Raw genomic sequence first — 121896 nt, forward strand, 5'->3', positions numbered from 1 at the left:
CTCTTGTTTTTCCCCCCACTACCACCCCGGTAGCACATGCCAGTCACCCAGCACTCTCTGTATTTAAAAAAATTTGCACATCTCCTTTGAACTTAACCCCTCTGACCTTGTATGCATGCCGTCTGGTATTAGGCATTTTAACCTTGAGGAAAAATATACCACCTATTTATTCTCTTTGCTTCTCGTATTATGAACCTCTTATCAAATTTCCAGACAGCTTCCGCCACACCAGCGAAAACAGCTTCAGTCTGTCCAATTTTCCTTATAGCAGATATTCTCTAATCCAGGCAGCATTCTGATTTAACTCTTTTGCATTCTCTCCAAAGCCTCTATAAGCCCTCCTATAATGGGGTGACCAGAATTGAATGCAGTACTCCAGGTGCAACCTAACTAAAGTTTTATAAAGCTGCAACATAACTTTCTGACTCTTGAACTCATTTCCTTGACTAATAAAGTCGAGCATGGCAAATACCCTCTTTACCACCCTATTGACCTGGGCAACCATTTTCAGGGAGCCATGGACTTGGACACTATTCAACACTGTTCAGGGTCTTGCTGTTAACAGTACACCGTTCCTTTACATTTGATCTCCCAAAGTGCAACACCTTGTATTTGCTGGGTTAGTCACCATCTACCATTTCTGTATGCCACTGTATCCTTTGCCGGTCTTCTATACAATCCACAACACCAAATTGTCATATTCTCTGCAAATTTACTAACCCACCCATCTATGTTTTCAACCAGATAATTATCTATTTTATATATTATTATTTTGACAAACAGCAGAGGTCCCAGTACGTGAGAGGGAAAATGGATCAGCTGGGATGAAATGGCAGAGCAGACTCGATGGGCTGAATGGCCTAAATATACTCCTATCTTTTGTGGATTTATGGATCGCTGTGGAACGCCACCATTGCCCTCCTCCGACAGTTTTCATCAATAGCAAAAATGTTCCCTTTGCTTTTGTTACCTAGCTCCACTTAGATTGAGGCAGAAGCTATGCATTCTATTTGTTGTTATTTCATATGGCAGGTGTTCTCTTTACATTTCTAATTGGTTTTTGTCAAATGATGAAGTGATGCCCAGGAAGGGCAGGCACGAGTGTGTCCGTTCAGGAGCTGGGTTGGATCAATCTTCGACTGGCATCTTGTTTACAGTCATTCCAACATGAGTAGGCATCACCTGATGGAGTCCTTGAAGCACGCAAGCCTCCACACGCGTCAACATCGTGCATTTTATAAAGGCTTTGGAACATGGATAAATTGATTGTTTTTGCGTGTACTTGCTACATAACACAGCATTCACTTTAATCTGCTCTATATATCAATCTTGACTTGATGGGCATAAATCTGTGTGAATGAATGTGGGTTGAAAATTCTATAAAAGATCATGTTACATTATTCCTCTCAGCACCTTGCGGCGCATCGTGCGGCAACTTGTCATTCCTTTAGCATTTTGTCTTGTTTTTTGCGAGGCCAAGTTGCTAGCTGGACATATAAAAGATCATAGCTATTGGGAATTACAGTCTTCATTTGATGCATTTGTGAGTACAATTTATAGTCATTCAATCAAGAAGAAAACACATAATACGTCAGTAATAATCTTTTGTTCTTTTCTAGTTGCTGGACATATCAGAGCTTGATATGGTAGGTGCTGGTCGGGAAGCTAAAAGGAGAAGGAAGACACTAGGTTAGTGAGATCCAGTCTTCACTGCAAAATCATTTGTGTCAGGTGACCTTTGAGGGGGTCTGGAATCGAGGTTGATCCATTTCTCAGTGCCATAGAGACAGTTATTAGGAGTAGGAGGGAGTTCATTTAGAGTACACAGAACACTACAGGACAGCAACAGGTTCAGCCCATCTGGTATATGCCGAACCATTAATTAATGTGCAGTACAGAATAGGCTCTTCGAGTCACGCCACCCAGCAACCCCTGATTTAACCCTAGCCTAATCATGAGACAATTTACAATGACCAATTAATCCACCAACCATTACGTCTTTGGACTGGGGGATGAAACTGGAGCATCTGTAGGAAACCTACATGGTCATGGGGAGAACATACAAACTCCTTACAAACAGTGGCCTAGTTTCATCAATCTGCCCCTGGACAATGGCCCTTCGTACCCTTCCCATCCTTGTAGCTATCCAAGTTTCTCTTAAGTGTCGAAATAGAACCTGCATCCACCACTTGCACTGGCAGTTTGTTCCACACCCTGAGGGTGAAGTAGTCCCTCTTCATGTTCCCCTTAAACATTTCACCTTTCACCCTTAACCCATGACCTCTAGTTGTAAACCTACCCAACCTCGGAGGAAAAAAACCTGTTTGCATTTTACCCTATCTATACCCCTCAAATTCTTGTTTACCTCTATCAAGTCTCCCCTCAATATTCTACATTCTAGGGAATGAAGTTCAAACCTATTTAAGCTTTTCCTATAACTCAGGTCAAGTCCTAGCTACATCCTCGTAAATTTTCTCTGCACTCTTTCAATATTATTTACATCTTTCCTGTTGGTTGGTGACCAAAACAAAACTGCGCACAGTACTCCAAATTAGGCCTCACCAAAGTCTTATACAATTTCAACATAACATCCCAAATCCTGTACTCAATAACTGATTTATGAAAGCCAATGTGCCAAAAGCTTTCTTTACGACCCTGTCTACCTGTGATGCCACTTTCAAGGAATTATGGATCTATATTCCCAGATCTGTCTGTTCTACCACAATCCTCAGTGCAATTACGCTCACTGAGTAAAACCTACCCTAGTTGGTCCTCCCATAGTGCAACACTTCACACTTCTCTGCATTAAATTCCATCTGACATTTATCAGCCCAATTTTCCATCTGGTCCAGAACTCGCTGCAAGCTTTGATAGTCTTCCTCACTGTCCACTGCACTCCCAATTTTGGTGTCATCCGCAAATGTGTTGATCTGGTTTACCACATAAGCATCCAGACCCAATCCAATGTCTCCTTAGGAACTGTGACACACATAATGTACCAACTTCCCCCGCTCACTTTTTTTAAACTCTCCCTCTTTAGAAAACAGTGTCTTCTTAGGAACTGGCATGTAAAATGTGATTTAGCCCTTTAGATTTGAATGCATTTAGCCCTGCAAGATTTTTAACTGTTCAATATAATCATACCTTATCATCCAAATGCAGTACCGAATTCCTGTTTTATCCCAGTATCTTATGATCTCTTTAGCTATTAGCACTTAATATTTAACTCCTCTGGAATATAATGATTTGGTCTCAACTAACCGAAAGCCAAATCCTGAAGTTTAAAAAGCAATTAAAAAGTGTTTCTTTAATTTCAATCCTGTATTTCAACTCTCTTTAGCCTGCTCTGCAAATCTTTCTCAGCTTCTCTAATCTATCCCAGCCTCTCCATTGAATCCATGAGGCCAAACAATAGAACCAGTCTAGGAAATCTGTATGCTTTCTAAAACCTTTAAATCTTTAAAAAGAATTGGATAATACTGCAGCTCTGGTCTTAGACACATTGGATCATTTGCTTTGCCAGATTTAAAGAGATTATAGAAATGGAAATTATTGCAGTAAGGCTTGTCGTGGAGGCACTGTCAAGTAAAATTCAGTTGTATATTAGTGTAGATGATCAAAAGAGTAAATAAGGAAAGGTATAGATGTTTTAGGAGGGAGCTAGTGTGTTACCTTGGACTTCTCTGTTAGTTTATCATCATTCTACCAGGATAAATGGTCCTTCTGGCAATCTAGCATAATTTTTGTCATCAATAGGAGCATTGAAGTTTGGCATCATACGCAGATTTTGAAATTATGCCCAGACCGCAGTCCTTCATTGTGTACTAAAAATGGCAGTGATCACAGTACTGAGATTTTGGACTAGAGTTGTATTATCCTTCCAATTCTGAAGAACTGATGGTTATAATTTTTTCCTTTCTCATTCACCAGTTTTGTATCCAAGTTGCAAATGTCTGTTTATTGTATGGCTTTAATTTTATTTAGCCACATTTTTTTTTTAACTCTGTCCTGCAAATTAGCTGGGCCCTTGCTAGTGAAAGGTAAAAGGATTCCCTTTATTAACAATCAGGCTACTTAAGAATAATTTTTTTAAATCAGTATCTTGTACTTATATACAGCCTGATTGTTCCTTTTGGATTTTAAAGCTGATGCTTGTAATCCACTGCTTCACAAACATGCTGGGTAATGGACTTCCCCTCTCAGTACATACACTGTGATTTGCTTTGTAAATTAATGATAAATTGGCTTTAATCTTCAAAGACATGGTGAAAGTTTCTTTTTAAGTTTCATCTGATCCTTGAGTTTTTAGGGCGATTCAAGCTTTGTAATTGAAGCAAATTGAGATGTCCTTAGTGACATGATAAGGTCCTATTAACCACAAGTTATCATTGTAGGAGGTTTATACTTAAGTGTAGCAGTAGTAGTGTTGTAACAGTTTAGCAATCAAATCTTGCATTTAAAGTATGGCTTACAATGCAGTGCAACTACTTTCTGCTTTCTGAAATTAGCCTGAGCACTTCATTCACAGTCTTTATTGTTACAGTTTTATAGTTGTAACATAAGTTTATTATGAAATAATAAATCTTGGGCTGAGAAATTTCATCAGTGGAATTGAAACGTCCATGTGAGAAGTTAGTGCTCCATAAAACAGTAGTTATAATTGCTGTGATCTACGGGAGGTTTTACTCCACCTTCTGCTAGACCTGATGTAGACCAGGTTGATTATTCTCAATGGATGATAATCTTATTTATCAATGTAGATGGTCACATCAATAAGCTGAAATTTCACTTCCTGTTCCACCTAACCACTGCACATCTTTCACATGTTGAAACACAGTAGAAGAACCTGCCTCTGCTGAGCTGAAATGCATATATTAACAGGTATATGGAGGAATTTAAGGTGGGGGGGTTATATGGGAGGCAGGGTTTGAGGGTCGGCACAACATTGTGGGCCGAAGGGCCTGTACTGTGCTGTACTATTCTATGTTCTATGTTAACCTTCTTCAATGTCCTCTGACTGAAGATGATTTTTACACTTGTCTGATTCTAGAGAGCAAAATGTAAATAATTCCTGAAATTGTCATTTATTTTATCATGGTCTATTAACAGATAAATTAAAACACTTGGTGACATTTCTAAACTTTCTTCTTAAATTCAGATACAGAAGTTGCAGAAAAACCTGCCAAAGAAGAAATGGTTGTTGACAGCGTCACACCAGATTATGCTGTTGGTCTGGTCTCCACACAGGTAAATTGCAGATGAGGTATCAATGCAGGTGACACAAATTAACCTTGTGATTTAACAATTTATTACAATAAATTAAAAGGTTACTATTTGAAATTCTGATTTCTTTGCTCAGTGTTTAAGCAGACTCCTGCTGCAATCATGGATGTTATGACTATTTCCTCTAACGATCAAAACTCAATTTCTTATTTTATATTGAAGTGAATTACTTTAAAAACCCCTGTACAGGCCTAAGCACTTTTGTGAGAGATGATCCAGCTTGTTCTAAAAGTATATTTTCTGTCCTGTGGATAAATAGTTTTAGAAAAGTTTTAAAGTTATCATTGGTAATTTATCATCATTTTAAGCTTGACCCTGCAGTTGAAAAATACCTGTGTGCACATAATAAGTTTAATTTTATTCTGAAACATCTAATTGTCTTCATAAATGCTTCTTTTTTAAAGGTTAGTAATATTTTATTGATTCTTTGTGTATTTTTCCCAGAAACTTGGTGCTTTGAGTAACGATAATGCACTACCATCTACTAGTTACTTACCTGCTACACCGAGTATGGTGCCATCATCGTCATACATTTCCAGCTCTGAAACTCCACAAGGTGAATATCAGCAGACTAGAAGGAGGTGGTAATCATTAATCTCGTGTTTAATTAAAAGGATGGAACATAAACTTTAAAATTGTCTTGTTCTCCAATTAACAAATGTCACAGTGGGCTATGAGGCAGCAGTCTCTAAATCACTTGTTCTCTGGCAGACATTTAGTGGATGCCTAACTGATTGCAATGGAAATTGATATTAATGGTGGAATTTTCCTCTGAGCAATCATTTCTCCCGAGTGTTTTGCTGTACACATCTTGTGAATTACACAAAACACAGTCATACACCAAAACAAGCTATTGTGCTGAAATAAGAGGCGTGAGGGCAGATTTTCATTTGTAGTGGAATTCAAAGCTAATGATCAGAGACACCAGATTTACTGGTGTGGTAGAAATATCTGCCCCAGTAATGTGATGATTAAGAGCAATTTGTTATCATATCAATTTGAGATGCATTTTAAGGTTATAAGGAATAACATGATAGAATATGTTAATGTAAGGAGGTTAAAAATGGTGCTAAAATATTAAAAGAACCCATTTGAGCTGAATAGCATTTTTCTTTGTCGTGAGCGTCCAAGCCCAAGTGTGAGGCTTTGAGGGAAATAAAATGATAGATGGTTAGTGTATTTATGCTTTAACAATATCTATCTGCAGTTTGTGTGGGTACAACCAATGATTAGATCTGAAATTATTTAATAAAAAACAATATAAAAGAAGCAATTCTGTGGCACATAATTGAGATTGTTGGAAATGGTAGTCATGAGTTACAGGTTCTTTCTTCTTCCCTGAGCAGCTAACACAGTCGGATCAGTCCGGGAGGCTCTCCAGACAAATAGACTATCGGAAGAGTCCACAGCTCCTACCTCTAGTCTACCTGGCCAGTTTAAACAAAGAACCCCAATTTATAACAGCAGCTCAACAACATCTACCTCAGCTACCACTGCCCCAACTACCGTGCCTGTCACAGTGACAGCTCCAACAACACCTGTACAGCAGCAGACACAGCCTCAACAGCAGACACAACAGCAGCAGCAGGCACAGCAGCCGCAGCAGACACAACCGTTGCAGCCGCAGCAGCAGCCGCGCAAGAGTCTTTCACTCACAGTAAGTAGGAAATACAGGACCGGATCTTCGAAGGCAGTGAATTAAAAGTTTGCTCTCCACATGTTGCCTTTACCCCAGTGGGGAATAGTATCCATCTGAAAAAGACAAACTGAAACTTTTGCGTTGCTGTGACATTTAGTCTAGATTTGTAAGAGATTTGTGTGGGCCTTCACTTTGCACTGTATTGTGATTATATAGCAGGGGAAACTTATTTTGAGGAACAGTGGGATGCGTTGTTCATTTGGCAAATGGATTTCATTTTCCACCACTTTTGCAGGAGTGACTCCACCTTCACCTCAAATATGTACACCAACGTTAGATGGAACTTGTCTTTTTTTTTCCATGCTGCTTGAAGGAAGTTCTGCAGTTTTTTGCTTCATTAAGGATTTTAGACAGCGAATGAGAAGCAGTTTTCCTTGATTGAAGGTGAAGGACCAGAGGTTACAGAGTTAAGGTAATTAGGAAAACTTTAATAAAGTGTAGAAGGGAAAGCTTCCTAAATGCAGCAAATGCTGCCGACAGTACAATCCTACTGAAACTGAGAATGCATCTTATTTATTATGTATAACTAGTTACAGCATATCAAAAGCACTTGTATAGCAAGAGTACAGTTTGTAGTGCACAACTAGAGTAATTACAAAGCTTGATGAACTGCATCTCATTGTGCCCTACACAATAATCCCCTGTCTCTTGTCTAAGCGTATTGCAGTCCTAAGAAGATAACTTTAAATCTAAAAGATTTTGGATAACCTGTTGCCTCAAAGCCTCCACCCTGGTTTCATCTTCAAGGCTTTTCAATTTTTGCAGTTTTTAAAAAATATTTACCATAGCACTTTAATCTGCACCCTATCACAAGTATTCCCCATGTTCTCTGTAATATCAAACATGCTTAATCACTGTTTTTCCCATTTTAGTTAAGGGTCCTTAACAAAAGACATCCACTATTTCACTCCCCACGGATCTACATTCACTTACAACATTGCAGTTTTTTTTTGCTTCGTTGTGTGTTATGGAGAGATTTGATTATAATGAGCAGTTTATAAAATCAACATATTTGTGAAGGAAAGGAGACTGAGAAGTCAAACACAAACACGAGAAAATCTGCAGGTAGGCCTCAAACTCCGAAGCAACACACATAAAATACTGGAGTAACTCAGCAGGTCAAGCAGCATCTATGGAAAAGAACAAACAGTTGACCTTTTGGGCCAAGACCCTTCTTCAGGTTGAGAGGTGATGGAATTGTTGCTGTTGGGGTGCTATACAGATTAAATCGGAGGCTCTTAAACTCTAGTGTGTGTCCCCTGTGGGCACAAGTGTCTCTGGAGAGTTCATGAAGTAAGTTACTGTGGCAGATTTTTGAAGCCTGTGCGGTTGTGGCTGCACTCAGTTGACAATTTCCAAGCAGGTTATTTGTCACAGTAAAATTCCAATTGACCGGCATATTGATGTTAGGCTAGCTGATTTTATTAATGCCCCAACACACTTTTAATTGACCTTTTCCAGATGTTGCACAGTATTATAATCTCTTCTGTGAAGCAGGCAAGTGAAGACCGCAGGAACTGGGTCCCGGTGCATGAGAGACGAGAGCAGCAAACATTACCTGGTGATCTAAATGCCACATCTGCAGCTATTGGATTGTTGGAGTTATGCTATTGCGAAATAGATAGATGGTAACTTTAGAGAATCAATTGTCGCAAAAAAGAAGTTCCATGAAAAGCCCAGAGGTTAGAGTTTTCTTGGAAGATAGTTAAAATTAATATTAAGGCTTAAATTTTAAACATCTACTGCTAGGATACCCAAGCAGTTGGAGAATCCAATGAAGTGAACATATAAAAATGTTGCATTCTCCATGTCTAGGCAGAAAAAAAAACTAAAGATATAGCCTGCAGTGGAAAAGAAGTGTGGGTTAATTCAAAACTATCTCTAGAATTAAGGTTGATGCTCCCCAAAAGAAGAGAATGTTAAAAGAAATATCAGGGAAGGCAATTTCAACTTGCCATTCCTACACCTGCTGCCATAAAGACAGAAATTAGTTTTGTGTGCCCTGTATTAGAAGGACAGGTCACTTCAGTTATATATTTAAATCATGTTCCATTGGGACCCTGGTTTAAATTTAATAAACATGTTTATACAGGGAAATCTGAACTGAAATGGAGAGAATCCAGTTCCTAGAGATGAGTGTATTTTAGAAAACCTTTCGAAGTGCCCATAAATTCATACTCCTTTCTCTTTTGTATAATGGGACTTCCAGATTACCAGAGGATAAACATGGATCTTATTTCTTAAATTAGCATTTCTGTGTTCTTGACAATTAATTATCTTGTTTAATCAGGATTTTCATTGTTACATTTATTCTCACCCATGTTTCATTCATATCTTGCAGAGAGACCAAATGTATGCAGCCCAGGAAATGTTCAAGACTGCAAACAAAGTCACGCGCCCAGAAAAGGCTCTTATACTTGGGTTTATGGCAGGTTCAAGAGGTATGATGGAAAGCTTTTTTGTATCCTTACCTCCACTTGCATTGTCAGTGCTGAATCCACCTTACTTAAATTACTTTTTTTGTGTGGTAGGCCTGTTAATTACTGTAAATATGAACAATTGGATAACTTAAATATGAATAATTTCTACTGCTTGACAATTAAATGATTAAGCAGCTTGAAATGTGTATTTAAATCACTGAAGATTTCCCACCTTGAAATAAACTGTTCATAGCCAATCGGCCTTGTCTTCTTCAAGATCTAGACACTGTCCTTTCTCTTATGTTGAAATAAGCCACTGATCATTGGCAGTCTCCTCATCTAAGGTCAATGAGCTAAGTTAAACAATCATTCTTGGAAAAAAAAGTGACACTTTAAGATTCCCAGTGCAAGACTCAGACTGTATTCATTACAAGGCTGGCATAACTACAGATGATAGTCAGGAGGCTAGGTAAGAAAGAATTGTGATAGTTGCAACCCCCTTCCTGTGCTGTTGGTTACACAGTGTAACAGTCCTTGTTGGTTGTCTTGGTAAAGATGACTGGCACCTCATGGAAGTGTCAGCTTAGGATATATTACATTACAAGGAGCAGAACAGCAAAGTTCAATCTATGGTCACATCCAGTGGTGGCAAGAGTGGGAGTCCTGGCTGCTTTGTCATTGAGTATATAGCACATGCCAACTATCAAGTACTCATCAATACTAAACCAGCACTTGGTCCAAGGACTTTTATGCCCTAATGATTCAAGTGTTCTTCCTTGACTATCTCTGTATGATCCACTTAATGAGCGCCAGCTAGCATTTGCCCTCTAAATTATTTGCATTGTCCCACGTTTAATGGAGATTAATAGTCATAGAGAACTACATCACAGAAACTGGCCTTTTGGCCCATCTGGTCTGCGCCAAACTATTAATCTGTCTCATCCCATGGACTTGCGCGTGGACCGCAGCCCTCTATACTACTCTCATCCATGTATTTACCCAAACTTGAGTGTTGCAATCAAACCCGCATCTACCACTTCCGCTGGCAGCTTGTTCCACCCCTAAATGAAGATCCTCCTCATGTTCCTCTTCACCTTTCGCCTTTAGCCCATGACCTCTAGTCTTACTAACCTTAGTGGAAAATCGTAGTGAATCCTTATTATCAGGAGGCTAGATTGTGGAGTGGAAATGTGTAGGTTAAGGACCTTTACTCTGAGAACATTGAGTGCAAGGTATATGCTCTCACGTGTTAGTGAACAGGATGTTTTAGAGTTCAGCCTCTTGTGCAAGGGTTGCCTACATACTGAAACTCAGCCACTGAAGTTGGGGTGACTTTGGTCCTGGGTGGCACTTTAACAGTTTGCTGGTTTAAATTCACTCAGGAAGCTTGCTGGGGGAATTATTACTGTCAGAAAGATTGACAAGTATTATGGAATGTTATAGTCTTGAAGTATGTCTGTACTGCCGTTAGTACTGTTAAAAAACTCATTAGTTAGGATCACAGCTTCCCTGCCATGGTGTACTAAAAAATTGAAGTAAATTTCTGTTGCTAGGTAAACTTAAGGGTACTCCACAGTCCCTCCTGCCTGAGTGGAAAACTTTAGGGAGGTTGACAAAGGCTATGTATAGTAGCTCGTGCTGTTCCTTGTAAGACCATAGACAGGAACAGAATTAGGCCATTCAGCCCATCGAGTCTACTCCAGCATTCCATCATGGCCGATTCCAAATCCCGCTCAGCCCTATACACCTGCCTTCTTGCCATATCCTTTGATGCCCTGACCAATCAGGAAGCTATCAGCTTCCGTCTTAAATATATGCACAGACTTGGCCTCCACCGCAGTCTGTGGCAGAGCATTTCACAGATTCACTACTCTCTGGCCAAAGAAATTCCTCCTTACCTCTGTTCTAAAGGTTGCCCCCTCAATTTTGAGGCTGTGCCCTCTAGTTCTGGATACCCTCACCATAGGAAACATCCTCTTCACATCCACCCTATCTAGTCTTTTCAATGTTCAGTAGGTTTCAATGAGATCCCTCCTCATTCTTCTAAATTCCAGTGAGTACAGGCCAAAAGCTGCCAAATGCTTCTCGTATATTAACCCTTTCATTCCTGGATCATCCTCATGAACCTCCTCTGGACTCTCTCCAATGACAATACATCCTTTCTGAGATGTGGGGCCCTAAAACTGTTGACAAGACTCCAGGTGTGGCCTGACTTGTGTCTTATAAAGTCTCAGCATTATCTCCTTGCTTTTATATTCTATTCCCCTTAAAATAAACACAAACATTGCATTTGCTTTCTTTACCACAGACTCAATCTGTAACAACCTTCTGGGAGTCTTGTACAAGAACCCCTAAGTCCCTCTGCCCCTCTGATGTTTGAATTTTCTCCCATTTAGATAATAGTCTGCACAACTGTTCTTTTTACCAAAATGCATTATCATACATTTCCCGGCACTGTATTCCATCTACCACTTTTTTGCCCATTCTTCCAATTTGTTTAGGTACGGCTGCAATCACATTGCTTCCTCAGCACTACCTACCTCTCCACCTCTCTATGTATCATATAACCATATCACAATTACAGCACAGAAACAGGCCATCACGGCCCTTCTAGTCCGTGCCGTACTCTTACTCTCACCTAGTCCCACCGACCTGCACTCAGCCCATAACCCTCCATTCCTTTCCTGTCCATATATCTATCCAATTTAACTTTGAACGACAACATCGAACCTGCCTCAACCACTTCTGCTGGAAGCTCGTTCCACACAGCTACCGCTCTCTGAGTAAAGAAGTTCCCCCTCATGCAACCCCTAAACTTTTGTCCTTTAACTCTCAACTCATGTCCTGTTTGAATCTTCCCCACTCTCAATGGAAAAAGCCTATCCACGTCAACTCTGTCAATCCCCTTCATAATTTTAAACACCTCTATCAAGTCCCCCCTCAACCTTCTACGCTCCAAAGAATAAAGACCTAACTTGTTCAACCTTTCTCTGTAACTTAGGAGATGAAACGCAGGCAACATATATATGTATATTCCTTGTTGAGTATTTTGTTGGCAATCTCAATGCTAAAGTCAGTTATCAAAGATGTGATAACAGCACATTTGGAAAGCGGTGAAATCATCGGACAAAGTCAGCATGGATTTGTGAAAGGAAAATCATGTCTGACGAATCTCATGGAATTTTTTGAGGATGTAACAAGTAGAGTGGATAGGGGGAGAACCAGTGGATGTGGTATATTTGGATTTTCAAAAGGCTTTTGACAAGGTCCCACACAGGAGATTAGTGTGCAAACTTAAAGCACACGGTATTGGGGGTAAGGTATTGATGTGGATAGAGAATTGGTTGGCAGACAGGAAGCAAAGAGTGGGAATAAACGGGACCTTTTCAGAATGGCAGGCAGTGACTAGTGGGGTACCGCAAGGCTCAGTGCTGGGACCCCAGTTGTTTACAATATATATTAATGACTTGGATGAGGGAATTAAATGCAGCATCTCCAAGTTTGCGGATGACACGAAGCTGGGTGGCAGTGTTAGCTGTGAGGAGGATGCTAAGAGGATGCAGGGTGACTTGGATAGGTTGGGTGAGTGGGCAAAATCATGGCAGATGCAATTTAATGTGGATAAATGTGAAGTTATCCACTTTGGTAGCAAAAACAGGAAAACAGATTATCTGAATGGTGGCCGATTAGGAAAAGGGGAGGTGCAGCGAGACCTGGGTGTCATTATACACCAGTCATTGAAAGTGGGCATGGAGGTACAGCAGGCAGTGAAAAAGGCGAATGGTGTGCTGGCATTTATAGCAAGAGGATTCAAGCACAGGAGCAGGGAGGTACTACTGCAGTTGTACAAGGCCTTGGTGAGACCACACCTGGAGTATTGTGTGCAGTTTTGGTCCCCTAATCTGAGGAAAGACATCCTTGCCGTAGAGGGAGTACAAAGAAGATTCACCAGATTGATTCCTGGGATGGCAGGACTTTCATATGATGAAAGACTGGATGAACTAGGCTTATACTCATTGGAATTTAGAAGATTGAGGGGGGATCGGATTGAAACATATAAAATCCTAAAGGGATTGGACAGGCTAGATGCAGGAGGATTGTTCCCGATGTTGGGGAAGTCCAGAACGAGGGATCACAGTTTGAGGATAAAGGGGAAGCCTTTTAGGACCGAGATTAGGAAAAACTTCTTCACACAGAGAGTGGTGAATCTGTGGAATTCTCTGCCACAGGAAACAGTTGAGGCTGGTTCATTGGCTATATTTAAGAGGGAGTTAGATATGGCCCTTGTGGCTAAAGGGATCAGGGGGTATGGAGGGAAGGCTGGTACAGGGTTCTGAGTTGGATGATCAGCCATGATCATACTGAAAGGCGGTGCAGGCCCAAAGGGCCGAATGGCCTACTCCTGCACCTATTTTCTATGTTTCTAATGCAAATAGCTTTTCTATTTCTTTTGCAAACTTTCCTTGTACTGTGATGTGGCTCTGCTGAAAAGAACTGAAATACTTGAGCAGCCTTCCCTGCGATTAGCCTCCCTAATATGTTGTGGTCCTACCATCTGATAAATAGCATCTGTGAACTTTGTCACAAAGCCATCAATTCCATTATCCAAATCACTGACAAAAAATATGAAAAGTAGTGATCCCAATACAGACACCTGAGGAACACCACTAATCACTGGCAGCCAACCAGAAAAGGCCCCTTTATTCCCACTCACTGCCTCCTGCCTGTCAGCCATTCCTCTATCCATGCCAGTATCTTTCTTGTAATGCCATAGGATTTTATCTTGTTAAGCAGCCTCATGTGTGACACCTTATCAGATGCCTTCAGAAAATCCAAATAAATGACATCCACTGCCTCTCCTTTGTCCACTCTGCTTGTTACTTCCTCTAAGAACTTAACAGATTTGTTAGGCAAAATTGCCCTTTACAGAAACCATGCTGACTTTGACTTATTTTATCATTGGTTTCCAAGTAAACAGAAACCTCATCCTTAATAATAGACTCTAATACTTTCCCAACCACTGAGGTTAGGCTAACTGACTTAAATAACTAACTGACTTATAACTTTCTTTTGCCTTCCTCCCTCAAAGAGTGAAGTGACATTTGCAATCTTCCTTTCCTCCGGGACCATGCCAGAATCAGGTGATTCTTGAGAGATCATGACCATTGCATCCGTTATCTCTTAAGCAATCTCTGGGATGTAGTCCATCTGGTCCAGAAGACTTATCCACCGTAAGACCTTTGAGTTTGCCTAGCACTATTTCCTTTGTAATAGCAGTGACACTCTCTCTTGCTCCCTGACACTCATGGACCTCTGGCAGTGCTGGTGTCTTCTGCAGTGAAGACTGATGCAAAGTACCCATTAAGTTCATCTGCCACTTCTTTATCCCCCCCATTACTACCTCACCAGTATCATTTTCCTATAATCCACTATCACCTCTCACTGCCCTTTTATTCTTTGTATAACTGAAAAAAAATTAGTATCCTGCTTTATATTATTGGCTAGTTTGCCTTCATATTTCATCTTTTCCCTTCTTAAAGCTTTTTAGTTGCCTTTTGTTGATTTTAAAAGCTTCCCAATCATCCAACTTCCTACTCACTTTTGCTACCTTATATGCCCTTATATGGCTTTTATGCAGTCCTTAACTTCCCTTGTCGGCCATGGTTGCCTAGCCCTGCCATTTGAGAACAACTTCTTCAGTGGGACATGTCTAACCTGCGCCTTGTGAACTATTGCCAGAAACTTCAGCTATCTGTGCTCTGTCGTTATCACTGCCAGCAACCCCCCTCCAATCCACCTGGGCAAGCTCCTCTCTCGCGCCTGTAATTCCCTTTATTCCATTGTGATACTGATGCGTGTGACTTCTCTTTCCCCCTCTCAAATTGCAGTATGAATTCAATCATATTGTGATCACTGCCTCCTAAGGGTTCCTTTACATTAAGCTCCCAAATGAGATCTGGGTTATTACACAACACCCAATCTAAGAAAACTTTTCCCCGAGTAGGCTGAAGCATAAGCTGCTCTAAAAAGCCATCTCGTAGGCATTCAACAACATGCCTCTCTTGCGACCTGACACCAACCTGATCTTCCCAATCCCCTTACATATCGAAGCCCTCCATTACAATTATGTCATTATCCTTATTACATGCCTTTTCCATCTCCCTTTGCAGTCTTAATCCTACATCTTGGCTGCTATTTGGAGGCCTATACATGATTCCCATAATTTTTTTTACCCTTGCAGTTTCTTAACTCCACCCACAAAGATTCAACATTCTCTGACCCTATGTCACTTCTTTCTAAAGATGTAATTTCATCTCTTACCAACAGAGCCACACCACCATCTATTGCCTTCCTGCCTGTCCTTTCGATACAAAATATATCCTTTGATGTTAAGCTCCCAACTATGGCCTTCTTTCAGCCAAGACTCAGTGATGCACACAATGTCATACTGACCAATCTCTAATTGCGCCACAAGTTTGTCCACCTTATTATGAATGTTTTGCACATTTAAATACAGCCCCTTCTGTCCTGTATTTGTACCCAATCATTGGCCTGTCCTTCCTTACATTCATATTACACCCATCATCCACTTTTAAATCTGCTGGTTCCTATCCCCCTCCCATATTAGTTTAAACCACTCCCAACAGTTTTAGTAAACCTGCCTTCAAGAATATTGGACCCCTCGGATTCAAGTGCAAACCGTCCCTTTTGTCCAGGTCACACCTGCTCCAGAAGAGGTCCCAATTATCCAGAAATCTGAGTCCCAGCCCCCTGCTCCAATTCTTCAGCCATGCATTTATCTGCCACTTCATTCTATTCCTATCCTCACTGTCACGTGGCACAGGTAGTAATCCCAAGATGACTACCCTTGAGATCCTGCTTCTCCGCTTCCTTCCCAACTCCCTGTATTTTTTCAGAACCTCCTCCCTTGTTCTACGTATGTCGTTGTAATGCTGTTGTAGGAGTTGTGCATCAGAACTCTACCTGCACTGTATTCTGTGGTTGTGTTTATTATCGTAACTAGTCATGTGGGTGGAGACATGGTAAAAGCATAGCGTTTAGTTATGTATTTGTGCTTTGTCATCCGTTTCAATTAGTACTGGGGCTGGCAGCTGTCATATCTTTTGCTGACAGCTCAATAACACTCAATTATGCATAGCTTAAATTTCATCGCTTCAAGATTGTATGTTTGCTAATTGCTAATAAAGGACTGAAGACATATTAATCATTCTTGACTTTTGGAGCAATCATTACAGGAGTGAAGGCACATCACGCAAGTATAACGAATCTGTAGTGCCACTACAGCTGTTCAAGTTGTTGTTTGGTGAAGATCATACCCATTATATCAGAACAGCTCTTAGGCCACTGGTAGGAATCAGTTTAGAAGGCCCTGGTGTTGATTTTCTCCGTGGAAAATTGGAAAGGATCTCTGCATTCAGAAACAATGCGAGAATCTAGTATATCAGCTTTTTGACTGAAAAGTTCATAAATTACTAGAGTTTGGACATTAAGCTATGTGGTTGATTTTATCTACTAGCTTAACAAACGACCATTTCCTATCATCAATTAAAAATGTTATCTTTAGCTACAACTTGGATGTGCTGAATAACCACCACGAGGTCTGAATTTGTGTCCAGGATTTGTTTTGCACAATTTTTCCCTTGAAAGTAAACATACTGTAACTTAAATATGTCCAAAAGACAAGCTGGGTGAATTAACTACATTTGACCAAGTTACACAACACTTTCACTTTTGGTATGCTTTATAAATGATGGCAATGAACAGGCTTGGGCCATCTGATCAAAATAACGGAAGGAAGTTTTAAATTTTGGAAAATAAAGGCTTTCACATTATTACACATGGACATTTTCCTTACAGCATTTAAGCAAGGTGGATGAAACGTGGCTATAAAACAAAGTGAAAGTTGAATGGCCTTCCTGTTACTGGGGCTATTTTTGTTTAATCGCATTGTCTGCTTTTAATTTCCTGTGTGTTTAACTGACATTTTATTCTTACAGAAAACCCATGTCCAGAGCAGGGTGATATCATTCAGATCAAACTGAGTGAACATACAGAAGTTCTCCCGAAGGCAGATGGTACAGGCAGCACCACAATGTTGGTGGACACTGTCTTTGAAATGAACTATGCCACAGGGCAATGGACCAGACTGAAGAAGTACAAGCCTATCACAAATGTGTCCTGAGGATTCTACAGAACCAAGAACTTGTGGACCAAATCCAATGTTGTTACCCTGATTACCACTGACCTGAGCTTTGATGATTGTATTTTCAGAAGGTTCCAAAACACTTGCAGAAAACACTTACATTGTGATGCAGAATTCACAGCCACCTAAGAGCGATATGAGACAATAGAGAAGTGCTTTACTGCATTCAGTGTTTTATATCCTGTGGTATAAATGTCTTTTCTCAAAAAAAAAAGGTCCAAACTTTCAACAACAGCAGCAGCTCCAGCATGAAACTCCTTGCTTTATGAATAGCATGTGGAACCTTGTGTTACAGCTGAAAGGAGAACCATGTGGTCCCAACCTTGAGTTGTTTGTCTTGTCATTTTCGGAAATTCCATGGGACAATCATTTAGCAGCCTTGATTTGGTTCACTTTTAGCAGAGGGGTTTGAACTGGAGAGCATTGGAAAGCCAGGCTTCCTGGTATCTGGTGCCTTTGCGAACTCTCATCGTCAGTTTTGTAAATTATTTTGTTGTAAAAGCAGCATGATTTAACAATTTTCTATTTTTTGTACAGTTGTAAAGATTCTAGGTTTCTTGCTCATGTGCTGTCATACAGTGTAAGATGTAAAATAATTTTTTATGGAAACATAAGTGCAGTCGAAAAACTCCACAGCCATAATAGTTGGTTTTCCTGTGTTTAGGCAGCTGGTTGAACTGTCAGTGCTTAAGGAACGACTGTGCTTTTACTGAGCATACAGTAGTAAGCACAATAAAATTACATTGTAACTGGTGCCTGGATATCATTATTGGTTCTTCATATTTTGTAGCATTTGGTATTAAATTCAGAATTGCATAGCTAACTTGAAGAGTTAGAGTCATTAATTGGTATTACATATTGTCAGACAGCCAAAACAATGCAGTTACTGTCCAGGGTGGTGGGGTAGGAAAGTAGAAAGTGCAAGGTAGGTTCAACTGGCTATGCAATGGCAGTAAAGAAGGTCTTTTTAAAGCTGCCTCAAGTTGGTCACCTTTTGTATTTGAACCTTAATAGGCAAAAAAATTTGCAGTTCAATATTGTTAATTCTGTGGATTTCAGTTTTCCCCATTTTTGGCTGTTATTTAACTTAAAACTATCTGACTGTTTTTTTTCTGATCCTTTGGCAAATTGACATTTTCCACTATAGCAAGCATTACCTAATCAAATCTGTCTGCACAAATGTATGCACCTCAATGGTCATTAGTAGTGTGTAGCCAGCACAGTATTTCACATCTTTTACTTGCCTAGATCCACTGCCTCTCACTGTTTATGCTGAGATCCAAATGGATTTTTAGGATTCTATTATGACTTGTAATTCCACACAAATTTGATGCGGTTTGACAAGAGTTTCCTCAAATGTTTAGGGGAAAAAAGTATATAAAGGAGGGAGGATAGGAAAGCCATTTGTGACAAGTTGATGTCACTCTGGTTCTTAGAAAATGGCAAATCAATCTCCATAAGTATGTATGTGTCATTATGATCTAACTGTAAACATTTAAATAGCAGTTGAAATAAGTGTTAAATTCAGGATGTTTTATTTTTTAAAAATTCCCTGCTTGATTTCAAATAGATCAGAAGACTTTTGTATTCTATAAATCTAGGTGAGGAATATTTTTTAAGACTAGACCAGAGCATCTGCACGATAATTTGTCATAATTATGAGTATTTGTAACCATTGGCACTTCCTGGCCATTAGCCTATTGTGTTGTAGTTACTCATTTTAAATAGATTCAAAACTGATCATTAGTGGGTAGTTTAATGTTACATAGACCTTCTGCCAAACATCTTTTTTAAAAAAGACTGTAGAAAATTATGCGTTTTGCAATGGAGGTGGTCTAGAAATAATTTGGTTAAGCTTTTTAAATGTGGTTCATGAATGTGGTTTTATACGTACGGACAGTTCAAGTGGTAATTTTTTTTTAGATAAAATTTCAAATTCCTGACTTGTCTGAATTTGAAGTGAGATGTCCCTACTGGCCTAGGAATTGGAAATAAAATCGAGATTTATAATTGAAGGAAAATTGTTTAAGGATGCTGTCAAGTTCAATTTTGCAGGAATTTGAAATTGACATTTCAATATTCAGTTGCTTTTAATAGCTGTATTACCAAAAGGTCAAAGAGGCTGGCAAGTATAATACTAAAAGATTGTCAATGTTATCTAGCAGAATGTACTTAAGATAAAATTGGCTTTAATAAAGATTGTGAAGGTGGACTATAGTAAAAATTAGATTGTCTACTCCTTAGACTTGGGAGACCAAATATGGCATATGCCCAAGGAAACTGTAAACAGCAAGATATTAAAACCTTAAACTGAGGATGCTTTAAACCTGAAAACATTGTTAGAAATGCTTAGACCATGCACCTGTCAAGAGAAAGTTAACATTTTAGGTTGAAGTTTCCAGCTGGGGTTTTGTTTGAAATAACATACCCTCTTTCAAATCTTTTTAAAAACGCAAACAACAGAAATTCTGCAGATGCTGGAAATTCAAGCAACACACATCAAAGTTGCTGGTGAACGCAGCAGGCCAGGCAGCATCTCTAGGAAGAGGTACAGTCGACGTTTCAGGCCGAGACCCTTCGTCAGGACTAACTGAAGGAAGAGTTAGTAAGAGATTTGAAAGTTGGAGGGGGAGGGGGAGATCCAAAATGATAGGAGAAGACAGGAGGGGGAGGGATGGAGCCAAGAGCTGGACAGGTGATTGGCAAAGGGGACATGAGAGGATCATGGGACAGGAGGTCCAGGGAGAAAGACCGGGGGAGGGGGGAACCCAGAGGATGGGCAAGGGGTATATTCAGAGGGATAGAGGGAGAAAAAGGACATGTCTATCCACGGCCTCCTCTGCTATAAAGATGAAGCCACACTCAGGTTGGAGGAACAATACCTTATATTCCGTCTGGGTAGCCTCCAACCTGATCGCACGAACATCGACTTCTCTGGCTTCCACTAGTGCCCCACCTCCCCCTCGTACCCCATCCATTATTTATTTCTATACACATATTCTTTCTCTCACTCTCCTTTTTCTGCCTCTGTCCCTCTGACTATACCCCTTGCCCATCCTCTGGGTTCCCCCCCACCCTTGTCTTTCTCCCTGGGTCTCCTGTCCCATGATCCCCTCGTATCCCTTTTGCCAATCACCTGTCCAGCTCTTGGCTCCATCCCTCCCCCTCCCGTCTTCTCCTATCATTTTGGATCTCCCCCTCCCCCTCCCCCTCCCACTTTCAAATCTCTTACTCACTCTTCCTTCAGTTAGTCCTGACGAAGGGTCTCGGCCTGAAACGTCGACTGTACCTCTTCCTAGAGATGCTGCCTGGCCTGCTGCGTTCACCAGCAACTTTGATGTGTGTTGCTCCTCTTTCAAATCTGTTAACTTAGTGGTAATACCAGGATGATGTATGGGGCACAATTCCACATTGAGGACAAGTACTTTTTCTTAGCATCCCTGGTTCAATATCATCTCTGGAGTTTGCAAATTGTGATTGTGCATTTGTCCAGGTTCCCTTTTATGGGTTAAAAGACCCTTTTATTGGTAGTTTAATTGGCCAATAAATCACCCTAGTTAGGAGAATCAGGTGAAGTTGATGGGTATTAGATGAATAGCAAAATGCTATTGCACAGACATGGACTTATTAGGCCAAATAGCTATTCATCATAAAAGGACATACCAGAACAGTAGGGTGTAACAGTCAGGATTAGTTTTGTCTACAAAAGCCACAACTTGATAAAGTTTATCAACAGGAATTCAATGCAAAGGCTTGTTATGGATATCTTTACAGGCAAGGGAAGTGAAGTTTAAAACAAGAGTACAGAAATTAGTAAGGAATTCAGAAATCATTTAATGTGCAAGTTGCTACAAGGGAGTTTGAGATTTGATTTGACAAGTGCTTTTGCTTAGCAAGTCTGGTCTGGAAAGTTAGATCATACATGATTGAGGATGAGCTAGCCAAATGTGTTTGTAGAAGGTAGCAGAGAGTTGTTTATCAGATTTGAGCCCTGGGGTGTATTGCCAGGATTGGTGCTGCATCCACCATCTTATATTAACAACTTGGAAGAAAAATGTGCTTGGCAAGATTGTGAATGACACCAGTATTAGTGGTTAGTAGACAGTACAGAAGGTTATCCAAGATTACAACAGGATCCAGATCAACTGAGGAAAAAAGAGCCAAGGAACAGCAGATAGAATTTAATTCTAACAAGCTCGATGTTGTATTTTGAAGAGTTAACTCGGCAGGATTTGCAAGTAAATGTTCTGTTGAGTGTTGTAGAAGAGACATGGGGATCCAAGTACCAAGTTTCCTTAAGTGGTGGCAGAGGTAGGCATTTAGTATGCTTGTCTTCATTAATCAGGGTATTGAGTACGGGAGTTGGAACATTCCAACTGTACAGTATGTTATTGATACCACTCCTAGAATACTGTGCAGTTTTCATAGCCATACTAAAGGAAGAATGTTTTAATCTATTAGGGTTACAAAAAATTCACAAGAATGACACTAGGACAAGAGGGCTTGAGTTATGAAGAGGTTGTATAGGCTGGGGCTTTCCCCCTACCCCCAGAAACACAGGAGGGGTGAATAGGAATAGGCAAGGAAGTCAAGACTAGAGAGCATAGATTTAAGGTCAAAGGGGAAACTTTCTAGAGGGTGGTGGGCATATGAAACAAGCTGCCAGCAGAAGTGGTAAAGGCAGGTACAATTTACATTTTAAAGATACTTGGATAAATCTAGCTCAGAAAAGTGCCAAATAGGACTTGCTCAGGTAGCCAACCTGGTTGGCATGGATGAGTTGTATTGAAGTGCACAGTGGAGTAGTTGGCTAGTAGACCAACTGGAAAGCTGATTTTAGCAAAAGCTGCATGTCCATAAGCCACAGGGTCTCAACATGAAGGGAACATCACTCATCCATGAAACTACAACTGAAATTAATGCTGAGTACCAATCTGTCCAGTTTGGTCAGCCTAAATCCACTGGTACAAGTGCTGCCCCTCAAGTTTAGATAACTATTTTAATTCAGAATATTCAGAAGAGAAACAAATGCTAGTAACAAATACAAAAAAAAATGGTTGAGGCAAGGGAAAAAGGACTGGATCTGACTATCATTTCAAGTCAGAATTCTTGCACAGGGACCCAACATGGTAAATATTTTTCCTAATCAATGTCACTCACTCAGTAACTAGCAGTCAAATGCCTTTGATGCATCAATCCCACCACTAAGGTGATAAACATCTTTTGACAAAAACCATATGATCCAAATTGTTATCACAAGAGGCATCAACCAGGGCACATCAGATCTTTTCACCACAGAACCACCTTTTAACTTTCTCCATTAGCATTCCACCCACTGCTAACTGGCATCATTCTTGGTTAAATCAACCAGTCCACAGGTAGCAGCTTTCTGGGGTATGTCCTCCAGTATTACTTTGGAACCAACTCTGGTAGCTCCACTCTCATCACGCCAAACCTTGAATCATCAAGTTCTTTTTGTAGCACTCAAGGCTACAGAGCGGTAATCCAGTTTTTGAACAACAGTATTTCTTGAAGTTTGAGCAACCCTGAACCCCACAGGTAATTGGCGTTGGTACAGGCATCGAGAGTGCTGGGAGTGGGGCAGGACATCCATGTGGAAAGGACACAGTAATCCCCATGGCACTACTGGAGTATCTAATCATTGGACAATGCATTCCCTTGGTCCTTCTGTCCCGTAATGTTTTCACTTTTGCCTTATTTGTTTTCGTTAGCCGCTCAATCGTTTGGTTTTTGCTGTCCTCCGCTTTCTTGGCAGCCTGCAGACGCCTCTTTCGAGCACGCTCGGCCCGTTTCACCATCATTTCCTCAGTCATCTCCTTCACCTTATAGCCCATGGGCAACTCCAGGAGCGGCTGGCTTTGCTGCTTGTGTAGCAAGGCACGCTGCATGAATAAAGAAGATTTATTATACAACTGGAGTTGTATCTTGTCATTGTTTCAGATTATGCCCTCTCAAATTCTTCAAAAACAAGACATAAAACTATACAATTGCAGAAGTACTTTACTTTCAATATCCCATACAGATGTAGCAAGGCTTCAGTTATTTTTGAAATATTTAAAATTACTTAATTCTATTTGCTTCCAAATTATTAACTATACATAAATCTGAGCTGCTATGCATGAGAACACCCAGATCCCTCTGTACAGTTGATCCTGTGGTCTCTCCCTCCCACCTACCAAACTGGATAACCTCACACCTCCACATTTAACTTAACTGGAGAAGGTTAAGTGATTGGACAACATTTTGTAACTTGTATTCTCGTTATAACTTTATTTTCCACTTAACTTGGAACCTACCTCTGATGTCCCCTGTACCAGCGGTTCCTGACCTTTTTTTAAAAAATGCCATGGACCGATAGCATTAAGCAAGGAGTTCAGATTGGGAACTCCTGCTCTATACTTTCCTCCAAGCATCTTAAAATCATGCCCTCTCCTTTCAGCCATATAATACTTTTAAAAAGCACTTAACATACTCTTCTCTGAACCACAAAGATCTTGGCATGCTCCAAATGCAAGCAGGTCAGCACATGACAATGTCCACCTTGGGCCAAATTGATTTACAAGTAGTTTTGTATTTCTTCTTGGTTTGTTTTACTTTTGATCATTTATTTTTTAAAAAAAGATTGTATTTACTTCTACAGCCTCTTCAATTTGCAAAGATTTGTGCATCCAAACTCCAGGCGTCTGTTCCTGCACCTAGATTCAAATTTTCCTTTCTCCTCACTCAAACTTTCAGATCACATTTTACACTTCATAGCATTATATTTACCCTGCCATGTACCTGAATCCTTCTTACTATTATCTTGAGTATTTGCTATATTTCTAAGTTCATGCCATCTTCAGATTTGTAGTAGGACAACACACAGGCATGATTTCCAACTCTGGAATATCCACTTGGCACCGTGCTGAAAAATGTCCAGCTGTTACTCTGCCATTCATCAATTTTGCATCCAAGCCCTCAACACCCCTTTAAGTGAATGGACTTAAATTATTCTCTCATTATGTATTAGCCGTCCGGTGGTGTAGTGGCATCTGCACCGGACCTCAGGGTGAATTGTCCTGGGTTTTGAAGCAGGCTGGCTCCTTGCACATTTTCCATCTGTGCTGGGTTGAGCGTCAAGCGAGCAACTCAGTCTGTAACACAGACAAACACTAAAGGACCAGCAGGTTGCTGCTCAATATGCCAGTGAGGCACAAAAGGATGTTATTATATCATTGTGTATTACTCGAAAGTGTACAATCATATTACTTCCAGGCATAATTTGTCTTTATGAAATCCATATTGTCATCTATTAGGCCACATTGAAGGTCTTTGATTGCTTCCAAACAACAATAAAAAAACAATTATGGTTTTAATCAATTTTTAAAATTTTAATTTATTGTCACCAAACAATTGATACTAGAGTGTACAATCACAGCGATATTTGATTCTGCACAAATGTAACTTGTCGAGCATTCAATATGTAATTAATGCAGAAATCTCAAACTTTTCCAATATACAGCTGAAGTCAGAAATTTACATACACTTAGGTTGAAGTCATTAAAACTCATTGTTTAACCAGTCCACAGGTTTCATATTAGCAAACTATAGTTTTGGCAAGATGTTGAGGACATCTACTTTGTGCATGACACAAGTAATTTTTCCAACAATTGTTTACAGACAGATTATTTCACTTTTAATTGACTATATCACAGTTCCAGTGGGTCAGAAGTTTACAAACAAAGTTAAAAGAAATCAGCCAAGACCTCAGAGAAACAAAAATTGTGGACCTCCACAAGTCTAGTTCATCCTTGAGAGCAATTTTCAAACGCCTGAAGGTACCACGTTCATCTGTACAAACAATAGTACGCAAGTATAAACACCATGGGACCACGCAGTCATCATACCGCTCAGGAAGGAGACGCATTCTGTCTCCTAGAGATGAACATACTTTGGCGCGAAAAGTGCAAATCAATCCCACAACAACAGCAAAGGATCTTGTGAAGATGCTGGAGGAAACAGGCAGACAAGTATCTATATCCACAGTAAAACGAGTCCTGTATCGACATAACCTGAAAGGCTGCTCAGCAAGGAAGAAGCCACTGCTCCAAAACCACCATAAAAAAGCCAGACTACAGTTTACAAGTGCACATGGGGACAAAGATCTTACTTTTTGGAGAAATGTCCTCTGGTCTGATGAAACAAAAATTGAACTGTTTGGCCATAATGACCATCGTTATGTTTGGAGGAAAAAGGGTGAGGCTTGCAAGCCGAAGAACTCCATCCCAACCGTGAAGCATGGGGGTGGCAGCATCATGTTGTGGGGTGCCTTGCTGCAGGAGGGACTGGTGCACTTCACAAAATAGATGGCATCATGAGGAAGGAAAATTATGTGGATACATTGAAGCAACATCTCAAGACATCAGCCAGGAAGTTAAAGCTTGGTCGCAAATGGGTCTTCCAAATGGACAATGACCCCAAGCGTACCTCCAAAGTTGTGGCAAAATTGCTTAAGGACGACAAAGTCAAGGTAGGTGGGAAGCCTTCAAAGGGGAAATTTTGAGAGTGCAGAGTTTGTATGTTCCTGTCAGGATTAAAGGCAAATTGAATAGGAATAAGGAACCTTGGTTCTCAAGGGATATTGCAACTCTGATAAAGAAGAAGAGGGAGTTGTATGAAATGTATAGGAAACAGGGGGTAAATCAGGTGCTTGAGGAGTAAAAGAAGTGCAAGAAAATACTTAAGAAAGAAATCAGGAGGGCAAAAAGAAGACATGAGGTTGCCTTGGCAGTCAAAGTGAAGGATAATCCAAAGAGCGTTTACAAGTATTTTAAGAGCAAAAGGATTGTAAGGGATAAAATTGGTCCTCTTGAAGATCAGAGTGGTCGGCTTTGTGCAGAACCAAAGGAAATGGGGGAGATCTTAAATAGGTTTTTTGCGTCTGTATTTACTAAGGAAGCTGGCATGAAATCTATGGAATTGAGGGAATCAAGTAGTGAGACCATGGAAACTGTACAGATTAAAAAGGAGGAGGTGCTTGCTGTCTTGAGGAAAATTAAAGTGGATAAATCCCCGGGACCTGACAGTGTGTTCCCTCGGACCTTGAAGGAGACTAATGTTGAAATTGCGGGGGCCCTGGCAGAAATATTTAAAATGTCGCTGTCTACGGGTGAAGTGCCGGAGGATTGGAGAGTGGCTCATGTTGTTCCGTTGTTTAAAAAAGGATCGAAAAGTAATCCGGGAAATTATAGGCCGGTGAGTTTAACGTCAGTAGTAGGTAAGTTATTGGAGGGAGTACTAAGAGACAGAATCTACAAGCATTTGGATAGACAGGGGCTTATTAGGGAGAGTCAACATGGCTTTGGGCGTGGTAGGTCATGTTTGACCAATCTGTTGGAGTTTTTCAAGGAGGTTACCAGGAAAGTGGATGAAGGGAAGGCAGTGGATATTGTCTACATGGACTTCAGTAAGGCCTTTGACAAGGTCCCGCATGGGAGTTTAGTTAGGAAAATTCAGTCGCTAGGTATACATGGAGAGGTGGTAAATTGGATTAGACATTGGCTCGATGGAAGAAGCCAGAGAGTGGTGGTAGAGAATTGCTTCTCTGAGTGGAGGCCTGTGACTAGTGGTGTGCCACAGGGATCAGTGCTGGGTCCATTGTTATTTGTCATCTATATCAATGATCTGGATGATAATGTGGTAAATTGGATCAGCAAGTTTGCTGATGATACAAAGATTGGAGGTGTAGTAGACAGTGAGGAAGGTTTTCAGAGCCTGCAGAGGGACTTGGACCAGCTGGAAAAATGGGCTGAAAAATGGCAGATGGAGTTTAATACTGACAAGTGTGAGGTATTGCACGTTGGAAGGACAAACCAACGTAGAACATACAGGGTTAATGGTAAGGCACTGAGGAGTGCAGTGGAACAGAGGGATCTGGGAATACAGATACAAAATTCCCTAAAAGTTTCGTCACAGGTAGATAGGGTCGTAAAGAGAGCTTTTGGTACATTGGCCTTTATTAATCGAAGTATTGAGTATAAGAGCTGGAATGTTATGATGAGGTTGTATAAGGCATTGGTGAGGCCAAATCTGGAGTATTGTGTTCAGTTTTGGTCACCAAATTACAGGAAGGATATAAATAAGGTTGAAAGAGTGCAGAGAAGGTTTACAAGGATGTTCCCGGGACTTGAGAAACTCAATTACAGAGAAAGGTTGAATAGGTTAGGACTTTATTCCCTGGAGCGTAGAAGAATGAGGGGAGATTTGATAGAGGTATATAAAATTATGATGGGTATAGATAGAGTGAATGCAAGCAGGCTTTTTCCACTGAGGCAAGGGGAGAAAAAAACCAGAGGACATTGGTTAAGGGTGAGGGGGGGAAAGTTTAAAGGGAACATTAGGGGGGGCTTCTTCACACAGAGAGTGGTGGGAGTATGGAATGAGCTGCCTGACGAGGTGGTAAATGCGGGTTCTTTTTTAACATTTAAGAATAAATTGGACAGATACATGGATGGGAGGTGTATGGAGGGATATGGTCCGTGTGCAGGTCAGTGGGACTAGGCAGAAAATGGTTCGACACAGCCAAGAAGGGCCAAAGGGCCTGTTTCTGTGCTGTAGTTTCTATGGTTCTATGGTATTGGAGTGGCCATCACAGAGCCCTGACCTCAATCCGAGAGAAAATTTGTGGGCAGAACTGAAAAAGCATGTGCGAGCAAGGAGGCCTACAAACTTGACTCAGTTACACCAGTTCTGTCTGGAGGAATGGAACAAAATTCCCAGCAACTTATTGTGAGAAGCTTGTGAAAGGCTACCCAAAACGTTTGACCCAAGTTAAACAACTTAAAGGCAATGCTACCAAATACTACCAAAGTGTATGTACACTTCTGACCCACTGGGAATGTGATGAAAATCAAAGCTGAAATAAATCATTCTCTCTACTATTATTCTGACGTTTCACATCCTTAAAATAAAGTAGTGATCCTAACTGACCTAAGCCAGGGAATGTTTTCTCGGATTAAATGTCAGGAATTGTGAAAAACTGAGTTTAAATGTATTTGGTTAAGGTGTATGTAAACTTCTGACTTCAACTGTAACAGGTTGAGAATGAAAAATTGACATGGTGTAAATCTACCAGCAAGTGTGGGAGACTGCAAGCTCACAGTGCATCCCTCAATTCACTGAATGTGCTGGCCACTCTGCACAATAATAGGATTTGTTATTAATTATTATTGCAGCCACACAGCCCACTCACCTGTCTAGCCGTCAGCAGGGATTCATCGATCTCCTTCTTTAGCTCCCCATTATCATCCAACTCCCCTTTTTCTAGTGCATCCAGCCATCGCTGCTCTTCATCCTGTTCCGGCTCCCGAAGACTTTCTGAATCCATATCTGGAAGAGGAGATGGATCCAAGTTGCTCTCCTCATCTGCAAAGATATTTACAGGGGTCACTTGGTCAACTTTGTCAGTGTAACATTTTGCATTTCCTGTCCATTTTATATTTACTGTAACAGCAAATTAAAGGCACACACATTGTTAGTTTAAAAGAGAGAGAGTCTGTGGCAAAGGCGAACCACTAATTGTGATTTATCATAAATTAATGGATATGGTCAGAATTGTACAGCAGAGAAATGGTTCCTTTAGCTCACCTTGTCCATGCTAACTGTTTTGCCCATCTACATGAAATTCTCCAAACATGGGCTCATATTGAGTTAACTATCACTGTGAATACAAGCCAACAGCAACAACTCTACAATGCATGGGGAATAACGATGAAAGGGTCATTTCCACTAAATGATCTCGAATTGAACAATATCAATTTAGATAGATGCTTTTAGACCACTGACAAAATCAGCACTTAAAGAGCAGAAAATACTATCGACAATTATACAAATCCATTAGCAACTCACCATACAAAGTGCCTCAGAAGCCTGGCAAAGACTGAAATTGGAGAAACAAAATGATTCTTGAGAGGTAATTAGGAGAAAGAACACTTACCCAGCCAGGCCCGATACTGGTCCAACGGCACCTCATCTGGTTCATCGTCAACCATCAGGGGAGATGGAGACTGCTTCAGCTCAGAGGCCAAGGAGAAGTGTGGCACACTAACACCAAATCACAACAAATAACAGACAGGGTTAATCATTTATCATTTAAACCAATAATCATCAACACAAAGAGAGAATGGAGGCAGATGGGGAAAGCTGTGGGAAGGATTGATGACGTTTGTTAGAGGGAGATGAGCATGAACACAAAAGGCTGCCAGTGCTGCAGTAGATGAGGGGAGAATGGGAACAATCGGGGAGGTGAATGGCAGTTTGGAGAGATGAGTAGACCAGGGAGGCAACGAATTAAATAGGTACTAAGACTTTTTTTGCTGCCATTTTCCTTTTCCCTTCCTTTAGATACAACATGTGACCAGTTTCCAGGCTGTTGCTTCAAGATATAAGGGCTAAGAGAGTTGTAAAAGAGCGCCTGAAGGCTTTGTGTGTCAATGCAAGGAGCATTCGTAATAAGGTGGATGAATTGAAAGTACAGATTGTTATTAATGATTATGATATAGTTGGGATCACAGAGACATGGCTCCAGGGTGACCAGGGATGGGAGCTCAACGATCAGGGATATTCAATATTCAGGAGGGATAGACATGAAGGAAGGGGAGGCGGGGTGGCGTTGCTGGTTAAAGAAGAGATTAACGCAATAGAAAGGAAGGACATAAGCCGGGAAGATGTGGAATCGATATGGGTAGAGCTGCGTAACACCAAGGGGCAGAAGACGCTGGTGGGAGTTGTGTACAGGCCACCTAACAGTAGTAGTGAGGTCGGAGATGGTATTAAACAGGAAATTAGAAATGTGTGCAATAAAGGAACAGCAGTTATAATGGGTGACTTCAATCTACATGTAGACTGGGTGAACCAAATTGGTAAAGGTGCTGAGGAAGAGGATTTCTTGGAATGTATGCGGGATGGTTTTTTGAACCAACATGTCGAGGAACCAACTAGAGAGCAGGCTATTCTGGACTGGGTTTTGAGCAATGAGGAAGGGTTAATTAGCGATCTTGTCGTGAGAGGCCCCTTGGGTAAGAGTGACCATAATATGGTGGAATTCTTCATTAAGACGGAGAGTGACATAGTTAATTCAGAAACAAAGGTTCTGAACTTAAAGAGGGGTAACTTTGAAGGTATGAGACGTGAATTAGCTAAGATAGACTGGCAAATGACACTTAAAGGATTGACGGTGGATATGCAATGGCAAGCATTTAAAGGTTGCATGGATGAACTACAACAATTGTTCATCCCAGCAAAGTTGTTCTTCCACGCGCCACCTCCAGCCCAAGCTGTCTGCTTCAAGTACACAAGAGCAGAAAGCTCTGCACATGCAGAAATCCATCACAGCTGTCTGACAAAGAGTCAGGTACGATCCCAGACCAATTGGGCTATCTTGCCACAGGGTGGTGTCTCCCCTCCCCAGTTTCCTCAGAATGAGCATTTACATTTATTAAAGGTGCTGAAGGAACTCAGCTGGACAGGCAGCATCAGTGGAAAGTCGACATTTCAGGACCGAGTCTTGATGAAGGGTCTCGGCCCAAATCTTCGACTGTTTACTCTGTTCCGTAAATGTTGCCTGGCCTGTTGAGTTCCTCCAGAATTGTGTGTGTGTTGCTTGGATTTCCGGCATCTGCAGATTTTTGCTTGTTTGATTTACATTTATTATCCATTCTGACTGTTTGAATTAGGCACTGCATTGCTGGATCTTCTGCCTTGAAGGTCACTTGAAAGTGCTTCACCACACAAAGCCGGATATTCAAAATCAACTGGAGCAATTACCTCACAGATGGGTATTAGTGAACCTCAATTTCACGGCTTATGTGGTGCTAGCACACAACCAGATTTAACTTCATAATTCACTTATCTTCACTCACCCCCTCACTGAACTGTTCCCACAACCTATGGACTCACTTTCAAGGACTCCTCATCCCATGCTCTCAATATCTATTGGTTTTTAATGTATTTATGTATTTGCATAGTTTGTCTTTTGCACATTTGTTGTTTGTTGGAGTGTGGTCATTCACTGATTCGACTGATTTCCTGTATTTACTGTGAATGCCTATAAGAAAATGAATCTCAGAGTTGTATATAGTGATGTATATGTACTTTGAAAATAAATCTAAATTTTGAATTAACAAAGAACAGTCCAGGTCCACAATGTTCTTCCAAGCTTTTAACCTACTCCACGATCAATGTACCCTTCTCTCCCACACAGCTCCATTTTCTGTCATCCATGTACCCACCCAAGTCTCTGAAATGTTCCTAATGTGTCAGCCTTTACGACCAACACCAGCAGTACGTTCCGGACACTTACTACTCTGTAAAAACCTAGCTCTACATCTCCTCCTAAACTTTCCTCCACTCATCTGAAAAGGATGTCCTCTGGTATTCGCCTTTTTTTCTGATTTACCTCAGGAAAAGGCATTGGCTGTCCATTCTATCTACACCTCTTACTGTCACATATAACTCTATCAAATCACCCCTCATCTCCAAAGAGAAAAGCCATAGTTCACTCACAGGACATGTATTAAGAGTTAACTGATTAGACCCCTTTCACTGCTTGACTGAAGTGTTTACTGGCAGGATTTTACATCAACACCCAGAAGCAGCAAAAATGCCATTATAGCAGATCCAAGCGATAAACTACACTTTGTAGTTAAGAATATAGTTTGAATAATGAAGGGCAAGTGTATTTTCCTCTCTTACAAGAGCAATATTCCATAACCAACATGAAAATTCAAGATTCAGATTTATCACATGCACATTGAAACACAAGTGAAATGTGTTGTTTGCGTTAATAGCCAAAAAACCCCCCAAGGATGTGCAATGAGCAGCCCACAAGTGTTGCCACACATTCCAGCACCCACACAGCATGCTCACCATGCTCGGCAGAACAACACAGAGCACAACAAAACAGAACACAAGAAGTGACAATATAACCACAGCAAAATAACTTGTCTCTCCTTCCTGCCCACCCACCCACATACATGGTCCCCTGACCCCAGGCCTCCAGAGCTGAAAGCTAATCTTTTCAAGACATGTCACTTAAGGCAGAAGCTACACTACCTCTTTGTGCCCATGGTCTGCCCACCAAGTTTTATTTTAAGCTTCAGCTGGGGTTTCCCGGTGCCAGAGTCAGATTCCAGAGTCTCAGAGGAGAAGCCCAGCCCCACGTCAGCCTGATGATGCTTCTTTTTGTGTTTCTTGTGCTTCTTGTGTTTTTTCTTGTGAGAACCGTGACCACCAGCTTCACCTTCTGTGAAATACCAAAGAAAACATGTTGTCAGGGCCACTGACCACAGAACCCTCGGCCAGAGGCAAGGTCACATCCAATAATGAAAAATATATACATAACAATTAAGCAGAGTTTACTTCAAAATGTTTAATTTTATGACTACGAACTATCTTTGAGTTTTTACAGTAAATTAATTGGTGGCTTGTTGCAACTTGAGACATATGCCAAATGCTCACAGATCCCATCTCCCTCTGTACAGGATATTGGAAAAATATATATATATACACACACACAAAAATCACTTGCCACTTTTAACAACTCTATCTGACATATGGCAAGTGTCCATCCTTCCACAATACTTGCTACAAAGTTTAAGGGTTTAAGGTCAAAGTGCAATTGTATATTGTTCAAAGCACTATATAAAATGCTTTTTTATTAGATTTTCTAAACTTTTGAAAAAAAGATGCTGACACTTTTTGGAAGTTTTTTTTTAAAGAATGAAGCACAAGGAGTTGAAATAATAATTAACTGTGATAGTGGAAAAGTGTGGAGAGGCTGAGTGGTCCAAAACGAAAGGCAGAAGAGATATAGTTTGATTTGGCATCATGTTTGGTACAGGCGTTGTGGACCAAAGGGCCTATTTCTGTGCTTTACTGCTCTATGTTGCTCCCAAGGCAAACAGTTTCAGTGCATCCAACACTACGAATACTGCATCGATTCCAGAGTGGGGCACTTTCCAAGAGGGATTCTCAGCGTCGGATTATCGGGGACTGAAGGCCTTAAACTGAGACGATGAGCAGGAACTGTCCCCACTCTCACTCTTGTACCCTTGCCCAACAACTGCGGCCCCAGGTTGGAAACGACAGCTTAGATTTACTGGCCCCAGATTTGCAGCCCCCGGCCTCGGGAGTGGGGGAAAGTGATCCCGCGCCTGAATTCCCGGAGAAGCAACAAACGGGTCCTGACCCAGAGCCGCAGGCTTCGTCCTCAACCAGAAGACAGGTAACCGGGGGGCCACGACCCACACTGCCCTCCCTGGAGAAGTAACCCAGGCCCTCCATCCGAGTCCCTCTCCCCGCTAACCCCTCTCCCTGACCTCTCTCCGCCATCACTTCTTTCTTCTTCCCCATCTTCACCAGTCGCTCAATTGCTGAAAACGTAAGAAAACCCACTAGGAGAAGAAGGTCCCTTCCGGAGTAACGGAAAACAACATCCGGCGTGCAGCCAGAGCTGTGACGAAGGTTCCTACTCTCCCTCCTCTCTGATACCCTGCAGTCCGCGGGATAGAGTTCTTCACGAAGGGCAGCCAGCATCAGGGGATAATTATAAAATACATAATAATTTACAAGATTGTTATACGAACAGAAACCAATAAGAATAAACGTGTGGAAAAACTGCAGATGTTGGAAACTTAAAACAGATAGAAAACGCTGGAAATATTCAGCAGGTCGGGCAGCATTTGTAAGAAAGTGAGAACCTTGTTCGGAATAAACAGACCCCTTCAGGCTGACAGACAGTAACTGGGGAGGAACTGCGGGGTCGGCGTTTGGGTCCAATGCTGGTCACAGAACTTTCACTTACCTGGCTGTCCGTGCTCTAGCTTTAAACTATAGAACTGGAGCTCTGATTCGTCGTCGTCGTGGCTACCCCTCGAGGTCGAGGATGATGGTCTTCGTCCTGATGATCTACTGATGGGCTCTCAAGTGGCTTATGAGTCCAATCTTGGCTTTGAAAGTTCTTCCGCATTCAGGACAGGTAGTTCCAGATGGCAGATCGGGCTTTGGTTAAAATCAGAGCGCTGATTAAAACCCATCTTATAATGTTTTTTCCCGTTATTGCAAGTAAAAGTATATCTTACCTCTGCACCAGAAGGCAACAAGTTAGTCCCGACTAACATTCAGTGTAGTACTAAAGATTCTCCCTCCTGGGGTGTAAAAAGCCATTGAAACAAGAGAACATTTAGGGATGATGTAAGAGAGTGGTGCTTGGTTGACTTTGAGCATCTGATTCCAATAACACTGTTGTTGGATCCTAGTTCCAATTGCCCAATACAAGCAATGCCTAACATGAACATTTTGCAGTGGCCTATTTTCACCAGGAGCTAAATTACAATATCCTAGCAGGTGCCACCATCTTTGATAATGTGTCATAGAAAATGACACTAGTTATTCCTTAGTTACCAATTGAAGAAATCCCCGCAGACTCATTACAGCAATTTGCTGATTTGAGTTTATGTCAAAGCTGGGCTTTGAAAGGGCTGCCTTGATATATTAAAAGCTACTTTGCAACAGTATTATCAGCAGCATTATTTCTCTTCGTACAACTTGCTGCTTGTGCACCTGACTTCTTTAAACAGCTCTTATTAAAACTTAAATGATTGCACACTACATAGTCAAAAATGGTTCTGTAAACAAATTCACTTCTATTTAAATTAGTCAAGTATTGGGAAGCCCGCCATCGTGTTTAACTTTAGCACTCACAAAATTTTGGAGGGAATCAGCAGGTCAGGCAGGAAAGTGAACAGTTGACGTTTCAAAGCAAGGCCCTCCATTGGGACTGGAGCAATAGAGAGCACAAGACAGAATAAAAGGGAGGCGAGGAGCTCGAGCTGGTGGGTGATAGGTGAATCCGGGTGAGAGGAGAAGGTGGAAGGAGGCAAAGGGCTGAATAATAATAATAAATACTTTATTGATCCCAAGTGGGAGATTCTTTTGTTACAGTGGACACATTTTAAAACATACTTAGCCGTGTGCAAACTTAACTAAAATAAAGTACAGATTAATAATATATGGGAAGAAGGAGTTCAATAGTAAAGGACACTAGACCATGGAATAAAGGGAAGGAGTTGGAGAACCAGGGGAATAAGAAGGTGAGAGCAGGTCTTGTGAGGATTGGGGAGGGAACAGAGCAGGGGTAAAAGGACAGAAAGAGATGGGGAAATGAAACAGAGGAGACTGCCTTCCAGAAATTAGATATATCAATGTTGATGCAATCAGCTTGGAGACCACCTAAGACAGAATATGAGCTGTTGCTCCTCCAGTTTTGCATCTGGCCTCAATGTGGCCGGCCTCCCATCTCCTTATCTTTTTTCTCATGGTTTACTGTCCTCTCCTGGCAGATTCTTTTTTCTTGAGCCCTTTGCCTCTTCCACCAATCACCTCACAGCTTCCTACAACCCCTCACCGGGATTCACCTATCAGTTTGTGTTTCTTTCCTCTCTTCCTCCCACACATTTCTTCTGGTTTCTGTCCTCTGTCTTTCCAGTCCCAATAAAGGCTTTTGTCCCAAAATGTCAAATGTTGGCTAAGCATGACCCCAGAAAAAGAATCTCAGGGTTGTACGTGGTGACATGTATGTACTCTGATAATAAACTTTACTTTGAACTTTGAACTTTTGAACTTTATTTATTTCCCTCCATTGGTACTACTCGTCCTGCTGAGTTACTCCAGCTTTTTGTGCGTGTCACTCCAGATTTACAGCATCTTCAGAATCTCTTGTGTCATCATGTTTAAAAGAAAACAGGTTACTGGGAAAAGATCTGTAGAAATGGATTATCTCCCTGTCCCCGGTGTGTCTTCCTGTAGAAATAATCATGATATTGCCAGAAAAAGACCATAGGCATCCGTTAGTCTGGTGAGACCAGGGATCTGCACCTTGGAAGGTTTCCAGGGCGCAGGCCTGGGCAAGGTTGTATGGAAGACCGGCAGTTGCCCATGCTGCAAATCTCCCCTCTCCACGCCACCGATGTTGTCCAAGGGAAGGGCACTAGGGCCGATACGGCTTGGCACCAGTGTCGTTGCAGAGCAATGTGTGCAGAAAAAGACCAACAATATCATGAAGGATCCCACCCACTCTGCTCATGGACTGTTTGTCCACTGCCATCAGGGAGAAGGCTATGTAGCATCCACGCCAGGAGCAGCAGACTCAAAAACAGAGAACTTCCCCAAGCTGTAAGACTGATCAACACCTCCACCCAATCACACGCCGGCACTTCTTTATCATTTCCTGTCAGTCACCCTACGTACAGACACTCCTGTGTCACTTAATGGACATACAATCAATCTATGTATATAAGCTATCTTATGTATTTATATTTGTTATTTTTTATTATATATTCTTTATCTTTGTTTTTTTTGTGCTGCATTGGATCCAGGAAAACAATTATTTCATTCTCCTTTGCACTTGGCATTAAACAAATTTGAATCTCGACTAACTTTCTGATTAAAATGTTGAACAATATTGAAATCAACAAAGACAAGAGTGGAAGACGAGCGTGTGCTCAGCACTGTCTACTTTGGTTTGACCATTCTCCTTCTCCCTCTCACTCTCAGCTGCCAGAGGAAGGTGTAGGAGTCTTGGGTATTGGAGAAAGTTTGTGGTTTGTGCATTGGACTCGTTTTTAGAGGACTCTGCAGTTCATGTTATATGTGCTTCTGGTTTCTATTTGCCCCTTTTTTATTGCTATTTTGCCAGGTTTTGATCGGGGTGCACAGGCTCTGCAGCCTGCAGTCAATAAACAACACAGTGCTAAACTGAACTGAACTGAACTAAACTGAGCATTCCTAGACTATTTCAAGCACCCTGTGGTTTGAGGTTTAGTACTCTGTGTGTGCTTGTTTTTTGCCATTTGCATGATTTGTTCTTTTTTTTGCGCGTCAGGTGTTTGATGTTTTCTCCAAATGGGTTCCATGGAGTTTCTTTGTTTCATGGCTGTCGGTGGGAAGATGAATCTCAGAGTTGTGTACATACTTTGATAATAAATGTACTTTGAATCTTTGAATGCTCTGTTCTATAAAAGAATAAACGAAAGTAACTAAATGTATTTAAAATTCATTGCTACCTCTTCAGGGGATTGTGCCAAGGAAGATACTAGTTTGGAGTAGAGGAATCCAAACCAAGAGGCCATAGGTTTAGGATGAGAGGGAAAAGACTTAAATGAGACTGGAAGGGCAACTTATTCACATCGGGTGGTGAGTATATGGAACAAACTGCCAGAGGAAATGGAGGCAGGTACAATAGTATCATTTAAGAAGCACTCGGACGGGTACACGGAGGGTGAGGCTTGGAGGGATGTGGGCCGAACACTGGAAATTGGGACCGGCTGGGAGGGCACCATGGTCAACGTGGAGTGCTTGGGCTGAACAGCCTGTAACTGCACTCTATTTCTCTATGTATCTATGACTCAGTCAAACTAATTCAAACACACCTTTCTGATTCTGAAACACTCAATCTATTTCAAATTTCAAAGTAAATGTATTATCAAAGTAGATATATGTCACCATACACAACCCTGAAATTCATTTTCTTGTGGGCGTGCACAGTAAATCCAAGAACAGCAATAGAATCAATGAGAGACTGCACCCAACAGGATGGGAAACAGCCACTGTGCAAAAGACAACAAAGTCTGCACATACAAAAGAAAAAAAAATGTAATAATAAATGAATAAGCAATAAATATCAAGAACATGAGAGGATGAATCGTTGAAAGTGAGTCAATAGGTTGTGGAAACAGTTCAGTGGCAGGGTGAGTGAAGTTGAATGAAGTTATTCACTCTGATTCAGGAGCCTGATGGTTGAGTGTAATAACTGTTCCTGAACTTCATGACATGGGCCCTGTATGTAGATGTGTTCAATGGTGGGGAGGGCTTTACCCATAGTCCTATCCACTACCTTTTGTTCAAGAGAAATGGTATTTCCAAGCCAGGCTGTGATGCAGCCAGTTAATATACTCTCTACCACACATCTATAGAAGTCTGTCAAAGTTTTAGATATCATGCCAAATCTTTGCAAACTGTTATTAACCTCTGTTGATCAGAAATCTGTTTAGCCCTGTTTACCACACCCAGCTATCGCGGACACCCTGTGCAATACAGTGCAATACTACCATCACTTCTTATCTGGATGGTGTGAATGTGCACCCATGACTGTATAATATTATGGTAATTCTTGCACTACCATCTTATTGGTGTGAACTTGGAAACCCTTAAATCTTGTAATCTTTGACTTGGAAATCTCGTACATCTTGTCTTTAAGGTACTTATTTTTTGTTCTTCTTACTTCTAATGTTTGTATATCTGTGTGCTCCTTTCTTTCTTTCTTTTTAAATCTTTTTATTGAGTAAGTATCCAAAAAAGGTAAGCCATATAAACATTAATACAATGTTAAAGTATAATAAAATTCCAAAAGATAACAATACCAAAAAGAAAATACTACAAACAATGTAATTTAAGCATAAGAAACCAAGATAACATAATAGTATACTAGATTTTATATATATCAATGGAAAAAAAAAGAAAAAAAAAACCCCAAAAAAAAAACCCACCGTGCAACTAACTAAAAGCAAAGCAAAGCAATGGGCTAACTTGAAACCAAACAGAGTTAAACTTAAAATCACGTCCTCAATCCCGACCTCCATTAAAACAGTGAAGAAAAAACAAGAAGGGTAAATATTACATTAAATGAAAATATCGAATAAAAGGTCCCCAAATCTGTTCAAATTTAAATGAAGAATCATAAAGGTTACTTCTAATTTTCTCCAGATTCAAACATAAAATCGTCTGAGAAAACCAAAAAAAGGTAGTTGGAGCATTAAGCTCTTTCCAATGTTGTAAAATACATCTTTTCGCCATTAAAGTAAGAAATGCAATCATTCTACGGGCTGAAGGGGAAAGATTACTAGAACTTTTAGGTAGTCCAAAGATAGCAGTAATATATCTGTGTGCTCCTAATGCTACTTTGACACTGTAATTTCCTTTGGGATGAATAAGATTTCTATCTATCGAGGGAACAGGTCCTCTGAAATGATAACACTGAGAAATATAAAGTTGCAGACCATCTCCACCTCTGATTCCCCGATGAGGATAGGCTCATGGACCTCTTGGTTTCCTCCTCCTGAAGTCAATAATCAGCTCCTTGGTCTTGCTGATATTGTTGGAGGGGTTGTTGTTGTGCTTCTCTCTCCACAGGTGCTGCCTGACCTGCTGAGCGTTCCCAGCATTTTCTGTTTTGATTTTAGATTTCTAGCATCCATTATTATCAAATCAATTTACTGTTTCAACTATCCAAGATACAAATATCCCCCAGACCCCAAGAAAAACATCAAGTACTTGGGCAAAGGCAGCAACTAGTTTATATTACAAAAGAGTGAGATCAGCAGGAAATTTCTGGAGGACAACTATAATTTTTTCCTATTTATTCCATTTTGCAAATGACCTACATTTATTGCTCAGCCCATTCCAGTTTTGGGAAAGTGTTGTTGAGCCATCTTGAAGTGCAGTAGTCCTCCTAGTGAGGGGCCTCCTACAGAGTTATTGGGGAGGGAATTCCAGCACTGAGATCTGGCACGAAGGATCAGCGATATTTGGCTTGGGCGGCTGGGAGCGTAACGGTTAGCTTAATGGTTTGCAACACAAGTCCTGATGAAGTATCACAGCCCAAATCATCAACAGTTTATTTCTCTCCATAGATGCAGCCTGGCCTGCTGACTTCCTCCAGCATTCTGTGTGCTATGGAAGATCTCTATACAGGGCAAAGCAGATTCAAAGGGATCTGCTCCTTCTCCTAATCTTTTTAATGAGACTATCTCAATGGCCATAAATCGCATGTCTGAAATCCATAAAATCTTCTTTTAAAATCACACTCAATGGCCACTTTATTAGCTACACTTGTACATCTTATGCAAATATCTAATTAGCCAATCATGTGGCAGCATCTCAATGCATAAAAGCATGCAGGCATGGTCAAGAGGTTCAGTTGTTGTTCAGGCTAAACAAGAAAATGGGGAAGAAGTGTGATCTAAGTGACTTTGACCGTGGAATGATTGTTGGTGGCAGACGGGATGGTTTGAGTATCTCAGGAATAGCTGAGACCCTTCAACGGGACCCTGGAAATAAACATGTCTGATATACCAAACTCTTGGTCCCAGATATCTGTGAAATCACATTTCCAACACAAGGGACTGCAGCTATTGAAACCTGATGAAGTTTCAGAACAATGGATGTAGTGTATATGGATTTCAGTAAGGCATTTGGTAAGGTTCCCCATGCAAGGCTCTTTCAGAAAGTAAGGAGGCATGGGATGCAAGGACACCTTGCTTTGTGGATCCAGAATTGGCTTGCCACAGAAGGCAAAGGGTGGTTGTAGATGGGTCATATTCTGCATGGAGGATAATGACCAGTGTTGTTCCACAGGGATCTGTTCTGGGACCCCACCTCTTTGTGATTTATATAAGTGATCTGGATGAAGAAGTAGAAGGTTGGGTTAGTAAGTTTGCTGATGACACAAAGGTTGGGGGTGCTGTGGATAGTCTGGAGGGTTGTCAGCGATTACAGTGGGATATGGATAGGATGCGGAACTGGGCTGAGAAGTGGCAGATAGAGTTCAACCCAGATAAGTGTGAAGTAGTTCATTTCGGGAGGTCAAATTTGAAGACAGAATATTCTATTAATGGTAAGACTGTAGGCAGTGTGGAGGATCTGAGAGATCTTGGGGTCCGTGTCCATAGGACACTCAAAGCTGTTGCGCAGATTGACAGTGATGTTAAGAAGGTGCACGGTGTGTCGGCATTCATCAACCATGGGATTGAGTTCAAGAGCTGTGAGGTAATGTTAGAGCTATATAGGACCCTGGTCAGACCCCACTTGGAGTACTGTGCTCAGTTCTGGTCACTTCACTACAGGAAGGATGTGCATACTGTAGAGAGAGTGCAGAGGAGATTTACAAGGATGTTGCCTGGATTGGAGGGCATACCTTATGAGAATAGGTTGAGTGAACTCGGCCTTTTCTCCTTGGAACGACAGAGGATGAGAGGTGACCTGATAGAGATCTATAAGATGACAAGGGATGTTGATAGTGTGAAAAGCCAGAGGCTTTTTCCCAGGGCTGAAATGACTAACACGAGGGGGCATAGTTTTAAGGTGCTTGCAAAAGGTACCGAGGGGATGTCAGGGGTAAGTTTTTCACAGAGGGAGTGGTGGGTGTGTGGAATGCACTGCCGATAGCAGTGATAGAAGTAGATTCAATAAGGTCTTTTAAGAGCCTTTTAGACAGGTACATGAAGTTTAGAAAAATAGAGGCCTATGCAATAGGGAAATTCTAGGCAGCCTCTAGAGCGGGTTACATGGTTGGCACAACATTGTGGCCGAAGGGCCTGTAATGTGCTGTAGATTCCTGTGATCTATGTTCAATTTTCTATGAAGGGTTTCGACCTGAAGCTTCAACTGTTTATATCTTTCCATAGACGCTCCCTGATTTACTGCCTCTCTCCAGCATGTTGCTGAAGGTGTTGGGACCTGGAGCAACAAAAAATCTGCTGGAGGAACCCAATGGGTCGAACAGCATCTGTTGGAAGAAATTGCCGACGGTCCAGGTTGAAATCCTGCAGGTGGGCCGGGAGTGAAGCAGTGAGGTCCCAGTATGAAGATCAGAGGGGGAATGGAGACACACAACTCTTGCACTCAGGATGACGGGCAGTTTTCACCGGGTAGGGGGGAGCAGCAGGGCTGGTGTTGGCAGGTGAATGATAGATGGAAGCAGACAAAGAGAGAGAAAGAACAGGCAGAGAAAGCAAAGAGAGACAGCTGCTGGAGGGAGGGAGATAAACTTGGCTACTGGTGCAAAACTCAGATAAGTAAATCAGCTGAGAATGGCAACCAGTAGGGGAGAGGTGTTGGCGCGTGGCCAAGTGGTTAAGGCGTCGGTCTAGTGATTTGAAGGTCGCTAGTTCGAGCCTTGGCTGAGGCAGCGTGTTGTGTCCTTGAGCAAGGCACTTAACCACACATTGCTCTGCGATGACACCAGTGCCAAGCTGTATTGGCCACAGTGCCCTTCCCTTGGACAACATTGGTGACGTGGAGAGGGGAGACTTGCAGCGTGGGCAACTGCCGGTCTTCCATACAACCTTGCCCAGGCCTGCAACCTGGAAACCTTCCAAGGTGCAAATCCATGGTCTCATGAGACTAACGGATGCCTATATAAAAGGGGAGAGGTGAATGGCTGATGGAACCAGAGGCAGAGAGAGGTGGGGGAGAGGAACTTGTGCATGCCTTCAACCAGATGGCATGAACATCAATTCCTCTAACTTCTGGTAATTTCTTCCCTCTTGCCCTTCTCTCTTTTTCCATCCACACTCTGGCTCCCCTCTTACCCCCTCTCTTCTCACCTTCTAATCATCTCCCTCCTTCCCCTTCTCTCACGGTCCACTCTCCTCTCCTATCAGATTCCTTCTTCTTCAGCCCTTTACTTTTTCCACCTATCACCTCCCAGCTTCTTACTTCATTCCTCCCCCGCCCCCCCACCTACTTTCACCCTCATCTGGCTTCAACCATCACCTTCTAGCTTGTGCTCATTCCCCTCCCCCCACCTTTTTATTCCACCTTCTTTCCGCTTCCTATCGAATACTGATGAAGGGTCTCGGCTCTAAACATCAACTCTTCATTCCTCTCCATAGATACTGTCTTACCTGCTGAGTTCCTCCAGCATTTTGCGTGTGTCACTCTGTATTTCCAGCATCTGCAGAATCTCTTGTGTTTATGGGTAAACTGCAGGTGTTTTAGAACCAGGTGGGGGGAAGGGGATGAAGATGGGAGGGGAGGGTAGAGGGAAAGGAGACAAAAAAGGGAGGACCAGATCAGAATTGAAGGGAGATAAGGTGATTGGAGTAGTTTTATTTGTCACATGTACATGGAAACATTGAAACCCACAGAGTAACGTGCTGTTTGTGTCAACAGCCAACATACTCTGAGATGTGCTGGGGGGCAGCCCACAAGGTTTGCCATGGTTCCAGCGCAACATAGCTCACCCACGGCTGACTAACCTTGGGAGTACCTTGATACTTTTATTTTAGTAGTTGCACTTCTTTTGATTTTCACCTGATAGCACTCCTTGCTAGCAGCAATGTTTCCTCACCCTTGAAACATTGTCATCGGATCTTTCACCCCTACCTGAGAGAGCAGACGTATCTTTGTTTGAACATCTTATTGAGAAGGTGGCACCTCTGACGTTGCAGAGCTCTCCGTATTTCCTGCCCTGGGAGAGCAGGAGCTGCCTTGATTTTTGTGTTCATGCTTCAGGGGTGGAGCTTCCACCCCAAAACTTCCAACAAAGCAGCTTGGCAACTTGACGATGAATTGTGAAAGGAGTCGTTCAGACTGAGTTCACCATCAAACAATTGTACCACCAGGCTTCTACATATGTACCATGGAGAGAATTCTGGCAGGCTGCTTCAATGTCTGGTACGAGAGGGGGACTATTGCATAGATTCGAAAGAAGCTACAGAAAGTTGTAACTTTAGTCAGCTCCATCATGGGTACTGGCCTCTGTAGTATCCAAGACATCTTCAAGGAGTGATGCCTTAGAAAGGCATCATTCATCGCAAAGGATCTCCAGCACCCAGGACATGCTCTCTTCTCACTGTTACCATCAGGTAGGAGGTACAGAAGCCTGAAGGCACACACTCAGCGATTCAGGAACAGCTTCTTCCTCTCTGCCATCTGATTCCTAAATGGACACTGAACCCATGAACACTACCTCACCACTTTTTAAAATTACTTCTATTTTGCACTATTTTCAAGGCTAAGGTAAGAGAACCCTAAGGGGAAAGTGATGATAATATGATCAAATTCATCCTGAAATTTGAGAAGGAGAAGTTAAAGTCAGATGTATCAGTATTATAGTGGAGTAAAGGGAATTACAGAAGCATGAGAGGAGTTGGCCAGAATTGATTGGAAAAGAACACTGGCAGGGATGATGGTAGAGCAGCAATGGCCAGAATTTCTAGAAGTAATTCAGAAGGCACAGAATATATACATCCCAATGATGAAGAAATATTCTAAAGAAAAGATGTCACAACAGTCCACAGCTGTTGACAAGAGAAGTCAAAGCCAACATAAAAGTCAAAAAGAGGGCATATAATAAAGCAAAAATTAGTGGGAAGTTAGAGGATTGGGAAGGCAACTAAAAAAGTAATTAAGAAGGTAAAGATGGAACACAAATGTAAGCTGGCCAATAATATTAAAAAAGACACCAAAAGTTTCTTCAGATGCATAAAATGTACAAGAGAGGTGAGAATGGATATTGGACTGCTGGGAAACGATGCTGGAGAGGTAGAAATGGGGGACAACGAAATAGAGGATGAACTGAATAAGTATAAGTCTTCACTATGAAGGACAGGAGCAGAATGGTGGAAGTTCCAGGTGTCAGGGAGCATGAAGTGTGTGAAGTTATCCTTACTAGGGAGAAGGATCTTGGGAAACTGAAAGGTCTGAAGGTAGCTAAGTCACCTGGACCAGATGGTGTACACCCCAGAGTTCTGAAAGAGGTGGCTGAAGAGATTGTGGAGGCATTAGTAATGATCTTTCAAGAATCAATAGATTCTGGAACACTGAAAAAATGCAAATGTCTCTCCACTCTTTAAGAATGGAGAGAAACAGAAGAAAGGAAACTATAGGCCAGTTAGTCTGACCTCAGTGGCTGGTGAGATGTTGGAGTCGATTATTAAGAATGAGGTCTCAGGGTACTTGGAGGCACATGATAAAACAGGTCATAGTCGGCATGGTTTCCTCAAGGGAAATTCTTGCCTGACAAAGCTGTTCGAATTCTTTGAAGAAATAACAAGCAGGATAGACAAAGGAGAATCAGTAGATGTGGTGTATTTGGATTTTCAGAAGGCCTTTGACAAGGTGCCTTACATGAGGCTGCTTAACAAGCTATGAGCCTGTGGTACTACAGGAACAATTCTAGCATGGATAAAGCAGTGGCTGATTGGCAGGAAGCAAAGAGTGGGAATAAAGGGAGCTTTTTCTGGTTGGCTGCTGGTGACTAGCGGTGTTCCACAAGGGTCTGTGTTGGGACTGACGATTCCTTTTACGTTATATGTCTGTGATTTGGATAATGGAATTGATGATTTTGTTGCAAAGTTCGCAGGCGATATGAAGATTGGTGGAGGGACAGGTAATTTTGAGGAAATAGAGAAGCTACAGAAGGACTTAGACAGTTTGGGAGAATGGGCAAAGAAATGGCAGATGGAATGCAATGTTGGAAGTGTGTGGTCATGCACTTTGGTAGAGGAAATTAAAGGGTTGATTATTTTCTAAATGGAGAGAAAATACAAAAAACTGAGATGCAACAGGGTCTAGTGAGTCCTTGTACAGGATTCCCTACAGGTTAATTTGCAGGTTGCGTCTGTGGTGAGGAAGGCAAATGTAATATTAGCATTCATTTCAAGAGGACTAGAATATAAAAGAAAGGATGTAATATTGAGGCTTTATAAAGCACTGGTGATGCCTCATTTGGAATATGGTGAGCAGTTTTGGGACCTTTATCTTAGAAAGGATGTACTGAAACTGGAGAGGGTTCAAAGGAGGTTCACGAAAATTATTCCAGGATTGAATGGCTTGTCATATGAAGAGAGTTTAATGGCTGTGAGCCTGTATTCACTAGAATTCAGAAGAATGTGGGGTGACTTCTTTGAAGACTTTTGAAAAGTGAAAGGCCTTGATAGAGTGGACGTGGAGAGTATGTTTCCTATGGTGGGAGAGTCTAAGACCAGAGGGCACATCCTCAGAATGGAGGGACATCCTTTTAGAACGGAGATGAGGAGGGATTTCTTTAGCCATAGGGTGGTGAATCTGTGGAATTATTTGCCAGAGGCAGCAGCGGAGGCCAAATCTTTATGTATATTTAAGGCAGAGGTTGATAGATTCTTGATTGGTCAGGGCATGAAGGGATATGGGGAGAAGGCAGAAGTTTGGGAATGAGAGGAAAGTTGGACCAGCCATGATGAGATAGTGGAGCAGACTCAATGAACTTTTGAGCTCAATCTACCACGTTATGATCTTGCACCTTATTGTTTACCTGCACTGCACTCCTCTGCAGTGGTTACATTTTATTCTGCATTCTCAGACATCCCACCCTGCAAAAACTTATTTCAGGGAGGTAGCAGCCCCGCCCCCCGCAACCCCATATCCCCCCCCCCCCGTCGACCTCCGAGGATGTATGTAATACTTTATTTAGTGATTTTGTCTGATCTGTAAACCAAGTTAGGTATATGCAGCAAATGTGACATTAAAATATGTACTTGTATTATATTATATTATCACGTTTTTTCTATTACAACTTTAAGCAAGTCTACAGGGAGTTTGGCCTCATCAAGTAGGACATCAATAGAGTAGCTCCTTAGCAGCCAGCCAGCTAGTTTAAATAACATTAGCTATGCTAGTGAACGAATGACACCTGTTAAACTCACCTCAACATGTCTTTTACATTTTAACCCACCATGGGCAATAGAAAAGTCACTGTTGCAAACGAGCAACACTGTCATTATTTTTGAGGTCGACTGTAAAACCCGCCCACAGAGAAAACTGATAGGTCTACTTAGCAGGGGTCCCCAACCTTCTTTGCACCGCGGACTGGTTTAACGTTGACAATATTCTTGCTGACCGGGGGGGGGGGGGGAGGTGTTAATCACAACCGGAATATAGGTGATAAGTCACTTATAAGTGGCTAATACACTCAATTTCGTTTCTAAAAGGGTTTATCTAACGAATTTGATATTAAACACACAGCGCATATTTTCCCCATATGAACATATAAAATGATTGCAACACACCAATATCGCTGAATCAGTGGGAGCCCTGGGCTTGTTTCCCTGCAACAAGATGGTCCCATCGAGGGGTGATGGGAGACAGCGATACTCTAAGGGGGTTCCTTATGTCCAGTCTATTCCACAATTTAGTTTTCGTTGCATTCATTGCAGAAAACCCCGTTTCGCAGCGATATGATGTCGGAAATGGAAACAACGTTTTCAGTGCTTTTGTGGCTATCTTAGGATATTCAGCCTTGACTTTGATCCAGAATGCTAGCAAAGATGTTATGTCAAACATACTTTTCAGCCCACCATCATTCACAAGCTCAAGGAGTTGATCTCCTTCCCGCGCTGACATGGATGATGCACGGGTAATGACCTCGCGTGCGTTCAAGTTCAACAGTGCATGACAGGGAATGAGGAAAGGTGCAAATGACTCATATCATTTCATATCGCCAAATCATATTGTTTCCTCACGGCCCAGTGGTTGGGGACCATTCTCAGCACGAAGAGAGACCAATCAGGATGCTCGCTCTCCCTCTCCCTCTCCCTCTCAAAAAACATCTATTTCCGGGATATTGTATATAATTTCCGGGCGTCAGGGAGCCGCTATCGATATGCGGGGGACTCCCGGAACTTCCGGCAGAGGTGTGATGTCTGCATTCTGTTTTTGATTCACCTTGTATGACTCAATGAACTGTGTAATGAATTGCTCTGTATGAACAGTGTGCAAAACAAGCTTTTCACTATACACAAGACAATAAAAACCAACTCCAGTACCATTGATCTGCCATTTTTAAACGTTTAAATTGAGGTCAGCTCACTTGTCTGCATGCCTCCCTTTAAAAGCAGCCTGGCTCTAGGCCTGTACTTGCTGGACTTCAGATGAATGGGGGTGGGAGTCCCCCCAGTGAACCCTGTCGAATACTGAAAGGCCTGGAAAGGGTGGACATGGAGAGGAGTTGCCCTGTTGTGGGGGGAGTCTAGGACGAGAGGGCACAGCTTCAGAATAGAAGGATGTACCTTTAGAACAGAGATGAGGAGGAATTTCTTTAGCCAGAGGGTGGTGAATCTGTGGAACTTATTGCCACGGGTGGCTGTGGAGGTCAAGTCATTGGGTATATTTAAAGTTGATACTTGATTAGTCAGGGTGTCAAAGGTTATGGGGAGAAGGTATGAGAATGGGTTGAGAGGGAAAATAAATCAGCCGTGATTGAATGACAGAGCAGAGTCGATGGGCCGAATGGATTTATTACGTTCTTATGGTTTTATGGTCAAACGAACCCATTCCACACACGCGTATGCAGGACAGGGGTTCCCAACCTTTTTTCATGGCATGGACCCTCATCATTAATCATGACCCCAGGCTGGGAACCCCTGATACAGGGGAATGTTCTGCCAACAGTTTTTCTGAGGGATATTAGGAATTAAAACTAAAATATTTCTTAAGGTTCATATCCAGATTCCTGTAAACAACATATGTTTTAAAGTAATACTGTTTGCACAGAAGATTTTTCTTGTTCGTGAAGTTCTGCCCTCATTACATCCGCAATAAGTAAACCCCGCCTCCGTTGAGCGAGAAGTGAAATCTGGTTGACATGCGGACTCATCACATGATAGGAATCATATGATATATTCTGTAGACCGACCGTCAGCGCAGTTACAGTGTAGGTGCCAACATAAAGAATTGTCCATAGTCTGACCCAGAGTGAAAAAGAGAGTTTAGTTCACGAGCATCAGCCAAGCGGGACACCAGCTTTTGAAAAATATGAAGCTCCCTGGACAAACACGTTGCTCGCTTCTTATCGTTTTCTCTTCAGTCGGTAAGCAGTTTGTAAAGTTGCAGTTTCTCGTCCCGATGAAAACCCGGACTGGGAATTTCTTTTAGTGTACTTTTTAAAATGTTGCAGCTTCTCCGGAAACAATGTTGAAATGTTTCATAAAACAATTACGTTATCATAAGCACAGAATGCGGAATCGGTTCTCTTTTATGAACAACAGGAAGTTTTTTTTAAAAAAAAGTGTGATTTTAGATTTTGAGCCTCCTTGCAGAGTGAACCGACCCTTTCGTTTCCTAACTTGCTGTTATTTGATGTTACCGACCTGGGAACATCTGCAGGTAAACTTGTACATTGGGAGTATTCAGTAAGTCAACGTTGTCTTGAAGAGTTCGACACACGTTTCCCGATTTATTGCTTAGGTTTTTTGTTGGTGTATGAGGAAAACCCCGTGTATCCTAGCGTGCTGAGGGGTGCTGATAAAGACAACTGGCTGAAATCGGGTCCCGTTGTTTAATATGCTTGCATTCTGGTTATATCAGTAGAGTGACAAAGGAGGAAGTTTATTTCAGACAGGACAGGTGAAAGAACATTCGAAGAGCGCATTCAATAACGATCATATTCCGGCTGGGTAGTTTCCAACCTGATGGCATGAACATCGATTTCTCCTTCCAGTTAAAAAATCCCTCCTCCTCCCCTCTTCTTCCATGCCCCCACCCTGACCTCTTACCTCTTCTCACCTGCTTATCACCTCCCCCTGGTGCCCACCCTTCCCTTCCCTATCAGATTCCTTCCCTCAGGCCTTTCCTGCCCACCTGGTTCACCTATCACCTTCCAGCTAGCCTCTTTCCCCTCCCCCCCTCAGCTTTTTATTCTGGCATCTCCCTCCCTTCCTTTCCAGTCCTGAAGAAGGGTGGTGGCCCGAAGTGTTGACTGTTTATTCATTTCCATCGACGCTCCCTGACCTCTTGAGTTAGTCCAGCATTCTGTGTGTGTGGCTCTGGATTTCCAGCATCTGCAGAATTACTTGCAGTTACTATCAAAAACTTCTTCATTCAGCTGGATTTCCCCAGAGCAGTGGGATTGGATGCTGGGGGGGGGGGGGTTTACATTTGCACCACTCTCCCATGTGATTTACTGCACTTCAGGCCAAAAGTAACTGGCAGGTTATGAATTCCTGCTGTAACCACATAGAGAAGATTTTTGCCAATTTTCTGTTCAACCCACTTCTCTATATGGAGTCATGATCTTTTAAAAAATCTTGTGGGTCAATTACATGACCTGACAGTGGACTTCCTAAATGCTGCTTTCAAACTTGGTTCTTGGTGCCGACAAGTTTAAATTTACTGAATAGAATCAGAATCAGGTTTAATATCACCAACATGCGTTGCAAAATTTGTTGTTTTGTGGCAGCAGTATATTGCAATATATAATAACAAAAAATAAATTACAATAGGAAATATACATTTAAAAATCAATTAAATAAGTAATGCAAAAAGACAAAAAAGGGATAAATAGTGAGGTAATGTTTATGGGTTCATTGTCCATTCAGAAATCTGATGCCGGAGGGGAAGAAGCTGTTCCTAAATTGTTGCGTGTGTGTCTTCAGGCTCCTTAATGGTACCAATGAGAAGAGGACGTGTCCTGGGTGACGGGGGTCCTTAATGATGAATGCTGCCTTTTTGAGGCATTGCCTTTTGAAGGTGTCCTCAATGCCGAGGAGGCGAGTGTTCATGATGGAACTGGCTGAGGTTGTAATTTCCTGATCCTGTGCAGTGGCCCCTCCGTACGGACGGTGATACAACCTGTTCGAATGTCCTCCACAGCACCCTCTTCTTGTGACCTTCTGTTGACTTTTCATTCAGTTTTCATTGTAACGGGTAAACTCATTAACACTTGGTTTTAAGATGGCACTGCTGAAGTTCAACGACGACTTGTTGGTTGCTAATGAAACAAAGAAAACAACTAAATACTTTGTCATTCTGATAAGCAATCACTGCAAAGTTGCCCGTGGCTCCCCACTTGGAGTCCAATTGAATTGCCTGACGGCCTGGCATTTTTGCAGTGTGGGCTGGGGTCTTGTGAGGACAGGATGGTTCTGGCAAGTCCAGACTGGAGTCATATTTCCTCTTTCCTTTTGTAAATTGGAGACATTTTAATGCAGCGGAGCTGAGGTGAGGCAAAGGTGGGGAATTTGACCCCCCCCCGCCCGCCCCAAACCCCAACCTGGTAGATGGCTTCTATTGCAGTAGCTATTTGGAGAAAGCTTGTGTACACAAACTTGTGACCTATACAATGCCTACATTTTATGAACAAAGTTGTGCTGAATTTTCGTTTATGCTGAAGTGGTCTCCTCATCAATAAAATGTGTACCTCAAGTTCAATTTTATTGTCAGCTGACTGTACAACCAAACGGAACAATGTTACTCCAGACCATGGTGCACGCACAAAACATATATCACAAATGGCACATAAAACAAAATATTGCCACACGTAAATTATTAAAATAGAATTCAAAGTGCATGTAGTGCCCAGCACAGGAAAACAGTAAACAGCTTGCTCTCCTAGTGATGTGACCTCAGTGGTGGCAGGGTACTCATTAGTCTCACAGCCTGAGGGAAGAAGATACAGGAAGAGCTTCTTCCCCTCTGCCATCCGATTTGTAAATGGACATTGTCTCCCATTTACAAAAGGAAAGAGGAAATATGACTCCAGCCCAGACTTGCTGCAACCATCTTGGCCCCTCCAAGACCCCAGCCCACACTGCAAAAATGCCAGGCCGTCAGGCAATCCAGTTCAACTCCAACAGGGGAGCCTTCAGTTGGGCATTTACAGGATTCCCTGTGAATGTGGAGCAGCGTATATTAGCCGGATTGTGGAAACCCACATCAAGGAGCATAGGAGGTGTATCCATTTGGGTTACTTGAAGAAATCGGAAGTAGCAGAACATTGCATTTGTAATGGCTGTAGGATTGAATTCAATGGCACAAACCACTGTGCTGTTGCCTATGGGTTTCGGGACCACGTGGTGAAGGAAGCCATTGAATTTAAACTAGAGGAAAAGAATTTTAACAAAGATGAAGGAATTCGATTGTAAACAAATTGGGAGAGCGGGAACCTTGTTGGATGAGGACTAACCAATCAGGAGGGATAGACAACAGGGGTATAAATACCACCGGACTAGACATGCCCAGGCATCATTACTAATGAAGATGGCAGAGTTTGTCATTGAAATGTCGGTTATAATCGATACCTGTACCTATTGGAAGCCCGAGAAGAGTTTCTTCATCATGTATGCCAGGACAGCACTAGATCCTTCCTCACTTTTTAAAATTATTTCTGTTTTTGCACTAATTTTAATTTAACTTCTATATTCTGTAAATGATTTGCTTATTTATATTTTCTATATTATCATGTATTTCATTGTACTGGTGCTGTTAAGTTAACAAATTTCACGACAAATGCTGGTGATATTAAACCTGATTCTGAAGAAGCTGTTGCCTAGTCTGGCAGTCCTGGTCTGTTCAAGACCTAAGGCTGACTGAGCAGCGATGGGTGGGCCGAAAGGCCTGTGCTATGCTGTAATGTGCTGTGTTCGATGCACTTGCACATTTATTGATTGGAATTCTCCGGCTTCTTTATTAGGAAGTCATTCGTAGTGTAAAATGGATGAAAATGGCTTGAACTGAAATGCTGCTGATATTACATTCAGGTTAAAATTGTTTCTGTGTAAAACCTAGTGGCTTGATTCACAAGCATTTTGAGTTGAACTCTTAAAGTCCTTTAACTATTGACCACTTCAGGCTGTTAACAGAGCTAGTGGAAGCCAGGAACCAGGAAAATATGCTGCCCCTGGAAGAATGTGGTACAGCCCTATACTGGGTCTCATACCGGTGCAGCTAATACAGCTGCTGTCTGGCAGTTCCAATGACTGGAGCTCGGTCTGAACCTGCGGTTCTGGTGACCCGGGCTCGGTCTGAACCTGCGATTCCGGTGACCCGGGCTCGGCCTGAGACGGTGACCCGGGCTCGGTCTGACCCTGCATTTCTCTGTGGAGTTTGCATATTCTCCCTGAGACCCTGGGTACATGTCTGTGAATTTCCTGGATGTAAATTGACACTGGTGAATGGGTGAGTTATAGAATCTGGGTGAGATACTGAGGGGATAGTGGAGACAATAAGGGGGAGGGGGTTAGTGCAAATGGATGCTTGATAACCTGTTCAAAGTAAATTTTATTACCTAAATTTTTACTGTATATGTTACCATATACTAACTTGAGATTCATTTCTTGCATCCATTTACAGATAAATAAAGAAATATAATTGAATTTATGGTGGGGGGAACCATACACATAACGAATGTATAAAAGAACACATTATGCAAATAAAAATTAATAGTGAGAACATGTGTTGTAAAGTGTCTTTGAAAGTGAGCCTGGAGGTGATGGAGTCAGCTCAGTGTTGTGTTGAGTGAAGTTATCCACACCAGCTCAGGAGCTCGATGTTTGTGAGGTAATAACTGTTCCTGAACCTGGAGGTGTGCGACCTAAGGCCAAATGCTCTGTTCCCATATGATTCTTTAGAAATTGCCGGAAATCTTCAGCAAGTTCGGTAATATTTATAGAGAATGAAATGGTTAACATTATTTTGGTGTTGATATCTCCTAACACCACCCCAACACGCTCGGAGAGCAGGTCTGTAGACGTGCGGAGGAGGGGGGGGGGAGGGGTGTCGAGCAAGGCAATTTCTGTGGTAGGGTGGTGGCTAAGGAAAGGTGTAATGCAGACTAGTGCTGATTAGAACAGGGTACTGAGGTTTGTTGATCTGTCTCAAAGAGAGAAGCTTCTGGGTTTGTGAGCTGTGGAACGTTACAGTTGATGAAATCTGATTAAGTGGAGAACTAACTCCCTTCATGGAGAATTAATTGACCCTTCTTGCTGAAGGGTCTCTGCCTGAAATGTCGACTGTACTGTTTTTCCATAGATGCTGCCTGGTCTGCTGAGTTCCTCCAGCATTTTTGTGCGTGTTGTTTTGGATTTCCAGCGTCTGCAGATTTTCTCCTGTTTGTTAACGCAGAACGCCGGGAAAGTTCCGTCAGGTCAGCTGGAATCTGCGGAGAGTGGGGGGTGGGGGGGATAAATGGGAGCTGTATCAGAATCAGCCACGAAGTGAGAGGCAAAAACTAACCGCAGAAGCTGGAAATCTGAAACAAAAGCACAAAATGTTACTGGAAACACTCAGCAGACCGGGGAAAAACCAACCGCCAACATGCCAAACTCACTCCTATCCACCCCGCCTCCTCAAGAATCCCAGCGTGATTCTGCCAACAACAGTGGTGTCATTGGCAAATTTGTAGATGGCATTTGAGCTGTGCTTAGCCAGGCAGTCCGGAGTCCCCAAACTTTTTCATGCCGTGGACCTCTACCATTAATCAAAGGGGTCTGAGACCTGAGGTTGGGAACCCCTGGTATAGAGAGTAGAATGTGCAGCAAGTAGACAGGCAATGGTTTGCATCACTAATCATGAGTTATATATTGAGCAACTTCTCGAATCTTGCCTGTAAAGAAAGAATGGTAGTGGTGGGGGTTGTGCGCTTTGCAGAGTGGCCTTTTTCCCTTATCCCTGTGGGTCCGGTGTATGTTGCCGGGTGCATCCCAGAGCACTTGCTGTTAGGCCTGGGAACATTCTGGTCAGGAACGCTCCGTCCTTCTAGAAGAGCATACATTTGAATAGAACAAATGGCCTCTGGTGTTTTGAACCTGCAGTATTCCAGCTGCAACTGATGTTTGTGTGTGATCCAGATCCCCCTGGTGACACACACACAGAATGTTGGAGGAACTCAGCATGTCAGGCAGCATCTATGGAGAGGTATATACAGTCGATGTTTCAGGCAGAGACACTTCATTAGGACTGGAAAGGAAGGGAGAATAAGAAAGTGGAGGGTGGGAGGAGGAGAGGAACAAGTTGGCCAGTGATCGGTTAAACTACGTGAAGGGAAGATGGGTGGGGGAGGAGGGATGGGGAATGGCTGGGAAGTTTAGGTGGAAAAGGTAAGGTGCTGAAGAAGGAATCTGATAGGAAAAGAGAGTAGATCATGGGAGAATGGGAGGGAAGCGGCAACAGAGAGAAGGTGAGGAGAAGAGAAGGGATAAGAGGGGAGCTGAAATGGAAAAAGAGAGGAGGAGGAGAAATTAAGAAATTACAGGAAGGTAGAGAAATTGAGATTCATGACTTTAGGTTGGAGGCGGCCTAGACGGAATATGAGATGTTGCTTCTCCAACCTGAGGGTGGCCTCATCGTGGTAGTAGAGGAGGTCGTAGGCTGATGTGTGAGAATGGGAAGTAGAATTAAAATGAGTGGGCACTGGGAAGTTCCATCTGTTGTGGTAAAACAGAGTCCTTTCATGTTGAATTGTTGGCGATGAACTAGTAGAAACCAGCACTGCTCTTCCCGTCCCGGGAAGGACTATTCCAACAGGTGAAGAACAACAACCTCGTCCTTGGCACAACCTTGAGCAGTTGGTAATGTCCTTGAGCTCCCAAATTTCCTGGAAGAGGGGAAAAGATGTACTGATCAGCAGGCAAATTGGTCATTGTAAGTTGTCCCATGATTAGACAGGATTAAATCGGAGATTACTGAGCAAGCAGCTCAAAGGGCTGGCAGTGTCTGTTCCACACCCTATCTCAATAAGTTAGCCTGTTGGTCATTCTTGACCTCTCCTGCTAAACCACTCTTGAAGCCTGTCACTTGCCAAGGTGGATAACATTACAACATAGCCTATCCCATCCCAGATGCTTTGTTTTGCAAAGATAAACTTAATTCATAATAAAAAATATTCACCAGAATAAACCATTCAATGCCTTTTCATTCTTGACGTCATAGCTGATGCTTTCCGTACTGCTCTGGTACGTATATGGACATCAATAACACGCTGTGTTTGGCAGACATACTTCATTTCAAACATGTCTGTAGAAATGTGTGTATGTATGGTTCATACAGTGCTTCTAGTTCAAGTAATACACCTTTAAATTGAACGATCCGTTTCTTATTTGGGAAAACACCTCTGAGGTCATGGCCCCTTGTATACTGTGAAAGAGGAGGAGCAGCCAAAGACCTTTTTGGGTTCCTACGTTGTTTTATCTGAAATAGCCACTCCTTACCCAGGCTGATGCACAATGCCTGTTAAAAGATTCTTGGGTAAGTATACGGATGTAAGAAAAGTGGATGGTTATGGGCTGTGTAGGGAGGAAGGGTTAGATTGATTGTGGAGTAGGTTTACCTAGGAAGACACCGCATCGTGGGCCAAAGGGCCTGTACTGGGCTTTACTTTATTTACCCCATGTTCTGTCTGTAAGGTGTTTGTACATTCTGCATGGGTCCCCTCCAGGTGCTCTGGTTTCCTCCCACGTTCCACAGAGATACAGGTTTGTATGTTAGTTGGTTACATGGGTGTAATAGGATGATGCGAGTCTGTTGGGCTGGGAGTAAACTAAGCAGTAACCGGGCATCAGTACCATAGAAGCTGAGGGCAAGTCCATCGTAGGCAAGGCTCTCCCACCACTGAGCACACCCACATGGAAAGCAGCATCCATCACCAGAGACCCCCACCACCCAGGCCATGCTCTCCCCTCGCTTCTGCCATCAGGAAGGAGGTTCAAGACCCACACTGCCAGGTTCATGAACAGTCATTACTCCTCAACCATCAGGCTCTTGAACCAAAGGGGATAACTTCACTCCCCCCAACACTCCTACAACCTAAGGACTCACTTTCAAGGAATCTTCAGCACATGTTCTCGATATTTATTGCTTATTATTATTTCATTTCCCCCCCCCCCACTTATATTTGCAGTTTGTTGCTTTTTTTGTGTATTGGTTGTTTGTCTGTCCTGTTGGGAGTAGGTTTCCATTGATTCTATTGTGTTTTTAGTATTTACTGTGAAAGCCTGCAAAAAAAATCTGCATGGTAGTTTACTTTGAACTCTGATTTGAACTTTGAAACATACAGTGAAATGCATAGGTTTTTTTGCTTCTTTGTACTTACTGAAAATGAATCTCAGGGTTGTAAATGGTGACTTTGATAATAAATTTACTTGGAAGTGATCATTCTCTTGACCTGCACCTTGTCAAAACTAGCTTCCTTAGCGATACAAACTTTGGGAGTTTAAATAATCCTATTTCGCATTGCTGCAAAAGATCAACAATAGAGTGAATAATTATCACATGTGGGGAGCTCCTGAATGTAATCTGTGATCAAATAGGCATGGGGTAAATTAAAACTGCTGTTACAAAATAGATAAATATTTATTCTGGAATTAGTTAAAGTTAAAAACGAAGAACAATGCTGGACCTTGTCCCCTGTAGTCAGGATCTGTTGTAATGTGACCTGGGGTACATAATGAGATGCAGATCTCACAAGTATTCTCTGTAAACTTGCTGCTATCTTTCACAAAATAATGCTGGAAAGAACAAAGAACAGATGTGTAGAAAGATCACAATGACTGGAGTAGTGGGACATTGTGTGAGCCATGATTGCCAAATGGTCTTCTGTTTATTTCAGAAACTTTACTCAATATGTATATAAGAAAAGGATGTAAACGTTTTACATTGTTAGTGTCATATGATCAGTGCATTCAGTAGTGTTAACACTTTTTAAACCATAGCACCATTGCCACTTGTGTGGTCCCCTGGGGGTGATGTACTGTTTCAATGTTTGAGGGGTTTTCCCACTGGAGTCAGTCCCCCCTTGTCCTGTAGTGAGGTGACCTTAGTGTGATGGATATTCACTTTCCAGGGCTTTCTAGCACAGCAGCGTGACCTTTCCAAAGGTCAGAGATGTTAGTGACAGTTAAACTTCTAACCGATATTCCTTCCTCAGTTTTTTATTGTGAACAGTGTAGCCTTGTAGGCCTGTGTTTAATCAGCAGAAGACAATGGCCTGTATCAAACCAGACGACAATGGCTAAGTTATTTTGCTCATGGAAGTTTGCAGAGCAGACTGATGTTGTCACATAGCACATCAAACAAGGTTCACAGTTGTAGCTCCGGTCAATAGTCGAGACGTTTGCGTACTCAGCGTCCACCCTCACGGCATTAATTTTGAGTGTCTGACAAAATATCACATGCAGGTAATGTACTGTTTTGCTACTAGTTGACAAATATTAGAAAGCTTTGGGGATTGTTAGGAATGACGGCCAGGGTGACAGAAAGAAGAACTAGAATTCATTTCTCAAACTTCAGTTTCTGTGATGGATGACTCAATCGTCTGTAACTCGTTGGTATGTTCTTCTAGTTTCTAAGAATTGTACCTGTGTTTGAAAATCTTTAGTGTTTGTCAATCTTTTGTAATAAAACTGCTGAACGGATACTGACTCGGATCTTGTCTGTATCCTCCAAATATCCGGACCTGCCTCTCGGTTGTTTTGCACTACCTTACTTCCCATTTTTCTATTTATGATTTATAATTAAAATTTTTAATATTTACTAATTTTAACTATTTTAAATATTTTTAATATTTAATATTTGTAATCCAGGGAGTATGAAGCGCAGAATCAAATATTGCTGTGATGATTGTATGTTCTACTACCAATTGTTTGGTGACAATAAAGTATAAAGTAAAGTAAAATAATTCAGAAATCTTATATAAATTAGAAATCTGTGAGTTTTAAATGTGTGTTAAGAACTATTTGTCTAAATTTAAACATGCGTCATGAATATTAAGTTCAGTGAAACCATCTCTCACTGCTCCCCATCTGTAATTTCTTCGGCTCTTCAACTTTTCGACCACACTTTGACTCAAACTCGCTATCACAGCCATGTATCCTTTCTTGGAACGTGCCTCCGTCGCCAACTTACTCCAGTTGGCTTTAGGATTCGTTTCCAAGCCTCTCAATTTGGACCTTCTGAGGATCCCAGGTACTCACATTTTATTGACTCTGCCTCTCGCCGCTTCTCCCGTCAAGCTCTGAAGGCGACGCTCTCCGCCATGAGGAGGTACTTGGTGTCCCTATCCCAGACCCTTCCACACCTTCCGGACACTTTCTTCGCCGTCTGTAATGGTCCTACCCGTTATTTCATCCTCCGTCGGATCCACGCCTGCAATCGCCGTTTTTTTGACTTTGTCATGTTAGGCAAAGATCGCAAGATCTTACATCTACGGACTCCAGAGCCTGCCGGCCCCGACGCTAGCAGGCATGAACTTTCAATTGCGGCCCCTGCCATTGATCTCGGCGGCTCCAATACCTCAGGACATATTCAAAACCCGGACTCCAGCAACGACCATGGACACATTCGAAGTGATTACGCAACCACCAACTGCGACTCCAGCCTTGACTCCAGGCCGGGTCTTTATGTGCTGCTGTTGTGACTCCCGTCTCCCCTTACCCCACCACCACTCCGCAGCCCCGTCTTCCTCAGATCCCACCGTCAACTCCTGGGCCCTCAGAGGCTCCATCTTCCTCTCACCCCAACCCTCCCCTCTCCACTGACACCACAAGCCTCCCCCCTCCCCCCTCTGATCCCAGCTCTCATCCGTGCCGGGTCTTTACCATCCCCTCCGACCTTCAACTGTCGGAGGCAGAATGCTGTGTCCTCAGTAAGGGCCTCACCTTTGTCCCCCTTCGCCCACACCTCAGCGAGTTCCGTGTTCGCCACGATGCGGAACTTTTCTTCCGCCGTCTCCGTCTCCGAGCCTACTTCTTCGGCAAGGACTCTTCCACCCCCACCGATGACCCCTTCTCCCGTCTTCAACCCTCCTCTTCTTCATGGACACCCCGCTCTGGTCTTCTGCCTGCTCTGGATCTCTTTATTGCTAACTGCCGACGGGACATCAACCGTCTCGACTTCACCGCACCTTGTCCCCATTCCAACCTCACTCCTTCGGAACGCTCTGCTCTCCACTCCCTCCGCACTAATCCTAACATTATTATTAAACCCGCCGATAAGGGGGGTGCTGTTGTAGTCTGGCGTACTGACCTCTACCTTGCCGAGGCACAGCGACAACTCGCGGATACCTCCTCTTATTTACCCCTCGATCGTGACCCCACTAAGGAGCACCAGCCCATTGTCTCCCACACTATCAACGACTTTATCCGCTCAGGGGATCTCCCATCCACTGCTACCAACCTTATAGTTCCCACACCCCGCACTTCCCATTTCTACCTCCTACCCAAGATCCACAAACCTGCCTGTCCTGGCCGACCTATTGTTTCAGCTTGCTCCTGCCCCACCGAACTCGTTTCTGCATACCTCGACACTGTTTTATCACCCCTTGTTCAATCCCTTCCGACCTATGTTCGTGACACTTCTCACGCTCTTAAACTTTTCGATGATTTTAAGTTCCCTGGCCCCCACCGCTTTATTTTCACCATGGATGTCCAGTCCTTATATACTTCCATCCCCCATCAGGAAGGTCTCAAAGCTCTACGCTTCTTTTTGGATTCCAGACCTAATCAGTTCCCCTCTACCACCACTCTGCTCCGTCTAGCGGAATTAGTCCTTACTCTTAATAATTTCTCCTTTTGCTCCTCCCATTTCCTCCAAACTAAAGGTGTAGCTATGGGCACCCGTATGGGTCCTAGCTATGCCTGCCTTTTTGTTGGGTTTGTGGAACAATCTATGTTCCGTGCCTATTCTGGTATCTGTCCCCCACTTTTCCTTCGCTACATCGACGACTGCATTGGCGCTGCTTCCTGCACGCATGCAGAACTCGTTGACTTTATTAACTTTGCCTCCAACTTTCACCCTGCCCTCAAGTTTACCTGGTCCATTTCCGACACCTCCCTCCCCTTTCTAGATCTTTCTGTCTCTGTCTCTGGAGACAGCTTATCCACTGATGTCTACTATAAGCCTACTGACTCTCACAGCTATCTGGACTATTCCTCTTCTCACCCTGTCTCTTGCAAAAATGCCATCCCCTTCTCGCAATTCCTCCGTCTCCGCCGCATTTGCTCTCAGGATGAGGCTTTTCATTCTAGGACGAGGGAGATGTCTTCATTTTTTAAAGAAAGGGGCTTCCCTTCCTCCACTATCAACTCTGCTCTTAAACGCATCTCCCCCATTTCACGTACATCTGCTCTCACTCCATCCTCCCACCACCCCATTAGGAATAGGGTTCCCCTGGTCCTCACCTACCACCCCACCAGCCTCCGGGTCCAACATATTATTCTCCGTAACTTCCGCCACCTCCAACGGGATCCCACCACTAAGCACATCTTTCCCTCCCCGCCTCTCTCTGCATTCCGCAGGGATCGCTCCCTACACAACTCCCTTGTCCATTCGTCCCCCCCATCCCTCCCCACTGATCTCCCTCCTGGCACTTATCCGTGTAAGCGGAACAAGTGCTACACATGCCCTTACACTTCCTCCCTTACCACCATTCAGGGCCCCAAACAGTCCTTCCAGGTGAGGCATCACTTCACCTGTGAGTCGACTGGGGTGATATACTGCGTCCGGTGCTCCCGATGTGGCCTTTTATGTATTGGTGAGACCTGACACAGACAGGGAGACCGCTTTGCTGAACATCTACGCTCTGTCCGCCAGAGAAAGCAGGATCTCCCAGTGGCCAAACATTTTAATTCCACATCCCATTCCCATTCTGACATGTCTATCCACGGCCTCCTCTACTGTAAAGATGAAGCCACACTCAGGTTGGAGGAACAACACCTTATATTCCGTCTGGGTAGCCTCCAACCTGATGGCATGAACATTGACTTCTCTAACTTCCGCTAGGCCCCACCTCCCCCTCGTACCCCAGCTGTTACTCATTTTTATGCACACATTCTTTCTCTCACTCTCCTTTTTCTCCCTCTGTCCCTCTGAATATACCTCTTGCCCATCCTCTGGGTCACCCCCCCCCCCGTCTTTCTTCCTGGACCTCCTGTCCCATGATCCTCTCGTATCCCCTTTTGCCTATCACCTGTCCAGCTCTCGGCTCTATCCCTCCCCCTCCTGTCTTCTCCTATCATTTTGGATCTCCCCCTCCCCCTCCAGCTTTCAAATCCCTTACTCACTCTTCCTTCAGTTAGTCCTGACGAAGGGTCTCGGCCTGAAACGTCGACTGCGCCTCTTCCTATAGATGCTGCCTGGCCTGCTGCGTTCACCAGCAACTTTGATGTGTGTTGTTTCATGAATATTAAGGTCAGTTTAAACTACTTGGTTAGCTGGAAGTATCCCATCCTTGGTGGCGGGGGTGGGGGTGGAATAAGTGAATGTAAAACAATTGTTTCATTTTGGGAATACTGGGAAGAATGTATTTTCTGGTCTTTGCCTCTGCTGGACATTGAAGTCCTGTACTGACATCAGCTCAGAACGGTGCAGAGATGCACACACTGCAGGTCATGTTGCCGCTGACCCTTGTATCAATTATTGCTGCACAGTGGAACGCAGACTGACATCAGCCCAGGAAGGTCAATGACTCTGCTGACAGAAGCACCTTTCATCTGCACTCCCCTTTATTCTGCCACAAACAACTGCTTGTTACTGCGTTTGCATTGGTCATCTTCCTTCTGGTGTTTTTTTTTAAAGTTTCTTTTTGAGGTTTTTTGTCACAGAAGCACCGTCTCACCATCCTGCCCACAGCTGAACCATATTCCCATCACTCTATTGCCAGTGTTAAATAACCTTGTAACGTCATTTCCCCTGTGCAGGTCTGTTTTATTGGAGAGAAATTGAACACATTTCAATGTTCATAGACTGAGAGAAAACTGGTGTTGAATTTCCATCTTTTATTGCGAGCTTAACTACATAGAATGTAAAATGGAACTGGCCCTTTGGCCCATGACTATGTGCTAGCCCTTTAACCTACTCTAAGATCAATTTAGCATTTCCTGCCTACATAGCTCTTCACTTTTCTTCCATCCATGTGCTTATGAAAGAGTCTCTTAAATGTCATAGCCATAGGGTCTTGGCACAGAAACACTTCAGCCATCTAGTCCATGGTGAACCATTAAGCTGCCTAGTCCTATTGACCTGCACCTGGACCATACCCCTCTCATTCATAACCTATCCAAATTTCTCTTAGCTGTTCAAATTGAACCCACATCCACCTCCTGCGCTGGCAGCTCATTCCACACTCTCACCACCCTCTGAGTCAAGAAGTTCTCTCTCATGTTCCCCTTAAAAGTTTCACCTTTCACCCTTAACCCATGACCTCTAGTTCTAGTCTCCCCCAGCCACAGGGGAAAAGCCTGCTTGCGTTTATCCTATCTCCACTCCTCATAATTCTGTATACCTCTACCAAATCTCCCCATAACCTTAAACGTTCCAGGGAATTAAGTCCTTACCTGTTCAACCTTTTCCTACAACTCAGGTCCTCAAGTTCCAGCAACATCCTTATAAATCCTTTGAACTCTTCCAATCTTATTTACATCTTTTCTGTAGGTAGGTGACTAAAACTGCAAACAGTACTCCACATTAGGCTTCCCCAACGTCTTGTACCATCTCAACATAACATCCCAACTCCTGCACTCAATACTTATTTATGAAGGTCAACATGCCAAAAGCTTTCTTTGTGACCCTGTCTACCTGTGACACCGCTTTGAAGGAATTATGGATCCGTGTTCCCAGATCCCTCTGTTCTCCCACACTCCTCAGAATGCCCTACCGCTCACCGTGTAAGACCTACCCTGATTGGTCCTCCCAACGTGCAACACCTCACACTTGTCCATCTGCCATTTTTACAATAGACAATAGGTGCAGGAGTAGGCCATTTGGCCCTTCGAGCCAGCACCACCATTCACTGTGATCATGATCAATCCATTTTCAGTCCATTTCACCATCTGGTCCAGATCCTTCTGCAAGCTTTGATAGTTTTCCTCACTGTCCACTATACACCCAATCTTGGTGTTATCCGCAAATTTGCTGATCCATTTAATCACATTATCATCCAGGTCATTGATATCGATGAGAAGCAACGACAGACCCAGCACTGGTACCTGTGATCCTCCACTAGTTACAGGCCTCCAGTCAGAGGGGTAGCTATCTACTACCACTCCCTGGCTCCGTGGGAGACACTGATGTCTAATCCAATTTACTACCTCATCTTGAAAGCCAGCCAACTGAACATTCTTTGCCAAGCACCCGTGCGGGATCTTGTCAGAGGCCATGTGGACAATATCCACTTCCTTGCCTTCATCAACTTTACTGATAACTTCTTTAAAAAAACTGTAAGATTGGTTAGACACGACTTGCTATGTACAAAACCATATTGACTAACCCTAATTGGTCTGTCTATCTGAATACTCATATATCCAGTTCCTTAGGATACCTTGCAATAACTTTCCCAATACTGATGTCAGGCTCACCAACCTATAATTGTACTTGGAGCCTTTCTTAAACAACACAATAACACTAGCTATCCTCCAATCCTCTGGTACCTCACCTGTGGCTGAGGATGTTTAAAATCTCTGCTAGGGCCCCTGCAATTTCTGCACCAGCCTCTCACAGGGTCTGAGGGAACACCTTATTAGGCCCTGGGGATACATCCACCCTAATTTACCTCAAGACAGCAAACACCTCCTCTTCTAATCGGTATAAGGTCTGTGACCTTGCTGCATTACCTCACATCTATAAATTGTGTCCATCTCATGAGTAAATACAAGCAAAAAAATCCACTTAAGATCTCCACCATCTCCTTCGGCTCCACATGTAGATTACCATTCTGATAAATTTTGTCCTTTACTATCCTTTTGCTCTTAATATATCTGTAGAAGCCCTTGGGATTCTCCTTCACCTTGTTTGCTAGAGCAACTTCATGTCCCTCCTGGTTTTCTTAAGTATTTCTTGGATTTCTTGTACTCAAGTACCTCATTTGTTGTAGATCTGTGGAATGCTCTGCCTCAGAAGGCAGTGGAGGCCAATTCTCTGGATGCTTTCAAGAAAGAGTTAGATAGAGCTTTTAATGATAGCAGAGTCAAGGGATATGGGGAGAAGGCAGGAATGGAGTACTGATTGCGGATGATCACAGTGAATGGCAGTGCTGGCTCGAAGGGCCAAATGGCCTACTCCTGCACCTATTGTCTATTGCCTATTTGTTCCTGTCTGCCTATACCTGCTATGCACCTCCTTTTTCTTAACCAGGGCTTCAATATCTCTCAGAAACCAAAATTCCCTAAACCTATTATTCTTGCCTTTATTCTGACATGAACACACAGACTTTGTACTCTCAAAATTTCTCTTTTGAAGGCCTCTGACTTACCAACTACACCTTTGCCAGATTCTTTCTAATACCAAAAAAATCGGCATTTCTCCAATTTAAAATCTCAACCCGAGGACTGGACCTATCCTTTTCCATTGTTACCTTGAAAATAATGGCATTACGATCACAAGATACCAAGAGTTTCCCTGCACAAACTTGCATCATCTTCCCTGTCTCATTCTCTAATAGGAGATCTAGTATCGTACCCTCTCTTGTTGGGACTTCTGTGTACAGTACTAATTATGGAAACTCTTCATGAACTCAACTGACATTCTCTTTCCCATCCAGCCCTTTTACAGTAAGGGAGTCCCAGTCAATATTTGGAAAGTTAAAATTACCTACTATCACAACCTTATGTTTCTTGCAACCAAGGATTCTGATCAATATAGATAGATACTTTATTGATTGATCCCAAAGGAAATTACAGTGTCACAGTAGCATTACAAGTGCATAGATATACAAATATACCAATATTAGAAGAAAAGTAAGAAAAAAATAAAAGAATAAGTTACTTCAAACAGTCTACCATGAGGAGGTCATCACTTCCCTGGCTATAGGTTGACTCATTATAGAGCCTAATGGCCGAGGGTAAGGGTAACCTCATATAGCGCTCTTTGAAGCAGCACTGTTGTCTTGGTCTGTTACTAAAAGTGCTCCTCTGTTTAGCCAAGGTGGCATGCAGAGAGTGAGAACCATTGGCCAGAATTGCCAGGATTTTCCATAGGGTCCTTTGTTCTACCACAGCCTCCAATGTGTCCAGTCTGACTCCTATATCAGAGCCAGCCTTTCCAATCAGTTTATTGAGCTTATTGGCATCACCCGTGTTAATGCCAATGCCCCAGCACACCGCCACATTGAAGATAGTACTGGTGACAACAGACTGGTAGAACATGTGAAGGAGAAGCTTGCATACTCCAATGGACTTCAGTCTCCTCTGGAAGTAGAAACGACTCAGTCACTTCTTGTATACAGCCTCTCTGTTGGTGCTCCACTCAAGCCTGTCATTAAGGTGCACCCCCAGGCACTTGTAGGTCTTCACCACATCCATGTCCTCACCATCAATATTAACAGGGAGCAATGCAGGCTTAGTCTTTCTAAAGTCCATCAGCATTTTCCTTTGTCTTACTGATGCTGAGCTGCAGATGATTCAGCTTGCACCACTTGGCAAAGTCCTCCCACCAGGGCCGTGTATTCATCCTCCTGTCCTCTCTTTATACACCCAACTATTGCTGAGTCATCAGAGAATTTCTGCAGATGACATGACGCAGTGTTGTACCTAAAGTTGGAAGTATGCAGGGTAAACAGGAAGGGATCCGATACAGTCTCCTTTGGGGCCCCAGTGCTGCTTATAGGTATGTCTGACACACAGCTCTGAAGTCACACAAACTGTGGTCTGCCAGTCAAGTAGTCCATTATCCAGGATACAATGGAAGTACCAATCAATATTGAACAGAACTTTTTCCCCAGCAATGAGGGCTGTATGGTATTGAAGGCGCTTGAGAAATCAAACAACATGATTCTCACAGTGCTGCCCTGCTTATCCAAATGGGAATGGGCTCTTTTCAGCAGGTAGATGACAGCATCGTCAACTCCAATGTGCTCCCGGTAGGCAAACTGTAGGAGATCGAGGGCTGATCTGATCAGGGGTGGGAGGTGAACAAGGACCAGCCCCTCTAGGGTCTTCATGATGTGTGGGGTCAAGGCCACTGGATGGTCGTCATTCAAGACTTTCGGTTGGCCCTTCTTGGGTACTGGGACCACAGGTGATGTTTCCCACACAGTTAGGACCTTTTCCAGACTGAGACTCTGATTGAAATGTGCTGGGGAACTCCACACAACTGCTCAGCACTCTCCTTCAGGACCTTGGGGTTCACACCATCCGGTCCCAATGCTTTGTGATGTCTGGGTTTCCCCAGAGCCCTTCTTAGTAGTGAAGGTGAGTCCATGGTGACTGGGGAGTTGGTGGAAGGTGAGAGCTGGGGGAGGTGAAGATTGGGATGATAGCAGTTAGTAACATTCTACACGATCCAGAATGCCACCAACCTTTGTGTTTCTGTAATGAAACTACTAGAAATGTGATGTTTATGTGCTAAACTGTATAATGTTTCACTTCCTCATTGTGGCAGAAGTACTTCAATTTGTTGGATTTACTGAGTTAGGTTTTAAATGTATTTCCTTGTTTCTTTGCTAACATTCAGTCCAATATTCACCCGTGCTCTTCAATATGAAGTATTGTTCTGTAAGCATGACTCAGTCTTTCTTCAGTTGGTGTAAATTAGTGCCATGTCTTAGGTTTTTCTTGGTGTCTGTCGTCCTCATTTTAATTTGGCATCAGATGCTGTGTTTAGTTTTTTTTCTATCTGCGGCAGATGAGAGTACAGATTGAAAGTTTGGTTTTTGGGTGTGTAGTGTCTAGATTTTTAGCTTTGGATAACTCTGGAATTTTCTTTGTGATCTCTCCCTTACTGCTGGGTTGAATGAAACTGGGGACTTGGATCACAACTGCACTTTTAATGATGATATGCCAGAAGCAGCTGCTTCAAACCCTTGGCAGTGCACACTTCACACAATCTCTCATGGTGCCTGAACACATCCACCACAGTCAAGAAAGTTCACTTTCTGAGGAGGCGGAAGGGAGCCGGACTTTGCACATCTATACTCACATCATTCTACAGATGCACAGTGGAGAGCATTCTAACAAGCTGCATCCCTGCATGGTGCGGAAACGACCCAACACATCACCACTTCATGCTGCACTGGATCCGGGATAACCATCATTTCATCCTCTGTTGACAAACAAGAGAAAACCTGCAGAATCTGGAAATCCAACACACACAAAATACTGGAGGAACTCGGCAGGCCAGGCAGCATCTATGGAAAAGAGTACAGTAGACGTTTTGGGCCAAAACCCTTTGGCAGGATTGGAGAAAAACGCTAGGGAGTAGATTTAAAAGGTGGGGGAGGTGAGAGAGAAATGCCAGACGATAGGTGAAACCTGGAGAGGGAAGGATGAAATAAAGAGCTGGGAAGTTGATTGGTGAAAGGGACAGAAGGCCTTGGAAGGAAGAAAAGGAGGTGAGGAGCACCAGAGGGAGGCGATGGGTGAGTAAGAAGATGAGGTGAGAGAGGGAAAAGGGATTGGGAAATGGAGAAGGGGGGGGCGGTGAGGGACATTACTGGAAGTTAGAGAAGTCAACGTTCATGCCATCAGGTTGGAGGCTACCCAAACAGAATATAAGGTGTTGTTCCTCCAACATAACTGGGGCCTCATCACGACATATCGGAATGGGAATGGGAAGTGGAATGAAAATGGGTGGCCAATGGGAGATTCCACTTGTTCTGGCGGACAGAGCGTAGGTGCTTGGCGAAGCGGTCTTCCAATCTATGTTGGGTCTCACCGACATACAGGAGGCCACACTGGGAGCATCGAATACAGTAAATGACCCCAAAAGACTCACAGGTGAAGTGTTGCCTCACCTGGAAGGACTGTTTGGGACCCTGAGTGGTAGCGAGGGAGGAGATGTAGGGGCAGGTGGTGCTCTGGTTCCGCCTGCAAGGATAAGTACCGGGGGGGAGATCAGTGGGGAGGGACAAATGGACAACGAGTCGCGTAGGGAGCGATCCCTGCAGAAAGCAGAAAGTGGAGGGGGGGAGAGGGAAAGATGTGTTTGGTGGTGGGATCCAGTTGGTGGTGGTGGAAGTTTGGGAGGATTATGTGCTGGAAACGGAGGCTGGTGGGGTGGTAGGTGCACTTGTTTATTGTCGTTCTTCAGTACACAGTATTGAATCTTCCCATCGGCATTAGAATTAGAATGATGAATTGTATAAGCTTGTATTTTGCATTAACTTCTGGTAAAGAAGTAGGCAAGTTTGATTTTAAAAGACTGATTTTACTTTGAAAGTCTACGTTTGCATTCTTTTTGCACCTTTTTATATGAAGAACTTTCTCCACCCCCAACTTTATTGGAGGGGTGGCAAACAAAATCTGACATGGGATGACGTGAACTGATTTGGACAGATGACCAAAGCTTAGTCCTAAAAGGATTTGAGGATTATCATGAAAACTGAAAGGAGGGACTTGGGGAGGCTGGCGGGTTATGCCTTGGCAGCTGAGGTCACAGCTACCTATAGTGAACACTGAATTGCAGGCTGATCAAACAGAACAGGAGGAGCAGGGATAACTCAAAAGATAATGCGGTTGAAGCAGATGGCTGAGATTAACGACTTCAGTGAAACGAGAAGTTGGGTCTCGAGCAGGATTCTAAGCATTGGTATGAGAGTTTTAAAATCCATGTTTAGCTTAATGGGAAGCTCTGCTTTGGAAAGTTAGGAACATAAACTGAAGTTCTGCTTCCTTCCTCTTTGGTCAAAGTAATATATCTGGCACAAAGAGTAGTTGCTATTTTGGGATCAAGAAAAAAAATCAAAGAGTAAAGAATATTGCAACAATACTCTCATTGCTTTCTCCTCCCTTGTACATAAACAGCGTTGAATAGCTTCACTAACTTTGTAGAAGTTTTTAATTGTTGCATTGAATTGTTATGTTTGTCCTCCTTGTTATATCCTAAATACCTGAGCAGAATATTGAAACTTCTCATCCTTTTCCAGTTAATCAGAAACAGGATCAGATTTATTATCACTGGCATGTGTCATGAAATTTGTTTTCCTACACTGCTGAGATGCAGTTGATCGCTCTCAGCTGTATCCATGTACTCTTTCACCCGAGGCATAGTACTGTACTAAAAAAATCATCTACACTTGCCCCATTATTGAAGTGCTCCCACAACCAATCATTTCATCTTCTTGTTAATTTTTCCTATATATTTATATTTACAGTTTGTTGTCTTCTGCACTCTGGTTGATCTTTCATTGATCCTGTTAGTTATTTCTCTGTAGATTTGCTGAGTATGCCCACAAGAAAATGAATCTCAGGGTTGTATATAGTGACATGTATGAACACTCATAATAAAACCTACTTTGAAATGAGTCACTGTTTTGGGACCTGCAGCTTAAATACTGTGCAGTGTGGGAATATTAAATTAAATTCTGTTTCATTACTGGAATCATAAACTCATAAGTGTTTTGTTTTTTTGTTGGGGAGAATTTTTCCAGTCACCAAAGTAGAAATGTATATTGGCCGCTTTTAGGTCTGTAGTAAGGTGAAGCTTTTGCTCATATACCACCTCCCTAAGGGTGGCTTGTTCACAATGGCTGCCTTATTGTTCAGGCCGATGTTAGAAATGGTAATCTGACAGATGAAGGGAGTAAAGGAGCTGGCCCATCAAATATGCCCCCCATGTTGACAGTTAAAACATCGGACCTAAATATTCCTTGTCTTGAACCTTCAGCCCCAAGGTTGCCTGGGAGGGGCAAAATAAACCAAAAGATGTTGTTGGAGGACACAATGGTCTTTTGAAATTCTCTGGGGGAAAAAAATCACATGGCCTTTTAAAATTTTTGAAGACACTTCATTATCCAAATAATGCAGTATTTGTTATTGGTGATAAAGATTCTACTTCCATTTTATGGGCACAAGTTGGCACTAACTACACCAACTTATTCCAGAACTATTTATTCTTGGAGAAAGTACAGCATTGTCCAATGTTTCTGAGTGACCCTCCCATCCTGCTACAGCTCCATTACCAACAGAATAGAAATGCTGAGTTATCATTGTGTTGTTTCAGGTTGTGTAAGAACTCCTAGGTGAAGCTATATACTTTTTCCCTCCTAGTTTCATCTATTTTTAACTGGCATTTGGCTGACTTTCTTTGTCAGTGGGTATGTTCAAAGTCAAGGCAGAGGTTGATAGGTTATTGATTAGTAAGGGCGTCAAAGGCTACAAGGAGAAGGCAGGAGAATGGGGTTGAGAGGGATTATAAATCAGGCATGATGGAATTACGGAGCAGACTAAATGGTCCAAATGGCCAAATTCTGCTCCTATGTCTTAGTCATAGAAGACATAGAACACTATTGCACAGAAACAGTCTAATGCAGGCTGAATTATCAATCTGCCTAGTCCCATTGACCTGCACCTGGACCATATCCCTCCATATCTCTCCCATCCATGTACCTGTCCAATTTTTCCTTAAAGGTTGAAATCAAACCTGAGTTCACCAGTTCCGCTGGCAAATTGTTCCACACTCTCACCACCCTGAGTAAAGACGTTCCTCTTAAATGGTTCACCTTTCACCCTTAACCCATGACCTCTAGTTCTAGTCTCACCCAACCTCAGTGGAAGAGGCCTGCCTGCATTTATCCTGTCCATGCCCTTTATAATTTTGTATACCTTTATCAAATCTGCCCTCATTCTCCTATGCTCTAGGCAGTAAAGTGCTAACCTGTTCAACCTTTCCCTATAACTCGGGTCCTCAAGTCCTGGCAACAACTTTGGAAGTTTTCTCTGCACTTTCAATTTTATTTACAACTTTCCTGTAGGCAGGTGACCAGAACTGCACACAGTACTCCAAACCAGGCTTCACGATTGTCTGATGCAACTTCAACCAAACATCCTAACTCCTGTACTCAATACTTTGATTTATGAAGGCTAACGTGCCAAAAGCTCTCTTTACAACCCTATCTATCCAAATACTTATATGTCCAGTTCCTTAGAATTAACCCACGACTGATTTCAGGCTCACCAACCCATCATTTCCCTGTTTGAAATATCTCCTATTAAAGAAAATATTAAATATCCATGCTAGAGCCCCTCTGATTTCTACACTAGCCTGTCACAAGGCCTGAGAGGCTACCTTGTCAGACCTTGAGAATTTATCCACCCTATATTACATCAAGGCAGGAAACCCCTCCTCCTTTGTAATCTGTATAGGGTCCATGACCTCACCGTTGCTTTGCCTCACGTCTATAGACTCTGTATCTATCTCTGGCGTAAATGCAGATGCAGAAAATCCAATTAAGATCTCCCCCCATCTCTTTTGGCTCCATGCATAGATGACCACTCTGACCTTCCAAAGGACCAATTTTGTCCTTTGCAATCCTTTTGCTCTTAACATATTTGTTGAAGCAATTAGGATTCTCTTTCACCTGGTCTACTAATGCAACCTTGTACCTTCTTTTTGCCCACCTGATTTTCTTCTGAAGAGTTCTCTTGCATTTCGTATACACATCAAGTAACTAATTTATTCCTTCCTGCTTTGTACCTCCTTTTTCTTACCAGGGCTTCAATATCTCTCTTACCTTGTGGTCTATGTATATAACAACTTAGTGAAATTTCTACTGGATCTGTTCTCTCGGGACACAGGCCCTTTTACAAATCAAAGTAGCTCTTCCTTTGTACGCCCAGGTAAATCCCTCACACTCTATCAAATCTACTCTTTGCCTTTGGTGTGAAAAGAATAACTTGAATCTCTGCATTATGTTAAATCTCTTGTCCTCTAAGGCTTCATTATGTCTGATTTTTTAAAAAAGTGATTTCCAGAAATCTCAGAATCTAAATTATGTATTTAAAACTGGTGGTGAGGTTCACAGTACTGTTTTAATATTTTGGAGCAGTAGCAGCTCTTGTCCTTGTAGAGATCAGGAAGGATTGTCTGACTTGCCTGCATCAGAGCTGAGATATCCTGCTGACAGACTTTTGATTGAAGTAAATGGAATGGCAGGAAATTGCTCAAATGAAGTAAAATCAATTTATATACAGCAGAAAAATAGGCTTTGTTGATTCTGCTGCAGAGTAATTTTTTAATGCTGTAAGCCATTAATCACTGCCAAATGGCTACTTGAATTAACAACTAAGTTTTATATTTTATAAACTGGTTTCATTCAGACATAGCTTATAAGATTTTCAAAATTGTATATTTTACAAATTTCAATTATCTCTTGTAAAACGGATTTTTAAATCACACTACAGTCAGCAGCTATGACTTTATCAACTCTATCCCATAGAACCGCCTTGTGGTTTTCCCAGTGTTTTGGTGTAAATCAGTGGTTCCTAAACTTTTTTGGGTTACTGCCACCTTGGCTCCCAGACCACATTTCCAGCACCACCACCCCCATTCCTTTCCAGCCTTTACATAAAAACTATATAGAAATTTCATTTACAAAGCACAGTGAAAGAAATTAGGAACTGAAAATTCAAAGCAGTGAAAATAATTCAAAAATTATTCAAATCTATTTAAACCGGCAAATAAAATTATTTAATTACAGTTAAAACAATTTTCATCCTTTTTAGAGTATACATTAGTAGTCCAATGATTTATTGCTTCATTGATTTTTCACTTTTCAATGAGATGGATGGGCTTGGTGCAGTGATATCAGTTTGTTAACATCAGGCTGAATGTCACTTAGGAGTCTCAGATCCCCACGTTCAGTAATTTGCAGTCTGTTTCATTGCTTTGACAGAAGTTGGGTGACTGTATTGAAACTACTCCACTAAATATGTTGGAAAGCCAATAAAGAACATCTTGACTTTTTTTTTCCCAACAGTGTAGGATAGTGTTCAGAGATTTATTTCTGCAACCAAAGTCTTGATAAGATTTTCTGAATTTTAGCTTCAGGTCAAAAGTCATTCAGTAGTGAGATCAGTTCTTCCTCCATCCTTCCTTTTAATTGCTCATTACTCAATGTCAGCAAGACCAAGGAACTGACTATTGACTTCAGGAGGAGGAAATTGGAAGCCCATGGGCCAGTCCTCATCAGGGGATCAGAGGTGGAGAGGGTCAGCAACTTTATGTTCCTCAATGTTATCATTTCAGAGGACCTGTCTTGGGCCCAGCACGTAAGTGCCATTACAGAGAAAGCACGGCCACAGTTCTACTTCCTTAGAAGTTTGCAAGGATTCAGTATGATATCTAAAACTTTGACAAACTTCTATAGATATGTGGTGGAGAGTATATTGACTGGCTACTTCACAGCCTAGGTTGGAAACACTATTGTCCTTGAATGGAAAATTCTACAAAATGTACAATGCCCAGTACATCACAGGAAAACCCTCCCCACCACTGGGCACATCTACAGGAAACATTGCTGTAGATGAGCAGCATCCGTCATCAGGGACCCCCACCACCCAGGACACGCTCTCTTCTCACTGCTGCCATCAGGAAGAAGGTACAGGTCTCGCATGACCAGGTTCAGGAACGGTTATTACCTTTCAACCATCAGACTATTGAACCAGAGGGGATAACTTCACTCACCCCATCACTGAACTGAGGACACACAACCTACGGACTCGTTTTCAAGGACTCTTCGTCTCTTGTTCTCGACTATTATTGTTTCTTCTATTGAACTTGCACAGTTTGGTGTTTGGTGTCTTTTACACACTGGTTGTCTGTCCTATTGGGTGTGGTCTTTCATTGATTCTGTTATGGTTATCAGATTTATTGAAAATGACTGCAAAAAAAAACACAAATCTCAGGGCTGTATATAAATGCACTTTGATAATGAACTTACTTTGAGCATTGAAGTGTTCAGGAATTGATTTATTACCCAATCTGGAATTTGGATTGAGAGAAGATCCTGAAATCTGACTTGTCTTTCTGCAGCTCATGCAGGTGGGCACAGTACACTTGAAGATCATCATCTGGTATTCTTTCTTTCTCTTTCAACTCCGAGAGGATCAGAAATTGGAAAAGGTCTCAGTGGCCAGTGTTGCACTTAAATATGGTTAACTTGGACAGAAATGTGGGGACGACTGATTTGATTATGATAAGATTCACATCCTTTCCTTGTAATTGAAGAATGATTTCATTAAACTTTGCAAATAATTCTGACAAATAAACGACGTCATGCCTGACATTCGAGCTGATTACTGAATGAAGCATTCGAGCCCACAAAGAATTGTATGGGAGTTTCAAAAAGCGCATAAAACCCTCTTGGCCAGCTTCCTTTTGAGAGACATCTGACTCTTGTATGAACAGCAAGCATTCATCATTCTCAACACAAAGCTCACAAAATTATCGAGAACTGAGAGCATGGGGCCTGATTTTATTTATGGCTGTGATTGCAGCAATTAACGATTTGTGCAGCCAATCACTTAAGTATTTTGTGACATTACATGGTGAATGGTAAACTTAGGTACAGCTTTTTCAAGTAAGTAGTAATCCCACGATGGCATCCTGTCATTCCTGGTGCTCCATTTGTTGGATAAGCATGAATGTTAGTGAGCAGAATGTCCTTCTCTCTAGAAAAATCGCTCAACAACCCAAAATACTGACTTCCCCCTTCGTATCAGTTTCTAGTCTCCTTGCAAATAACAACTCTTGAACCACGCTTTCATGTTTTCTGAAGCGAACATGAGCTAGAAGCAAAGCCTGGCAATATTGAATCATCCAACTGCAGAGAAAATTCTGTTGTCCTAAGTATGTTGCACAATGTGTCTTCCACATTCTCAGACATCTCATCTATTTGTCTTTCAATAGAGTTGTCACTGAGCGGAATTTCTTTATTATTTGTTGTGGCGACTTGTGCAAAACCGTACTCAGAACCTTCCTCAAAATCAGTTCTTCTCCAATTTTGTGGGGCTTTCCAAATTTGGCAGTGAGCAATGAAATGTTGTATGAAGCATGCAAACCATCAGTGTTTTCATTGTGAAGGGCTGGCAAAGATGTTTAAGTGTTTTTCCTTTTCCAAGAGTTTTCATGGAGTGACTGAAAATAAGCTAGGTTCTTGTCTGCGTTATCAGGGTATATTCTCCTCAAATGTTCAATGAGCCTGGATGGTTTTATTGTCTCATTTTCACACAACAGACACATTAGCTGCTGTTGGTACAAGTCCATATTTCAAATACTCCACACTATGTTATCTACACTTTTTGGTTCAGTCTGTTTGTCATTTTATGGATTAATGACCACAGTTAATCGCCTTTTGTTTAAGGCCAACCTCAAGTGCTGCGATCAATAAAGGGGTAAGTTATGACATTATTATAGCTTGGGCAAAACCTGACTGTCTGCCAAAAGGTACATTAAGAGGGGCATCAGTATCTCATTTGGGCTGTTGGCTCGTGAAATGTGGTCAAGAACGTTCAAACGGACAGATTCCAGACTTCACCCATTGAATCCCATACCCTAATTCACAGGAACTGCGTCACTGTGAGATTAGATTACGTGAATTGTACTAGAGTAATGAATGGAAGTAATGCGTGGGCTGGGCTGGGAAAGAACATGATTTCTTCAGCTCAGATTTGTAATGTTACGCCAAATACAGAAGTGCCACTTTGCTTATAAATAATTTATTTCCTAAATTAAGTTTGTAATCCATAGGATGCCCGCTTGCTCTCAAGTGCAACCTAATGCCCACTTTATCTGTTTTGCCCCCTTAGAAACCCCTATTGCCCTTGGGTGGGGGTGCAATACCACCCATTTTGTAAACCACTGGGCAGAAGATGGTCACATAATTATCCAAATATCTGATTGAAATGCTTTGCTTTGAAATATCCACTGGTTAATGGCCATCCGCCCCTGGCTTTACACAGTTGTATATTGCTCTTATGCCTGTCTTGTCTCCTTCAACACTGTAACAAGCCACTGAACTAAACAGGCCTTTCCATTGCTAGAGAGTCTCTTTTATCAAGACTCTGCTGCTTCACACTACATTGGCTGATCTCAAAGATTAAGAGGTATGGGATGCACGGCGACTTGGCAGTTTGGATTCAGAAATGGAGGTTAATGGTGGAAAGGTGTACTCCTGGCTGGAGGTTGGGGACTATTGTTTGCCAGTGGAAAGAGTTCCTGATTGTCATTATCCTGGGCTCAGCATATTAATGCAGCTACAAAGAAGGCACAACAGCGACTATATTTCATTAGGAGTTTGAAGATATTTAGTATGTCAGCAAATACACTCGCAAATTTCTATGCACGTATCCTGGAGAGCATTCTAACTGGTTGCATCGCCATCTGGTATGAACAGGGGTGGGGCGGGGGGGGGGGCTACTGCTCAGGATCAAAATAAATTGCAGAGAGTTGTAAACTCAGTCCGTTCCACCATGGGCACTAGCCTCCATAGTATCCAGGACACCTTCAAGGAGTAATGCCTCAAAAAGGCAGTGTCCATCATTAAGGACCCAATCAACAAGGACATGCCCTGTTCTCATTGCTGCCATCAGGAAAGAGGTACAGAAACCTGAAGGCACACACTCAATGATTCAGGAACAGCTTCCGCCCCTCTGCCATCTGATTTCTGAATCGACATTGAACCCATGAACACTAACTCACTATTTTTAAAAAATTTTTCCCCTACTTATTTAATTTACCTATTTAATATATACAGTGCCTATAAAATATATAGAGTGCCCCCTCCCTTTGAAGGTTTCGTGTTTTATTGTTTTACAACATTGAATCGCAGTGGATTTAATTTGGCCTTTTTGACACTGATCAATAGACAAGACTCCTTCATGTCAAAGTGAAAATAAATCTCTACAAATTGGTATAAATTTACTACAATTATTAAACACAAAATAATTGATTGCAGAATTACTCACCCCCTTCAAGTCAGTATTTAGTAGATGCACCTTTGGTAGCAATTACAGTCTGTGTGGATAGGTCTCTATCAGCTTTACACATTTGGATACTGCAATTTTTCCCTATTCTTCTTTACAAAACTGGTCAAGCTCTGTCAGATTGAATGGTGATCCTGAATGAACAGCCCTTTTAAAGTCCAGCCACAAATTCACAGTTGGACTGTGGTCTGGACTCTGACCTGGCCACTCCAGGACCTTAACTTTGTTGTTTTTAAGCTATTCCTGTGTGGGTTTTGGTTTTACGCTTGGGGTCATTGTCCTGCTGGAAAACAAATCTTCTTCCAAGTCACAGTTCTCATGCAGACTGCGTCAGGTTTCCCTCCAGGATTTCCCTGAATTTTGCTGCATTCATTTTGCCCTCTACCTTCACAATCCTTCCAGGACCTGCTGCAGTGAAGCATCCTCACAGTCTGAGGCAGCCACCACTATGCTTCACAGGGGTGATGTGTTTTTGATAATGTGCGGTGTTTGGCTTATGCCAAACATAGCGTTTAGTCTGATGGCCAAGAAGTTCAATTTTGCTTTATCAGCCCATAGAACCTTCTTTAGAGTCTCCCACATGCCTTCTGGCAAACTAGCTGAGATTTCAAGCAACACACATAAAAGTTGCTGGTGAATGCAGCAGGCCAGGCAGCATCTCTAGGAAGAGGTGCAGTCGACGTTTCAGGCTGAGACCCTTCGTCAGGACTAACTGAAGGAAGAGTGAGTAAGGGATTTGAAAGTGGGAGGGGGAGGGGGAGATCCAAAATGATAGGAGAAGACAGGAGGGGGAGGGATGGAGCCGAGAGCTGGACAGGTGATAGGCAAAAGGGATACGAGAGGATCATGGGGCAGGAGGTCCGGGAAGAAAGACAAGGGGAGGGGACCCAGAGGATGGGCAAGGGGTATATTCAGAGGGACAGAGGGAGAAAAAGGAGAGTGAGAGAAAGAATGTGTCTATTATTAGGCATTAGGCACTACTGCTGCAAAGACAACACATTTCATATTTTCCGAAGATATTATATCTGATTCTGATTCTCTTTCCTTCTGTCAGTAGCAATTCCTTCTAATCCCTCTGCCCCTCTTTGGGCACAACACTGATGTCCAAATCAAACGAGGTCGAGCTCCTCCCAATTCTGAGGACTGGAAAAGTTCATGTTGTTTCCGGGTGTGGCAAAATTTCAGGTGGCAATCGAGGTTTGACATCTGAAACTGAACGAGGTGTGAAAGCAGTTCCTCAATCTGACAAAAGGGAAATGCATGGGGTAGCTAATCTGATCACGGACTGGTTTCTGTATTTCTATTTTTGAGTTTGAGAATAGCCAGACATGGTTCACATCAGCCCTCCGTTTTAGAAGCAGGTGGTGTCTTGACACTGGCAGATAGTTTTTCAGTTTCCGACCACATTTCCACAGAACCCAGTGGCCCTGGCCACCAGCTGGAAGTTCATCAAGTCAATGAACCGTATGAATGTTACAGTCAAGCTAAACTCCTAAGTTTGGAAGAGAAAATCAACCCAGAGTGTGTGTGTGTGTGTGTGTGTGTGTGTGTGTGTGTGTGTGTGTGTGTGTGTGTGTGTGTGTGTGTGTGTGCCGTTGATGTATTTATTCAGGGATACAGTACGGTAACAGGCTATTCTGGCCCAATGAGCCAGAGTCGTTTAATTACAGCCATGTGACCAATGACCTTACTGACCCATAGCCTGTATGGCTTTGGAATTTGGAAGGACACTGGAGCACCCGGAGGAAACCTGTGCAGTTATGTGGAGAACTCCTTTCAGACAGCAGCAGAATTGAGCCAGGGTTGCTAGCACCGTGGCAGTGTTATACTGACTGCTACATTACTGTTACATTGCTGATGAATCAATAGTGCCTTCCTTTCATAGGGAAAATGTTTTTTTATTTATCTAAAAATGTGTACTCCTTACCAAGGGTTTGGTATCCCATTTTTAGTTTTGATTACAAGAGTTCTCCCAGCAACACCTCCAGACATCCCACCCTGCAAAAACTCATTTCAGGGAGGTAGCACCATCAACTTGTGGGAGACTCCCAGGAGAGGTGGGATGTCTGCAATAGAGTAGCTCCTTAGCAGCTAGCCAACTAGTTTAAATAACGTTAGCTATGCTAATGAACGAATGACACCTGTTAAACTCACCTCAACATGTCTTTTACAGTCTTAACCCACCATGGGCAATAGAAAAGTCACTGTTGCAAACAGTGCAGCGAGCAACACTGTCATTATTTTGACCCCTATTAGGCAGGAGTACACTTTAGTGTAGTCTGGGGTGACGTACGTTTTATTTTTTTTGGAACACTCTGCAATGGTGTGCTCTCGCTCACGCGCTCTCTCTCTCTCTCGTGGTCGCTCGCGCACTCAAGCGCTCTCGCTTTCGCTCTTGCTTTCTTGCTCGCTCTCACTTGCTTTCTCGTGGTCTCTCTCTCGCGCGCGCGCTCTCTCTTGCTTTTCTCTCTCTCGCTCTCAAAAAAATTGATTTCCATGATATTGTATATAATTTGCGGGCATCAGGGAGCCACTATCATATGCGGGAGACTCCCGGAAGTTCCGGGAGAGGTGGGATGTCTGCACTTCCTCTTGATATCCCAGCTGTTGCTGTGGCATGTTCTCAATGAGACTGAATACCAACTGGTGGAATTCCTTTGTCCCCACTGTGCTGTTCAGAACCTTGCAGTGGTTCCTTGCTTACCACTAATCAGTACATCCTGTTGAAGGATGTTCTAATTGGAGGCATTTTATTTATTTTCCACGGTAACTTAAATAACAATAAGGTTTAGAGGGACTATATTGTTGTCAATTGAGTCTCATGATTTTTATCCAGTTCTGGGTCAGCATTTTGTTGGAAGGATAAATGAGTGTAATATTCTTTTCTGTTTGTGCCTTCCGTTAAATTGGATCCATGGTCTGCACTTCCTGAGCAACTGATAGCAATGAGAATCTTCAACACTTTATTCAGGCTCATAAACCTAAAAATTCTGCAGGACTGGATCCGCTGGGTTTCGATCTGCAATGTTGACGATCCCTTCCAGCCACAGATGCTGTTTGAATGAGGGTTCCTCCAGACCATTGTGTGGATTGTACTTGGACCTGCAGCGAAGTCACACTTAACTAAATGGAGTCACAGAGTGCAGATATAGGCCATTTGGCCCATCGAGTCTGTGTCCAACTATTATTCTGCCTCATCCCATTGACCCGCACCTGGACGATAGCCCACGAAACTCCTCCCATCTATCCAAGCATCTTGTAAATGTTGCAATTGACTGTTGCAAACCATTAATTAAGCTCTCACGTTAATGGATTTGGGCAACTGTACGGCAAAGGCAGTTTCATGAGCTTTACACAAACGTTGATGCTTCATACCCACATGCCATGAGGGAACAGGCATGTTCCAGACAGGACTTTTCAAATGGACTGGCACTTGGGATGTGTGAGATGCTGGGGGATGTATTCAGGAGCAAATAGGGCAGAGTACACTCTAAACCTAGAGGAATAAGACTGTACACTGACAGTTGTTGAAATCACATCTGTCTTTTCATACCTGCACCCTGTGTTATGCCTCTCCACAGGGCATCTTCTAAAGGCGGTGCCCCTAGAACACTGCATCCATCATTAAGCATCCTCACCATCCAGGACAGGCCCTCTTCTCATTACTACCACCAGGGAGCAGGTACAGGAGCCTGAAGACACACACTCAACATTTTAGGAGCAGTTTCTTCCCCTCTGTCATCGGATTTCTGAATGGTCCATGAACTCTACTTCACCATTTTGCTCTCTTTTTGCACTTTTTAAAATATTTACTGCAACTAATAATGATTTTTTTTTACTGTACTTGAGCACAACAATGAATTTCACAACTTGTCTATGTCAGTGATAATAAATCAGATTTCTGAATCTGGGGATTTAAATCCTTGAAGTAACACCCTTTGTCTCACCAAGTCTGGATGCATCATTGAAGCCGGTGGAGACATTCTTGTCCATGGTGAGAATGGAGTGAAACCCATTTGTCAGCCTCTCAAAGCACTAACTTGGAGCCGTTAACACCAGCCTGGAGGGAACAATGGGTTCATTCACTGAGGCAGGAGTGAGAAGAAACAACTTCAGACTTGCAAATGGCAGTTACAGAAATCAAATCACCACAAGTATAGTTTTTTTTTGCTATTATTTGGGCAGATAGCATTCGTCAGCCATGGTTGGCAGCTTATCTAGGAGAAGGGAAACTATGATGTCAAACCTCTGCTGCCTTGTGGCTATAGCCAGTCATGGGGAAAGTTTTGGGAGTAAACCTCGGGGAAAATCCTGAGGTGGAGTCCCTAAGGCAGTCCTAATTTGAGCTCAATGTTGACTGACAACTCTTATGATGTCGCTGGTGCCAAACTGTATTGGCCTCTGCCGTTCCCTGGGATTCTTCAGCTGCCTGGAGAGGGGGAGTCTGCTGCATGGGCAACAGCTTGCTCTCCATATCGTACTGCCCTGGCTTGGGTATCACGTAGAAAGCCAGGATGCAATATCTGTGGTTGATCCTGACCAACAGAGGGCCTCAATAAAGGAGAGGGAGAAGGTGTTTACAGCAAAACTTAACAACTTGCAGGGGAGCTAGAGAATGGATTGATTTTTGGAAGATTAGAGGCAAGTGGTATTTGAAATTGCACCAACTTGATACAAATAATATTTAAATAATGGTTTACTGGATGCTAGATTTAATGACTGGACAGCTAAAGGAATAACAGCTATTTGCAATATAATGAAGGAAGGAACACTGTTCAGTTTTGAAATGCTCAAAGAGAAACACTTATTAGAAAAACAAGACTTGTACCGGTATTTACAGATGTGACAGTATGTTAATAGGACAGTTAAAAATGTAACCAAGGCAAGTACATGTCTGATAGAGCTATTTGGAAAAGCATATAATTCAGACAACCGTAGTAGAATAATTTCAAGTGTGTATAAGGGTTTGTCAAATCTTAAAACACACTCGACTTCATACATTAAAACAAAATAGGAGAAGGAAGGAGGGATAATAATATCTGAGGAAGACTGGACAATAATATGGAGGTAAACAACAGGAATTCTGCAGATGCTGGAAATTCAAGCAACATACATCAAAGTTGCTGGTGAACGCAGCAGGCCAAGCAGCATCTATAGGAAGAGGCGCAGTCGACGTTTCAGGCCGAGAGCCTTCGTCAGGACTAACTGAAGGAATAATATGGAGGTATCATTGGAAGTGCACCAGTTCATGGAAATGGAGGGAGTTCGGGTGGAAAAACTTGATAAGATATTATATTACACCCTCTCAGAAATCCCATTATGATAGTAACCTCCCTGTTTGCTGGAGAAATTGTGGAAATCAAACTGCAAGCTATTATCATATTTTCTGGGATTGCCCTGTTATCAAAGACTATTGGAGTGGGATACATAATGCCCTACAAGACATCTTTAAATGTGAAATACCCTTAGAGAGTAAGACCATATATTTTGGGTACATACCTCAAGAATGGTTGAAAAGAGATAAATATTTAATGAATGTACTGCTGGTGGCTGATAAAAAGACCCTTACCAGGAAATGGTTATCACAGGAGAGCCCAACTTTAAATGTATGGATGGAAATTACAATAGACATTTACAAAATGGAGAAGATAACAGCATCTGTTAATCATAAGTTGGAACAATTTTATTCACACTGGAAAAAGTGGTTTAACCACATAACACCTCATAGGCCTGATTTTATTCTCACAAGTCAATGAATATGTTGTAAAAAAAATCACTCCCTACTCTGTACATAGTTTTCTTCTTTCGATTGTTCTTTCTTTCCTCTCCTTTCTATAAGTGTATACCTCAGATAAATATTATGTGGTGATTTGTGACAAATATGATTGTATGATATATATGTACAGTATCTGAAATACATCTTATGGAAATGTTTGTTTGATGATGAAATTCAATAAAAAATAAATTACAAATAAAGGGAATAGTTTATTATGCTTACAAATATTCATTTGTTATTTTAAAAAAAAAGATTGTTATACTGCTTTTGTGAGCCCTGATCAGTTTTACCCCACCTGGGAAAAGTCTGAGGTATCAGAGGGGAGCTTGGGTCCCAGGGTCCATATCACATACAAAGTTGCTAACTGGGAGTTGAGTTTCCATGAATATCTCATCTACTATTTGAAATCATCACAAGGATTCCATCATTGCAGGCCCTTTTCTATCGTTTATGTATTTTATTGAGTAATACAGCACAGAGAAGACCCTTCCGGCCCTCCGAATCACACTGCCCAGCAACCCCTGACAATCCCGATTAACCCTATCCTAGTTACGGGACAATTTATAATGCCCGATTAACCTACCCGCTATGTTTTTGGACTGTGGGAGGAAACTGGAGGACCCGGATAAAGCCATGCATTCCACAGGGAGGACGTACAGAGACTCATTACAGAGCGGCATCGGAACTGGACTCTGAACTCCGGAACGCCGGGCTGTAATAGCGTCGTGCTTAACCACTACGCTAACCCGTGGCACCGACTTCTTTTGCAATCCAGTACATTGGTCAAAACTGACCCAACGCACCACTAGCAGTGGCCCAACCATCATCAAGGACATATACGCAGGAAGGTGTCGGAAAAGGGCTAGTAACACCATGAAGAATCTCCTCCACCCCCCACCCTGCTCACTGACTGTATGTCCCACTCCCATTAGGGAGGAGGCTATGTAGCATCCACACCAGGACCACCAGGCTCAAAAACAGTTACCTTCCCCAAGCAGTAAGGCTGATCAACACCTCCACCCACTAACTCCTCTATTATTTCCTGTCAATCACCTTACGTACAGCCAAGCATCACTTTATGGGGATACAGTCAATCTATTTATATAAGCTGTCTTGTGTATTTATATTTATTGTGTTTTTAATTATTTCATTTTTTTTGTACTGCATTTGATCTGGAGTATCAATCATCTCATTCTCCTTTACACTTGTGTACGGAAAAAATATATTTAACAATCTTGAACCTTTTAAAGCCCGTGTGATGCAAAATTCCTTGCCATGGGTTATGAACACACAACGCTTTGTTTACCTAGTGGTGTAACGTTTGTTTCCCTTTTAGGTCTGATCCTTGATCAGATCAGCACACTGACAGTCACTCCTTCACCTCCATTGGGTCCTACCCTGTTCACTTCAACTGGAGCAGATGTCCGTAACACCAGCGCTTCGGAGGGAAGTAGCATCACAACTCATTCTCCTGTGACCACTGCTTCCTCACCTTCAAACTGCACGGGCTTGAACACCTCCAACTGTGCCATGTGTTCTCCCGGTCACTTTCCCAATAATGGTAAGTGGCAGCTTTTCCGGAAATTGAAGATCTTAACGACAGGAGTGTCTTAAATTTTTTTTTGGCTTTTTTTTTTCCTCTCTGTCCTGCTCCATCCAATCCCATTCTCTTGTAAACGTCAACTGTTTATTCCCCTCCATAGATTCTGACTGACCTTAAAAACACAAACAACAGGAATTCTGCAGATGCTGGAAATTCAAGCAACACACATAAAAGTTGCTGGGGAACGCAGCAGGCCAGGCAGCATCTCTAGGAAGAGGTGCAGTCGACATTTCAGGCCGAGACCCTTCGTCAGGACTAACTCCCATCCTAGAGATGCTACCTGGCTTGCTGCGTTCACCAGCAACTTTTATGTGTGTTGCTGACTGACCTGCTGAGTTCCTCCAGACGCGCGTGCGTGTGTGTGTTGTTCTGGTTTTCCAGCATCTGCAGAGAAATCCAGAACACACACACGTCTGGAGGAACTCAGCAGGTCAGGCAGCATCTATGCAGAGGAATAAACAGTTGATATTTCACGCCGAGGCCCTTGTGCTCCTTCACTCAATGTGTTGTAGCTGTTAATGCATCTACTGGTGCTAGGTGGAGGTCCAGGATCCCACAGCTGTTATTTGTCAGATTCTCCATTGGAGAAACAATGGGAAGCTTGTACTCAAGCACTTAATATCCTTTAGGGGCATTCCAAAGTAATTCATGGCCATGACAAAGTGCTGAGGGTTATTGGTGCTTAAAGTTGCATTTTACACGAGTTCCAAACAAACAGCAATGTAATAACACTAAGTAACAATTAGAAATACTGATCTAAAGGATGAGGATTCACCAGATTAACTCTGCACCAAAGCATGTCCTTCGCAGGAGGTAGATCTAGTCTTTTAAGATCCCAAGGTGATTACTAGGTTGATTCCTGGTATGAAGAGATTGTCTCTTAAAAAGTTGGGACACATGCACACTGGAGTTTCCAAGAATGTGAGATGATTGCATTGTGAAATGCAAGATTCTTGGTAGGTTTGACGTGGTAGGTGCTCAGAGGCTGTTTTTAACATGAGGGAATCCTGAGTTAGGGGGATATACAAATAAGGGTTGACTAATTAAGATGGACAGCCCCAAAATGCTTTTGCTGGATCCATGAGTTCTTCAAGGCCGAATAGGTAGACATTTTCACTGCAGATTTTGAGGGTAATTGAGTTGAGTAGGAAAGTGGAGTTGAGACTATCTGATCCATCATAATCTTGCAGAATAGCCGAGCAAGCTTGAGGGGCTAAATGATCTCCTCTGGTTTCTCCTTACCAGTGCAGCACAACCCTCCCGTAATACAGCACAGAGTAATCTTGCAGTTTTGTGCTTAAACTTTCTGAATGGGACTTGACCCAAGATCTTTTTATCGAGAGGCAACAATCCTGTTAACTGAACTGTTGCAAATACCAGTTGTAACACGAAGGAAGTTCAATCCCACAAAACCAGTGGGTGAACCAAGAACACTCAGATCCAGGGCAGGTGGGAATAGCAATTAATCACCAGTTCCTCAAGCCTGTGTAGTCAATTAGATCATGCATTTCAATATTACTTGGAAGTTGCTTGCGGGAAGGTGGGAACCCCAAGTTGTCAAATTTTGAACATGTTGAGATAGCTAGTGTGTGAGTCTTGCTGAGTTTAAACCAGTTAAACTGCTGTGGATATCGAAGAGATTGTAATCCGTGGTATTTTTACTATTCCAGTAAAATTGTAAGTATATTGTTTAAGCATTCTTATTCATTTAAAAAATTATGGGTTGTATGTAAAAGTACATAAATGGCATATGTCATCACATCACCGTGTCATACGTGCTCATCTCATAAGAACAAACAAACCTGAGCTATCTCCCGGATCCCTTATTTTCCTTTCAATTAGTTTTTATGTTGTGGAGTTAACAAATATAATAGTCACAATGAAGAAGTTTTAAATGAACCTGAGACTGCTAAACTACCTGTTGAAGTGCAGTGAGACATTCAAGCCTTTTTTTAAAAAAAAAGCACTATGAGAAATGATCAAGTTTTTTTTTTAAAAAGCAGAGCACGTGTTTTTTTCAGAAATGGACTGTCATAAGGGCACGGCTGGGAACGGACCCAAGTGCAAGACACAGACACTGAAGTACTAGGGACAGGACTAGGATTCAGGGCGATGTCAAGGACATGGACAGGAAAACCAGGAACCTGGAACAGGACTGGACAAAAGAGCTAGGAGCCCGGGCTTGGACTCTGAGCCAGAGACTGGACAAGGACCCAGTACCTGGGTCTTGCCTCTGGCTCGGACCCCAGAACTAGGCAAGGACAAGGCTTGGCAGGCAGGCAGGACGAGGCAGAAATCTACAGGCTTGAAGCTTGAGGCTAGAGGCTAGGGACTTGGCTTGGCTTGGCAAGAGGCTAGAGGCTAGAGGTTGGAGTCTTCGGGCTCGGGGCTAGGCAGGAGGCTGGAGTCTTCAGTCCTGAGGCTAGGCAAGAGGCGAGGCGAGGCTGGAGGCAGGAGACGAGACGAGGCTGGAGGCTGGAGGCTGGAGGCAGGAGACGAGGCAAGGCTGGAGGCAGGAGACTTGAGGTGAGGCTGGAGGCAGGAGACGAGGCGAGGCTGGAGGCAGGAGACTTGAGGCGAGGCTGGAGGCAGGAGACTTGAGACTTGAGGCGAGGCTTGGCTCCTCCTGGGCAGGGCGCAGATCACCACCCGACAGAGGCGAGGGACAGGAAGGGACAGAACCAACCCCAGGTAACGGTGAGACGGCCTGGCTTACCTGGGCGGACGCAAGGGACAGGAAGGGAGCTAGGTACAGGGTGGCTCCAGGACCAGACAGTAAGACAAGGCAAAGCTACTGGCAAAGCAAGGCAAGACAAGAACTTCAGGTGAGGTGAGAGTTACCGGCAAGACAAGGCAGGGCTTCAGGTGAGGAAACAGAAGGTAGAGGAAGGGATCCAAGGAGTAAGGACAAGAACAATCCAGCGGCCATGCCCTGGTCTCTGGAGGTATTTATGCAGCCAGCCCCCACCAGTATCAGCTGACTCAATTAGAGCTCAACAAGACAGAAACAGGGTAGATAGGAAAACCTGGAGCAAGGGTCGATGGACTGGACTGTGAACCAGAATACGGACTTCATGGACCGACCATGGCATGGACAGAGATTGTCGTGTTAAGAAAAAAGGCAGAAAATGGAAGAATTCATGAGTTTGTGATGAGTACTGGATGATAATAATCATTAAAAAAAGCAGAAATGGCTGGCTACATTGGAAAGATTGAAACATTTGATTACACACCAGATAACTGGAATGTATTCTGAGCTAACTGAGCAATATTTTGAAGCAAATGGAATAGCCAATGAGAAATGAGTGCCAGTTTTGCTGAGTGCATTGGGTGGAAAAGCACACAGATTGCTTTGGAGTTTGACTGCTCCAATCAAACCAGCCATCATTAGCTTTGCTGATCTCGTGAAAGTAATGCAGGGACATTAAGAACTGAAGCTACTGTTCATTGCAGAATGCTTTAGGTTCCATAAGCAGAATCAAATGGAAGGGGAAATCTTTATGTGTACATGGCTGAATTGAAGAGGTTGTCTGAGCATTGTCTGTTCAATGATGGGCTTAAGATGCACAGAGAGATCGTTTGGTTTGTGGAATCTTACAAGAATGGATTCAAAAATAGCTCCTAGCTGAAGCATGACTCACATTTAAAAGAGCAGTAGAAATCACTGTTTCAATAGAAACCTCAGAAAGAGAAGCAGTTGAGTTGCAGTCAAGAATGAATGTCAGCGTGAATAAAACTGCAGCATCTAAGCAGAAACTGGTCTGGCTGAACAAATTGTGTTACCATTGTGGCAGGGGCTCAAATACACTATACCAATGCAGATTTAAAGGTGAAACTTGCAGAAAATGCAACAAAGTAGGACACATACAAAGAGCATGTCAGGTAGACAAAAATAAATGGACTGCATAGGGAAGAGAAAAAGATGAGAAGTCAAGTTACAGTTTTAAAAAGAGCACTAATCTGTTTGCTGTTGATGAAAAATCTGATGATGAGAGTGATGCAGGACTGAGTAGCCTTGAGATTTACAATGTGAAAACTAACAATACTTTTGACTTACACCAGACGTAAACAGTAAATTAATTAAAATGGAATTAGACACTGGCTCAGCTGTTTCACTCATTCCACAATGAGTTTGAACAGATTTTCGAGGAAACTGAACTGAAGCCTGCAGACATCCAATTAAGAACTTATACTGGAGAAAAGGTAACTCTTGTGGGAATGACGTTCTTAACAGTGAGAAATGGGCCAGAAAATAGCAAGATGGAATTTAATGCAGACAAGTGTGAGGTGTTGCATTTTGGAAGGACAAATCAGGGTAGGACATACCCAGTAAATGGTAGGGCACTGAGGAGTGCGGAGGAACAAAGAGATCTGGGAGTTCAGATACATAATTCCCTGAAAGTGGTGTCACAGGTAGACAGGGTTATAAAGAAGGCTTTTGGCATTCTGGCATTCATAAATCAAAGTATTGAGTATGGGAGTTGGGATGTTATGGGGAGGTTGTATAAGACATTGGTGAGGCCAAATTTGGAGTATTGTGTGCAGTTCTGGTCACCTAACAATAGGAAGGATATCAGTAAGATTGAAAGAGTGCAGAGAAGATTTACTAGGATGTTGCCAGGTCTTCAGGAGTTGAGTTACAGGGAAAGATTGAACCGGTTAGGACTTTATTCCTTGGAGCGTAGAAGAATGAGGGGAGATTTGATAGAGGTTTACAAAATTATGAGGGGTATAGACAGAGTAAATGTGAATAGGCTCTTTCCACTTAGATTAGGAGAGATAAATATGAGAGGACATTGCTTTAGGGTGAAAGGGGAAAGGTTTAGGGGGAACATTAGGGGGAAGTTCTTCACTCAGAGAGTGGTGGGAGTGTGGATCGAGCTGCCATCTGACGTGGTAAATGCGGGCTCACTCTTAAATTTTAAGAATAAATTAGATAGATACATGGATGGGAGAGGTCTGGAGGGTTGTGGACTGGGTGCAAGTCAATGGGACTAGCGGAATAATGTTTCGGCGCAGACTAGAAGGGCCGAATGGCCTGTTTTCTGTGCTGTAGTGTTCTATGGTTCTATGGCCAACGTTGTGGGGGCATGGTTGGCTGAGACAACTACAACTTGATTGAAAATCAACTGAAAGCAAATTAAGAAAGGTACTGGACAATGCTACAACAGTATTAAGAGATGGCAATAGAAAATTCAAACATACTGTATTAAGGGTAAAATAGTATTAAATGAAAACACTGCACCCAAGTTTCACAAAGCCCATCTGGTTCCTTATACCATCCGTGATAAAGTAGCCAATGAGCTATATTGCATAGAGGCTGAAGGAATTCTTTTTAAGGTTGAGTGGGGTCCGTGGGCAATGCTAGTGGTCCTGGTAGCTAAGAAGAATAGGTCTGTCAGGATCTGTGTTGATTTTAGGGTCACAATCACCCCAGTGCTGAAAGTAGATCAATACCCTCTGCCCAGGATAGAGAATATCTTTGCAAACCTTTCTGAAGGAAAACACTTCAGCAAAATGGACTTAGCTGAGTCCTACCTGCAGATGGAGTCCAAAGTGTTTCTCACCATAAACACTTACAAAAGGCTTTATTGCTATTAGAGGCTTATTTTGGAGTAGCATCCGCACCTGCAGTCTGGCAGAAAGCTGTAGACCAGGTGCTGCAAGGTTGTCCAGACACTCAGTGTTACCTGGATAGCAAGGAACATCTCCAAAATCTCAAGACAGTGTTAAAAAGATGAGAAGATTATGGGCTCGAGTATGATGCAACAAGTGTGAATTCTTCAAACCAAACTTCACTTGCTCTGGTCACACCTTTTCACACAATAGTTACACAAGTATGCAGTTAAAATGCAAGCACTGGTGGATGCCACAAGACCAAAGGACGTGTCACAGTGGCAGTCATTTTAGGATCTTTCAATTACTGTAACAGGTTCCTGCCAAACCTGGCTACAGTGTTCTACTGCAGACAGGAAGAAATGGCAATGGATGGAACAGTCATAGAGTCATAGAAAAATACAGCACAGAAACAGGCCCTTTGGCCCATCTAGTCCATGCTAAAGCCATTTAAGCTGCCCACTCCCATCGACCTACATCAAGACCATAGTCCTCCATACACCTACTATCCATGTACCTATCCAAACTTCTCTTATATGTTGAAATTGAGCTTGCGTGCACCACTTGCCTTGGAAGCTTGATCCACACTCAACCTGACGCTCATGTTCTCCTTAAACATCTTACCTTTCATCCTTAATCCATGACCTCTGGTTGTAGTCCCACCCAACCTCAGGAAAAAGCCTGCTTGCATTTACCCAATCTATACCACTCATAATTTTGTAAACCTCTATCAAATCTCCCCTCAATCTTCTATGTTCCAAGGAATGAAGTCCTAACCAATTCAATCTTTCATATAACTCAGGTCCTCCAGACCCAGCAACGTCCTTGTAAATTTTCTCTGTATCCTTTCAACCTTATTTACATCTTTCCTGTAGGCAGGTGACCAAAACTATACACCATATTCCAAACAAGGCCTCACCAAAGTCTTATATAATTTATATAATTTCAGTATAACATCATAACTCCTGTACTCAGACATTGGCCAAAAGTTTTCTTTATGACCCTAACTACCTGTGATACCACTTCCAGTGAATTATGGACTTGTATTCCCAAATCCCTTTGTTCTACCGCACTCCTCCATGCCCTACCACTCACCTGGTAAGACCTACCCTGGTTGGTCCTACCAAAGTGCACCACCTTGCACTTGTCTGCATTAAATTCCATCTGCCATTTTTCAGCTGGTCCAGACCCCGCTACAAGCTCTGATAGTCTTCCTCACTGTCCACTACACCCCCAGTCTTGATGTCATCTGCAAATTTACTGAACCAGTTAACCGCGTTATTATCCAGATCATTGATAACGATGAGAAACAACAACAGACCCAGCACCAATCCATGCCGCAAGCCTCCAGTCAGAGAAGCAACCCTCTACTACCACTCTCTGACTTCTTCCACAAAGCCAATGTCTCATCCAATTTACTACTTCATCCTGAATACCGAGAGACTGAACCTCCTTGACCAACCTCCCATTCGGGACCTTGACAAATGCCTTGCTAAAGTCCATGTAGACAACTTCCACTGCCTTGCCTTCATCAACTTTCCTGGTAACTTCGTTGAAAAGCTCTATAGGATTGGTTAGATACGACTTATCACACATAAAGCTATGCTGACTATCCCTAATCAATCCATGTCTATCCAAATATTCCTATATCCAGTCCCTTAGAATAACTTCCAATAACTTTCCCACTACTGACGTATAATTTCCTGGTTTATTTTTGGAGTCTTTCTCAAAGAGCTGAACAACATTAGTTATTGTCCAATCCTTGGGTACCTCACTTGTTGCTAACTATGATTTAAACATCTCTGCTAGGGCTCCTGAAATTTCTGCACTGATCTCTCACAGGATCCGAGGGAACACATCGTTTGGCTCTGGGGATTTATCAGCCCTAATTTGCCCAAGACAGCAAAGATCTCCTCCTCTGTAATTTGTATAGGGTCCATGACTTCACTGCTGCTTTGCCTCACTTCTATAGATTGCGTGTCAGTCTCCTGAGTAAATATGGATGCAAAAACTCCACTTAAGATCTCCCCTCTCTTTTTGGCTCCACGTACAGATTACCATTCTGGTCTTCCAGAGCAGTGGTCCCCAACCTCAAACCGATAGCGGGCTGCGATGCATGCAGGGGTGCAGTGGTAGCCGGAACGCACCCAGCACATCTTTAAGAAAAAAGCCAAAATGAACAAGCTAATTAATTAGCTGCCGCTCAGCACATAAATGTCGGCCCATATCAGAGACAATTGCTGAGAAAATGCCAAGAAAGTGCATGTCCTGGGTGCTGAAGGTCTTTAATAATGGACGCTGCCTTTCTGAGACACTGCTCCCTAAAGATGTCCTGGCTACTTTGTAGGCTAGTGCCCAAGATGGAGCTGACTAGATTTACAACCCTCTGCAGCTTCTTTTGGTCCTGTGCAGTAGCCCCTCCATACCAGACAGTGATGTAGCCTGTCAGAATGCTCTCCAAGGTACATCTATAGAAGTTTTTGCATGTATTTGTTGACATGCCAAATCTCTTCAAACTCCTAATGAAGTATAGTCACTGCCTTGCCCTCTTTATAACTACATCGATATGTTGGGACCAGGTTAGATCCTCAGAGATCTTGACACCCAGGAACTTGAAGCTGCTCACTCTCTCCACTTCTGATCCCTCTATGAGGATTGGTATGTGTCCCTTCATCTTACCCTTCCTGAAGTCCATAATCAGCTCTTTCGTCTTACTGACGTTGAGTGCCAGGTTGTTGCTGCGGCACCATTCCACTAGTTGTCATATCTCACTCCTGTACGCCCTCTCGTCACCATCTGAGATTCTACCAGCAATGGCTGCATCATCAGCCAATTTACAGATGGTATTTGAGCTACACCTAGCCGCACAGTCATGTGTATACAGAGAGTAGAGCAGTGGGTGAAGCACACACCCCTGAGGAGCGCCAGTGTTGATCATCAGCGAGGAGGATATGTTATCACCAATCCCCACAGATTGTGGTCTTCTGGTTAGGAAGTCGAGGATCCAATTACAGAGGGAGGTACAGAGGCCCAGATTCTGCAACTTCTCAATCAGGATTGTGGGAATGATGAGCTGATAGTCCTGCCCCAAGTCTCACTAATGGCTAGAATATCGTAACTCCGTATGTTAATCCATGCCCTGAGCTCACCTGCCTTTCCTTCAATACTTCTTGCATTGAAATATGCGCGGCTGAGAACATTAGTCACATTATGCTCACCCTTTTGATTCCTGACTGTCTGAGGTCTTAAGAACATCTTTCTCCACAACCTCTTCACTTTCTGTTTCTGTCACTCTGGTTCCCTTCCCTCTGCAACTCTAGTTTAAACCCCCCACACCCCACCCATGCAGCACTAACAAACATTCCCAGTGGGATATTAATCCCCCTCCAGTTTGGGTTAAACTGTATCATCTTCTCGGTTCTATTCTCACTAGCATATGGTGCAGGTAGCAATTCTGAGATCACAATCTTGGAGGTCCTGTCCCTGAACTCCCTGAACTAGCTTTGCAGAAGCTCATCATTCTTTCTATCTACGTCATTGGTACCTACACGGACCATGGCCTCTGGCTGCTCATTAGGAGCTCATTAAGAATGCTGAGGATTTGATCCAAAATGTCCTGGACTATGACACCTGGGAGGCAACATACCACCCCAGGAATCTCATTCTCATCCACTAAACCTCCTTTCTGTTCCCCTAACTAAAGAATCCCCTACTACCACAGTTCACCTCTTCTCCCTCCTTCCCTTCTAAAACATAGAGCCAGAGGTCTGACCACTGTGACTTTCTTCTGCTAGGCCATTTCAACTTCCCCCACCCCCGCCAAACAGTATCCAACGTCAGAATGGTGATGTCAGACACTGTGCTCACACATTATGATCTACATCATCCAGTGAAGCTTGTCCTGCACTGTTCAGGATGCCGACACATCCAGGGAAAAAAGAGGTGTCCGAAGCTGTCAGAACCACTTCCTGCAGTCTCAGTCAAATCCTACAACCACCACAGAGGAGACCCCAAACTTGGATTGTTTCACAGGCATAAGCCTCACCTGCCAAGTAGAGTGACCTCCCTGGTCAAAGAGGACATTATCCCACAGGAGTAAGAAATCCTCCACAGCGACTAAATCTTTAGGCTTGAGTGGGACAACTTAAAACTTGCTATGCTGTGAGAGTATATAATAATAGCATTATATTTTATACTGTGTAGATGGTTGAGGTGCACCCTATATTGAGTTGGAGCTTATAGTTAAGCAGAAATGAGTGTTGTGTATTTAATATTCCAGTAATATTTGAGTAATATTGTAAATCTATTTGATTAAACATATTTGTTTAATTAATTCATTACAGGTTATATGTAAAAGTATGTAAATGGCGTACATCATCACGCCACCATGTTATATGTGTATGTCTGGCTTACAGTAAAAGCCAACATGCCTGAGTTCCTTGTTTTCCTTTCAATTAGTTTTTATGTCTTGGAGTTACAAAACATAACGTTGTTTTTATTCCTCCTCCTATTTCAAGCAACCTTGAACTGCTCCTGCTGTCCCAGTGGGTCCTGTTTTGCTGCAGAGAATTGTCTGATGTGCCCTCAAGGTTACTACCAGCCTCAAGCTGGACATGACGCATGTCTGCCTTGCTCAAAAGGCACCTACACAAAGTAAGTACAGGGAGGTGCGAAATACCAACAGTTAAACAAAGTGGGCTCCCTTGGATTCAGCAATAAAACTCTGCTTCATGTGTGCTTGGTTACTTGGTGCTGGCCATATTCTGTTCCCCTTGGGCCAAAACTTGACCTCTTGAGTAAAATATTTGAGACTTGGAGGTTCCACCTTTATGAGACAAAGGCTGACGAAATTGAAAGAAGGGATTAAATTTCCAGCTAGCAGTTGAGGCTAAACAAGTGTATTTTTGTGATGGAGTAAATTGACCTGTCAGGAGTCAGGAAGGTTAAGTGAAGTATTTTTGGTATTTGTAGTGGGATGTGAGCATGTTTGCTGTTGGTGAGTAGGGATGTGCATAGAAAATCGGGGGATGCTCAGCAGGAAAGATGATGGTGCTCGCTCAGTGTAAGTATTAGTAAAGGCCCCATCAAAGCTTTGTCCTGTGCTGTCTGCCCACTGAGACTGAAGAGCAGGGTCTGGACCAGACACTAACTGATCACACTGGTAGCTTTGCTAGCCTAACTTTAAAATTTGGGCTTTCTCCTGACGTAACCATTCCAATTCTCCCATGTTCAGCTGCCTCCTGTCTTCCACCTTCTCTAAATGTGAGCTAAGGGGGAATCTCATTGAAACATGGCAAATGTTGAAAGGCTTAGATTGAGAACAAGAATCTCAGGATTGTATGTGGTCCATGTATGTACTCTGATAGTAAGTCGTACTTTGAACTTTTTGAGTGTGGTGGAGAGGATGTTTCCAATAGTGGGAGGCTCTGGAGGGAGAGGGCAATACAAGGACGTCCTTTTGGAACGGAGATGGAGAGGAACTCCTTTAGCCAGTGGGTGGTGAATCTAGGGAATTCATTGCCGTGAATAGTTGTGGAGGCTGGGTATATTAAAGTGGAGATTGATAGGTTCTGGATTAGTTAAGTGTGTCAAAGGTTGTGGGGAGAAGGTGTTAAGGGGGAAAATAAATCAGCCATAATGGAATGGCAGTGCAGACTTAATGGGCCGAATGGCCTAATTCTCTTCTATATCTTGTGTTGTCAGTGCTGTGATTGAGACTAGTACATTGTCCATCACCCCAGTGCTTGCATATCTATATCAGTTCCTGGTTATGTTACATAGAAAACATAGAAAACCTACAGCGCAATACAGGCCCTTCAGCCCACAATGCTGTGCCGAACATGTACTTACTTTAGAAATTACCTAGGGTTACCCATAGCCCTCTATTTTTCTGAGCTCCAGATACCTATCCAGGAGTCTCTTAAAAGATCCTATCGTATCTGCCTCCACCACCGTTGCCGGCAGCCCATTCCATGCACTCACCACTCTGCATTTAAAAAAACTTCACCCTGACATCTCCTCTGTACCTACTTCCAAACACCTTAAAACTGTGTCCCCTCATGTTAGCCATTTCAGCCTTGGGAAAAAGCCTCCGACTATCCACACGATCAATGCCTCTCGTCATCTTATACACCTCTATCAGGACACCTCTCATTCTCCGTCGCTCCAAGGAAAAAAGGCCAAGTTCACTCAACCTAATCTCCCCAATAATATCTCTAAAGTACTGTATGCTCCCCAATCCAGGCAACATCCTTGTAAATCTCCTCTGCACCCTTTCTACAGTTTCTATATCCTTACTGTAGTAAGGTGACCAGAACTGAGCACAGTACTCCAAGTGAGGTCTGACCAGGGTCCTATATAGCTGCAACATTACCTCTCAGCTCTTAAACTCAATCCCACGGCTGATGAAGGCCAATGCACTATGCGCCTTCTTAACCGCAGAGTCAACCTGTGCAGCAGCTTTGAGTGTCCTATACACTCGGTCCCCAAGATCCCTCTGATCCTCCACACTGCCAAGAGTCTTACCATTAATACTATATTCTGCCATCATATTTGACCTACCAAAATGAACCACCTCACACTTATCAGGGTTGAACTCCATCTGCCACTTCTCAGCCCAGTTTTGCATCCTATTGACGTCCCGCTGTAACTTCTGATAGCCCTCCAATCTATCCACAACTCTACAAATTTACTAACCCATCCCTCCGCTTCCTCATCCAGGTCACTTATAAAAATCACGAAGAGAAGGGGTCCCAGAACAGATCTCTGAGGCACACCACTAGTGACCGACCTCCATGCAGAATATGACCCATCTACAACCACTCTTTGCCTTCTGTTTGCAAGCCAATTCTGGATCCACAAAGCAATATCCCCTTGGATCCCATGCCTCCTTACTTTCTCAATAAGCCTTGCTTGGGGTACCTTATCAAATGCCTTGCTGAAATCCATATATGCTACATCTACTGCTCTACCTTCATCAATGTGTTTAGTCATATCCTCAAAAAATTCAATCAGGCTCATAAGGCACGACCTGCCTTTGACAAAGCCATGCTGACTATTCCTAATCATATTATGCCTCAGGAGGAATTCTGCAGATGCTGAAAATTCAAGAAACACACATCAAAGTTGCTGGTGAACACCCTAAACTACCGCTAACGCCCCACCTCCCCCTTGTACCCCATCTGTTATTTATTTATATACACACACATTCTTTCTCTCACTCTCTCCTTTTTCTCCCTCTGTCCCTCTCACTATACCCCTTGCCTCTGGGTTTTTCCCCCATCCCCCTTTTTCTTTCTCCCGGGACCTCCTGTCCCATGATCCTCTCATGTTCCCTTTGCCAATCACCTGTCCAGCTCTTGGCTCCATCCCTCCCCCTCCTGTCTTCTCCTATCATTTTGGATCTCCCCCTCCCCCTCCCCCTCCCACTTTCAAATCTCTTACTAACTCTTCCTTCAGTTAGTCCTGACGAAGGGTCTTGGCCTGAAACATCGACTGTACCTCTTCTTAGAGATGCTGCCTGGCCTGCTGCATTCACCAGCAACTTTGATGTGGGTTGCATATTATGCCTCTCCAAATGTTCATAAATCCTGCCTCTCAGGATCTTCTCCATCAACTTCCCAACCACTGAAGTAAGACTCACTGGTCTATAATTTCCTGGGCTATCTCTACACCCTTTCTTGAATAAGGGAATAACATCTGCAACCCTCCAATCCTCTGGAACCTCTCCCTTCCTCACTGATGATGCAAAGATCATCGCCAGAGGCTCAGCAATTTCCTCCCTCGCCTCCCACAGTAGCCTGGGGTATATCTCGTCTGGTCCTGGTGACATATCCAACTTGATGCTTTCCAAAAGCTCCAGCACATCCTCTTTCTTAATGTCTATATGCTCAAGCTTTTCAGTCGGTGATTCTTCCCCCCGCCCCCCCCGCACCACCCCCTGCAATTTCTCCTTGTTTTTTAAATCTCCTGACTTTTAATTTCGTCCCGCTCTGCAGTCCACTTACACTTTCTGATCCCTCCAGTCTTGGCCTTCGGTTCTTGGTGCTCCTTTGCTCCACGGTTTTGGCTTTCCTGTTCGTCACGTTTCCCATCCTCTTGTTGGCCAGCACTTTACTCACCTATTCTTGTATTTGGTGATGTGGCTTTGGCGTGTTTTACTCTATTAACATTACCTTTGTAATCTTCCTCTCTTGTGGCTTGAAGGACAGCCCCAACAAGTACTAAAGTGGGGGAAAACACTTCACAAAACAGAAGTGTAGACCGTCCTGTCACACAGCACAATTCAGCCCAATTCATATTAACCAAGAAAAATTGCTTTTGTATTGAATTCGGTATACTGGGGCAGAATGGCTTCTAAATAGAAGTGAGATGGATTGTTAACTTAATTGATGAGCATGGAAGTGCAAAGGTAAAAGATGAAAAGTATTAAATTCTATTTTTTTTATTTAGATAGAGGCCATTTGGCCCATCGTGAATGGGTAGGCAGATGCTGGACACACTCAGCAGATCAGCCAGCATCTCTGATAAGAGTTACTATGATGTTATCTTTGAGTTATCTCTGAATTACTGAGTTACTATGATGGATTGAAGACTAGCACATTATCATCTGTTTTATAACAGTTGACATAAATGAATAAACTCTTCTCAGGCTTCCAGCCAAGTACAGGCATCAATTATAACCTACATTTCAGTGACAAACTCTGCCATCTTCATCAGGGATGATGCCTGGGCATATCTTGTCGGGTGGTATTTATACTCCTGTTATCCGTCCCTTCTGATTGGTTAGTCCTCATCCAATCAGGTTTCCTCTCTCCCATTATGTTTACAATTGAACTCCAGTTCTTTCTTGGAATGAGACCTTCAACTTTGTAAAAAAAAATTCAACAATGAAGGTCTCACTCTAAATAAGAACTGGAAATCAACTGTAAACAAGGTGGGAGAGTGGAAACCTGATTGGTTAGCTTTCATCCAATCAGGAGGATGGATTATGGGGGTATAAATACCACCAGACTAGACATGCCATGCATCATTCCTGATGAAGATGGCAGAGTTGGTCGTTGAAATGTTGGTTATAATCGAATTAGATCTGATCACATGAAGGTGTTGGGGATCTGATTCGGAGGGGCCGAGGTGTGCAACAAGAACTGGCAGGAGCAGACTGTCAAGGTGAAACAGAAACTGGGACTGTGGGGAGGGTGCTCCCAATCAATAATGGGCAAGAACCTGGTCATCAGGTGTGAGGTGCTCTCAGGGCTGCTGTACTTGGCGCAGGTGTGGCCCGTCCCCCGCTCCTACAGCTCGGAAATCACCCGAGCTGTCTTCAGATTCATCTGGGGATCCAAGATGGAGCAGGTGAGATGGACCGTCATGTACAAGTCCTTGGACAAAGGGGGCAAGAACGTCCCCAATGTCGCTCTCCACCCTTTGCGTGTGGCTGTATCAGGCTGTGCGTGGATCCCAGATACGTGGGCACAAAGTACCCACTATGTGCCCAGGTTCTACCTGTAGCCCTGGCTATGAAGGATGGGTCTGGCCCCTTTCCTGGGCAACGCCCCAGTCAGCTGGTCATTGCCTCCATACCTGTCCTTCGTAGAAAAGGTCTTCCAGGCCAATGCCTTTGACCACAGGGCCATTAGGCAGTGGTCAGTACGTACTGTCCTGCAGGCACTGCAGGAGAAGCACATGATGGACACAGTGGGGTGGTTCCCTGAGCAGACTGTCCATACATCTGGCAAATTGCCTCATCACCAGATCTCACCAACAGGCACAAAGACCTCGGCTGGCTGGCGGTGAGGGGGGCCCTCCCAGTCAGATGCCTCCTGTACATCCGGAGCATCGTCTCCACACCCCACTGTCCACGGGAGAACTGTAATGGGGTGGAGGCGGGGGCTCACCTCTTTGCACACTGCGGGTTCACGAAGAAGGTGTGGAGGAGGATGGAAGGGACGGTGTTAAGATTCATGCCCAGCGGCTGCGTTACCGAGGACCGTGATCTACGGGCTGTTCCTGGGGACACACATGGAGACCAACATCTGGTGCTGCTGGCAGATCATCAATTCGGTGAAAGACACTCTTTGGTCGGCCCGAAACTTGGTGGTCTACCAGCACATGGAGATATCTGTGACTGAATGCTGCCGACTGGTTCACTCTCGCCTGCAGGAGTACGTAGAACATAGAACATAGAATAGTACAACACATTACAGGCCCTTCGGCCCACAATGTTATGCCGACCCTCAAACCCTGCCTCCCATATAAGCCCCCACCTTAGATTCCTCCATATACCTGTCTAGTAGTCTCTCAAACTTCACTAGTGTATCTGCCTCCACCACTGACTCAGGCAGTGCATTCTACGTACCAACTACTCTCTGAGTAAAAAACCTTCCTCTAATATCCCCCTTGAACTTCCCACCCCTTACCTTAAAGCCATGTCCTCTTGTATTGAGCAGTGGTGCCCTGGGGAAGAGGCGCTGGCTATCCACTCTATCTATTCCTCTTATTATCTTGTACACCTCTATCATGTCTCCTCTCATCCTCCTTCTCTCCAAAGAGTAAAGCCCTAGCTCCCTTAATCTCTGATCATAATGCATACTCTCTAAACCAGGCAGCATCCTGGTAAATCTCCTCTGTACCCTTACCAATGCTTCCACATCCTTCCTATAGTGATCTGAGAGATACACTCAAGCTTGGTGCGGCCACTGCGAAGGCACGGTGGGGAAGGACCACAGTTTAAGGTTGGTCACCCGTGGGAGTGGGAGGGGTCGGGTGGGGAGGAGAATACCCCTCATCAGCGATGTGGATAGATGAATCAACATGGTGCCCCAGGAGTGGCTGGAGTTGTGTAGACCGTTAATGAACTTTGGAAATGGGATTAGAGCCAACGCTGGTTTTTTAAAATTGTTAATAATTTTATTGTAAATAAAATTATTAACACTTGACTAAGGTTTGAGAGTCAACGAACGATTTATTGTAAACATCTTTCATTTGAATATGGACTGAGAGTCAATGCATAATTTTATTGTAAATAACTTTATTTATTGAATAAGGACTCAGAGTCAACAAATGTTTTTTTTGTAAATAACTTTATTTTGTAATATTTCTGAATAAAGTATTTTTGGAAAAAAAAAGTTGGTTATAATCGATACTTGTACCCAGCTGGAAGCCCGATAAGAGTTTATTTGTCATATACGCCAGGACAGCACGAGATCCCTTTTCACTTGAAGTAAATATTTGCAGCTCTTAAGTACTCTTTGTTGGGGGAATTATTGGCACTTCACCTGCAGACTTTGCATGTTAACATTAGGTGATATCTCATTTCCTGGTTTTGGATCTGGTGATATTGATCCAGGGGTACTTCAAAGTCAAAAATCAGATGCAATTCTTATAATTATAGCTGTTTTTTGGGTGTTTATAACAATAAAAATAAACAGTAACCAAATTCGAAGGAGGAGAACCAAAATGAAAAAGAACAAAGGACTTTTGGTCATTTTATAGTAAACGCTAACTCACTAGAGAGATAAAGGACATCCCAGACAGATGTCCCAGTGATAATAAGTGGGTTCAGTGGCATGTGCAGGCTGCAGAGAAACTTCAAGAAAAATACAAATACTGAAAATTCCCTGAACTATTTCATTTATATAGGTGATTATAAACAAGCATATGAAAGTTAAACTACAAGAAAAAAAATAACAATTTTGCACTCTAATCCAACACTGAATATGGATTTGTTTGTGGGTGGGGACTTTGTAGCTGCACATATTGTTCTGATTCAGTGAACGAAAAGCCTGTTGTAAGAAAAGCTATACACCTCAGTGGATGACTGAAGCGTCTCCCACTAATGTAGTAAAAATACCTTCAAAGCAGGTTTTGGGTTGTGTGATTAGAGAGTTCCACCTGTGGGTTGTGAATTATGCCTCAACAGTGCACTATCTCCTATTGTACATCCATTTAACATGTTTTACAAAGAAACCCATTGTGTCCCAGTACAGTAATTTGGCATTTTCTTTTTTAGTTCTACAGGGAGCACGGAATGCCAATCCTGTGAATCTGGACTCTATGCCAATGAAACTGGTTCAAAAATCTGCCGAGACTGTCTCCCAGGTAGACCTGTCTGATAACCTTGCGCAAGACTCTAAGAGATGGGGGTGGTGGGGAAGGCAGGTGTGGAAGAAAGCTGCATGGCAGGGTAACTATGGTTTTACTGTTTTATTCCTTTTCTCACTCCTTCCACTGACAAATTAATGTGAAATGAATAGTTGGGAAGAGGATCTTTGGGAAGATATAGGGTCTTTGCTACAAGAGAATTCAGTACAGGAGGACAGATGTCTTGCTACAGGGGCTCACATTTGGAATACTGTGTGCAGTTTTGGTCTCTATCTAAAGGCTATGCTTGCCATTTGGAGTGCCAAGCAGATTCACCAGACCGGTTCTTGGAATGACTGGTCTGTCATATAAGAGATCTGACTAGCTTGCCCACATTCTTTAGAAGATTGAGAGGTGGCCACAGTACCTTTCCTTTGGCATTGAGCCAATTAAGCAGTAACTTAGTCCTCCTACCTGATAGTTGTACACATTTTTTTTCTGTTAAATGAAATTCCAAAGAGATTAAGAAAGCTCTCTTGGTTGAAAGATTTATTTCAAAGTTTTGAGTATTTATAGCGTGGCACTTTCTGTTGTTTCTGTAGTGATGGCGTTTTGAGAAACTTGAAGGACGTAACCTGTCTGGAGTATCTGGTCTGGTGGTCATGAAAGGAAATAAATGGTCCTTCATGTACTATCTGTCAGCCTGTGCTTAATTACTGTCTGCAGTTAAGCCATCCTTTCAATGTGTTTGCTGTAGATGTGCAATACATTTGCAATCTAAAATAAGAGCCATGTGGCTCTGAAGGAACCTGTTTTCCCCAGTAACTCTATCAAAGACATAATTCCCAATTCCCTGTTCAAGTCAACAGCTCTTCAGCTTTTTCCCATTTTCCATTTTGGAAGTCTAGAAGCATAATCTGTAGTTTAATTTTCCCCAAATCATTCCTCTATTTGTATTTTTTGTTATGTTTTCTTTAAAACTGTGTGTCTTTCGGTTTCTGACTGTCCTTCCAGAGGAATGATTTCACTTCAACTTCAAGAACCCTTCTACTACCCATTCCATGATGTTCTCATCTGAGGGTGTGTCCAGATTGTCTGGTGTCTCTATATAATTAAAATGACACATCTCCTCTGAACCCTTGACATTCTTGTGTGAAGTGCCCAAATTGGACACATTCTTCAGTTGATTCCTAACCAGTAATTTGTTAGAACATAGAACAGTGCAGCACAGGAACAGATCCTCCAGTCCATGATGTTCTGGCAAAGTAATTAAACCAATAATTAACTTCCTCATCTTGTGTACAACTTAAAGCAAAGTATCTCCCTTTTATTGCAACACACCTTTCTCGACTTCTGATATATTGAAAGACTTGTGTGTAATAATTGAGTTACCTTGGGATTTGGTGGTGGGTCAAAACTATTGGACGTTGCTCCAACACATTTTCCACCTGGTGAGTTTGGGAAAACAGGTCCCCGGTGAATTTCTGGGTGAAAAATAACACTTAACATTTAACAGCGACACGCACTAAAATTGCACTTTACTCCTAGGTCACTTCTCCGAGGTGAATGCAAGTGTCTGCGAGTCTTGTCCTCGAGGGTTGTTTTGCAAGTGAGTACTGACAGTGTGGACCTCTACAGAACCTATCCACAAAGTTGTCAAAGTGAACCGGCTCTGTTAACTGAAATCTGCTCATTTGGGGAAAAAGCATAAATATTCAGCCATTCTACATTGTGTATTTTATTAATGATCACCTGTAGCTGAGAATACAAGGGTCAAATGAATCTCAGAGTGCTATATGGTGACATATGCGTACTTCGATAATAAATTTACCTCGAGCTTTGATATAATGCTGATGGATCTCTGGTGTAGCATATGTTTACTGGGCAAAAGATGGACAGTTGCTAAGCCAAAGCCCAAGGAAATTTGAACTAATCGAACTTTGGAGAAGCAAAACTAGGTGAGAAATTTGGTGTGCACTTTGCTTTGTGTTTAAACTTGTTTTTGTTTCTATCCAACTCTCCTGTTCCCTCTTCCTTCCAGAGAGCTGATCTCTCCAGTGCTCAAAAACTGATATCCCAGCCCTAATTCCGCAGCACTTGGTCATGCTAGAACCTGTGAGCTCCTGTAACACAGAACACCTCCCTGCCACTGGCCCTAGTTCCAGTCACCAGTGCCTTGTATTTGCTTTCAGATCTCACCCTGTCTGCTGTTAGCTGTCCTGTGGACATTTGTTCAGGCACTGTTTCCCACCTGCTTGAGCTTTTGGCCTTTCTTTACATCTGAATCCAATATCTCCGGAAAACCTTTCTCATTGGGTATTTTGACTCGAATTGAAACTTGCTCTTCGATCCCCTTTATTTCCTGTGAGGGAAGCTAATGTAATAAAAACCACAGCATTGAGATTTTACCCTCTTTTTCCTTTTTCTTTTGGGGATTTTTCTTTGTTTATATATATATTTTTTCTTTTTATTTCTTTTTTTATGACTAATTTCATTATGAGTTTGGAAGTTTATTATACCTATGTTACTTAAAATCCTTTTTGTATATGCTGATTAAGATTATTCCAATCTCTTGGTGCCAACTTTGTTATTGAGTTTATAATTTTGAAAATTAATAAAAAGATTTAAAAAGCAAAAGAGATTTTACCCTCGACATTAAAATGGAGCCATTTCTCCACAGGACGTGGCTCCCCATTATTTCATTGTAGCTGGATTATGTCTAATGATCATGTGGTTAACTGGATCACTGGATGATAATGCGGTTGACTGGATCAGCAAATTTGGGGATGACCCCAAGATTGGAGGTGTAGTGGACTGTCAGGAAGGCTATCATGGCTTGTAGTGGGCTCTGCATCAGCTGGAAGAAAAACAGGATGAAAAAGGGCAGATGGAGTTTAATGCGGGCATGTGTGAGGTGTCACAATTCGGTAGGACCACGCAGGGTAGGTCTTACACAGTGAACGGTAGGGCACTGAGGGGTGTGGTAGAACAAAGGGATCTGGGAATACAGATCCATCATTTGTTGAAAGTGGCCTCACAGGTAGGTAGGGGAGTAAAGAAAGTATTTTGAAAATTGGCTTTTATAAATCAAAGTATTGAGTACAGGAGTTGGGATGTTATGTTGAAATTGTATAAAACATTGGTGAGGCCTAATGTGGAGTGTTGTGAGCAGTTTTGGTCACCTACCTACAGGAAAGATGTAAGTAGGGTTGAAAGTACAGAGGAAATTTACAAGGATGTTACCGGGTCTGAAGGACCTGAGTTATAAGGAAAAATTTGATTGGTTAGGACTGTATTCCTTAGAATGTAGAAGATTGAGAGGAGATGTGATGGAGATATACAAGACTGAGGGGTATAGATAGGGTAAATGCAAGCAGGCTTTTTTTCCACTGAGCTTGGGTGGGATTACAACCAGAGGTCCTGGGTTAAGGGTGAAAGGTGAGAAATTTAACGGGAACATGAGAGGAAACTCCTTTACTCAGGAGGTCGTGAGAGTGTGGAATGAACTGCCTGCACAATTGAGCTTGATTTCAATGTTTGAGAGAAGTTTGGACAGGTAAATGGATAGTAGGGGTATGGAGGACTATGGTCCTGATGCAGGTCAGTGGGAGTAGGCAGCTTGAATGGTGCCCCTGTATTTTTCTAAAAAGCAAACGTTCTTCTTGCTTTTCAGCACAACTCGCTGCACTGAGTGCATGATGTGCCCAGGTGGGACGGAAACTCTGTCGACAGGAGCTACCGAATGTACAGACTGCCAACCAGGTACTGCCTAAACCATCGAGGCGTGGTGGGGGGAGGGGGGGAGGCTATACATTTCCTCAAAATGCTGTAAAGGAATTTCTGAAACTTTCCCAGAAAATTTAAGTTTGTTCCTTCAGCATAGAAATGATGTCCATCAGCTCCGAGTTAGCACAGACCCTCATGTGCCACAATCAGGCTTATTATTACTGACGTATGTCATGAAATTTGTTGCTTTGCATCAGCGGTACAGTGCAAGATGGAAAAAATAATATATTAGTGTTCATTTGGAAATCTGATAGTAGAGGAGAAGTAGTCTTTGCTAAAATGCTGAGCATGGATCTTCAGGCTGCTGTGCCAGCTCGTAGATGTCAGTAATGAGATGAGGGCATGTCCCGGGGAGCGAGGGCTGACACCTTTTCTCGAAGAGCCAGCTTTTGAAAATGTCACTGAGGGTGGGGAGGCTTCTGCCTGTGATGGAGCTGACTGAGTCTACAACCATCTGTAGTCTCTTCTGATCCCGTGAACTGGAACCTCAGTAGCAGACTGTGATGCAACCCATCAGTTCTCATCGAGGGATCAGCAGTGGAAGGGGTGAGCAGTTTCGAGTTCCTGGGTGTCAACATATTGATGCAATTACAAGCATTACAATTATAGTGGCTGTATTTCATGAGGAGTTTGAGGAGTCTTTTTTTTCCTCCAGTCCTGCTGGAGGGTTTCAGCCCGAAACGTCAACTGTACTTTTTTCCATAGATGCTGCCTGGCCTGCCGAGTTCCCCCAGCATTTTGTGTGTGTTGCTTGGATTTCCAGCATCTGCAGATTTTCTCTTGTTTGTTCTAAAGGTGATGCCTCAGAAAGGCAGCATCCGTCATTTAGGGCCCCCATCACACAGGACATGCCCTCTTCTCATCACTACCATCAAAGGAGCCTGAAGACGCATACTCAACATTTCAGGAATAGCTTCTTCCCTTCTGCCATCAGATTTCTGAATGGACAATGAACCCCTGTATACATAGAAAACATAGAGCACAATACAGGCCCTTCGGCCCACAAAGCTGTGCCAAACATGTCCCTACCTTAGAACTACCTAGGCTTTACCCATAGCCCTATATACTACCTCACTGGTTTTTTTCTGTTTTTTTCCCTCTCTTTTTGTCCTACTTAATTCATTAAAAAATATATATTTACATACTATATGCCAGTGATATTAAACCTGATTCTGATTCTGACAATGCTCTCCACTGTGCATCTGTAGAAACTTGCTAGAATCATTGGTGAAATACCAAATCTCCTCAAACTCCTCTGGCATGCCACCTTCATGATCGCATCAATATATTGGGCTCAGGATAGATCCTCTGAGTTGCTGATGCCCAGGAACTTGAAGCTGCCCACCACTTCCACCGCTGGCCCCTTAATTAGGACTGGGATGTGTTCTCCCAACTTCTCCATCCTGAACTCCACAATCAATTCCTTGGTCTTGCTGACACTGAATGCAATTAATCACATACCTGTAATTATCCCAGATTCAATCACTCACTTGCACATGAGCAATGTGTTGCTGCCAGTTAATATTTGAAACCCCTACCCTCACTGACTTTGAGATGGGGGGGGAATCCTAGAGCACCGGGAGGAATGTGACCACAGGGAGAACGTGAAATCTCTACACAGACGGCTGCAGAGGTTACAATTGAACCCTGGTGACTAGAACTGAGCAGTGGCTCTGTTAGCTGTGACACCGTGTTACACTTGATTTCTTTACCTTCTTAAAGGTGCCCAATTGCCAGGCCAAGGGAGCAACTTGATATCTGTAGCCACCATCTCACTGGTCTGCTCTCTGAAGGCTCATTGTGAAACAGACAGAACTCTACCCTGGAAGTGGCAATGAACCCTCAAAAGATGATATGACTATTGGTTTAATTTGTGAATGGAGATTTTTGGAGTACCTTTGCATAAATCAATGGAAGCAAGGCAGACTGAGGAAGTGTAAGTGAATCTAGGCTCTGCAAATGGAAGCAGAGAGAACCAGTACGAAGGTCATGAACTTTATGAAATGCCTAGTTCAGACATAACTGGAGGATTGCATTCAGTTCTGTATGTCACACACAGGGAGAATGAAATTTCTAGAGGGCATAGAGATTAACTAGAACAATTCCAGGGACGAGGGACAGTGCATAGACTGGAGAAGCTGGTGTTCTTGGAATAGAAGGATGTGATGGGCCTGCCAGAGGTATTTAACAAAATGAAAGGTGTAGGCAAAGAAAGTTGATCGCAATGGACAACTGGCCAAGAACTAAGGTACACAGAATAGAATTGATTGGCAAAAGTATTAATGGTGTCAGTCTGTCTGTATCTTATTTTACGGCGGTTGGCATCCAGCTTAATGGTGCATTACCGCCACAGTATTAATGGTGATGCATGCTATTTTAGATCACGCTTAGAACCTGAGGTAGAAGTAGCAGCAGATTAAGCAGTGGAATTGGAAACAGCTGAGTGATTAAGTGAAAGGAAAAGGATTTGAGGGAGTATGTCAAGCTGGATTACTCCTTTTGGAGCTGATACGGTCTTAATAGACCTCGGTGCTGGTACCTATGCGGATGCATAGCAGGCTTCCGAGCAAGGGAGCGTTTTTGTATGGTATTAAAATAAAAACTAATGGTGTGTGTGAGAGAGCAGAGATCTGACCTTGGTTGGATGTATTTCTGTACATTACTGGTTTCTATGTTTTGCAGGAATGTACAAGCCTCCAAATGTACTGCTCTGTAGAATGTGTGAAAATGGATATTACCAGATAAAGATAGGTCAGGAGAGCTGTAACCTGTGTCCTGAACAGCACTATTGCCCGGTGAGTAGCTCTGCTCTGGAGAAATAGCAGTGGGAGGGATGGTCCATTTTCGCTGCTGGGGTGGGAGTCTGGAATTTGGTAGACCATAAGACATGGGAGCATAATTAGGCCATTCAGTCCATTGAGTCTGCTCTGCCATTCCATCATGGCTGATCCCGATCCCACTCAACCCCATACACCTGCCTTCTCACCATATCCATTGATGCCCTGACCAATCAGGAAACTATCAACTTCGGCCTTAAATATACCCACAGGCTTGGCCTCCACCGCAGTCTGTGCCAGAGCATTCTACAGATTTACTACTCTGGCTAAAAATTCCTCCTTGCCTCTGTTCTAAGGGGTCTCCTCTCAATCTTGAGGCTGTGCCTTTTAGTTCTGGCTACCCTCATCATAGGAAACATCCTCTCCACATTCACCCTATATAGTCCTTTCAACATTCAGTAGATTTCAATGAGATCCCCCTGCGTTCTTTTAAATTCTAGTGAGTACAGGCCCAAAGCTGCCAAACACTCCTCATATATTAACCCCTTCATTCCCAGAATCATCCTTGTGAACCTCTTCTGGACTCTCTCCAATGACAACACAGCCTTTCTGAGATATGGGGCCCAAAACTGTTGACAATACTCGAAGTGAGGCCTGACTAATGTCTTATAAAGCCTCAGCAGTATCTCCTTGCTTTTATTTTCTATTCCCCTTGAAATAAATGGCAACATTGCTTTTGCCTTCTTTACCACAGACTCAACCTGTAAATTAACCTTCTGGGAGTCTTGCACAAGGACTCTCAAGTCCCTCTGCACCTCTGATGTTTGAACCTTCTCCCCATTTAGATAATAGTCTGCACTATTTTCTTTTTATCAGAATGCATTATCAGACATTTCCCAACACTGTATTCCATCTGCCACTTTTTTGCCCATTCTTCCAATTTGTCTAAGTCCTGCTGCAATTGCATTACTTCCTCAGCATTACCTACCCCTCCACCTATCCTTGTATCATCCACAAACTATGCCACAAAGCCATCAATTCTATTATCCAAATCATTGACAAATAACGTAAAAAGTAGTGGTCCTGATACTGACCCCTGAGGAACAGCACTAGTCACTGGCAGCCAACCAGAAAAGGTCCCTTTTATTCCCACTCACTGCCTCCTGTCTGTCAGCCATTCCTCTATCCATGCCAGTATCTTTCCTGTAATGCCATAGGATTGTATCTTGTTAAGCAGCCTCATGTGTGGCACCTTATCAAATGCCTTCTGACAATCCAAGTAAATGACATCCATTGTCTCTCCTTTGTCCACCCTGCTTCTTACTTTCTCGAAGAACTCTTAATAAAATTATCAGGCAAGATTTCCCTTTACAGAAACCATGCTGATTTTGACTTAGTTTATCATTAGTCTCCCAGTACCCTGAAACCTCATCCTTGATAACACTTTCCCAACCACTGAGGTTAGGCCTATAATTTCTTTTCTTTTGCTCTCCTCGCTTAAAGAGTGGAGTGACATTTGCAATCTTCCAGTCCTCTGGGACCATGCCAGGTCAAGTGATTCTTGAAAGATCATGATCAATGCATCCATGATCTCTTCAGCAACCTCTCTCAGGACTCTGGGAGGTAGTCCAACTGGTTCAGGTGACTTAACCACCTTAAGACCTTTGAGTTTGCCTAGCACTTTTTCCTTTGTAACAGTAATAACACTCACAAACCTCTGGCACACTGCTAGTGTCTTCCACAGTGAAGACAGATGCAAAGTACTCATTAAGTTCTTCTGCCATTTCTTTGTCCCCCATTACTACCTCACCAGCATCATTTTCCAGTGGTCCAAGATCAACTCTCACCTCCCTTTTACTCTTTATATAACTGAAAAAACTTTGGTATCCTGCTTTATATTATTGGCTAGTTTGCCCTCATATTTCATCTTTTCCCTTCTTATAGGTTTTTTAGTTGCCTTTTATTGGATTTTAAAAGCTTCCCAATCATCCAACTCCAACTCACTTTTGCTACCTTATAGACCCTTTCCTTGGTTTTTATGTAGTCCTTAACTTCCTTTGTCAGCCACGGTTGCCTACCCCTACTATCTGAGAACTTCTTCCTCTGTGGGACATATCTATCCTGCGCCTTGTGAACTATTGCCAGAAGCTTCAGCCATCTCTGTTCTGCCGTCATCACCGCCAGGTATCCCCCTCCAATCCACCTGGGCAAGCACCTCTCTCATGCCTCTGTAATTCCCTTTATTCCACTGTGATACTGATACATGTGAGTCTTGCTTCTCCCTCTCAAACTGCAGTATGAATTCAATCGTATTATGATCACTGCCTCCTAAGCGCTCCTTTACGTTAAGCTCCCTCATAAGATCTGGATTATTACACAACACCCAATCTAAAATAGCCTTTCTCTGAGTAGGTTCAAGCACAAGTTACAATGAAAAATGTAACAAACAAGTAGTGCAAAAAGAGGACAAATAGTGAGGTAAAGTTCATGGGCCAGTCAGAAATCTGATGGCGGAAGGGAAGAAGCTGCACCTTAAGCACTGAGTGGGGGTCTTCAGGCTCCTGTACCTCCTCTCTCCTCTACGTGGACTTTAGGGAGGCATTTGACAAGGTCACGCATAGAAGGCTGGTCAAAAAGGTTCAGTTGCCTGGCATTCAAGATGAGGTCATAAACTGGATTAGACGTTGGCTTTGTGGGAGAAGCCAGAGAGTGGTAGTAGAGGGTTGCCTCTCTAACTGGATGCCTGTGACAGTGGAATGCCACAGGGATCGGCACTGGGTCATCTATATCAGCTGGTTCAGCAAATTTATGGATGACACCAAGATTGGGGGTGTAGTTGACAGGCTATTGGGCACGTGGCCAAGTGGTTAAGGCGATCGTCTAGTTACCTCAAGGTCGCTAGTTCGAGCCTCAGCTGTGGCAGGGTGTTTGTGCCCTTGAGCAAGGCACTTAATCACACATTGCTCTAGTCTGTGTGAGGAGTGGCGCCCCACACAGACTTCCAATCTGCGTCTTGTAAGGCATGAAAATGCCCGACGCAGGCCTCTCATGGTCTGAGTCGACGTTCCCCCTGACAGGCTATCATGGTTTGCCTAGGGATCTGGATCATCTGGAAAAATGGGCTGAGAAATGGCAGATGGAATTTAATGCAGACAAGTGCAAGGTTCTGCATTTTGGTAGGACCAATCAGGGTAGGCCTTACACAGTGAACAGTAGGGCACTGATGAATGTGATAGAACAAAGGGATCTGAGAATACAGGTACATAATTCATTGAAAGTGGCGTCACAGATAGGGTCATAAAGAAAGCTTCAAATTGGCCTTCATAAATCAAAGTATTGAGTACAGGAAATGGGATGTTATGTTGAAGTTGTATAAGGCATTGGTGAGGCCTAATTTGTATGTAGTTTTGGTGTCACCTACTTACAGGAAAGATGTAAACAAGGTTGAAAGAGTGCACAGCAAATTTACAGAGATGTTCCCAGGTCTGGAGGACCTGAGTTACAAGGAAAGATTGAATATTTTAGGACTGTGTTCTGTAAAGCATAGAGGAGATTTCATAGTGGTATACAAAATTATGAAGGGTATAGGTGGGGTAAATGCAAGCAGGCTTTTTCCACTGAGGTTGGGTGGGACTACATCCAGAGGTCATGGCTTAAAGCTGAAAGGTGAGAAGTTTAAGGGGAAGATGAGAGGAAACTTCTTCACTCAGAGGGTCATGAGAGTGTGGAATGAGCTCCCAATGCTAGTGATACATGCCAGCTCACATTCGATGTTTAAGAGAAGTTTGGACAGTAGGGATATAGAGGACTATGGTGTCCTGGTGAAGGACAATGGAAGTGGGCCGTTTAAATAGTTTTGGCATGGACTAGATGGGCCAAAGGGCCAGTTTCAATGCTGTACCTCTCTATGACTCTGATGGTAGTAATGTTCTTGACGGCAAGGGTCCCCAATGATGGACGCTGTGTTCTTGAAGCACCATCTTTTGAAGATACCCTCGATAAGGGGTTCCCAACCTTGTGTCCATGGAGTGCTCAGTTAATGGTAGAGGTCCAAAGCTTAAAAAAAGGTTGGGAACCCCTGCTCTAGATGCTGGGGAGGCATGTCCATGAGGGAGCTTGCTGAATCTATAATCCTCTGCAGTGTTTTCCAATCCTGATGATGCAATCAGTTGGACGCTTTCCATTATACATCTGTAGACATTTGCTCGTCTTTGGTGACGTGCTAATTCTCAAGATCAGACTGCAAATCTTAATACAGTAACTATAGAATTCAGTTAATAATTTGGAAATTTTAAATTGCCACAAAACTATCATTCTTTTAAAAACCCATCTGGTTTGCACCACCCTACACCTCCTCCCTCACCATTCAGGGCCCCAAACAGTCCTTCCAGTTGAGGCGACATTTCATCTGCGAGTCTGTTGTGGTCATCACTGAGTGGCCTCTAGTATGTCAGGGAGACCGGACACAGATTGGGAGACCGCTTCCTCGAGTACTTACACTCCAACCACCAGAAAAAGCGGGATCTCCCTGCGGCCACCCATTTTATTCCACCTTTCATTCCCATTCCAACCTGTCAGCCCATGGTCTCCTCTACTGTCGCAATGAGGCCACACTCAGGTTGGAGGAGCAATGCCTTGTACAGTATTCCGTCTGGGTAGCCTCCAACCTGACGGCATGAGCATCGATTTCTCAAACTTCTGGTAATGACCCCACCTCCCTTCACCATTTCCCATTCCCATTAACTCCTTATCTCCTTACCTGCCTACCACCTCACTCTGGTGTTCCTCCCCTTTTCTTTCTTCCATATCCTTCTGTCCTCTCCTATCAGATTTCCGCTTCTCCAGCCCTGTATCTCTTTCACTAATCAACTTTCCATATCTGTTCTTCACCCCTCTCCGCCACCCCCCCCCCCAGTCCCAGTTTCACTTATCACCTTGTGGTTCTTCCTACCATTCCTCCACTTTCTTACTCTGACTCCTCATCTTTTTTTCCAGTCCTGATGAAGGGGTCTTGGACTGAAACGCTGACTGTGCTATTTTCCATAGATGCTGCCTGGCCTGCTGAGTTACCTCAGCATTTTGTGTGTGTTGCTTGGTTTTCCATCCTTTGCTGGTGTGGACTATGTATGTCTAAAGACGCAGCATTGCAATTGATTCTTGAATGTTATCTGAAATGGTCCATCCAGCCCCATTGTCCTGGGGCGGTCAGAGCTGTATAATAAACCTTGGTCTAATTAGCAGCGTCAGCATCCCCAAAAATTGTCAACATTTGTGAGAAGAGTTCTGTCAGATCTGATGGTTAAAAGAGCACAAGCAAATCAAGCAAGAGTTGACCATCTGACCTGCCATTCACTATGATCATGGCCAATCTATCCCAGTGGTCCCTAACCACCGGGCCGCAAAGCATGTGCTACCGGGCCACAAGGAAACAATACGAGTCAACTGCACCTTTCCTCATTCCCTGTCACACCCACTGTTTGAATGCACGCGAAGTCATTACCCACGCGAGGACATCAGTCGGTCATTAACCTACAACTACTCGATGAGTGAAAAATAAACATCACTTGAGAGTTTCTTTGGAAGAGGTGGTAGGGGACATAAAAGGCCTAACGATGATAATGCCGAGACAGCAAAAAAAAAGAAAGCTTCCTTCAACAGAAAATACGACGAGTCGTACATAAAATATGGCTTTAATGTGACCGGTGACTTGCACGCTCCAAGCCCCCTGTGTGTGGTATGTGGAGACAAGCTGTCTAATTAGGCAATGAAGCCCTCAAAACTGCTTCGACACCCTGAGTCCAAGCACCCTGCACTTAAAGACAAACCCGTTGAGCTTTTTGAGCGGAAAAAACGTGAGCAAGTGGGACAGAAGCAAGTGCAGAGAGCCACCACCTCCACAAATGCTGCTGCTCTGTGAGCGTCGTACTTAGTGGCTAGCCGTATTGCTAAGGCTAAGAAGCCTTTCACTGTTGGTGAAGAATTGATTCTGCCTACTGCCAAGGACACGTGCCGTGAACTGTTGGGAGAAGCTGCAGATAACAAGATGGCACAGGTTCCTCTTTCAGCTACCACAGTTTCAAGGAGAATCGATGACATAGCGGAGGACATCGAAGCACAGCTGTTGGAACGGCTTAACGAGTCTGATTTCACTACCCGAGTCAAAGAGGTTGCTCCTAAAAGCCCGTCTACACACTGTGTCACACACAGGGAAATGCTGGCGGGCCGAAAAATGTCACCTGATCTTAACAGCGTATTGAGTGACGTTGTTGAGTTATCAATCACATCAAAGCAAAAGCCCTTAACTCACGTCTGTTTGAGCAGTTTTGCGAGGAAATGAATGCAGAGCACAAACACCTTCTTTTACACACTGAAGTCAGGTGGCTATCAAGGAGGAGAGCCCTGGCCAGGGTTTGCAAGTTAAGAGAGCAGCTACAGAGATTACTTTCAGGAAAAAAGTCACCACTGGCAGCACACTTCAGTGACGAGGAGTGGATAGTGAAACTCGCTTACCTCTGTGACATCTTCAACCTGCTCAATGAACTCAATTTGTCACTTCAGGGGAGAATAACAACTGTCTTTGAAAGCAGATAGTGTCTGCTTTCAAAGCCAACTGGAACTGTGGGGATGGCGAGTGGATAGGGGCATATTTGACACGTTCCCAGCATTAACTGGGAATTTGGGAGAGACTGAGGCTCACAGCTAGTGCGCGAACACCTATCTTCGCTGTCGACAGAATTCGAGCGTTACTTCCCAACTGCAAATGACCCAAGACATGCAAAGGAATGGGTCCGTGACCCATTTGTGAATGTCCCCGGTGAATCATCCATGTCAGCGCGGGAAGAAGATCTACTCCTCGAGCTTGCAAATGACGGTGGGCTGGAAAGTGTGTTTGACATAACATCTCTGCAGCATTCTGGATCAAAGTCAAGGCTGAATATCCTGAGATAGCCAGGAAAGCACTGAAAATGTTGCTTCCATTTCCAACATCATATCTCTGCAAAGTGGAGTTTTCTGTAATGAATGCAACAAAAACTAAATTGCGGAATAGACTAGACATAAGGAACCCCCTTATAATTGACTTATCACTATATTCATGCAAGGAAAATATGTGCTGTGTTTAATATTAAATTTGTTAGATAAACCCTTTTAGAAACAAAATTGAGTGTATTAGCAACTGATAAGTGACTTATCACCTATATTCCGGTCATGATTAACATCTCCCCCCTCCCCTCCGTTGGCTGGTCCGCAAGAATATTGCCAATATTAAACTGGTCCGCGGTGCAAAACAAGGTTGGGGACCCCTGATCTATCCCATCCTTGGCACCCCATAGCTCTCAAACCCCAATCATTACAAATAATCACCCCTCTAAATGCCTCTCAGTGATCTCCCTTGGGCAGTGAAGGTTTGCAGTCTTTTGATGTTCTCATTTTAATATCAACTGCATACAACTTTTGTCAGCAGAACCATAAGTTATGTATTTCATTTTGTTCTCCCCTCAGAGTCCTGATGTGATTCCAGTTCTGTGCCCAAAAGATGCATTTTGTCCACCTGGGAGTATTGCCCCACAGTACTGCATGGAAACATTCTTCTTCAAGTCAGGAGATCACTGTGTGCTCACACCATTGACCATAGTCCTGCTTGTGATCTTTGCTGTCCGTGAGTAAACAGAGCTTCATTCTTTGGAGAGGTAGCAATGGAGCAGATACTCTGTGGATTTATTGTATGTGGACAGTAGTGGGAATGAACAGTGGGATCTGTTGTGGGATCTGTCAGTTGTATAATTGGTTGAGATTTAAGATGTTGAGAGGCTGATGGGTGGGCTGCTTGGGGGTGGTTTACTTTAGATGGAGAATCTGGAACGAGTCTCAATAAGGTGACAACCAGCTGGTTGGACTAGTGATGCAGCAGTGACTACAACTGCCATGCAGCTCCAGGGTGGGGTCCTGGGTCGATTCTGACACCAGTGCTTCATGCATGCATCTTCCACCTTCTCCCAGTAGTTGATATATTGAAGGAAATCAATGAAAAGGTGTCAGCTTGATTAATTGCCAAATTGTTCATCAACATAGGTAAGTAGAAAAATAAATAAAAAGCAGCTGAAATTTGGAATCTGGCAGGTACATTCAGCCAGAGACTCATTCCACCCAGATGCAGCACTGAGCGTCACAGGAAGTCATTCCTGCCTGTGGCCATCAAACTTTACAACTCCTCCCTTGGGGGGTCAGACACCCTGAGCCAATAGGCTGGTCCTGGACTTATTTCCTGGCATTTACATATTACTATTTAATTATTTATGGTTTTATATTGCTTTATTTATACTCTATTCTTGGTTGGTGCAACTGTAATGAAAACCAATTTCCCTCGGGATCAATAAAGTATGACTATGTAAGTAAGACAAAAGGTAATGGAATTGCTCTGGTGGGGGCCGGCTGGAGGCGCAACGACATCGGCTCCTGACCCGGGAGTGGAGGTTCCTGGGTTTGAAACTAGTCGGGTCTGCTCCTGAGTACGCTTTCCATCTGTGCTGGGTTCAGTGTCAAGATCACAACTCGACCTCGTAAAATAAAGGGAAAAATGCTGCAAAGTGTCTGTGTGGGGAGTGGCATGCCACACAGTCTCGCTCTCTCTTTCTCTGCGCCTTGTAAAGGCATGAAAAAGACATCGTCCCGCCAACATCACACGCGCACGGACCCATGCAGACGCACACGCGATAAAAAAAAAGAAAGGTGGCACTACATGAAGGCAGCCTTAAATCTTGGGAATTCTCCACCTTCAGGCTAGAGCAGGATCTCCCAGTGGCCACACACTTTAATTCCACGTCCCATTCCCATTCTGATATGTCTATCCATGGCCTCCTCTACTATCAAGATGAAGCCACACTCAGGTTGGAGGAACAACACCTGATATTCCATCTGGGGAGCCTCCAACCTAATGGCATCAACATTGATTTCTTGAACTTCCAGTAATGCCCCCCCCTCCCCACTTCACCATTCCCTCTCTCAGTTTATCTCCTTACCTGCCCATCACCTCCTTCTGGTGCTCCTCCCCCTCTCCTTTCTTCCATGGCCTTCTGTCCTCTCCTATCAGATACCCTCTTCTCCAGCCCTGCATGTTTCACCAATGAACTTCTCAGCTCTTTCTCACCCCTCCCCCTCCCAGTTTCACCTATCACCTTGTGTTTCTTCCTCCCCTCCTCCACCTTCTTACTCTGACTCATCTTTTTTTCTCCAGTCCCGATAAAGGGTTTCGGCCTGAAACATCGACTACATATATATACACACACACACATATATATATATAGAGAGAGAGCGAGAGAGTTTTTTTCTCCCCAGCATCTGCAAACTTTCTCTTGTTTCTGACCTTCAGGCTGTGACTGCCTAGTCCTTGAAGCCATTCAATGGCACAATCCATTCTTGGATGCCAGTTGAAGATACTGGGATTGAGTGAGAAAGCATGGAGGCATTTAATCAGCCAGAATATTGTAGATTGTTAAAATTCTTGAGCTATTTGGGCTGCAACTCTATTTCTTATATTTATTCATGATAAAATGGGGCCATTCAATCTTGAAATGGTGCAGGAAACGTGCTTTAATTGGTATTAAGTACGTCCATTTTTTGTCTCAGCTATTTGTCCCTCCTGAACCAGATGAAAGTTGTTGCTTGTTTAAATTCCATCTTTAATATATTTTGCATTCCTTTCAGTCATTTTGCTGGTGATTATTGTACTAATTGCACGTCGCAGAAAGGAAGTCAGACGAAGGGACCCAGTTCGATCTCCATTACTGAGTAATGAGCCTATCCCTGGCCAAGGTGCTCGGCTGTCATATGGGATCTCCTGGGATCCAGAACCAGTGTATGCAGGATGGTAACTGTGGCTCCATAATCCCTTTCCATATTAAGGATTTGGGGTCGTGGCCCTCTAAGACACTTTGCACAATTCTAAGCAACAAAAAAAATTGTACAACTGAATGCCACCTGTATTATTTCGCTTGGAAGCCAATTTGTGAAACCACACACTCACCTATTTCAGGGTTGTGGTGAATTGTTGATCACAACCGACCTTTTAATGTCTTTTGTTATCTGTCTTGCCTTGTTTTCTCCTAGAGAGAGAATGGAATTTATTGGTGTGGAGGTGTGATCAAATGGTCTAGTTTGTTGTATCCTTTTTGAGATGATGCTACTTTGACAACTCAATGAAATGCATCTGGTTTCATTTGTCCTGGAAATTCACTTTTAACCAGTAATTCTTTCTTTGCATCACTGGATTGCCTCAAATTCACTCAGTCACCATTGCATTTACTGAAGGAGTTGCACTTACACTAAACAAGCTGAAATACAAAGATCAAGGTGGACAGTGTTGAGGATTATTTTTTGCACTTTTTATGTACTGTATTGCCTTTTTGGCAGTAGAATTACTTTCATTTATGAAATAATCTGACGATTGCACCTTAACCATACTTTATAAGCCTGGCCTTTTGAAAGATCCTGTTTTATCTTGGAGAGTGGGTTGGAAACTGCTCATTATCTTTGTGCACCACCGTGCATCCTGAGGCAGTGAAGTCTGTAAATTTTGTCTCTTGTTACCAAGTACAGAGTTAACTGTCTAAAACGTCCTTGTGATTTTTTTTGTATAAGAATAGTGTTTTGGAGTGTTTAGATGTAGCTACTTTTGCAGTAAGACTGGCCAATATTGAGCAGAAAATTTGTGAATTTAGCTTCTGCAAAGTTGATTTAAAAGGCCATCACTTACCTGCACATAGAAATGTCCAAGGTACCTTGTTTCAGCTGCTGTGATTCCCAACTGGTTTGTTGACCTGGGTGTAGAAAGGTCAGAATGGACCAAAAATAAATTGGCACCAGTTGTTATCTGGAGAGCTAAACAAAGCATTAAGTAGAATGCAATTGAATACCGAGGGGTTTATTACAGATTACAGATTAGCCCTGGGAACTACTTTAAAGTTATCTCCTAATTGAATTAATGTTCATGGAATAAACTTGTATTTTTGCTGGGTAAAATTTAAGTTTAAGCATTTTAATACACAATATTCAACCATCATACCCTGAACACCTGGATTGTCACTTTAAAATTTGTATGTGTAATGTTATTCTCCATACGTCATTGCATTCTACACATGGGCAATGCTAATCTAAGGCACTATATTCTTACAGATATAGATATATCTTGTGTAGAGATGGGACTTCTGGATTATTTTTAACAATATGAAATAGTATATGGAAAGCAAAGATGGTATTTTGGGGAAACATTTGTATGTTTAAAAGCACAACCAAACCTTCAGCATCCTAAATGACCTCACTTGCTGCTTAAAGAAAAAATAGCATTGAAATAAAGTGGTTATGCTGAACTGTGATTAATTTTAAACATTAAAAACTCTTGTTTTTCTAAGGTGTACTTTAGTATCCTGTGATAAAATGTGACTGTTTTGAACTGTAATGACTTTTTAAATTAAATAAAATGAATTAACAAGATATTTTAAAAAGCCCAGACTTTTTTTTGCAGAGTAGTACAGAGTTGTAACCTTTTTATGACAACTAATCTACAAAAGTGCTAATTTTAATGTAAACTCTCTGTAAGTAAAAATTTCCCCCACTCTGATAATTCCTTCTCTATTGACTGCCATCTTTCAGCTTTTATGAGTGCAAACTTAACAATGTCAGACACATCTCACTTAACTAATATCCCAAACTATTTCCTTTCTCTTTAACCTTTTTGGTAGTGCCCTTTTCCCCTGTTCCATCTACCTTGTTGGACCCCATGCACATTAATGGTCTACCTGCACTGCACCGTCTCTGTACTTTTAAGTGTATTCCGCATTTCTGTTGCTGCTCCCCTTTGTACTACCTCAATACATTTGTGCTTTGGAATTACCTGTATGGATAGCATGCATACAGTTTTTCACTATCTCAAAAATTCAATAATAGACCATAAGTGTGTGTCTCATTATCTCTTCAATTTAAAAGAAACCTTGTACCCTTTTAAGTCCTTGCAAAGCCAATGGACAGTTGCTCATCTCAAGACTTCTACCTGGTCGAGTACTTAAATGTGTGGTCTCTTGCCAAATCCAAGTCCATTTTACCAACAACATTTAAATTCTATGGACACACTTAACTGTCAAACAGTGAAGGGGCCCCTATCATAGTTAAAATAAGCATCCTTTGTGATTGACATAATCTTTTTGTACATCATCTCCCTGTAACTTCTAGAGACACTGTGGTCAACATCAACTTTTTAATTTTTTTGTCATTATCCAATCCCATAGGACTTCTTGCCCTGAAGCCTCCCTAATCTCCCACTCCTAGGTAGCTCACTTCTACTATCTGCCCAAGATCCACTGACA

General features: G+C 42.9%; 3 protein-coding genes across 6 annotated transcripts in view; 2 read left to right on the plus strand and 1 right to left on the minus strand.

The window, feature by feature from the left end:
- Positions 1-20192, plus strand: part of nelfa (negative elongation factor complex member A) — a 49538-nt gene extending 29346 nt beyond the window's left edge. Inside the window, exons 6-11 of one of the 2 annotated variants that reach the window (XM_063046995.1) lie at positions 1620-1689; positions 5159-5247; positions 5728-5839; positions 6630-6940; positions 9324-9423; positions 17421-20192. In XM_063046995.1, the coding sequence (XP_062903065.1) occupies positions 1620-1689; positions 5159-5247; positions 5728-5839; positions 6630-6940; positions 9324-9423; positions 17421-17605 (867 nt within the window). In that variant the 3' untranslated portion in view covers positions 17606-20192. The other variant, XM_063046996.1, reaches the window with a different exon arrangement.
- A 751-nt stretch (positions 20193-20943) lies between these two features.
- On the minus strand, positions 20944-34113 carry ino80b (INO80 complex subunit B). The gene is made up of 5 exons (XM_063045103.1): positions 34003-34113; positions 32738-32927; positions 29622-29728; positions 28878-29050; positions 20944-23529 (listed from the first exon to the last, which is right to left on the minus strand). The coding sequence occupies exons 1-5, from the start codon at positions 34034-34036 to the stop codon at positions 23071-23073; spliced, it is 963 nt and encodes a 320-aa protein (XP_062901173.1). The 5' UTR covers positions 34037-34113; the 3' UTR covers positions 20944-23070.
- Positions 34114-49131: 15018 nt separating this feature from the next.
- On the plus strand, positions 49132-121020 carry si:dkey-21a6.5 (signal peptide, CUB and EGF-like domain-containing protein 3). Of its 3 annotated transcripts, XR_010017576.1 has the most exons (10): positions 49132-49310; positions 85014-85238; positions 95414-95549; positions 102907-102995; positions 104526-104586; positions 106651-106739; positions 109446-109558; positions 117041-117197; positions 119243-119697; positions 120007-121020. XR_010017576.1 is itself a non-coding variant. In XM_063045104.1 (9 exons), exons 1-9 carry the CDS (start codon positions 49256-49258, stop codon positions 119407-119409), a joined length of 1092 nt encoding a protein of 363 aa, XP_062901174.1. In that variant the 5' UTR covers positions 49132-49255; the 3' UTR covers positions 119410-121020. The 3 variants fall into 3 exon arrangements, 2 of the variants coding, with proteins under 2 accessions (XP_062901174.1, XP_062901175.1); XM_063045104.1 differs by having other exon boundaries at positions 119243-121020; XM_063045105.1 differs by lacking the exon at positions 85014-85238 and having other exon boundaries at positions 119243-121020.
- The last annotated feature ends 876 nt before the right edge of the window (positions 121021-121896 follow it).

This window comes from Mobula hypostoma, chromosome 4 (assembly GCF_963921235.1).
Source record: "Mobula hypostoma chromosome 4, sMobHyp1.1, whole genome shotgun sequence".
NCBI lineage: Eukaryota > Metazoa > Chordata > Chondrichthyes > Myliobatiformes > Myliobatidae > Mobula > Mobula hypostoma.

Excerpts from the sequence above, each read along its gene's own strand:
- ino80b (XM_063045103.1), bottom strand. The coding sequence starts at position 34,036 with ATGGGGAAGAAGAAAGAAGTGATGGCGGAGAGAG. Across the intron at positions 32,928-34,002 it reads AGAAGTGATGGCGGAGAGAG|AAGGTGAAGCTGGTGGTCAC; the intron begins GTCAGGGAGAGG and ends GGTATTTCACAG. Across the intron at positions 29,729-32,737 it reads CAGACCATGGGCACAAAGAG|TGTGCCACACTTCTCCTTGG; the intron begins GTAGTGTAGCTT and ends ATTTGGTGTTAG.
- si:dkey-21a6.5 (XM_063045104.1), top strand. The coding sequence starts at position 49,256 with ATGAAGCTCCCTGGACAAACACGTTGCTCGCTTCTTATCGTTTTCTCT. Across the intron at positions 106,740-109,445 it reads ATGTACAGACTGCCAACCAG|GAATGTACAAGCCTCCAAAT; the intron begins GTACTGCCTAAA and ends TATGTTTTGCAG. Across the intron at positions 117,198-119,242 it reads GCTTGTGATCTTTGCTGTCC|TCATTTTGCTGGTGATTATT; the intron begins GTGAGTAAACAG and ends CATTCCTTTCAG.